The sequence below is a fragment of the Colias eurytheme genome, chromosome 15 (assembly GCF_061535395.1).
Source record: "Colias eurytheme isolate Ceu_HAF_F1 chromosome 15, ilColEury1 Martin Lab GWU primary, whole genome shotgun sequence".
Taxonomy (NCBI): domain Eukaryota; kingdom Metazoa; phylum Arthropoda; class Insecta; order Lepidoptera; family Pieridae; genus Colias; species Colias eurytheme.
The window spans coordinates 6,681,698-6,825,876 of record NC_142994.1 but is presented as its reverse complement, the minus strand read 5'-3'; the positions used below and the strand labels follow the sequence as shown (position 1 = coordinate 6,825,876).

General features: G+C 32.2%; 9 protein-coding genes, 8 long non-coding RNA genes and 1 pseudogene across 24 annotated transcripts; 11 read left to right on the top strand and 7 right to left on the bottom strand.

Moving 5' to 3' along the window:
• Window positions 1–27,172: 27,172 nt before the first annotated feature.
• Window positions 27,173–30,574, top strand: LOC149902379 (uncharacterized). Of its 3 annotated transcripts, none has more exons than XM_090109857.1 (5): window positions 27,173–27,342; window positions 27,672–27,776; window positions 28,316–28,382; window positions 29,146–29,194; window positions 29,666–30,572. In XM_090109857.1, the coding sequence occupies exons 1-5, from the start codon at window positions 27,273–27,275 to the stop codon at window positions 30,068–30,070; spliced, it is 696 nt and encodes a 231-aa protein (XP_089965983.1). In that variant the 5' UTR covers window positions 27,173–27,272; the 3' UTR covers window positions 30,071–30,572. The 3 variants fall into 3 exon arrangements, with proteins under 3 accessions (XP_089965983.1, XP_089965984.1, XP_089965985.1); XM_090109858.1 differs by having other exon boundaries at window positions 27,174–27,342; window positions 27,672–27,707; XM_090109859.1 differs by lacking the exons at window positions 27,173–27,342; window positions 27,672–27,776; window positions 28,316–28,382 and adding an exon at window positions 28,605–28,739 and having other exon boundaries at window positions 29,666–30,574.
• A 3,360-nt stretch (window positions 30,575–33,934) lies between these two features.
• On the bottom strand, window positions 33,935–34,618 carry LOC149902378 (growth-blocking peptide, long form-like). Its single transcript, XM_090109860.1, has one exon. It carries the CDS (start codon window positions 34,427–34,429, stop codon window positions 33,995–33,997), a length of 435 nt encoding a protein of 144 aa, XP_089965986.1. The 5' UTR covers window positions 34,430–34,618; the 3' UTR covers window positions 33,935–33,994.
• A 6,572-nt stretch (window positions 34,619–41,190) lies between these two features.
• LOC149902377 (uncharacterized) lies at window positions 41,191–45,415 on the bottom strand. 3 transcript variants are annotated; one of them, XM_090110061.1, is made up of 5 exons: window positions 45,324–45,415; window positions 43,166–43,193; window positions 42,868–42,978; window positions 41,908–42,000; window positions 41,191–41,366 (listed from the first exon to the last, which is right to left on the bottom strand). In XM_090110061.1, coding segments are annotated over exons 1-5 (273 nt in total). In that variant the 5' UTR covers window positions 45,326–45,415; the 3' UTR covers window positions 41,191–41,327. The 3 variants fall into 3 exon arrangements, with proteins under 3 accessions (XP_089966187.1, XP_089966185.1, XP_089966186.1); XM_090110059.1 differs by lacking the exon at window positions 45,324–45,415 and adding an exon at window positions 43,410–43,652 and having other exon boundaries at window positions 43,166–43,196; XM_090110060.1 differs by lacking the exon at window positions 45,324–45,415 and adding an exon at window positions 43,410–43,652.
• A 7,023-nt stretch (window positions 45,416–52,438) lies between these two features.
• LOC149902376 (uncharacterized) lies at window positions 52,439–53,476 on the top strand. The gene is made up of 4 exons (XM_090109874.1): window positions 52,439–52,569; window positions 52,674–52,719; window positions 52,796–52,858; window positions 53,270–53,476. Exons 1-4 carry the CDS (start codon window positions 52,484–52,486, stop codon window positions 53,381–53,383), a joined length of 309 nt encoding a protein of 102 aa, XP_089966000.1. The 5' UTR covers window positions 52,439–52,483; the 3' UTR covers window positions 53,384–53,476.
• A 4,661-nt stretch (window positions 53,477–58,137) lies between these two features.
• Window positions 58,138–59,244, top strand: LOC149902375 (uncharacterized). The gene is made up of 3 exons (XR_016457568.1): window positions 58,138–58,342; window positions 58,603–58,627; window positions 58,956–59,244. It is a non-coding gene; the product is annotated as an uncharacterized LOC149902375 (long non-coding RNA).
• A 3,487-nt stretch (window positions 59,245–62,731) lies between these two features.
• On the top strand, window positions 62,732–65,537 carry LOC149902374 (uncharacterized). The gene is made up of 3 exons (XR_016457512.1): window positions 62,732–62,857; window positions 63,479–63,506; window positions 65,384–65,537. It is a non-coding gene; the product is annotated as an uncharacterized LOC149902374 (long non-coding RNA).
• Window positions 65,538–70,049: 4,512 nt separating this feature from the next.
• On the top strand, window positions 70,050–72,005 carry LOC149902373 (uncharacterized). Of its 2 annotated transcripts, none has more exons than XR_016457556.1 (3): window positions 70,050–70,175; window positions 71,464–71,488; window positions 71,817–72,005. It is a non-coding gene; the product is annotated as an uncharacterized LOC149902373 (long non-coding RNA). The 2 variants fall into 2 exon arrangements; XR_016457557.1 differs by lacking the exon at window positions 70,050–70,175 and adding an exon at window positions 71,170–71,205.
• A 6,744-nt stretch (window positions 72,006–78,749) lies between these two features.
• LOC149902372 (uncharacterized) lies at window positions 78,750–80,914 on the top strand. The gene is made up of 3 exons (XR_016457519.1): window positions 78,750–78,876; window positions 80,005–80,032; window positions 80,757–80,914. It is a non-coding gene; the product is annotated as an uncharacterized LOC149902372 (long non-coding RNA).
• A 4,133-nt stretch (window positions 80,915–85,047) lies between these two features.
• On the top strand, window positions 85,048–86,609 carry LOC149902371 (uncharacterized; annotated as a pseudogene).
• An 853-nt stretch (window positions 86,610–87,462) lies between these two features.
• LOC149902370 (uncharacterized) lies at window positions 87,463–88,478 on the top strand. The gene is made up of 3 exons (XR_016457513.1): window positions 87,463–87,617; window positions 87,978–88,005; window positions 88,304–88,478. It is a non-coding gene; the product is annotated as an uncharacterized LOC149902370 (long non-coding RNA).
• Window positions 88,479–95,647: 7,169 nt separating this feature from the next.
• Window positions 95,648–98,090, top strand: LOC149902369 (uncharacterized). Its single transcript, XM_090110550.1, has 4 exons — window positions 95,648–95,790; window positions 95,902–95,959; window positions 97,265–97,324; window positions 97,670–98,090. The coding sequence occupies exons 1-4, from the start codon at window positions 95,717–95,719 to the stop codon at window positions 97,781–97,783; spliced, it is 306 nt and encodes a 101-aa protein (XP_089966676.1). The 5' UTR covers window positions 95,648–95,716; the 3' UTR covers window positions 97,784–98,090.
• Window positions 98,091–99,106: 1,016 nt separating this feature from the next.
• On the top strand, window positions 99,107–101,925 carry LOC149902368 (uncharacterized). The gene is made up of 4 exons (XR_016457570.1): window positions 99,107–99,283; window positions 99,373–99,409; window positions 100,343–100,402; window positions 101,600–101,925. It is a non-coding gene; the product is annotated as an uncharacterized LOC149902368 (long non-coding RNA).
• Window positions 101,926–104,150: 2,225 nt separating this feature from the next.
• On the bottom strand, window positions 104,151–105,657 carry LOC149902367 (uncharacterized). Its single transcript, XR_016457509.1, has 3 exons — window positions 105,428–105,657; window positions 104,809–104,842; window positions 104,151–104,347 (listed from the first exon to the last, which is right to left on the bottom strand). It is a non-coding gene; the product is annotated as an uncharacterized LOC149902367 (long non-coding RNA).
• A 7,656-nt stretch (window positions 105,658–113,313) lies between these two features.
• On the bottom strand, window positions 113,314–114,267 carry LOC149902366 (uncharacterized). The gene is made up of 2 exons (XR_016457539.1): window positions 113,937–114,267; window positions 113,314–113,504 (listed from the first exon to the last, which is right to left on the bottom strand). It is a non-coding gene; the product is annotated as an uncharacterized LOC149902366 (long non-coding RNA).
• A 108-nt stretch (window positions 114,268–114,375) lies between these two features.
• Window positions 114,376–115,513, top strand: Rpi (Ribose-5-phosphate isomerase). Its single transcript, XM_090110147.1, has one exon. The coding sequence runs from the start codon at window positions 114,648–114,650 to the stop codon at window positions 115,440–115,442; it is 795 nt and encodes a 264-aa protein (XP_089966273.1). The 5' UTR covers window positions 114,376–114,647; the 3' UTR covers window positions 115,443–115,513.
• Window positions 115,514–115,709: 196 nt separating this feature from the next.
• LOC149902364 (uncharacterized) lies at window positions 115,710–117,272 on the bottom strand. Its single transcript, XM_090110149.1, has 3 exons — window positions 117,082–117,272; window positions 116,625–116,991; window positions 115,710–116,228 (listed from the first exon to the last, which is right to left on the bottom strand). Exons 1-3 carry the CDS (start codon window positions 117,082–117,084, stop codon window positions 116,065–116,067), a joined length of 534 nt encoding a protein of 177 aa, XP_089966275.1. The 5' UTR covers window positions 117,085–117,272; the 3' UTR covers window positions 115,710–116,064.
• Window positions 117,273–119,637: 2,365 nt separating this feature from the next.
• On the bottom strand, window positions 119,638–132,360 carry SREBP (Sterol regulatory element binding protein). 2 transcript variants are annotated; one of them, XM_090110006.1, is made up of 16 exons: window positions 132,173–132,360; window positions 131,456–132,085; window positions 131,022–131,284; window positions 130,499–130,729; window positions 130,002–130,194; window positions 129,609–129,796; window positions 129,216–129,403; window positions 128,775–129,011; window positions 127,897–128,071; window positions 126,652–126,787; window positions 125,500–125,677; window positions 124,505–124,604; window positions 123,924–124,001; window positions 121,832–121,978; window positions 120,841–120,976; window positions 119,638–119,927 (listed from the first exon to the last, which is right to left on the bottom strand). In XM_090110006.1, exons 1-16 carry the CDS (start codon window positions 132,237–132,239, stop codon window positions 119,710–119,712), a joined length of 3,165 nt encoding a protein of 1,054 aa, XP_089966132.1. In that variant the 5' UTR covers window positions 132,240–132,360; the 3' UTR covers window positions 119,638–119,709. The 2 variants fall into 2 exon arrangements, with proteins under 2 accessions (XP_089966132.1, XP_089966133.1); XM_090110007.1 differs by having other exon boundaries at window positions 125,500–125,650.
• A 1,372-nt stretch (window positions 132,361–133,732) lies between these two features.
• Window positions 133,733–138,269, bottom strand: rib (BTB/POZ domain-containing protein ribbon). Of its 2 annotated transcripts, none has more exons than XM_090110175.1 (2): window positions 138,080–138,269; window positions 133,733–137,017 (listed from the first exon to the last, which is right to left on the bottom strand). In XM_090110175.1, exon 2 carries the CDS (start codon window positions 136,998–137,000, stop codon window positions 135,513–135,515), a length of 1,488 nt encoding a protein of 495 aa, XP_089966301.1. In that variant the 5' UTR covers window positions 137,001–137,017; window positions 138,080–138,269; the 3' UTR covers window positions 133,733–135,512. The 2 variants fall into 2 exon arrangements, with proteins under 2 accessions (XP_089966301.1, XP_089966300.1); XM_090110174.1 differs by lacking the exon at window positions 138,080–138,269 and adding an exon at window positions 137,532–137,664.
• Window positions 138,270–144,179: the final 5,910 nt, after the last annotated feature.

Genomic DNA, 144,179 nt, shown 5'->3' with positions numbered 1-144,179 from the left:
TTCATAAAGCCGTCTGTTTCGCTTTCATAATTACGTAAAGGTACTTCTCGATAAAATATTTTATTTAAATGTATTTCCTTTTGACACCTTAAAATGAAGCACTATAGTAGAGATTAAAATAAAGCCTTTTCACGCGCTGCGGTTTGCTAAGCTCAGCTTGAAATAATAAACGAATTATCCAAAACTATCGTCAATTTGAACTCAATAACCGAGCATTATAACAATGTTGTTATTAGTGTTGGAAATTGGTTTTTGGCTCGATATCGTGCGCGACCGCACGCCGTTTCGCGGTCATTAGCAATTTTGGCAAAGCTACATCAACCGGCTTCTAACTTATGACTTTATGAGATTCCCACACGGATAAATAACTTTTCGTGTGTGTAAAAAATATTAAAATAACTGTAATAGTTTTAAAACACCACAGATATTAATATACAGTACGGCTCTTGTAATAAGGTATGGCAATAGGAACATCAAGAGTTTTTAAGTTTTTAGAAGATTAGCAAACAATCTCAATTTGAAATGTCTTTTAATACCTATGTCGCAGCGATACATACGACGAAACATGCAAGTAAGGTAGGTACGCATATACGGTAGGTACGTGCAAGTAAGCAAAGAGCTTGTATATTATTTAGGTGAAAAGAAAAATCTTTTCACCTAAATAATATATCAACACATTTTCACTTTCGTTTCCATGCCAGCGTTGCTAAAAGACCTAACTAACATTTAACTCATAACAAAATACAGAGTTTAAAAGCAAATGAAAACAATAACGTTAATGAAGTATCGTCGTCACTCGGAAGCTGTGGTTTTCATGTAAATATTACCTGCTAGTATTTTTAATTACATATTAGTATTCTAGTCCTGTACACCTCGCTCTCATTAGTACACCTTTGTCTTTACAGTTTATTAACACGAGGGGACGTTGGTTTCTGTACAGCTTAATCATAATTATGTAGGAATTCAGCTTGTTTTCCACAAAGCGTTTTCATGAGAACTAAAAATGTGGGTTGTGATTTTTAATCACACTGACGCTTATTGCCCTCTTTTACTAGATTGTTTTAATGTTTAGTCTTATAATTAATATTGAAATACATTTTTCGAAACACCATAATCTCTGAATATTATCCTAAAATATTGTGAGACAGAGACAGATAGCAATCGAATCAAATCATATTGTTATTTATAAAAATCGTTAAATTAAAAATCGGTTTGCAAACAAGAAGATCAAAATGGATAAGACCATACAAAAATTCTAAGATAATACATACATACATTACAAAGAATATTATTAAAGTGAATTTTATAGGAAAATATTCGAGGCGTTTTTATTCAAAAGTTAAATATCACAGCTAAATATTTTTTTTTAATATATGAGCTCTTTAGATAATTAATTGTAACTTCACATTTCGTAGGAGTGGGCAGGATTTAGAGCAGAAATATTATAAATTTGGAATTAAAGGGCCCTTAGTCAAATTAGAGGGTGCACTTGAGAATATTACGGAAAGGTGGTCTTAAGCACTTCACCGTCCCATTCAAAGATTTGATTTGAAATTATCTGTATGGGCATACAAATATATGAAGATATATGTACCTTATAATATGTACCTAGTAGTTTTGAATATTTTGCAATTAGTAATTTTGTAAGTATTCCAATTAATTATTATTTTACATTCTATGTATTTTATGACAATTCATAGAATATCTAATGAATGGATATTTTAGAAGCAATGAACAATTGATTCGAATGCAACATAATATGATGACAATAAATGAATTTAATAACATCGTTAATTAAACACGAATCAAACGAGCCCAAACTCGATAAAGTTGAGTCAATTAATAAACAAAATATACAAAATTTCAGCTCAATCGGTAACCTGGAAGTGAAGCAAAGTTACTGAGTAAACTATTGGGCCTACCCGAACAAAATTTTTGTGGGACCAATTCGAAATTATTCCGCATCATCCAAAGAAAGAATCATGTAAATCGGTTCAGAAAACTCGGCGTAATCGGTGTACATACATTAAAAAAATATACTGGCCGAATTGATAACCTCCTCCTTTTTTGAAGACGGTTAAAAAATCTTACATCTTACGTCACATATCGTTATTTAAAAAGAATTTCCTTGCGTAGCATGCACTTATATTTATAATTTTATCCATGGTGTATGGTTCATTATTTATATTAATAATAAAATATATGTTTTATAATCTTTTAAGATTTTAAATGAAAATTTTCTTTGTTAATATCTTTTCAGTATTTAATATTACCTACTAGACTCATCATCGTCATCTTCTCAGGCTCTACAACCACAAATGTCCAGGACTTTCTTCCAGCTTTCTAGATTCTATACTCTTTCTCCTTTGCCTGGGTTCCCATTATTTTTACACCTTTATATTTAAACTGAAATATTACGAGATTACCTATGTAAATTGGACCAGGTTATTTATATTATGTAAGTATAAATACTATACCTACGAATTATTATATTACTTGAACAGTAGCTACAATTAAAATGTCCCAAATAAATTACTCTTATAATTTGATATTTTTATTCACTGCCCGTAATAAAACTTAATTTCGCGTAATTTAATTCTTATCTACTGCGGCAAAGCATATCTAAGAATAAATTTCGTAAATTATTCATGAAGAAAGTTTTAACGGCGACATGATTTTAAAACCGACATTTGTAAGCCTTGGTACGCAGATTTTTCAACTTCAATATACCTAGTTTTTATTATGTAGAATGTAGATCAATAAAAATTAACAAAAGAAGAAGTAGGGTACCTAGTTAATTAAAAACAGTTGGCGCCATGATAGGAGATTCTGGATTTTATACCCACGTGAGAGTATCTTGGGGCTTAGTTATAATTCTTACACTCGTATTTTTATTTATTTATTAATGAACCTGAACAGATAGAGATAGCTAAAAAAGACAGTGAAGCTAATCCACAATTTTAGGTATTTAGTTAGTGAAAGTAATTATCTTTAAAATTATGAAAAAGAAACACATTCACATACACAGTTCAATAAGAATAATGATAGGATACCTGTAATACAAAAATCGGTATCACACACGTCTTTTCATAATATGTAAATACAGTAACAGTTGTTCGTTATTCATTTAATTCTGAATCTCAGCTTTAATTTACGCTATAGGATCGGTTGTTTCAACTTCAATAACAAAGTGAAATAAGAAACCAAACAGTGGAGTCGGAATCATCGTTTACGTTAGAAGTACATTTTGCTATAAACAGCTTCAAACATGCTTACAGCCTGAACAAACTCCCAGTTAGTTTTGCCTTTAACTAACAGAACATTAAACTAAATGAATGTACAAGAGCATTACCGCAACGTTGCTTGTTTTACTTTTGGTGTTTTTACTTTTTCCGTTTTATTTGTGTTCCACAATTGGAAGTTGTGTAAAACATGTTGATTAAGGATTAAAATACACATAATTGTTGCGTAAAGTAGTTATATGCTAGAACATTTAGTTAACATTTTTGTAAATATATTTTATTATACCAAATGCATGCAATATCAGTGAAGGGCAAGATTCAGCCTATATCAGCATTACAAGTGATTGAAATATTGGGCCTACCTTATAGTAAGCAAAATTTAATGCCGTGTACTCACTTGCATATAAAGAAATCTATACTAATGTTATAAAGAGGAAAAGTTTGTAATTATGTATGTATGTATGTATTGTTTTCACGCATAAACCTCTTAACCGATTTTGATGAAATTTGGCACAGACAATCTTTAGACCCTGAGAAAGAACATAGGCTACCTTTTATTGCGAAATATGTACCACTTCATATAATATAGAGAAAGGCAAAATCCTTCCTAAATCATACTCATTACTTTAAACGGTGCGCTTTTCTTCACCAGAAAATTAACCATAGGTACACTAAATTGTAGTTATTACATCGCAGTAAATCATTACATTTTATCGTGTTTTACATAACATTAAGAGGGGTTAAGAGAATTATTAGCCCTTGTAAAAATAAACAAACATAAAAACCATCACAGGACATCACTTTTCTTCACCAGTCGTGATGAAAATGATTCACTAAACATCAGATAGTGCGCAGTAAATGATTAATTGTTTCGAGCGTGATTTACAGGAAGCCTATTGTGATTTAAATGCAAATCCGCTTATGTGACAAGCGTGGCTATTGGCGTGGCTACCGGCCTCAATAGGAGTCTAATTTGTGCAAAGCAATCAAATTTCTATTAATTACCACGTCCTAATTATCTGTATCAGTTTATGAATTATAGAGCAGTAAGCCAAATGTGAAATGACGTGATAAAAATTGATTACAAACTGCATTTACAATATCAATCTATGTCTTTTTTAATATTTTAAATGTATACTAATTTCAAGCTATAAGTTTCAAATCGTAATGTAACATACAATATAGTATATAATAATATTACCTTTAATTTAAATTGAAAATAATAATTCCTGTAAGAACGATGTGGAGAACAGCATACATATTACGCTAAAATCGAGAAATCTAATTAAGTTTTCATAAAATTTTGATTATACATAATATTAATTTAACAACCATTTCCCTTACCGTCACATTATTACGTAAGCTTATTAATGCTTATATATGACTGAGGATAGCCTGAATATCAGGAATAACGATGACGCTCGGAACGCGTCTGAAGATTCATTGTGGTTAACCGCAACACGCTGCTACATGCCAGCGACACTGTCTCTATTACTCGTGTACCGAAATATGTACCACGCAATCTACGTACATCCAATAAGAGGAATACCTGATGCATTGAGAGAAACGGCACGGCTGTTAAAACCTCCAGTCTCTCGATCTAATCGTACCTATTATGTGTTAATTTGTTTTAAATAGACCCTATCTACCTATCTAGCAACTTTAGTAAAAATCAGTATCTAATAGTACATAGATATTATACTCTCTATATCTTGTTATCATTAAAAATTACATATCATAATATTATGATAGAGATTTATAAGATGCTTCTAATGTCTACGTTTCACTCAGTGGATTAAGAAATAAAATATATCATTCACTAATTTCATAATAGATAAATAATAATATTAATAACCACCATATTATCAAAAATCTGTATAATATTTCTATTTTATACTTATACATTAGTGATTAGAGACTAACGTAATTTATCAGTTATATTATCCGTATTAAAAATTTATTTTCTTCAGAAGTCTTTTTTCTTTTAAGTACCTACCTTTTTTTCTCGGTAGAGACTAGAGGCTGGAAAATTAGAATAATCGTAATTTCAAATAACCGGTTTATTTCTAATTAAAGCTATATCCATAACAGAAAATATTACTTAAATCTACTTTTATTATATTTATCAACGATCAATCCGATAAGACATAATATTTGTAAATATCGCCCAAATATTGACCTTTTGATTGGCGAACGTGAAAATAGTGAGTGAGCAGCTAGAAAAGCTGTATAGGAAACAGGCGATTGAATTTGAAACAAAGCTAACGAACCGTTGAATCATGTAAACAGGGGCAAGACGACCGTCTTGTTTACCTAAAGAGCCTTTGCTTCATTAGGATCCAATTTACTGACAACAAATTAATCCCCTTTCGCTTGTATTGTACTTATCCGTGGCGGAGTGATTCGGCGATCAGATCGTTTGCTGCAACCCGATACTTTTAAACACTATTAATGATATCCGCTTTATTGATGGTGCTTCATAATAATTATTGTTACTATGCTACTTGATGTGTTTATAATAGACTATCTTTGCCACTTTGCAAATTAGACTAGAGTAAATAATTTTTGAAACAAAAAAAAATCGCAGTCGGATGAAACCCATTAGAAAAGGAGGGGAATATGATAAAAATTTAAGGAAAAATAAATTACGGTCAATCCGAGTTCGGGAAGCGGGAGGGGGGAGCTTTTAAGAGAAAAAAATGGTTTCTCTCGATTTCCGACTAAACTACAAGTCCTATAGAAAAAAGTTCAATGGCAAAGTTGTAGGTAATTAAAAGTTCTACAACTTTTGTATTCACAATTTTTTCACATAACCTAAAAATTTAGGTGAAAAATTCAAAAAACCAAGTTTTTGGTCTTTTATTTCTATCTACTTCAAAATTTATTTTTTTTCTACGAAATTTGGTGGAAACTTACTTTATTATGTCCCAAATACACTGTAATTTATTTGATTGAAAATATTTATTTTTTCGACTTATTTTGAATTAATACCAATAAAACAACCTGATTTTCAATCGAAAATTCACCCGTCAAAATATCAGCTTTTTTCAAAAACTTGGGGTGCCTTTTATTCATTGAAATCTCTACTTTCATATGGTGTAAAAAAAATAAACACCACCATAGTAAATGTTCTCAGGAAATGCATACAGGTACACTTTTCTTCGTACGACTTTCTTCATAAAAAAATCCAAATATGACATCAGTCCACCAACCATAACATGCAATAAACAACAAAAAAATATTTATTGTAAAATAACTTAGTTGTTGCAACGTTCATTTCATATCATAATATCCCGACGACAAATAAGAGGCATTTATTATTATAAGTACTACAGTCAGGAATAGTATTACTAACTTAATACCGGAGTCCAACCATTGCAATAATACATTTACATATTTTATCACAGTTAGCCGAACTAATACCTATCTCATTCTACTGAGATATATCTACCTAGTTTTAGTTATAAATCCTGAAGTAGACATCTAACATACCAGACAATAAAATATATCAAAGGTGTTACAAATAACATTAATAAATAGGTACTATAATATAGTTTAACAAGTGATATTTAATTAACTTTTGACATTTCAGATAACAATAGTTGAATTTCTGAATTAATAACCCAATACAAATTAATTTATAATTCACGACTAACCTTGCCGCGTATTCAATACGAAGCTAATAAAGGAATCATTGAATAAGCTCCAAAAGCAAAGAGCTAAGGAGACAACAATACCTTAAGAAGGAAAACTTTCTATTATGTAGATTAAATTATACGGCACTAAATAAGCAATGTAATGCAGAGGAATTCATTATGTTTATCAAGATTCTATCGCTATTAAAAATAAAGAAATGTTAGTCAGCTCTAGAACTAACAATAGACCGAATGATACAATAGATGTAACGTTATGCAATTGAATAATGCAATGTCAAAAATCTAGCTCTCCAAATTCGCAGAACAAAATCTAATTGCGAAATTTGCAAATTAATTTAAAATACGTGAGCGTCGAGTGAAACAGTCTTGTTTGTAGTACCTGCAATAAATTGCAATTAGGAAAGCTGCTGTTGTGTCTTGTTATCGAGTTAGCAGCCTTCAAGCCCCTTCCGTAAAGCACTTCGATATAACTGATCTACAATGAATACATAAACTTTTGTTTTGTTACCAGTATTCTGTCACGTACTTGTACTAATCGTTGTTGATAGAGGTTTATTTTTTTATTTAATATAAAAAAAATAAACATAAGTAGTCTGTTAGAGTAGGTCGGTGCCTAATATGTATTATAAAAAAGGTAATAAAAGCAGACAAGAAACAGTTGTAATCGATTCAATAAAAATATGCAGATTTTTATTCCAACCCCAAAAACAAAAGGAAAAAATGAATATGAAATTATTTTTCGAGATCTTGTTTCATTGCTTAGATCCAAAAAGAAACATTTACAGTTAAAATAAACGCCGAATATTTCGTCGTAAATCTGTCAGCAAAACAATTCGTACCCTTTCACGAGCAATAAAATGCTACCAAGAACAGGCTACGAAAAAAGTATCATAAATATAAGATTCATTTATATTCTTTCAGTCACGACCCTTTACAACTAAACCACTGGAAGGGCGAAAATTTAATACGAAACTCTTTAACGGTGAAGAATTCGCAACACATTTACAATAAATTAATTTTTAACATTCGTTTGGGATTTCAAAAGACCTAACTTTAAATTAAAATTCATTGAGACCGTAACAAGTTTTGCATTCAGTCATCGAATGTTTCCGGCTCTTTACGCTATTGATTTTCGAGTTCTTTGATCTATTCTAATTTCAAAAGCTCTCCGTTGGTTCTCCGTAGTACGTACCTACTGAGCCAATAGGAATAAAGGGAAGGAGAGGAGTATTTCGATTAATATCGTATTCCAACTCGTCGACTGATATTATTTGCAAGCTTTTCGTAATCGACTATCCGTTTAGTTTAAGCTCTATTACCTATCTATTTTTATTTTATCGCGTAGAGACTTATGTATGTACGAAAGTACTTACCCTTCACGATTCATAATATCATTCCCTAATTTTATAAGGAAAAAATTCAACAATTTCATAAATATCACACATTATTTATTAACACATCAAAGACAATCCAATTCCAATTGACTTCATTACTAAATTCAACTCACTACATATCGAGAATAAACATCCATACCTGCACACATTACGCTAATTACCAAATTAATAAGAGACCATATGACAGTAGTGTTGTGCTCTAGTTGATTGTGTGCGCTTTACAAAGAGAATCCGCATGTCACGGCTGTCAGGTGCGACGGGCACCCAACAGATTCATACGATAGCCTCTGCTCATTGTATGCCATGTAAGTGCATAATTGACAGAGGCTTAAGCCAACCGCAAACTCTAGAGATTCCATCTACTTCATTATTAGATAACACGCGTCGCATGCTTCTGTATCGTGGAATAATTTAACAATTCATAGAAATTTTCATATAAAATTCATGTAAGTAATCATATTTTTAAGAAGGAAAAATATATCTATTTATTATGTTAAATAGTCTTCACATAAAAATCAACAACAAGCTAGTCTGTTAAGCCAATAAAATATTTGTAATGCTTCCTTAATATTGTCTGCCATTAGAATGAAGCAATCGTGATCAAATAAATCAAGATAAGGAAACTTAAACACAGTTATAAAAGGCGCTAGCGTCGGCAGAAATAAGACATTACCATAAGGGTTCCCGAGAGCCATTGAAAATATTATGATGATCTTGACCTAAGCTGACTTATGGTTCCCTGCCGATTTAACATTACACACTGGCAATTTATTAAATGTTATCGAAAGATCCAAAGGAAATAGAAGCTTTCTAACATTAGATTATTGCTTCATATAGTCAACGTATTATATTATAGCACTTAATTCATTCTTTGATGAGATCCAAAAGCGATCTACAAGAACTCAATATAAAATACATAAAATAATAATATAACATACGATATCACATAAGTTCAAGTCAGCCTAGTTTTCCAGCGTACAACAAGAACACCTTTAATGTTTTAATGAAAATATAAACTAAAAGGATGCACTTTGCAACAAGGTGTTAGGAGCTGTTTTAAACTTACAGCCCTAAAGCGCATCTTTGAGTTGAAGCAAAAAGGCGACGGAGTTTAAAAACAGGAAGCCAACAGTTCAGAGAAGTTAAGTGGAAAGTTAGCGGTCTCAGTTTTATTTTTATTTATGAACAGTTTGGCCGAGCACTGATGTAAGTAATGCTCTCTTTAGCACTTAAACTTTGCATACGCCAGAACTTCGTACAATTTATTACCACCGAAATCAATCGCGACAATGAATGCAAATTGAAAATAAACGAACATTTTATGGTATCTTTAAAGTTTCAATGGCTGTTAAAAGTATGGCGAACACGTTTTATCGGAAAGCGCGAAAAGGACGATAATGGCGGTTCATAAAGAAACTGAACGGGCGCCGATAGATTCCGCAAGTTACCAACTTTTCGGCGGACGTACCGTCATTACTCGGGATCGGACTGGGGTTTGCTGTCCACTGCCCTTAATGTTACTCTCTATACTGCTATCGGATTCCATTTTAAAAACGCTAGTCATTAGAATTTGTTTTATTATAACTGCTGAAGGAAAATAGAGTATCCTGATGTGGAATTACACAAATTTATTTATTTATTTACCATTTATTTATAAACCAGGAAAATAACTGTGTTTTAATTTTACGTGTTACAATATAATGATGAAATTTTAAATTCGATATTTTAATAAAACAGTATATAAATATATCTTTGATATTTAAAATGTAAATCTAATGTAATCTATTACCACATTTTTGTAATAGATTTCGTACCGTTACACCTCAATAAATGTATTAGGTACAACCTCGGTATTCATAATATAATACGACACTGGTAAATTTTATTACTTTCCTTGGATGTTGTTTTTACAATGCAAACAGCCATACCCATAGGTCCGCTTTGATTCTCTGAACGTATTAGCATTGGATTTGAATAGAACAAACAAAGGGATTGCTCAAGACAGTATGCTTTCGTAGGCAATTGTAAATTCAGCGTATCGTAAAAATCCGAGCTCTAGAATACTATCAAAGTATTATCTTTTCGGATTTGTTTCAGACTAAGCGTATGGAGCTCAACATAAATGTTTATAAAGTAACCTGATTTATATACGACAATAATGTTGTATAGTGCCGGTGTGGAACTACGGTCTTATTCTATAATTTTAGCAAAACTGAAAAGTGATTGAGAATAAAATAAAAATGCCGTTTGATAATTTTATAAGTCATACAACTTTTACATTATAGTTTATGGGTTCGTTTTTTGGAACTCTACCACTCCTTTTAGTTAATATAAAAGTACTTTAAAACAAATTAATATTACATCAATATAAAATCGAAAATGTCTAAACTCTTCAGAAATACAAATTTTATACCTACATCTACATAATATTATTTAGGTGAAAAATATTTTTTTTTATTGAATGTTCTACTTATTTCAGTTGCAAGCTATAAATATAACAGCATTTATTTCCATCAGTTTACCGAGTTTAGAAAGCAGAATAATGTACGCCTTTGAACAAAAACTAAATAAAAAGCAAAACCTCTGACAAATCCCACAGAGGACGACAAATATAGTAGGCAAAACCGAAGTCAAGCTTCTACGTGTATTGATAAATCCTACAATCGTTTTGGCTTTGCAAAATACGCTCTGCCGATGCAACTTGCTCCTTGTATTACATTCCCTTTTAAGAGATTACTGTTTTGTTATCATTCATATTGTGAAAGGAGATACACGTATTTCATTTGATCCTTTATACAAAAACATAAATTTAAAAAAATTCTAATAAAATAATTGAACAATTAAATTCTAAAAATAATTAGTTAAAACTTAATTACGCCAACTATTTTTCCAGGAATGTAATTACTTTTGCAATAAAGTTCGTAATTGAGAGATCGAAGTCACGTTCTCTATTCGGCGAAGGCATAAAGCTTCCTAATGTCGAGTGAACTGTCCAACTCCGACCATTTGCCGCGCAAACTTCTCTGGTACACCTACAATTTATAAAATAGCGCTGAGAATTAACCCGTTATCGCGTAAAAATAGAGAATACTGACTTTTATGTGTTGGTTGCGCTTTGGTGGTGCGTGAGCTGAATCCATACTTGTTAGGGACCTGGATGCTTAAACATTGGGTTTAAAATTTATCTTCCTATTAAGTATAACGCGAATCATGTAAAAAGAACGCTGGATGAAAGTGATTAGGTGTGTTTTGGCATGTATCGAGTTTAGCACGAAAGTTATTTGCTGCTTATTTTATTTTTGAAGTAGGCTCTCGAGTCGTGGCTTCGCAACTACATAGTTATTATTCTTATACCACCTCATAACACCAAATAGACCAATAAATCGCCAATGCGCAGCTTAACCGTCAGCGTTCTTTTTACATGACGCGACCTATAGGTAGGTAGATCTTTAACCCTTCTTCAAATTATTTAAGCAGCAAAAACTGTGTAGTTAACTACTAACTTATTTCGACATTTTTCAGAGTAAAAAAAAAGAAAAACTCATGGATTTAATTTATAATACCTATTATGATACATTTTTATATGATCTTAATACTTACTATTATAGAATATAGAGGCGATAGTTTGTAAGTATGGATGTATGGATGTTTGTTACTCTTTCACGTAAAAACTACTGAACCGATTACAATGAAATTTAGCACACATATAGAGGGTAACTTGGATTAACACATAGGGTTTATCCCGGAAATCCCACGGGAACGGGAACTATGCGGGTTTTCCTTTGAAAACGCGGGCGAAGCCGCGGGCGGAAATCTAGTAGAAAATAAAGCATTTGTATTCTATAAAACTAAAAATTTAATAAACTTTTACCATTATATTACATCTTAATTACTTGCTAAAATAAATGTTTTTTACCACCGAAATCAACAAACAAATTATTGCCACAATGCCACAAAGTTATGTTACAGATTTACGGTGTTGTCGAGATTGTTCGCGGCTGGATTCAGATCACGTTTCATCACTTCAGGTATCAAATTTACATTGAACGCATATTTGTGGCAAGCGAAGGTAAGCCCATTTGGCATTTGTAATGCAAGACATTTCAAGACGCAACGAGGCTTGTTTTTCACCAAAAATATAAAATAGTCAAGAAACTTTACTGAGGGCTCGCTTCGGTAAGCTGATTGCTAAATTGGAGAAGCTACCTTCAGTTTAACTTCTTCTCATAACCTTTCACATTAAAGTTTTGCACAATTGCAAATTGTATAATATTTAAATTCAAATTTATAATCTCTGTGTTACAAATTGTCTCAATTAGAAAAAAAAAACAAGCTTTGCTTAGGTAATTAATCAGATCGGTAAAGTTTTTCAAATTTGATAGATGCTTTTTAAATTGTGGAATTTTACTTATTAAAGAATGAAACTAAACTTGGCTGTATTGTAAAATTTTATAAAATGAATAAATAAAGCAGACAGTAGTTAAAATAAAGCATTAAAACATAATGTATTCATAATTATTATAACCGATATTTCGAACGCAATAAAGGCTGCACTAACAGTTTAATTAATATGTCCGTAACCCTGCTAATTCTATAGAAAAGCATTCCGACCGGCGGTTTTAATAATAATGAATAAATAGCAATATAAATCCATTGAAGTCAAAGCATAATACTTAACATGAAATTGAAGATTATATGCGTACTAATAGCATGATTATGCTGTTTTTTATATTCAATAATTTGTATTGTTTGATGGTGCTATTTGCTACCTGAAAATAATGTCATTATCATTTAACGAACACAAGCCAAACATTGTAACTTTTTAAACGCCCAAAATGACAGAATTCCCAGTGGTCCCTACATCACGTTAATTGATACCGTGCATATTACATTTTAATATCTGTACTATTAGATATTTATACAACAAACACGTGCCTGTCGCTGTGAAGGCAGTGTTAATGGAGTTAGTAATTTGCATAAACACATTTGCTCAGATTTTGACACCCTCACTATGCTTGACATCTCAAATCACTGACAGCGCTGTAGCTTGGAAATTCTTCCTTTGTTCAAACTTGATGTACTAATTACTAACTATAATTTCATTCCTATCCTCCTATTTTTAAATAATGTGTACCTAGCACTCTTCAGATCCTTATTCAAACTTTTGAAGCTTCTTTAGAAGATACTAAACCAATTAAATTATATTACTCGTAGTCTTTGATTTGACATAAACAAAATAAACAAATTAAAAGTACTTCATAGTTATTCCACAGAGGGACTTCATTAGAAAAGTTTGTTACTCTCAAAGCCTAAGCCGTCGCCGGTATTAATAAAGTTTTGTTACGGAGCCGGTGGAAAAGAAACGTGTTAATTATCTTAGTTGAACAAGCCTTCCTCATCTGTCACGAACTAGTGAAAGGCAAAACCAATCATATGCATTAAAAGTTACGAAATTTTTATGGTATTTTTCAGTATCAAAAGAAGCTTTAACAGTTGTTTCACTTTAGTTAGTTAATAATAAATATTTAATAATTATTTTGGTTTTTAAATAATAGGAGAATAGATACTAATTTATCACATAATTATCAGCCATTTTGTGAAAGGAAGCATCTGAAAAACACCAAAATTCCAATACAAGTTACAATATTACACTGTAAAATAACCTGAACATTTGACATGATTTGTACCCAAGCAAAGTCCTCGAACAGGGATAAAGTGATAAAAGCGAGTATACAAAAGGCCTATACAGTATACACAGGTGATAAATTTTAAACTTAATGCGTTCGCGCTAAAAATGAAGTAATTTGTTACGTCGACAAGAGGAGATGAAAAGCATTATTTTACTAGACGTGTTTATTAAGTTACGTATTTATCAAACAACCTGGTGAAAATTGAACGCGTAGTCCAAGTAAATATACAGAATTTTAAATTCTTGTTCGTAATTTATAATAATAAGCAGTCTTTGGATTTGAATATAAAGCAGGGCGAAATGTAATCTATTGTTGAGATTTTGGGAAATTTGTCTTTATAATCGTAAATATACCTACCATAATATCTGCGTGTCAAAATGATGTTGCCTATGTTTGATAAATGGCAAAAATTCTATATATTTTATTTTTATTTGTGGTTTGTGGGGAACACCCCACGAATTTAAATATGACAAACTAATGCTTACATAAAAAATGGAACATATGCAAGAATTATTCGTTTCTTGCTTTACAAACTGTTAGAATAAAGTCTGAACTGGCTCGTGTCTAAAAATTAAAAGAAGCATCTAAGAATATGGTGAGATTATGAAATAAATAAAATGATTAACAGATTTATTTACAGTAAACGCCTAGAAAAAGCTTACGCTTTTGCATCTTTTGGAACCCTCTCCGTGATGAAAATCAATTCCCAGCACATGTTGATACAACGCGGCGCCGGCGACCTTACAGCTTACAATTAAGTTTATCGCTATTTTTATTGAAGGAAAGGAAACGATCTAATTTAGTTATAACGTCGCGTCGAGTCACCTGAGCCGAGACGCTGTTCCAAGCACCCGGTGCACTGATGACTGTAATCAAAGAAAACACGCTAATTAACTTCGTGCCCCGGGCCCGAAATATTTCTTGCGCCGACTCACATATTTTATGGCATTTTACTTTAACGACGTTGACATTTAAAATTAAAATCTTAAACGCTTATGTGAGGCAGATGTTAGGGGTTTATTTTGCTATATTTTTAGTATATTATCTTTAAGATATTTAAGTTTCCTATTTGAGTTCCTTTTGCTGCTTTTGCATTTTAAACATAACATATAAATTAAACAAATTAACTAAGAATGTTAAAATCCCTATTTAATTTCAATAACAAACGGAAACAAATTCTAAAACTACTTCTTTCTTTTATTTAAAGGTTATTATAAAATATTATACTTTAGCTAGGAATTGCTGATTCAGTCTCCGACAAGTGTTTGCTCTCAAATCAGTCGTTTAAATAAAACTGTTTCGTTTTTTTCGTCGGAAAACTCAATTCTCGTTGCTTCCTGAAATACGTTTAGTGATGTTTATCTTTCTTACTCAACCTGCCGGTCTTTAGTGATGCTTGCCATTCTAGAACAAATAATTTTACTATGTACATACATAAATTCTTACTTAATTAATAAACAATATTTTTTATGAAGGTAGGTATAGCAATATCATCTCATAAACTCAATCTATACAAATAAATGTCTTTTGTCAATGTTTTACACTCCCATTACTATTTATAAAGCTAGGTATGCTAGCATACTTAAAGACCGTAAAAATTTAATTTCGGAACAAAAAAGCAAATTATATTGGTCCTTAGTCTATCGAACATAATATAAAAAATATATATATCCATAATAACACGTTATTCAGTGCGTACAAAAAAAGTTTCAACCTACATAAGTACGCAAATAGAGTGATTGATAGCTTCACGAACTCAACTAGCCGCAAGCTTATTAGCTCCAGGCAATCATAGACTCGACCAAAGGATCTCTTTGGAGAAACTGTCGTATTTCCTCATAAGGGAGCAGAAAATGCCGTCATAACTTACGGTTACTCCACTCCCTGGTGAGCAGTAAAGATGCCCTTAACACTAGTCTTCATTTTCCAGAGACTACACTGTGATGAAGCTGCGATTTTTCGCTCGCACAATAAAACATTGTAATTTTTAGAGAATTTACTCTGGATAACTGTATGCTGAACATATATTCCGCACATGTTAGCTGAGGGTTTTTTGTTGGAAATGAATGAATGTAGCTCACGGTGCGTACTCAATTGATTTATATGAATGTGGCGGAAACTGCAGGAGCCGCATTATGCTCTATAAAACGACAATAAAAAGCTTAAAAGCAGCCGATGGTTTATATTTTTAATTTATGTTTTTTTTTTATTATAAATCTATCTTTCTCTTTTAATTCTTAACCTTTTTATAGACTAGCTGATTAGCACACGAGATTAGGGCCCCGTTAAATGGGATTTTAATTAGGCAACTAAGACTACAAGTTTCCAACAAGAAACTTACCAATTGCCAAAACATATGACTATTAACTACTAAACCAACTAACCCTAATAATTTTCTTTTAGATATAAAACAATTCAAATACTTTCAACTGATACATCATAATGTTATATTATTATTTATTATACCTACTACTACACCGGATTTAATTGAATAATAATAGCTTATTTGTACGTCAAAAAGTGTCAATCACGTATAGCAATTTATCGAAGTCCTCAAACAGCCATTCGGCTCAATGATGTGGGTACCTAATATCTCCTTTCTCTATTTCCTACTTAACAGGTGCTGTGTTTCCCACGTCCACCCACTAAAGGTTATTGGGCCTGCTTTCACGCTTTTTATTGCCTAAACGTAGTTTGAACTCAATTATTTTTATGGTCTAGCAAATTGCTATTTTGTTGCTTTATCATGATTATTAAGAAAATAATGTTCCGCCAGTAAATAGTTAAGGTTATATGTATGTGCTGTTTCAATGAATTGTTTGTGTATCAGTGGAAATAGTTTTACCATATCCATCATTTGTCATTGGAATTTGAGTTGAATATCAAATTATTTTCTAAGGGCCGATTTTTCAATGCTTGTATAAAAGAAAATTGAAAAAAAAAAAATTCCTTTGAAAGAGCTTTAAAACTGTCAAATACGGGCAATTAGAATACGTTTTTAAAATGGTAGTTTTATACATTATTCATTATTTATAATAAGTTTTATCCAAGCATTGAAAAATCGACCCTTAATCAACGTACCCAATGGCCAATTCAGTGTTATGTTTGCGTAGATACTAAAATTAAATAGGGAGTCTTTGTGGTAATTTTTTTTTCGATTAAATCCTCAAAATTGTGTGATATTGGTCCAGATATTATTAGAACATTAAATAAAACATTTATTAGAATCAATTCCACTTAATGTTACGTAAAGTTTGTTGTCTAAGAATTAAATTCGTTTTTTTTTGTAGCATAATTATTATAAGTAATTCGCTGAATTGATCATCTTGTTTTTTATCAGGAATTACTATAGATATTTTACTTTGCTTGTTAAAGGTGAACAAAGGAAAAAGAACGTGATCAAAAATAACATCTAGTGTAAAGTTTCGTTTACATAAAAGGAAAGGTTATTTCAGACGTTTTATAAAATCTCTTATATAAGATCTCCATTTTTGTACTGAAAGTACGTAATGCTTAATTTATTTTTATGTATTTCACTTTTGTTTCAAATTCATATAAGTACCACTAACATACTCCAAAGGAAATTAGAAACATTAATGAGCTTTTACTGTTTTATATCGCATATATAACGAAGGTACACACGTTCTTTTTATTCGCATTTTAAGTAATCATATTTTTAGTTTCAAACCTCTAGCAGACACAAAGGAGTCAAAGGTAGGCTTTTAAAATGTTTTTGCGTCACTCTTTGAAATCCACCTCTTTTCGTGTCACAACAATCATGTGCACGCTCCAGAAACGCTTTGGTCATGTTAATTTTTGTAACCACACTCTCGACAGGCCATTTTTAATCAGAGCACAAAACAATGTTTTCCTATTAACTTTGTACTTTGCGAATCATGTGCTCTGGATGAGTGTCAGCTACATATTAAAAAGCTCTAGCAATTTTAGTTATCCCAATATAAGTTTAATGGGACAATATATTTTGATTTGATGTGTGTAATTTTAATTTATAATGTAATCTTTCTAAGAGGGTTAGCAGGACACAGAATCATTCCATTGTGCATCAATAAATAGCAACAAAATAGTTATACTTATAAGTGTGGGACTTAAAGTTGATTTCACTAGAGAATCTGCTTGACTTTATTTCTGAAACTTACATTTTTTCCTATAAATGCTATCTATACATGGATCTATATTGCTTTTTTTGAGTTTGTCTAAAATGATAATTTTTTGAAAACACATCAAAGTACATTACGAGAAAAACTCACAGTAGAAGCACATACCTAATCAGCATTATCTTAGTCTGCCATTTGATACGTTCACAAGCACCTAGTTCTCAGTTCGATAGCGACGAAAAGGTTTAATGCACCCTGAGTAGGAACAAATCACAGTGACCAGATCGGCACGTACGAGATACGGGCTCCTACATTTCCCGTTGATATATTTCGACGTTTCTAATGCTTTTACATTATAAAATGAAATGGCTTGTTTCACGCTGCTCTTTTTTTGTAAAACGATCTTAATCTAATCAGCATCCAGACAAAATTTAGTATAGTCCGCTCCGATCACGGATTAAGTAAACCTTTATGCACACAAGATAGGTAAGCTAAAGTTAATTGATCCTACAAATCGATTTGTCAACGTTAGTTTGTAGGAGAGTGTTGTATTTGATGATCTCAATGAATGTGAAAAGATCATAGGTACCTATAAATACCGTTCATCTATAACGGAATTTGCAACACATTTATACACTTATGGGTAAAACTTTTCGCATAAACAAAAAATTAGGAATCATTAAAAATCTTTTAATAACAGGTAAAATAACGCGTAATAACACAATGGTTTATGATTTAGTTACATATTTATGTATTAAAATTAATAAATCCATCTCGTATTATACGTAGGTACTTTCCGTAACACCCTACTTCCTCTTATACGTTAACAGACCATTTAAATAATACATAGTTCGATCATATTTAACGAAGCGCTTGTCAATTCAGAGGATCACACTCGTCCATCGCATTATGCCGTCGAACAAAGCAATTACGGAGAGCGCATTGGCTCCAATACAGAGGCTGGTGTAAGCTGGCCCACGATCTAATATTCATCATCGGTAGACGTGCCCGTCTACATGGCAAAGCATAATGCGTAATTAGATACGGCAAATGTTCCCTAGCCTAGGCTCATGCTTGCCGACCGCATGCATTATGCACGAATCTAAATTGAATGTGCTGTTAGCTGCGTGGATGAATCTACTATGTATATATATTTTAAATTAGGAATTTACCGCAAATCTTCCACAGTTTTATGGTGAATGATTTAATACTCAATGTACAACGATTAATTATTAAAAAATAAAAATTATACTAACAAATAGAAGTGATAGTTTTATAAGCAACAGTAAAGCAAATTTGGTTTTGACCGTGCAATCCCTTAGTTTGTTGACTGTATTTTTACATAGAAACTAAGGCATAAAGGCAAAAGGCAAAGAAATGTTTCCCATATCGGGATCAAGTTAATGGAGGTCTAAAAATTCAATAACATGTAAATGCCCTTACACTGCCTAAGAGCAAACTTTAAAAGGAACTTCTTGACGGAGCAAATTGACTGAAGAGCTTTGACAACGTTGTAAGCTTTTAGAATTTTCCTATATCAGTTTCGCCATCCTGTACATCAAGTATTTAAATTATTTCCAATAAAGCTTTATCCTTTCACATTTTAGTTCGGTGCATATTGAAGTATTTTTCATTACCTGAAAATGTGAATAGAATAAATATAGAATTTCTTTTAATTGAATAGGGGTCGGTATTGGACGAATTTTGTTTCATTTATTTCATATTGAACTAGTGGATATTTTTATTTTATAACATTAATTGATAGCTTTATTTGAAATATTATACGACTAAACTCTAAACCATATGTGGCTGGAAATGTAAGAAAGTTGCCCGAATACAGGCGGTCTCTTGTCATTTTTCTCCAAGGAATGAGAATTGAGAATAATGGTATAAAAGTAACAGGCTTAACTGATAGAATGGACGGCTGGGATTATTGCACATCCACGCTCGAGATTACACCTCGGGCTATATTTAAGTGTGAGTTATGATCGCCTTACTCCTGTTCAATCTCGTTGGCGTCTATGAGAAAATAGTATTGCTGCGACGCTGCTGGACTACTAACGTTGTGTTAAGCGGGAATCAGAAATGAAAGTTGTAAATGTTACTCAACAGTCGCTGTTCGTTCCATTCTTCTCAAGAGTTATTGTTACTTTAACACTGCATATAACGTTTAATGTTCTTCAGTACGGTTCAAATACGTATGGTATTTATTAAAGCGCTATTGCTATTGTACATAAGTTATCCTCCTTATTTAATTCCTTAAACACAATGGTGTACAATCAAGTATATTTCATTTAATTTCTTTTTGATTTCTATTGTTTAAAATTTAAGGTACTTGCCGGTGAAAAAAGATCGTCACGATAGTGGTGTTACAATTTTTAAATCAAAATAAAAAGTATATTTGACCGAAATTCGTGATCTCTATCTGCTCTACAACGAAGCTGTCATATCATAAAAACAACATAGACAGAATAAATTCTCTCCACGCTGATACAAACTAAGCAAAGAAAGCAGGCAAACAATTTTGAAGGTACATGTTAGAAAAATATGCGGATGCCATTTCATTTCGCCTGCACCTCGTTAATGCAATAATGCGCCGCCTGTAGCGATGCTCTTTTATTATGCTAACAGGCGTTGTAATATTTTGAGAGCGTCACCGCCGGTGACACGTTGCATATTTAAACAAAGGCATCACGTCGGGACAACGCTATATTGTTTTACCATTAAGCGGTTCTTTTAATACCTGCTTGGATCTAATAGCCATTTCGTTATATTGGATCAATCTATGCGAGCATTCAATGGGGTTCATGTCGAAATTAAATGTCCTGCTAAAAATTGTATTTGATGCGCTATCCTTGCTGTGAAATTTATTCTACTGGAATAAATTGTTATAAATACATATAGATTTTTTGTAATATGGATTTAAAATTTAAAGTACAACGCAAATAACAAATTAAATAGAATTATGTATGTAGTAATAATAACCTTTATCAGAATTACGCAATTTTCAAACCGCAATTACGCAAAATGTTTAAACAATATTATAGTAATATTTAAAATAACACAATTAAATATTTGTTTTTAACCGTTAACATAAAAGTTTTCCTGCAGTTATTAAATACTGATGAAGAATAAATATGTGTATGTAATGACATTGTTATGGTTTAAACGACAGTGTAATTTTTAACTCAGTTTTCATTTTGATCACTGAATTTATAATTAAATTAAGTGAATTTGTATTTGAAAGTACCTAGTTACCTACAGTTTCTAATTAAATTCTATAAAAAAAATTATTGAATACCTACTAATTAAATTTCTATGATTATTTCATTTTTATTTAAATAACGTAATTCCTTATACCATTAAATAATTCATGTTGAAGAAATAATTCGTTTGATTTGATGAAACGACATCATTGAGAAAAAATCGTTCCAAGATCTCTCGGAGAGCGGTTGTTTTTGACAGTCGGGACACATCGCGACCTGAACGATTTACATATTACGTGACACTTTTCCAAAGCCCGTCATTGACTCCTGGGCGATAGACTGAGACATTGAAGAAGATATTGTTTCTCAAATGTTGCATCGGAAAACCCTTCGCGTGAATTGTTTTTTCCATCAACCCTACTGAAAATTCTATCAACGCTCGTGAATTCCAACGACATTTACCCGTATATAAACTCTATTTTATTATCTTGACATAAACAAATCAGACGTTTCATAATAATGGCATTCGCTGTGCAAATTTAATTACGACATATTCGAGCACAAGCATATTGATTAATATTATGAGACATACACTAAATGCCTGTTGTATTAAATTATTTAACACAAAACAAGGCGAATACTTTGATATTACGAAATTTACATCTAAGAAGTTACATGTATACCGTGTCTCGAGGAATGATAAACATCGCTGTAAGATATCACTTGCTTTGATGATTTAATTATAAGCAACATTCTGAGCTCAATTTTAAGCTATTCGTATATGATATGTATTTCAATTATCGACTATCCTTTCTCTATACGGATTAGTACATTTGTGGGTTAAAAAAAAGCGCGATATGCAAATAGGAACATTAAAAGAAACATGAAAAATTATAATTGAAGACTTTAATTTTGAGAAAGAGCTTTTTCTTTTCGTCTGGAGATATTTATACATAAGTGATACAAAAAGATAATCTACAATTATAAAACGGAGGCACTGTATTTTATATAAGTTAAATTTTGTAAGTTTCTTAAAGTACATACATATTTATTTATTTATTTCTTTACATAATATTCTAATACACTTAGCTAATACATAATTGTTTTTAATTTTTAATTTCAAGCGCAATATAAAACTTTGATCTTACTTATTATACACTTCATATAATTACGTAAGTGCTTTAATAATCTAAACTAGAAAGAGACCAGGAAAATCCTCATTAGAGCTTTTAGTTTGTATCAACAAGTTCTCGTTATTCCTAGAGTAACTTCAAACAAATTTATAACTCATCGTTCCCTAGCAACGCCAATGGGTTTCCTAGCAACACGAAAACACTAGAAACAGTTTTGAGGAGCGACTCTCTTTTCTCTTTTATTTATTAATTTGTAATTCTGTATTTGTAGCACATATGGTATTTATTTCAAAAGCTCTCATTCTAAATATGAAATTTATAAATGCACGTTGCTCGCTAAGGCTTACTCCGGATTTAATCATTTTGGATAATCTATACTAATATTATAAATGCGAAAGTAACTCTGTCTGTCTGTCTGTTACTCAATCACGCCTTAACTACTGAACCAATTTGCATGAAATTTGGTATAGAGATATTTTGATACCTGAGAAAGGACATAGGATAGGTTTTATCCCGGAAATCCTACGGGAACGGGTTTTTCTTTGAAAACGCGGGCGAAGCCGCGGGCGGTAACCTAGTATCTTAATATATATAAATCTCGTGTCACAATGTTTGTCCTCAATGGACTCCTAAACCACTAAACCGATTATAATAAAATTCGCACACCATGTGCAGTTCGATCCAACTTGAGAGATGGGATAGTTTAAACATGGAGGTACCACGGGCGAAGCCGGGGCGGACCACTAGTCCACTAGTATATAAATATATTACTCTGTTATTCTGCGACACATTTTTAGATATTCATTATTCACCCCATTATACATCCTTTTATTTTCAACGTGTGAGTATAAAATAAAAATATTAAACTTCCTATGTGATATTGTAAAAGACGTATCTTCTTTAACTCGGTAGCGACTTTAATTAAATCCAATTCAAAACGGAACCCGATTCAAATTGGTTAAGAAAAACCTACCAAAGCTAAAGCGAGTGTATTACGAAACTCTCGAATGCATTTCAACTGCATTTGCTTAAAAGTTGTAAATATTAAGGGAAAACTCTAGCCAATTAAGCAAGCGGCCGTATTGCTTCGAAGTTTCGAGAGTCTTGCTTGTGCTGTTTGTTCCCTGAATAGAATAGAGCGTATTGCCTTTTGATTTAAATGAGCAAACCTCTTTTGGAATACTCTAAAACTGAAAGGAAGGTACTAAACCTTTAGTCAACGTTGAAATAATAAATCATTTTTATACTACTGTTTATTTATTTATTTCATTGTTAAAAATAACCCAAGTCAACAAACGCACTTCTTAATCTTAAACATTTTAAATTGACTGAAGTATTGTAAGACTATATGTTTTATATATAACTAGATTTCCGCCCGCGGCTTCGCCCGCGTTTTCAAAGGAAAACCCGCATAGTTCCCGTTCCCGTGGGATTTTCGGGATAAAACCTATCCTATGTGTTAATCCAAGTTACCCTCTATATGTGTGCTAAATTTCATTGTAATCGGTTCAGTAGTTTTTACGTGAAAGAGTAACAAACATCCATACATCCATACATCCATACATCCATACATCCATACATCCTTACAAACTTTCGCCTTTATAATAGTATTAAGAAAGATTAAGATATTAAGATAAGATAAATGGAATCAATGAACCTCCTACTCTATTCATTACATCTTATAAGCGTATACAATGTTGAAAATGTAGGCTTAAAAACAAAGCGCGAGCGTCGAGTTTTAACGCGACACAGTACCTGCCCGTGAACAGATGACTACACCATTTGTTGTCGGAGGGATGTTCTGGGCATAACAGCCCTGTTTAATTGAGCTATTTGTGTTAGTCCGCCGTGACACAGCCGCAACCTAACTTTATATCCTGCTATTGTTTACGCCCGTGTTTATCTAACTTATCGATGATTTTATCCCAACTAGTTGTGGAAATACAGTGAAAAACATTTTCACTTTTGCCAAAATATTTTGTTGGTATATTTATCTGTAGGTACGGCTCTATTCTTTATTTTCTAAAACTATGGATGGGTATTTAGAAAATAAAGAACTAATAATTTTTATTCTTATATTTGGGTTTAATACACACAGTACATTATTAAATTGTAAATGAAAACCATTTTTCTTGGAACAAGGATTTTAGAAATAATGTATATTTAGTAATCATTATTACATAACATAAACACATTACTTACTTGACGCAAAAAATTAAAACCATAATTAAAATTTGCATCGAAAATCTAGACAGCAATTTATTAAGGAAGACTATAATTTACCCGGATTACCCAGGCAGGCAGATAGAAAGTAAATTTCTGAGCGAAAAAGTAAAATTTGTTTTGTGTTGTTCCCGAGAGCTCCCTCGGGCGCCACATAATTCGAGAGCTTAACAAACGACCGGGATCTCGCATGGGTTTCCGAGGAAATCATCACGTTTCCATATTAATGTGACCTAACCTACACACTTTTCATGATATCCCATTATTTTTTGACACCTTAAAATTGTTTGAGAAAAACACCTACTGTACCGAATTATCGCCAAATTTTGCTTTACAAGCTTTCCGCTCTGCTTTTTTTCAAAGACAAAACTTGCATAGTTTCTGTCCCCGTGGGATTTCCGCGATAAAACCTATGTGTAACACCAAGTTACTCACTTTATGTGGGCTAAATTTCATTGTAATCGGTTCAGTAGTATTTTCGTGAAAGAGTAACAAACATACGTACATATACATCCATCCTCACAAACTTTCAAATTTTTAATACACATAGTAGGTACATAATTACAGTAGGATAGCTGTAGGATTAATAGGATGGGATTATAGTCATTTAAATTTGAGGAATAATAAGTTTCTACAAGTACATTATAATCAAAGACATCAAAACAATAGATAGACCATACTGGACTTTATAAAAATATTTACAAGGATCCGTTAACCCATCCAGGGAATAAATAATAAAGGTTGATTTCATACTGATTTAAAATAATAATTAATCACTGTATATTATATTAAGTACAATATCTCTCTAAGAGATGGCGTTAGTAGTAAGGGACTAGTTTAGGCATTGCATTGTAATCTAGTACATATTATACTCCTTATTGTTGTTAAAAGGTTCCATAGATGGCGTGAGTTGTACAGTAACTTGCAATAATATTGTCATTAATAATTATTACTTTCTGAATTTGAATTTGTTCATTAACTTTCGTTTTAGCTATCTACTGTTTCAAGTTCAAGTTTCAGTTACTGATGATAAAATATGATGATCATATTATTAATATATCTAATATCATGATCATGTTCATAGTTATTACGAATTATAACAATACATATTTTAATTGATTTGTATTTAGGAACAACAATGTTACAGCGTACCTATTTAAAAGCATAAGAAGGTTTATTACACTCCAAGAACTTTAATCATTTGAAAATATTAACTTGGGATCCTTCGAGGCCATACGAAGACGTCTTTGGACCGATGCTGCAATATACTGTCAGAAAGTTCTCCTTCATTTAGTCCGAACTTAGTAAGATAGTTTTCCGCCTGATTTCGGATTGTTGCAAATTTAACGCAGTCAAAGCGAGCTGCTCCGATCGCAAAGGCACTAAATTAGATACCAGTTTAGAAACTCTTCGCTGACTTAGAATTATTTACCAATAAAAATATCTTTCAGGGTTTAATAGTACCTACGTGTAAATAAATTTAGAGTAACGTCTGCATGTTTTAATTTTATCTTCCCAATATTATGGCAACTCGAACTTTATTATGAGTATGATCTCCTACTACGCATTCGGAATATCGAAATTATTAAATTAACTGTCTTAACCAAAACTACGATTTTAAATTAAGTCAATACCTACATAAAATGGTAAATGGGATTTTTGTTATTGGTACAGTTAAATCAAAGCAAACGAACAGAAATCAAATACATTACTTAGTATAGGTACATTGAGTTAAGTAAAATACAAATTAAAGTCATTGGACTAAAATTTTCAACTGAGAACTATTGCCGCCATATCGAATATATTACCTACAATTAAAGCACAAAGATCGCCGGGTCTATTTAGGACAGGTGTCTCTACGTCAAGCGGAATAAATAGCTGCGGTGCGGTGTCTGCCGGAAGATGTTATCAATTTGTCGCACTGAATGAGATTGTCGCCGCTTTCTGTATTGTGTACTTAGCTTTTATAGTCCATTTTACAAGGAACATCTTCGGTTCAATCATACACGCTCTATCTTACTATGTACATGTATTAACAGAGGCTCTTCGGCGAAGGACATCTGGCTTTCATAAGAGTATGGACTCTTTTGTATGTTATCTAATTCCTTCATCCTTGTGACAAATTCAATTAAAAAAAAATACTTATTCTACTAGACATATTTTATTATTTTTCGCTATAGAAACATCTTTTGGTCTTTAGGAAGATCTGATTTAAATTCACCTACTAGATACTAAAAGTAGTTTTAACTTTAGTCCGAATTTTCTCTTGTCAGAGTTATGAGTTAAAAAAAATATTTATTATTTATAATACACATATGAAAAAAATATAATTATTATTATGCAAACAAAAAAAAATAACCTATTCCAGTTACTATTCCACTGTTATTTTCAACTATGACAAAATACTATTGACTGAAGAGGATAACGGATGCACAATACCGCCTAAATTCAGGGAATGTATTATTTGCTGGCAACACCACGGTTATTTAAAAGCATCGTCTTTATAAACAAACCGGTTTCATACATAGTACTTCAACAAGGAAATTTTTATTGTGCGGTATACCGCCACTATATAAACTTGTCTTATTCTGAAGCTCTAAAGTAATATTTAAAATGATTTTCAAGAGTAGTATTGTATTATTTTGTGTATTATTCGCCGTTGGCGTTCTTGGAGGAAAGAAAGGTATATTTATTATTAAACAGAAATACATTTTAGTCGTTAACTTTACAAACATTTATATTGTTGAGTTAAAATTTATTCAAATAATATCAAAAGCTGTCCTTAATGAAATTGATACAATAAGTTTACAATGTGATTAATAATATAGGATACAACATAGTAGCGTATCACGAAATTAAAAAAATAAGCATTGAGTAAAATAAATTTAAAGTTTAAAATATTTGAAAATCAAAATTGTTACAGCTCTACATTAAATAGGTTACAGTTACAGTAAATTAAAATTAAATATTGAACTAATATCTAACTCTAACTCTATTTCGTACTTTTGCTAGCATCTTCAACAAAGGAAGCCCAGGGAAATGACCAAGGTAATTACGGTGAATTAAAGAATTATGAAGGATCTAGTCGTAAAGTCAGACAATATCCTTACTATTACGGCAAGTATTAAACTTTACCAATACAATCATCATCACGGGATGGCTACTAAAACGGTGGTATAATTGGAACAAACACACATTTTTCCTAACAAATTCTTTGTATTTACATGTATTTAATCTGTTACATTGTGTCTTTGCTTTGTTTTCGTGCGCAGGGTTCAATGATATTCTTATGAAACTTCTTATAAACTACATTTTTATTTACATTGGAGAAAGGCCATCTTTCACGTTATCATAGAAAATCATTGGGCAAAAGCAGTAATCATTTCACCGTCATTTCGATTTCCTGTTCTTCCCCTTAAAAATTTCAATATATACTTATCCAGTAATATAATTTAATTTTGAAAATAATATTGTATTATATATAATAATATTGTATCAATATTGTATAATAAATATTGTATTAATATTGTATGTTTTTAAGATGAATTTTCATTTTTTAAATTATGTCATTTCTTAGATCTTCCCTAAGTTATTTAGAACTATAAAAATGTAATCACTGAATATAAGTTTCTTAAAATCATTTCATTTACTTACAGATGAATATGCAAGTCAAAACAGTTACGATCAGACACAGCAAATCTATAACAATCAACCACAAAACATGTAAGTAAAATTATAAATACCTATATTAAAGATTAAAATTATTGTGTTCCCTAAATTATACTACCTAAATAACTTTTATACAAAAATTTTACAAAGTGTTCTTCAATACTCTATGATTTATACTCTATACCTAATTTATATCTAGGTGTATACAATGAACTATATGAACTATGTATATAGTAAAATATTTTATATGTAAATACTTGATTTCATTGCGATTTAAATTGAGTCGCTCTTTACTAATCTTTGATTACAAACGTTCCATAAGATGTGCAATATTTTCTTTTTCTTTTGTGGAGGCCTTGCCTTGTCTATTAATGTTGTTCATGGCAAATGGGGTATATATACAAATAGCAGGTATGATTTATTCACAAACTTTAGAAAATGCCATCAATTTAACAAAAGAATGTGGAGATCCTATAGCTTCCTGGTTCAAAATTCGTAGTTTGTAAATTTCAAAATATTAATGATTTATTTATTGATTTCATTTAAAAATAGTAAAAAAATAATGTATTTAAAATTTAAATTGCAATAAGTACAATATTTTCGTCGCCAGACATAAAACGAGCAGTTGCGCATGAGGATAACTTGGCTATTTACTTCTCTAAAAAGTGACGTCAATATGAATACATCCTCAATATGTTATATTTGTAAACTGGTTTATGCATGGTTTAAATTTCTTCATACGTTTTTATTTTAAGTTGGTTTATCGAAAATGAATAAATGTATTTTTTAAGTTAATATTTACCATATTTATTTTCAGAAATGATTACGGTCAGTCCGGACAGAATGATTACTATGGCCAGAACACAGTAAGTCCTTGACTTTTATATTTTGGAAAGACATACCTAATACATACGTGAGCAAAATAATTACATCTGTTTGATAACAATATCATATGGTTAACAAGTATTATGGGCCATGTTGATAATACATTTTTAAATAACGAAATTATTGTTAGTATACAACTATAAAGTAAAATTTCTGAATTGGACTCGTCTAACTTTATTGTCAGAGCTTTTTAATTTATCGTATACCGCCCCGCCCTACCGGTCCGCCCCGGCTTCGCCCGTGGTACATATTTCGCAATAAAGCCTATGTCCTTTCTCGGGTATCAAAATATCTCCATACCAAATTTCATGCAAATTGGTTCAGTAGTTTAGGCGTGATTGAGTAACAGACAGACAGACAGAGTTACTTTCGCATTTATAATATTAGTATGGATGAATGAGTATGTTGACGTGAAATGAACCTAAGTAATATATTTGTTCTGTCACTTTTAGCACAGATTACCAGGAAATAAACCTGCGATAACTCTTGGAAATGGACGAAAAAACACAAACGTTGTCGCTATATCAGAAAGCGATCCTTCATACATAGTGGGATATACTAGTGAAGGTGAAGATTACGATCTCTATAATGATAAACGAGGACAACATTACCCAGGCTCAAAAGGTAACAGTTTTATTGCGGTAAACCAAAGACCTGGTAAGCCAGAAACTGTTATACTGTCGTCTAAATCAAAAAACGGACATCAAAGTACTATAATTGTCAATCAAGAAGGAGCCGATCAAAATCCAGGTCCGTACAACAACTTACCAAATAATAACAAACACTATAATGGCCAACAAAACTACAATCAAAATGCATATAATACTCGTCAAAGCCAAGGATTTAGAGGTTTTTGATAATATTTATTTAAGTATTAGGTTCATTAGGGAATTAAACCCCTAAAATATGTCAATGATTACTTTTGAATTGTCAAGTACTAAAACTGAGGTACACAATACTATACTTTTAATTAAGACAAATTATAATTTGGAAAACTCCCTGAAAGTTTTCGTATTCATGTGTAGAAAACTGTAGTGTCATATAGTATTTTTAGGTATTTAGAAACGTTTTTATATCACTAAGTGTTTGTTATATAGGTTTCCTATATTTATTAGGTACATTCAAAACAACCTAGATAGAAAATAGAAAATATTTGCATTTATAAATCTTTCTAACAGGATATAATATATTACATACCTGCTATAATAATTTTCAAGTTACTTTTATAATCGATCTTTTCCAATAAAATTTCTTCACTTACTTTTGTAAAACACACATAGCAGTACAAAGATCAGTTAAATTATGCATGAGTGCATCATGAAAATAACTATGTATATATTTAAATTTATACATTAAATAATTAAAAAAAAATATTTCTTTTTATTGATTTTTTCTCATGAAGCTGTTGTCAACAGTACACCCCGAGACTTGAAGCTATAATAAGTTACCACTTATCGTATAGGTAAATATTTATCCACTCTGTGCTTATATACCAAATTGATAATTTAGATTTTTTCAACCTCAATAGGTATATCAATAGCTAACCTGAAGGTAAATATAGGTAGAGATAAACTACGATAACATGGCGCATATTTTTTTTCTAAATAGGTATATCAATAGCTAACACTACAGTTTGATTTGACTAGTTACATTTTAATTCGAGTCAAAATCAAATGAGAGATTGTTTCCCTTTTTTTCTGTCAATTAAGGCTGCAGTCTAGCAAAATTGCGTTTTCAACAAGTTATTTGACAATTTTTTCCCGGCTAATGAAATGATAAACTGAATTTTTTTTTCTTGTTTATCAATTAGTGTTATATACGCAATGCGCGTGAATTTTTTCACATTTATAAAGTTACTTTATGTTACCTTAATCAGGCCTTCAAGATAAGTCTCTTTCCCCCAAAATCATTTCGAGCTAAGTTTGTGCACTCACTACGTTGCAACCGATTACAATTTACACAATCTGATCAGCGCATTATTATCCTTATATAGTCGTTATTAAAAACTGCTGAATACAATTGCCGAAAAACTTATGATTTTCTTAATTAGAGCGTTATAAATTCATTAAATTTCCCATTTTTTGCCTTACAAAATCGATTGATAAATACTGCTAAAAGTTATTTTTTCCATTAATTTATTCGAGTTGGTTGAAGACCAATGACTATTAATCCTTTAAAAATATTTTTTTTTGAATTTTGATAATTCTTTAAATATTAAAAAAATATTTAAAATAATAAGGAAAAATCCTAGCGAATTTCTTTAGTCGCGCTCCTTGGGCCGGAGCGTTCTGACGTGTGCTCTACGCTCGATTTTCCTTCATACCGAAGTGAAAGTTGCTCTACTTCATTAAATTTAATATTTTTGTTAATTGATTATTTTTATCTTAGTTTTGTGCAAATATTCGTATTTTTAAACATTTGATTTCGATATGGAAAATAAACGAAAAAAATACGTGTGTAACTACTAGAAAAAAAATTATCTTCGAACATAAAGTTAATGAAACCAAATAGATTGCAAAGGTGATTGGCAACAATTTCTTTATTTTACGGGGTGTCAGTAAAGGGATGTATATTTCTTTAAAACTAAAGTAAGCTCATAAATTTTCTTATAATATAATTTTTTTGAAGTTCCAAAAATGTTTATTTTTCGTTTGAGAAATACGAAATATAATATAAACTTGTATTGAGAACTTGAACTTCCCAAGTTCATCCGGGGAAATCCCCATACGGGGAAAATGATTTGTTTACTCCAAAATTGATCCGAGGTGTTTTAATTTTTTCTTCTAGTCATTTTCAACGTAGCGGCATGTTGTTTGATTATTAATTTTGTAACTTAAATACAGGATGTTGGTTTTATATTCCGATCTTACAGACGCGCTGACAAATTTAGTCAACCATTTCTAGTTTAGTCTACCAACTCTAAGTACCAATATTAAAACGAATGGATTATCATCACATCATCAAAATTCAGTGGGGTTGAGAACTAAACAAACAGAAGTAACAGAGACGCGAAGAATAAAAAAAGAGGACGAAAACGATAATTCGTTGATGCTTTCCCTTTTCGACGTATTGTTAGGGTACATCACCAATCTGCAAAAAACAAAACTGATGATTCCCAATTGCTGATTAAAAATGAAAAACAAATAATCGACAACAGTGGTGAAAATTTGCTGATCACAATGAAACATCCTTCAGTGGTAGCAGATTTACTCATTTAAAATGTATCGGTGAACAGCGTAAAGGAGAGGAGGACAGGAAAACATTATGAATGTGGATGGTGGATTGTATACAGGGTGTAATCGATAAGTATGTGCAGGCGATTATGACGTTATTATTGCAGGTATCAAAAAACTTAAAACTGATATCGAAATTACTTTACCTAATGAGCAAAATGACAATAATAACTTTTTAAAAGTATAACGAGAAATATCTAAAAAATTTACTTTATGCACTCCCATATCAAAAAGGGAAAATGGGACTAGTAGAAGTTAATTTTTAGAAGTTGACTAGTAGAAGTTTCTAATTCCGGCAAAAGACATGAATGCGGAAGATGCGGTTAAAAAAAATTTAATATTTGAAGTACAATGCAAAAAATAACACTTTTGTCATAGATAAGAATCATTACTATTTTTTCCAAATTCAGGGACAACTAAACGTTGCAGAAGCAGAAGTCTGCTTATTTGCTGTTTGGACTGGAGTGAATCATTCGTTAAAAATAGAATATATAAAATAGAATATATAAAAAAGTATGTAACGTTTAGGCAAAATAAAATGATGGACCATTATTGGATTTTACATAAATTGCCTACTGTCAGAATTGATTGATTCGAGACTTCAGCATTCGATGCCCATCAAGGACCCATCCTATATCATTCAAGCGATTGAAAAAAAAGAGATAAATCCAGTGCAACCGATAAAGCATCAGAATGCTAGCAAAAGATTTATTAGGTTTATCAATATAAATCTATATATTATACATAATATAATAAATCTGTAGAAGACGCGAAGACTGACATCCGCGCGGACGGAGTCGCGGGCGGAAACTAGTCAGAAATAAATATCTTTTGTTTTCATTTGCGTATTTTTCTATTTTATAATTTTTTAACACAAACATTACATTTTTTTTATTAAATACAAAATTTGTTTATCCGTTTTATTAGTTAAACTGAACAACTTTCACTAAGAAACTTAGGTCGAAAAAAATGTATAGAGTTATGCATTTTGTATGGAAAGCTTATTCTTTTTATATTTCGTCCAAATTTCTTTGTAAAAGTTGATCAGTTATATAAACATGAAGTTGAAGATATCAATAGAAAGTATTCGCAAATTTTGTGTACTGATAAAAAAAAATCACCCGGTGTAATTTTCACGAAAATTGTTTCAAATTGCCATTTTTGGTACTTATTACGAATATTAAATTATACGAATGATTTAATTTTTAAAAATTAAGTGGAGCAACTTTCCCTTAGTACATTTGTATTATTTACATATAGGATGACAGGATGCATTTGTTTGCACTACTAGACCAAGCCCTTAATTATTTTTTATAATCAGATCACTGTACCTTTTTATAAAATTAGTGTAGATTTAGAGACTTAGTTATGTTCCAAAAACTAGAATGCGATATAACTAGTAGAATGAAAGAAAGGTAACAAAACAAAATTCTACGTTTGAACATTTTAAGAATGGTAAAATATAGGTAGATATTGAAATACACATCATATTAATATCTTACAGTTTATTATTAATGAGACATCAGTTTGTTTAACATTAACAAGTTATTAAAAAGTCGATAGGCATCTTCCATCAGCAGTTCTTTTGAAACCAGTGGAACACCCGCCTCCAAAGTTTTCACGACCGTCTTTTTTTTCTGTTGTGCTAGCAGATGCAACAGTTGAAGAAGGTTCCATAACATCTGATTTCACAGTACTGGGTTTTGTTTCTTCTGTATCTGTACTGGGAAAAACAATTGCCGTTTCACTCGTATCCACTTTTTCAATTGTATTCTCCTTTTTTTGTGGTGTGGCTAATGTTGTGCTGGTAGTTATTTCATTGCGTGGGCTCGCATTGGTTGGATGTATTACTCTCCTTATGTCATCTCCTATTTTGTGCGATGTTTCATGTAATGATTCTGCAAAATCTCTCAAGAGCCCCGCATTCGCTAATGCACAACATAGAATAAGACAGAGTCCAAATAATAAATTGAATCTCTTCATTTTAAGCACAAATATTCCACGCAAATAACTCAGCCGTATTACTGGCAACTGTGATCAATTTACTCAACTAAATAAAGATATGTATGTGACCTTTTGGCCTCGGACCAACGAAAGCGATAATATGGCGTTTCCAAGAACAATTTGATGTGGTAGGTAATTGAACCTAACTTACTCAAATTTTTATTGGATCTGAAATCAATATATTATACATATGAATTAAAATTGTTAAAAAATAAAATTTATTGAAATAATCTAAAAACCAACCTTCATAACTTTTGTCTACAGTTTCTATAACGATCACGTCTGTAGCCATCAGGACAATCTAAGTCCGGCACTCTTATGATTTGGCTTGCATCCACGCTTTCCGTCGTTGTTGAAGTAGCCATTCGTATTTTATCATGAAAATTAAATACAATTCCCGATTCTACTGATGTCACAACGCCCAACAATAAAACTGCTAATACTATTGCAAATTTTACGTCCATTTTAATGAATCGTAGATAGCAAACTGCGTCATACAAACAATGGGAAATGGGCAATCCGCTCACTATCAAAAAGGACTTCTACATACGCCGTGTCTGTCTTTCACCTTTCCAGCTTCACATGAAACAATGTTTGGAGGCACATCAATCATACTTGTATCAGATTTATCATCTGTGCCACTATTTCTTTTATTTTTCTCAATAACACTTTGTGCGTTTGGTTTCAAATGTGAAGACAGTCCAAGAATGTCTTTGAGAGGATTAGCGAAAATACTAATAAAATCTTGGGAGGAAAATGGTAACGAATTCACACCTAACAAAAATTGAACAATAATACTGAACACTACTATATGCAAGAACGATCGCGTCATATTATATGAATAGACTCAGAGAACACAATTCGCTTATCAGTCACAACTTCCAACCGGTCAACAAGAATCGTTATCTATTCATATGATTAATATTTAACCTCGTTATATATTCTAGCACGTATCATTCTTAGAAATGATTAAAATGTTGTATTCAAAAAGTTTTATATTACGCTGATTGTGTTTTGTAATCTCATACACCTTTTTAACCACATTATCACTCATAATATTAAATAGAAACACAACATGTTAACATCTATCTACCAACCTTATCTATTCTCCTAAATAAGGAAATAAACACATTTGCGTACGTATTTATTAACCATTACATTGTGTTTCATGGCTATTCGAATATTCTTTATTCATCATTGTAATATCTCATCAGAAAAGCTCGCAATACAAGCTCACCTCAGTGATTCCAACCGCTGAGGGAAAAAGATTAGAGATTTACGGCTAGGTAAGTTTTAAATAATTATTAAGGTTTTTGTTGTTTCTATATTCAAATATTTGTTATAAAATACAGAGTCGCACAACTTATTAATTCATTGATTCGCGTGATATTTTATTGTTTATCCATTCTGATAATAGTAAAATCCCAAGCATCCTTTGATAATAATATTGCCGCTTAATGAAATATGTCGGAAACGCAGTGTGAGCATCAAAGGAATTTCATAATTAAAACGTCTACCCTTTTGGATCATAATATCAGAAGCCGAATTTCTATTACAGATACTTTTTAACGTGCATTGAAATAAGATATGCATAATGTTATGACAGATATTATGTACAATCATCTCATAGTTCAGATTTCATAGTTACATGACGTCGTTTAAGGCTTTCTAATTCTTATCTATCGAATGATATAACGCTTGGGATTGCACAAATCTCACGTTTTTGCCAATGCGATAAAATAAATGTATTGTTTCACTTTAGTTTCGTGAAGTAGATTTGTGTATCCAATATTTTTCCATGTGAATATTTGCGTACAATTCAAATTCAACGCACATTCGGACGCAGAACGTTTCACCTGCCATAGTTTATTACCTATTCAACGGACTCGTACAAATAAAATTGTATAATGCATAAGCAAATGGCGAATGGAGAGTTTGATTTACGAGGGAGCGGGTGGCCGCCCGAGTTACGTGTTGAATAACTAACATCAAGCCATTGGCCATTGGAACGCTCTATCATATCTTATAGGGGATGGGACCCTACTGCAGCCTAGGCCAACTAGCTCAGTTACCTTTGTATTCAAATTAAATAAAAACACATAATTAGGTATAACAGATTACAACAGTTCCAAAATTTGTGAAAGAAAGGTGAAAATTTGATTAACAGCTCACAAGAAAGGTGAAAATTTGATTAACTTGCACACTGAATATCATGTTATATATATGATATTCTGTGTGCAATTTATATATCTTTTATCTAGGAATGGAAAACATGCATAAGTGCACATAAGTGCACATAAGTGCTATGCATGCTTTCCATTCCTTTTAATATTATGTATTTTAATTTGTAATGGTACATTAAATTGTTAAATAAAAAATGTTGTGTGGTTTTATGAAACCACGGTAAAAGTGAAACTTAGGCACAAAATTATCGTATTTGTACGATAATTATCGTACGGTTCGACCGTCACGCGACATGCGCTACACAGACCAAAAAGTTTGAGACGATGTAATAAAAGTTTCACTTTAATAAATAATAAAATAAATTCGAGAGAAAAGCAGCTATGATACTATAGAGTTTTAGACAAATTAATGCGTTACAACAAAGTGGGGTGTTCAATTTTAGCATCAGTAATTAATAACCGATGAACTACTAGCAGATAGTAGATAATATTCTTCTATTCTTACCAATTATTACAATCCTCTACCAATATAACATCCAAATTCAATTATTTCTCGTTTCACCTTTTCATTTGAACGTCCATCAAATGACCTTCACTATACTGCACACTAAACCAGTTTCATTATTATTGATACTGTCTACAAGCCTTGGGAGTATCCTGCCTCCACATACTCGAATAATTATTAATAATTATTATAAAAATTTTAACAATTTTTATTCCAATATATTTAATATTATATATAAAAAATCACTGTTTCTTTCTAGGATCAAGACTTTATTCGAACACAGGAACCATAAACAACATTTTCTTCTATCCTACAGTGGTGCTTGGATTCATTATTTTATTGGCATAAAAACATTGTGTACATTTAATAAACATATAAATGCATAGTAACATTATTTGTTTAATACCTATTACATTTATACAGCAAAATACATCCTTGTTTGGTATTTTACAAATTCTTTTTTTTATGCATAATGATTACATTTACTTATGATATTATAAATAATAATAATATTTAGTCAATGATTTTTGCCTATAGTTATTATAAATAAAATCAGATTAACTATTTATTGCAACACTAAATATTACTACTATTTTCATATTTTAAGAATTATCGATTAAAATAGAGCTGAAAACAAGTAACAAGTACAGTCAACCAAAAGGTTCAATATTTTATTTTTATTTGTGTCAATCAAATACAAAGAATATATAATTGATAATCTTGTAAATTAAACACACTAAAATGGTAATGTAATGCATAACAAAATAAAATACCCATTTTATAATTATTTATTAACAAACTGGCTTATAGTGCTACACAGAAGACGATGCAATAAATAATAATTAAGAAAATACAGCAATAAAAGTTCAAATATACTAAGTGAAATCGTTCTTTCATTAATGATTTCTCTTTTTTTAAATACTTAATATCTGAAAATATATATTTCGATGAATCATCAGGAAACTATGATTTTTGCATCATTAGAAGTAGTAAATAAAAGACGAGCAATTTAATTCATAATTAAATTAATTCTGATAATAATCATTAGATAAGATTATTGAATAGATTAAGTTCAACCAAATGATATATGTATGATAACATCTTATCAAATGTTATGTTTGATCCCTTCAGCAAGAACTACTGATACGTCTTGGAAAGTATAGATATTTAATCAATTCTAATTCAAATTACGTGGAAAATTCAAATCAATATAAGCCTAAGGTTATCTTGAATGGAATTGTTTCGAGGTATTATAAAATACTTATAGTTTTAGATATTTTAACATCCCCAAAAGTTCCTATCATGCTATAAACATAAGAAAGTCAATCTTCTCAAATACTGACTTACATAATAATGTGCTTACTAAGGTGATTACTCTTTCTAACGGTAATCATAAAGATGATGAGGAAGAATCTTCTATAATATGAATATTTCTGGCTATTATAAAAAATTACCAGTTACATGTCAATAATTTTTTATGCTGCAATTATGAAAACTTGGGTTCAAGTAGTCTTTTTGTTCTAATTCACACAAAAATTTCCATGATCCAGTAAAGTTCATGTTTTTATGTTTACGCAATCTTAATATGAATGATGTGGTATGAAAAGAATATAATGAAAACTGAAATTGTTTTGTTGTTGCATCGTTGTATTTCTCTGAAGCTGAACGTGCATATGAAGACTACGAAGAATCTTGACTATACTTGTAAGATTGCGGTACCGTCGAAGTGTGATACTAAGGAAAGATGGAATTTATTAAAAAGTCATTAGTTCATTGTTTATAGTGTTTCTATGCTCGATTACCCAACCTATACCTGTTCGCAATACGCTCGACTGAGGTGCAAGTGGTAAATTATGAACTCTTAAGTATAATTCAAAGTTTCTTAAGGAATAAATATAAAGCCCTGTTTCATTTGTGAAAATTTATTTCTATGAAACCTTCATCTTTGAAACCGCCAATACAGTTGTATTTATCAACAATAACAGAATCTTTAAATAATAAAATATAACATAATATCTTATGTTGGATTTACCTTGGAAATAAATATATTTTAAAAACACGCTTTAATGATGTTTAGCGATTTTCATCAGGATAGATAAACTCATGAAATGAATATGCAACTACACAGATTTTAAATTGCTATTTTCTTATCAATATCATCATTATTTTCATACTCTTGTAAATAAATAGGAAATTAGCTGGGCCCACACAGAACGAGCAGCCTTTCTAGGCAATTGCTGCGTGAAGTATCTCGTTTAGTGTAGACGTAGCTCAGCCGATCATTTTCCTGTGCAACACACGCGTTTTCCTCTATGTAGGTCCGCCTTATTAATTATATTGTATTATTTAAACAGTACCAGTCAATTTCCTCTTCAATTTTAATTATATGTACAATTTGCCCATGTCCCAGTTACTATAATGGTTTTCAGACAAACATTGCTTCGATAGTACCTAAATTATTATCCCCAAAGGAACCTTAACACTATCACTTCTTTGATAATTTTTGAATTTAATTTTATTCAGTCAATGTCAGCAATAATTGCACTTTTATTTACGAAAAACTATATCGCCTTTTATGATCACTGCATAGTATAGTTCACTCTCTATGTGTCTATGTGCCCTAATGAATGCTTAGATCTTTAAGTGTGCAACGGAATTTGTTATTATTCGATATATAGAGATTAAAGAGGAAAGTTTATACATATTACTAGCTGTGCTCCGCGGTTTTACCCGCAGTGCTCCGCTCCATTAGTAAGACGACCAGATGAATTAACCTTTTACCAACCAACTCTAGATTATGTTATCGCTTATGTACCTATATTATTTAGTTTTCACCTTGACATGTTTATCAAGATTTATATTGTTTATATATGCTCATATTATCATAACTAATTTATTTGTTAATGATAATATATTCTACAATTTACTTATTTATGATATTCGTACAATCCATTTACTATCTTCATATTTTAAAAACTATAAACTTCGTAAGGAGTTCAATTCTGAGGAGTTCTATAGGCACTTATTCCGATGTATTTAGAAAACGGCGCTTTTAGAGCAATTTTACGTCACTATCACAATGCACTTTCGCATGAATTTTCGTCTCTTTTGTATCGATAGAAAAACACTCATTTTCAGCAACCAACGATCAGCAAACGTTGACCAGATTCAGAAATATAAGCCCAAAAAACAGGCATGAACGATTGGCATTATCTTATATCAATATTTTTTTTTTACTATCTAATAGATACAATCATGCTTACCTGTAAAAAGTATTACTGAAGTGAAAAAAGAGTATGCATTAAATGCTTTTTTTTATTTCAAGCAAGTTAGCAAAAAACAAGCGTCTTAAATACGAATAGAAGGGATTTTAATATCCTTAAGTAGTGATGATACTGGTTTTCTCTCTTATAAAAGACTTGCAAAGTAATCCCAAGAAGGCGTATAGATATCTTGCAAATCTGCTTGAGTCATCGCATCCTTTACAAATAAATAGGGTCCAAGAAATGTTTCAAAAGCGGTTTCCATCTCAAAAAAGGGATTTTAACCTAAATTTACAAACAAACATCGATTGTAATTACATTACACGTAGGATATACTTCCCAAACATTTACTTTCTGTTAGACATGATTCATATTTTTTATAAATTAAATAAACAGAAATTAATAATAAAAATTGCCAATTTATAAAAATCAATAAATTACAATTATATTAGGATAGCTGGAAAACTAAACATTATCCTCATTGTGAATTTGCATAAAATATATCCTGCTTGCATAAAATATAAGGTTTGAAATGGAAATTCTCATTTCCAAATAAAATTAATTAATGCGGTTAAAATTCATCGATACTCCATGGTAAGGAAAATGTTTTGTGTGATATGCTTTTTCTTTTCAATATTTAAATTAATTATTATATTATCATTATATTGTTAACTATGTGACCGGTCAAAATACCAATATGTTTTGTCACTAATGAATACCAATTTATGTTATCAGACCTGCATAATTTACCTTATTGTAATGAGAAAAGAATTAAAACACTCATTTCAACAATTCACATTTATTCATATTAACAAACTGACTAATTGTGTGACTATCAATGATAGTAAAAGACGGAATATAGTAAAGCATTATTATTACAACAATATTTAAAATATACAAATAATATTATTTAAACTTAATTCTCCTTAATCCCGCCTTCCCTTGATGTGTTTAAACTTCTTATGCTGAAAATAGAGATTGTGGCAAGAGTAATTTTAATTAGTGAGTGATATCAAATTTAATTATACTAATGAAATAATTATTTCGGCTTATAAATAAATAAAACGAATAGGTAAATTTTGACCAAATGATAACATCTTATCAAATGTTACGTTTGATCCCCTTATTTCTTATTAAAGACTAGCTGCTCCGCGCGGTTTCACCCACGTGGCTCCACTCCTGTTGCCCGTAGCGTGATGAAATATAGCCTATAACCTTCCTCGATAAATGGGCTATCTAATACCGAAAGAATTTTTCAAATCGGACCAGTAGTTCCCGAGATTAGTGCGTTCAAACAAACAAACAAACTCATCAGCTTTATAATATTAGTATAGATATATTTTAAGACAGTCCATTTGAGTTCTAAACTTAATTACCAGGATATTTATAAAGAAATGTAACTGTTAGAAGCTATTAATATAATGGGTACCTAAATACATTGTTATAGAAATCTGAATATCTTTGCAAGAACTGATTTTTAATCATAACAAATACAGATCTACTTACTTGAAATCCAGAATGTTTATTCGACTCATTGCTGTAGTCACTTTCCTCGGAAGAGGAAGATGATGATGAAGAATCATCATTTTTATCTCGGCCCTGCAGTAGACATGATTTTAAAAATACAAGATAATTCTTGTGGAGAAAACCTGGATTGATGTTACTTATCACCAAATAACTATAATTTATATTACCTACATAAAAGGAATCTAGAGATTTTTAGCCCCGGTTCAACGCTGACTTCATTGATGTTTGAAGCTTTATTGAGTAAATCAAATTAAAACTAAGCTCAACCAGACCTTAAAATTTTAAATCTTGTATAATTACTGCATACAACATATTTGGGAAATGAAAAACCTTGTAATAAATTAACACAATAAGTATCTACCCAGCATACTGAAAACAATAACTCCAGAGTATGATAAAAAATATAAAACATGCTTCGCTAAACCATGGACTCAACAACGTTTCTCAATCCGCACCAAACTTAAAATAAAAATGTTGAAGTAGAAGTTGGGCAGGCATTCGTCATTATTGCTCATTAGAGCCGCAATCCAGCCTCGCTTGAAGAAACTTGGCGTAATGCGAGCGTTCTCTAAACAAATTGGAGTGTTTCCTATGTACTAACTACTTCACTAAAATACCAATGATCCTACAAAGTATCCAGTTTTGTACTGGATGACTATGATGTTATTTTATTAGCACTATCACACATTATAGATTAAAATAATCAAGTTAATTTGTTGTAAAATCAGAATATACCATCATCAGGTATAATCCAATTTTGATATTCTCATTTAGTTGTTTATTAGAAATGTGGTCTCATGGTCCTATTTCAATTATTGGTCCAGATCTAAAAAAAATTCAATTTCCTTTATTCACATGCATCCGCTTCTTGAAGTTGTTTTCTTTTTTTGATAAAAAATATTTAGATACTATTTGCTGTTTATTTAAAAAAAGTCATACCTTATTGCAATCATTGTCTTCCTCTGAAGATGAAGATGAAGATGATGATGACGAAGATGATGAATCATCTTCTTGACACTTTAGCTTACGATTATTTCTTATTATTATTATCTGAAATGCAGAAATAATTAAAGCAAAAAAGTTATTTGTTCGAAATAATATTCAGTTTGCTAGTTGCCATCTCTAAAACCATCTAACAAATGTTAATATATCGACCAATCACCATCCACATCAGATATTTCATTTTATACAATAATATTACAGAAATCGGATGAAATATTCATTTTATAGTCATTACCTCGTCACTGTCGTCATGATGCGAGTGCCTTCTGAAAAAAGATTATCTTTTAGTGCATCATAACAATTTTAATTGTGTATTCAAAGCATAATTTTGTTGAATAGGGGAGTAAGTTTTGCATCTGGGCATTTATTTTATGAGAAAAATAAACAATAATATTAGATTTTTTTTAATACAAGAACGATATTCGATTTTTAACGTATTTATCTGTCAATGTATAAATTTTTACACAATTGATACGTACCGTGATGGAATACATTCAACAACAACTAAGAGAACAAGAGTGAAAGTAACAAAAATTAAAGTTTTCATTTTTTAATATAAATTCTAAATATGCGCAAAATCTTGTCTACTTCGAAATCACTCCTAACACCGACTAAAATAGACTTGATAAAGTGGACTTTTGAATAAGGTCGTATTGATAAATATTAATTTTGCAATTAACCCTTTTAGAGATTTAAGTCACTGACACAAATATTATTGCACACATTATAGACCGGGAGATACTGACACAAAATTTCGAGTCATTTGTAACAGGATGGCGGTTCTACAGGGGTCTTAGTACGCAATGATAAAAAGAAAAATGATGGTGTGATCGCTGGTATCGGTGGTTTAGTCGCGTGGGCGTTAGCCGAACTCGTCGGAAAAATAGCGAAAGTCAAACGATTTGTAACACAAAAATTTTAGTATTTACCGATAGCCCATAAAAAAGAAGTAGGCGGTAGTGTCATGCCATACTTTTCCGGTGTGACTTACAGCCCGCCATACCGACGCGAATATGTTGATTTAAATAAAACAATTATTCAACCATTTGTACCAGGCTAACTTTTGCACAGGTAACCATCGTCGTGCAGCCATTTACGAAAATCGCCATGCCATACTTTTCGGACGATTCTAAATGGTCGCCATACCGCCGAAAATCTGCAAAAAAAATTTATTTCGCCAAACTTTTTGTACCAGTATTGCATTTGGATTTTTGGAGATTATTTGATAAAATGTGACCATTATTATATTTGCCATACTTCTAGTAGGGGGAAAAAGTGCTGTCATACTTGAAAAATTAATTTAGTATGAATTTATATAAGTGAAGATTTCCAACACCTAGATCTTTGAAATTTTGTATTTATATTCTTTGATCCTCAAACTTCCAGGAAAAATAAGTGCCATACTGTTACAAATCGTTTGACTTTCGCTATTTTCCGACGAGTTCGACTAACGCCCACGCGACTAAGCCGCCGGTACCAGCGTTCACACCATCATTTTTCTTTTTGTCATTGCGTACTAAGAACCCTGTAGAACCGCCATCCTGTTACAAATGACTCGAAATTTTGTGTCAGTATCTCCCGGTCTATTATCTCAATTTGTATTCTAAATTAGATCAATGTAAGTAAATAGCATTGACATTTCTATTTTAGTATGTAGGTATTATATACTCACTAATATCATCAATATGTGTTTTGTAAACATGTCACATAATTTGTACCAACATAATATTATGGGCTTTGAAGTAGCACTTAGAAGAAAAATATAACCTACTAGCGGTCCGCCCCGGCTTCGCCCGTGGTACATATTTCGCAATAAAAGGTAGCCTATGTTCTTTCTCAGGGTCTAAAGATTATCTGTGCCAAATTTCATCAAAATCGGTCCAGTAGTTTATGCGTGAAAATCATACATACATACATACATACAAACCTTTCCTCTTTATAATATTAGTATAGATAGAATACGATTTTTAATTTAATTTTATAATTAAAAGTAAATAAATGTCATAATTATAGGTTTTCTTATATCTGCAAAAACCTACTTTAAACGATAAAATAAATGTTACAAAATAAATATATACCTACACAAAAATTATGCAATATATTCAGCACTAACAAATGTTAGCTACATAATGTGTATTATTAATTACCATTTCTTTCTACTTAGTTGAAAAAAATCAAATCATTAACCAAAATGTTTAAAATACATACCTACCTAGCAATACATATTGGTTGGGAATGTGTCCCAATAACCACTTATTTAATCATTTTAACCGACAAAAAAAGGAGGTTCTCAATTTTAACGCATTTTTTTTTCGAAGATAATCATTTTCTTTTCTGTAAAGCTTGTTATACTATTTTAGCTTATCGTGTAAAGGTTTATCAAATTATAATACATATACTAAAAAAGTCATCAGCTATTTTAGTCTTTAGTGTTGCTTTCCTTCCCTTTATTATTTATACTTCAAAAAAGATACCGTTCAAAGCATAGATCACGTAGTTTTAACAAATACAAATTTAATAAATATTACTTTTGTTTTCTTTGTGTATGGTTAACTACATATTTTCCTTATGGTAAATTTGAGGATAAATATTTTCAACAAAGGCTTTAATTTTTAAAGCAAATATAATGAGCTTAAATTATTCATCGGTGTGTCATATTAAGGATAAAGTGTTATGCAAACTGTACCATAAGCCCAAACAACATCGCGGTTTCCTTATAGATTTGCGTAATAACTCGATTAATTTGAGGAAAATCTAATAGAATGCAATACATGTAAATTAATATTGTGCATCATCATCTTTATTATCGTAATCATTTGAATTAAATATTAATAGTAATTAATTTAATTGTTTAATTAATTTATGTCCACTTGTGGGGTATAGGACAGATGCTGCATCTGTTACACTATGCGGTGTTCTTTATGGACAAGAAATGGATCACCCTTCTGTGCTCTGCCAGACTGAGACATTTTTTGTACTAGCCCTCACTAGAAATCTAACCCAGGATCTCTTGGTTCACGCTCAAGCGTCAACAACTGCACCACAAACTGCACACACACAAACCCAAGTGGCCATATCCTCTTTAAAGTAATTGAAATTATTTTCATTAAAATTTCACGAAAAATAGCAAAAAGATTAATTGCTACGATTAAAATACGATATACTATCCTATTCTTGAATGGAAAATTAAATGGGATACCTATATAATAACATATTTGACGTTTTATGTATGTGAATTCCACTTGGAAAACCAAGACAAGTTATGTTATATTTTTTAAAACAAATTATTTCCTCGTATATCGTAATGTAATTGTTTTGAAAAAACTCACTCATAGCACATAATACAGGGTGGAAATTTTCGATAGGCCCTAAAGGGAAAGTACTTGAAATACTGGAGATAGCAAATTTTGATAAAAGGAAACATTCCTTTATTTTTTAAAAATAAAAATAGCTGCATTCAAAGATTTTCGAAAATTCACTTGCTTCGACTGGGAATCGAACTAACTTAAAATTTATTATTTGATTCTTCAAATCGACCTAGTCCTAGTTTATAAGTCCTTCCTTACCTCCTAAAGGACCGCACCGCTTGTAGCGCCTAGTCCGGAGGTTTAAATTTAGATACGTAGAGATATATTACACCTAAACTTCTGTAATCTTACTTTTTCTTATTTATTATTAAATATTATTATTAAATATTATACAATGTAAGTACATTTAAATGTTTGTAGGAATGATTTCTTCAAAAGGTGAAAATATTTAATTTAATAATAATAAATAACTTTATTGACATTAAAAAATAGGTACAGCTTATATTATATGAATCCATAGGCTCCTGAATTAGTTAAATACTGTGTCTCAGGAGCCACAGTATATAGTTATATATAATTAGTAAGAAATAATGAATATCACAGTATATTCTGTTACGTACTTTATAAACATTTGCACAACAGCATCGTCATCTATACTTATAATAAATCTGTAGAGAGGCCAATTCTGTACATGAAATATATTTAAAAAAAAACTATGAAGGGGTGATAAGGGATCGCTACTGATGCCAAAAATGCAATCAGTAAAATTTTTGTCTGTCTGTCTGTCTGTCTGTCTGTCTGTCTGTCTGTATATTCGTTATAGAAACAAAAACTACACGACGGATTTTAACGAAATTTGGCACAATTATTCTTCATACTCCTGGGCAGGTTATAGTAAAAGAATCATGTAAATCGGTGTAGAAACACCAAAGTTATACATGAAATACGCTATAAGTCATCGCGCGTGAATTACATGCCATAAGGATTATTTTTGTGTATCAGTTGCCGCGTTCGACGCGCTTCGCGGCGGGAGCTATAAAATGGCGGCGGGTCCGCACCCGTTTCGCGTTGTCACGGCATCACGTGTGAACGGCTGAACCGATTTCGATAATTCTTTTCTATTATATTCCTTGAAGTACGAGGATGGTTCTTATGTAGAGAAAACGTAAATATGTACCACGGGCGAAGCCGGGGCGGACCGCTAGTAATAACTATAATTCAAACCAGTTTTTAATGACTTAAAAAGCGTCTCGTGGTGATCAAACGGACGATCGGTATTTTTGTTTCGTAAACGACAACGTAAATAAGGAAAATATTCCGATTATTATTTAAAAAAACTAAAAAAAATTGCTAATACATTAAATATTTCGAAATCAAGGCTGATTATTATAATCTTATGCTAAAAACGCGTTTCAATGGCGCAAGAGGTTATGTAATTTAAAAATAGGACTCCTCAAAAATGCAGTATGTAGGTAGGTATTCAAGTATATGAATATACCTAAACAAAACATTGTTGATGATTATTTTGAGATATATAATTTTCATGACTTCCCCCTTTCTCTCACTATACCTACATGTTAAAAGTTAAATAAAACTAGTAAACTTACTTATAAGTTCACTTTATTTCCAATAGTTACTTTACCTGTTTTTCATACTGATATAAATCTTTGACAATTTTGAATTTTTATTGAATAAAGGGAAGTTTGAAATGGCATTATAAATTCAACAGTGTGCAATCAAAGCGCCACTGGCCGAAGAAAAAAACCTTAGCGGAAAACTCGTTCTAACTTTTCCTATTTTTCTGCGTTAATTTCACCTGAACCCATTACACTTTACAACAATTCTTAGTGCGAACGATTCTATTAGGATGTTTAAATTGTAATTTTAAATGACTTTCTGAACTTTCAGCGACAAAGAAATAGTAAGAGATCATTTAAAGGAACAAAGGGGACAGGATTTATTACTGACGGATAGATTTTTATGGGGCATTGTAATGATACTGAAAATTTTTGAATATATAGAATATGTATAAATATGATCAACAGATTATAAATTTATATGATAAACAGAATCGATTCTAAATTACAATCTAGTTAAATATAATACCAAAAAAAAATTATGAGATACCTTTACGTTGCTGTTTCAAAAAGAAAAATATAAAATCGATCAGCTTCAATAGCCAAAAAGATTGAATGAAGGAACCGATATGAAATTGGTACTAAAGTTGAGCAATGAAATGTTAAGGGTGAATAAGTTAATTGGTCCCCCGAGCGTATCGGCGAGTCTCTTGTGGTACAGAGGAATGCATTTAAATTGGATTTTAAGAGTAGAAATCGCCAGCGCTCCACCTCTCCGAGCCTTGTTAGAGTCAATCTCAAAGTTTACGTAAACGAATAAAGCTTCGCTGTGAAACTGAATTTATTGGTATCAATTGATGATGTAGGTATACGCGGTAGGTACGCCTGATTTACGTAAACTCACGGTATAGGTCTACATTTTTAACATACATACTGTTTTAACATTCGGTTTTTGACTATCAAATAACAATATTTTTATTTTAGCTCTTATTTATTCACAGATTACAATCGGACTATCATAATACCTTAATAAATACCCACGTTATCTGTGCGTAGTCTGAGAAGGGAAGCTGTTTTCTTTACGAGCTATTTCGCTTAGCCAATATTTCTCTGCGACAGTACGCGCTATCATAAAATAAAACGAAAAATTCCTGTTCACTTCCTTGAGCCACGGTCGTCATGAAAATCATAAGAGGCGAGATTTTATGACCGCCGCGGACAATACGTATGGTTAATAATAAATACAATAAACATTTATATTGCATATGCAGTAAATATGTTATATCCATAGACCATATTGCTTATGAAATATATTTTGACTTAATGTTACGAGGTGAATAACAACATAATATAATTTTAAAATAATCTTTTAATTTCTATCTGAGTTGAAAATAATTTGACTAGTGAAGTTTTCTCTTAACTGCTGATTGATATTTTCTTCCATCCAGTAGATTTTCACCGAAAATAATGCTTTGGAGCGCGAATTTCTTATTACCTAAATATGTGATAAAAAACTCACGCTCTTATAGCACATATTTAATGAAGTATATTATCTATCGATTTGGTAGGTAACTAAAAGTAGGTGCAGATAATTTGTGTACTAGCACGAGTCTGGTACGACAAACGGTATATACTCCGCCGATTGTGTCGCAGCACCGCCCTCAATTGTTCTACATGAAAAATTGCCTATTCGAATTGTTCGCGAACAAATGCGTACCGTGCGGGTCATTACGCTTTGTTTTAAGAGTAAGTACGACAAAAAATTGCCGTAGTAAAAAGCTAAAATTTTTCGCTTCCGCTCTCTTTAAATGAGGGTACTAGAACGCTGTATAAACTCCGGCTAATTGTTCCTGAGCCTGAATCTTTTTTAATCTTTTAATTTTCGTAAGAAAAATTCCCTTTATGTGAGGGCTTATTTGTTTGACAAGACCATTGTGAGCAACGTCGCTGCCCCTACAACCGCACTACTCAATGAGATTGGCTATAGGTATAATTTTACTCCAATAAGTAGAAAATAAGTATGTATGTATCAGTTCTATAATTTGACTCTAAAGTACAGAAATTAAATTAAATTCTACAATTTTACCTAATACTCTTCAGTTTATCTACACATTTCTAAAACAATACTTATTTTATTGAACACTAGCGGTGTGCCCCGGCTTCGCCCGTGGTACATATTTTGCAATAAAAGGTAGCCTATGTTCTTTCTCAGGGTCTAAAGATTATCTGTGCCAAATTTAATCAAAATCGGACCAGTAGATTATGCGTGAAAACCATACATACATACATACATACACATATACATACAAACATACAAACCTTTCCTCTTTATAATATTAGAATAGATAGAATAGATAGAAATTTTAGATACTAGGTGATACTAGGTACTAATAGAATTAAATAAGTGTGTCGTTTCTCTGACATTTTATTTTCTCACTTCTTCACAATACATAACAAATAATAATCTTATTAAAATATAAGCGTCAGTATGTAATCAATGCATGTTTAAAACTCTACGTATAGAGTAGCTGAGGGAGATGAATGGCCATTAATTAATTAAGCCTGGCCCTTGGTGATTACACCCTTAGGATCCATTACTTAATTAACATTACTCATGTGTTGATTTCGAACCAAGTTTTCAATGGAACATTATCGATTAAATTGTCTAATATTAGGTATGTAATAAATACAATACTTTTATCGCCTTTTTCCGATGCTATTACTCAGGCATTTTACTGCGATTTCGCGATAATATCAAGATAATAATGTTATATTTGCTTTTCTAATTAATTCTGTTAACACCGAGGATGTATTATCTTTATTGGTGTAATATTTGATAGAAACATTCTTTAAATTCTAAATAATTTGATTATCAGTAAATGACTAAGACAGGCTTGAGTCAGTAATATATTTTAATCATAATATATTTCATTTTTCACGACTTTTACCAATTTCAACCATTGATTCAAAAAGCACTAGGTATCCATAAGCATAATAAGTAGGTAAAACATATCTTTATAATATTACTTTTATTTTATAAATCATTGATTTATTCAATATTCATATGCTGCTTTAATATTTATAGTTATAGTTGCAAAGTTAACTTTTCTTTATTCTTCTTTATTTTATATATACAAATAAAGTGTAAACGAAAATGCCGGTTAAATCATCCAATAAGAATTTCCCTAAATAATTCAAGTCAACCTAATTGGTTGTTATATTTTTTAGTCTGGCAAGAAAGCCGTTCAGTAATCTCAGTATTAAGAATTATGCGTGACGAGGGATTTGTAACGTGTTTTTCGCGTATTTTTAGCCCGCGCGTCGCGTTCTAGCACCTTCTGGGATTCCATTCCGAAAAACCTCCATAAATATTTCTTAAAGTATTTGTATCTTCCTTGGGGTATCGTTAACACAATGCTTTCGTTTTTCGAATGTATTTTTCCGCTCTCGCTGTACAAGAGTTGCCACTAAAATTCAAAAAGTTATATTATTAGGTAATAAATATATGTTTTGTTTTTTTTATTATAATATCTAGATGCATTAGGTACCTGTACATGCATTAGGTTGCTATCAGAAAGTTTTAAGTTAAAAGAACCTATTTTATTTATTTATTTATTTATTTATATAAGGCACAGTTACAGGATATAATCTTAAATATAAAATTTTGGCAAACATGTAGACGGACCCGCACGTCATAGACTGCGTAGTTTCAGCTTTCTAGAACCATACATGTTATTCAACATTCTATTCGAAAAACTTAATTAAAAAAATTATCTGTTCTAATGTTAAGTTTACTATATATACCTGTGTAATATTATGTAAATTGGAAAAATTAATTGTAAAGCCCATACAGTATCTATGTTTCTATTTATTAAATATATAGTATTGTTTTTAATAAAATGCTTATTATTTATGCATAAATAACAGATTAATTTATGCCTGGTATCAAAGATAAGAAAAATATATAATATAGAGTTCAATTGTCATATATATTTATCACCGCATTCAACACTCAAAATAAATCGCTGCTATCAAAATGCGATTATACTAACTGTTTACAATCTCATAAAATAGCAGACGTCGCCAAATCTAATTTCAGAGGATAATAAACACAAACAGCGACATTTTACAACCTACGCCATTATGTGAACAATTATTACCGTTATAAGTAGATCTGTATCTGATCTGATTTCATTACTTTCTTTATAATTAATCATTCCCAAAATCATTCAAAATCATCAATCTTGCATCTTTTGCCATATCATAATGACATTTATATGAAAAAGAATTTACATAAAATAATTTTGAGATCATCATTATGAATTCACTTCTTGTTTAACACTCTACAAATCAATAATTCACTATAATGAATTATAACACCTATCAAAGGGAACCAGTAATAAAATGTTATGAAGAGAATTTGTGATAAGTATTCTTTTTATGTTCATAAATAATGTATTGATTGAAATAGATAATTTATTTTAAAACATTATATAAGGAAAATGTTAATAATTAGTATCTTTATGATAATGCTTGAGGAAACAATAACCAGTAGGTATCTATTAACTACAAGTAACGCAAAATGATATAAACTGACGTTATTAATAAGGAAGACGATTCATATGCCTACAAGTCAGTCTTCAAGTGTTGACAAAGCAAGAGCACATTATGATTAATAATATTAAAATGAATCACATAATTGTTATGTGTGGTTGTCTACTTTTTGCTACATGTGTCAATTCCAGATCAATTGAGTAAGAACTACATTATAGAGTACTAAAAACCACCTTTCTATAATTTTTAAAATATTGTTTCAAACGTTCAATTTTTTTTATTTGTATAATTTTTCAATTTTCAGAAAAAGCAACAATATCAACATTCATCCCGTAGAAAAGTTTCTTGGGGTACATTCAAATATAAACTGTATGATGATTTTAATAAGTTTTAAAACACAAAATTTAATTTTTCGTGTGATTTTAGGTAAAAAACAGATACAAAAGGGACTTTTCATATGAAGAAATATTAAACAGACTTCAATTTCCTGTACGTAGATTTTTTACGTTATAACCATAAGTATAGTTTAATATTTTTGAAAGATATAGGTATATAAAGTTACAGATTGTATGATCAGATTCATATTATTTTAATTAACCAATGCTAACTAGCAATGAAAAAGCTTTTTAAATGCAAATCGTAAAAAATGTATCCACGATTCCGATCAAATTTGAGACAAACTTAACTTTCTCATTAGAAAACTATGATTGAACTTAATTTGCAACAATATACCTATTTTTTAATTATTAATTGCAATTTTGAATAGGGTAAAAGATTTGGAATTTTTCCATCACTTTGCTTTAAAAGAATGATTCCTCTTGAGTCTAGAATGTTGATCCCTTGCTAATGTCAACAAATGTTGTCATTGCGATTTTTTGATTATTTGTTTGATTTTTTCAGGATGTGACATCTACTAGTTATGTAAAAAAAATTATCGGTACTGGACCATTAGCCAACAACATTGTTATGGTCGGCTTCGGTAAGGATAATAACAATTATATTTCTTTCCGATAAGAAAAGATTAATTGTATGTTGTTTAAAATACTTGTGAGTAATGTGAATATTGGAATTAAATTTAATAATTATAATAAACGTTTTGTGTAACTTATTTCATTTTCCTTGTTTTTCCTCGAATATGGTACCTAGAGAATATACAGTTCACTTTGTTTTTGTTAAATAATTCAATATACTTTTTTATAAAAGATATTGATTATGTAATGAAAAAAGTAGATATTTAATGTCAAATTTAAAAATTACCAAAATATGAAAAAATTTAAGGTGTTGGAAAGATACGTACCTATTACTATATATATAAGCTACTATATAAGTTTCAAAGGAAAGGAACTAAACATCGAAAATAGGCTTTCGTCGATTGTGCAGATGCGAATTTTGAAGTACTTTGGCCACATCACCAGAAATATTCCTTGGAGAGACTTGTGGTGCAGGGACAAATTGAGGGCAAAAGATCACGGGGCCGCTCACCTACACGTTGGACCGACCTTATCGGTAAAACGACCCAATCCAGCAATGCTACCGATCGTGAGAAATCGTATTGTTGGACAGGGAGCGAACAAAGAAGTGACCACATCTAACAAGAATAGAGCACCATCACCATAACCACGACCACTCTGTCAAGAGTGTACGACTAAGAAGAAGGAGATATTATAGTATTGTACTATTCTAATCTTAAAGGCCACAATTCGCTCTGACTTGTTTTATATTGACTCTGTTACAAGATGATAAGAAAGAGTTATATTGTATGATTATAAAGTAATATACAAATCAAATTGAAGTCGGTGGCCAAAAAAACCAAAACATTATTATGAGGCACTACTAACTTTGTTTTTTCCTTTTTCAAGGCAGTGTAAGTTTTTGTTAAAATTTGTTTATTTTTTTTTCTATTCAAGGTTCAATTTTATGTAAGTTATACGGTTTAAATGTAGACCATTAAACGCCAGTCCTAAGTTCCTTTCAATTTCTCGGGGTTGTCAATGTCAAATTCTGGTCCTGTTTCGAACCACGTTGAATATGCGCTACCTAAGCGTTCTATCAGATGATCGGCAAGTTGTGAACGGCAGAGGCTACTTCAGCCGTCGCCACCTGTCGACGGCTGCTGTCGACAGGATTCAGGTCAATTTTAAAAGATAGACATATATACATATATGTCTATCTTTTAAAAGGAATCTTTTGTCTAGGAATTTATTTTGATATAATATTAATAATTTAAGAACATTAATTGTGTCGTACATGATTTCTATGTAGCTTTAACCATTAAGGCTGCACACGCGACGGAAGCTTAAAAAATGGAGTAACTTCTCCCGTTTTCCCAATATTTCCCTTCACTGCTCTGCTCATATTGATCGTAGCGTAATAAAAAGTATATTATAACCTGCCTAGGAGTATGAAAAATAATTGTGCCAAATTTCGTTAAAATCCGTCGTGTAGTTTTTGTTTCTATAACGAATATACAGACAGACAGACAGACAGACAAAAATTTTACTGATTACATTTTTGGCATCAGTAGCGATCCCTTATCACCCCTTCATAGTTTTTTTTTTAATATATTTCATGTACAGAATTGGCCTCTCTACAGATTTATTATAAGTATACTTAGATTAAAAATATTTCATGTACAAAATTGGCCTCTACAGATTTATTATAAGTATAGATTAATATAATTTCATTTACTTTTAGGCTGAACGAAAACTACTACTTAGAAAGTTCGGTAAGTGTCGACTTTCAATATTCGCTTAGTAGGTACTTCTTATCTAAAGATAATAATACATATGTATATATATCTTTAGAAATTGAATGTTATACATGGATATGGATATATATATATATATATATATATCCATGTATAACATTCAATTTCAATTGTTTATTTTATTTGCGTTTGCCTCGGTTCCACCAGGGACTTGGTTTTATTTAGATTTCACATTTTTTAACAGTTAAGTATTATGTTGTATCCAAGCGATGATAAATTCAATAAAGCAAATTTCAGTAAAATCCGTTCAGCCGTTCTTGAGTATAAGTGATGTAAGTGACTAACGACTTTGTTTAATATAAGTACATATATTTTATATCTAACAGGTATATCTATAAAAAAATAATCGGGATATAATAAATAATATTTCATCTCATTATATCTTGTTTATTTAAAACTACGATATGAACCATAAAATATGATTTACAAAATTAATTCCAAGCTATGATTAAGATTATTTTAATAAAGTTTTTTATTCATTGCAGGTTCCAGGTCAATGTCATAACTGTAATTATGTAGGAAATGGATCCAATAATACCAATACTGTTTATATAAAAAGTGATTCTCCTAATCCTTAAGATTAAATGATTGTATCTAAAATGTACCCTAAATATAAGAAAATAATAATATAACCACCATAACTATAAAATTTAGCCAAAAATAAAAAGACATCAGATTTTAAAACTACTTTTACTTCGTTCATTTTGTGTAAACACAACTTAATCAATTTTGAACTATGCATAAAAAATGAACACATTAAAAAAGTGTAGTTAATTATTAATATTAAGTTGTGTCATATTGCTCCTGAATAAAGTAACAAACCATTGAAAAATGATACTTGTGGCTGTTATTATATTTTGTATGTTCTTGGATAAAAAAAATGTGATAAATTATTTTTTTACAAAAAAAAAATGATTTAATTTCACTCTATTACATTAATGATTCCAAATAAGAAATCACAGAAACTATTGTTTACTTTGTATTCTTGCTCTAATTTCTAATTTTTACCTTTGAGCTTTGCGCAAATACTGCGTTCTGATGCATTTTAATCGCGATGTAAGAGATTTTTGTTAATACATATGTATAAAAATTCAGAAAGGTATTGTGTTTAATTTTATAATAAAATCTTGCTCTCTTATCTATTTTCCTATCCCATATGATATTCCTCAATTCCCGGAAGAGACTGCACCCAGATTACCTATGGGGTTTGGAGACCTGGCGAGCGTGCAGGACGTATTATAAATTGATTTTTCAATATATCTACGCATATTGTGATGTTAATCACCACTGCTCGAACGGTGAAGAAAAACATCGTTATATCATCTTCACTATACTAATAAAATATTGTGTCTTTATTAATTTCTAACGAATTTACTACTATAGTAATGTCATACCTGTCAAGTCAATATTAAAATAGAGTTCGAGTTTGAACGCCTCTTTTGTAAATTGTAGTGCTGGTTAACGCATGTAAACACACACACAATCTATACATATAATAAAATCGTAAGAAAGTCAAAACTGTAGTGTTTTTTGAAGTGAAACTTCTTTATCGGGGTTGAAAAAAATTTAATGTAACATTTTTTCGTTACGCGTGACATTTTTCCGTTACGCGCCATCTTTTTCTTATCCCTACCACGCGTGATTCGACGTATTTTTGTAAAGTTGCATATAGTAAATTATTTTTTGAAAAATAAGGTCATAAAGAAGTTTAACTTCTTACGTGTGTACACTAGTACACGCACACATTTTTTTTTAAGAATACTTGAAATTGATATCGAAGCCAAAAATATAGTTTTTAAAATTTTTGCCTGTTTGTCCATAAATAAAATCGAATAGAAATACAGAGGTGGCACTATCCTTTTCTTATATGGTTATGAAATTGGTATCAGGATATTAATGTTTTCTTTAAATTGTGTGATAAATAAAGACAGCTTAAAAGTTCTCCAAGTAAAAAATATTTCACGATTTGTTTAAACTGTTTTGTGTTTATTCACCAAATCGATCCAAATAAAATTTAGGTAGTATGGAAATCTTTCAAATTTCTGGATCTGGAATGAAATGAAATAAAATATAATAGTTTTATCTTGAAAAAATCGCATGCAATTGCCGTGAAGAATACAAACAAAGTAAAGTCTAATCTCTAAAAATATATTTATTTACGTAACGACCCAGATAGAGCCAGGCCAAGCATACCTATAGTTATGTTATCTGTATATAAAAAAAAACTAAAAACATGTTCTGCAAGTAATAGAAATAAAGTAATAAGATTAGGGTTAACGCAACAATCACATACATACATAATATTACATATACTTAAAATTAAAGTAGAACCAAATTTAGAATCAAGCTATAAGTGAAAGTTTCTTACAAGCTCAAAATAAATTATTGTTTTCAATTGAAAACGGTTATGATGTAACGGTGAAAACTTGTTTGCGATATAACGGTTTTAACACGTTATGTCCCTGGATTCGCCCGTGTGCTCATAGAATTTTAATTATCAAATACACATTATATCCGATGTTTCCTTTTCGACGAAACAAAGATTTTTAATAATTTTTTTTATCATATAATTATCACGTATATCGATTAAAATAAAAAAATATGCCGCATGTACAAAGAGCGGGAAGCAATATCTTCAAAGTAACCTAAAAAGTACAATTAACTTATCACAACAACTTTGACCCTTGTGGTGTTGCAATAAATAATATTTAAATACAAAGAGCACTATTACAGACTAGCAAAGTTATGACAAGCACTGGCAGATCTACAACATAGGTATAATAGAATCCCAAATTAAATAATCTTAGTATATTATTATTTATTATCAATCGTCCACACTCTACTTCTACTGCCTAACCTAACACGACAATATTATTCTCATCTCATAATTATTGTTTACTAATAGTTTCCAATAAATACATTTTCTTTCATTAAATTGTCGTGTTGCAAAATAGCAAATGTGATGGTAGCAACACTGTGTAAAGTTGCAAACCAGTTCTTACTAAAATCAGTTTGAAGTTCCCACTGACGTCCAAGACGAGGATAAACATCGTACATGCCGTAAAGTCATCAAGTTACATCAATACAGTGAAATAACCTTCGAATACAAAATAAATTTTAATAAATAATAAAATGAAGAAGCTACTGATAGTCGTGATATCTTTGTTATTATTAGTAAACATTTGCTATACGAGACCTATGCCGGGGTGAGTTTGACTTTTATAATAACCGTAATTATATCAGATTTCTTATTAACTCGAAATCGTCATTTTATACGTGTAAAAAATACCAGTATTTACTATGCAGTTTAATCAAAGTAACAGATGAATAATACAGATAATAAATATTATACGATTGATGTTAATGGCAAGCAATTTATATTTAAAAATATATTTTATTTGGATGTTACAGCACATTTATTTTATAAATTATATAAAAAAAATAATTGATAATTTTTGTTTTCTAGGCCCGATGACTGGGAGGAGTTTGAAGTAAGTATTTTACTATTAAATAGGAGTTAAGTATAACAAATAGAACAATAAATAGCAGTTTAAGAATGATCAGTCCCTCGTAATATAATTTACTAATTCGATGAAAGTGAGGCTGAAATCGACGTTATACTTATGTGCCTTATAATATACGCCAATTCTTCGTCATCATCGGGAATCGAACACAGAACCCCACGGTTCTAAGCTCACGCGTCACCAACAGAGTGCCAAGGATGTGGTCGTATTAAAAAAATATATTTATTGTTTCACTTCAAACATGAGATTATGACCTCGTTTCAACGTTTAAAAACTTATTAAAAACTTATTTCAGGTCGACAAAGATGGTTTTCCAAAAGGCTGGTTTTTCGGCAAGTGCGATGGCTGCAGAGTGACAAACATAGGAAATGGACGAGAAAACACTAACACGGTGTATATTAAAACATAACAAATAATATTTAAGTAAAATCTTTTAAGTATTAATATTTATTTTTTTAAATATTCATTAAATACATACTAAATATTTCAATGTTTCATTTGTAAAAAACCTTAATGTTAGTAGATAATTGTTAAATTAATGTTATGTAAAGCTCTACGTCATATAAAATAAAATTTTACAGTTCCACTTTCTTTTATTGTATCCTCGCTATCTATAGCTTTGTTTTCAATATATTTTATAAAATGTGTTCAATAATAATTATATTGATTTGCCCTGTCTTGAAATTGGAATGATGAAAACTTATCGTTTTATACTTTTATAACAATAGTCTAGTAATAGCAAGTAATATATAGTAATTTAGATGTAAGCTGCCTATTACTTAAGAAATTAATTAAATTTTAACGTATTACCAATATTAAAAACGGGGAATAACAAAATTAAAAACTGAACTAGATGCATCCTTTATTCGAGAGTATAAATTATTTTAGTTAAATACGCAGAGTACATGTAGGTACCTAGGAATTTATGAGATACTAAATGTAACAAGTAGAATAATATTGTATGTTATAAAAAATGTAACATTTTAACATAAACTAAAACGTATATACGGTGTTTATGAAAACGGATATATACAGAATATTTTTATACTACTACCTACCCCTATGGCGCTGAAACCCCGAAGTGGGTCTTGGCCTCTGAGACGTGAATCTCCATCTTTCCCGGTCCTGAGCGGTCTCCTCGATCTGTGTGGACTCGCCTATGATCTTCGCAATTACTTTTCGATGCTGCTCACTCTGTTGAAACCACCTATTGAATTATCATAATTACATACCACATATCCAAGACGTATACAAAACGCAAGAGCTGCTATTCTTTATATTATAAGTATTTATAAGTATGTACTTCTTAAGAATATGTGACCAAGAAAAATGAGAAAAGGGTTCAAGGATACTTAAAATATAGTTTTTTTGAAATTAAAGACTGGACAGATTTGTTAGAAATTTTTAAAATGAATGAAATGGAATCATCACTACTGGACATTTTTACATTTTATAAGTATAATTTTTCACATCTGTGAATAACCAACGAACAACCAAACAACATCGAATTAATTCGATATACAATAATACAGTCGTAAGGTAAAAGCACCTAATACGGAGGTATTTCACAATATTTGAAAGTAAGTAACAAAAATAAGCATTTGCAAGTCTTTCTGAAGGTGCCAAACCACTTGATCGTTAAAAGTGGAACTTAAATTTTGTATTTCTATTGAGTCTATGTTTATTTTCATGATATTTCTTATTTTAAAAAGATATTTAAATAGTCAGGTCGATTTTCCCTAATACGGAGGTATGATCTTGGTCAGAGCCTATTACTGCGGTAGACGGCTCCTAAGTCCTAATACGGAGGGTCAGAAATTGTATTAATTGAAGTTCCGTACAAATAATATAAATGTGTTAGTAAAGTAAATTGTAAGTTTTTCTTTGGTTGACCATTGGTTTGATTACTTTGATTCACTTTTATTGTGTTTCAGTTATGCTTTTGGTTTTATCAAAAAAAAAAATCACGCATATCAAATAAGAATCTACAAAAAAAAGACACAAAACTTCTTATTTATTTACGCAACCCTAAATCTGGTAATTTTATGTTCTATGAATAGGGCCGTAATAGGAGATCATATAACCTAATACAGAGTTACCTGGAAATAACTACCACCGTAATAGGAAAACTACTCGTGTTTTTAATAATCCTAATTCTGACCAATCAAAAATTCAATAAACAAGAGAATGTAAATGCTTAATCAAACGATAACAGTTTTTTGGCTCAGATGTGTAAAACTTAAATCAACAGTTATACAAAATAAATGATTTGTGATAAATTAAAATACACCTTCCTATTTTTACCCCTTCTAAGAAACAAACATTTTGTACTCAACCATTTTCATATTTAACTGGATTTCTAATTTAATAACACATACCGCAGAATATGGTTTCTAATTTATCAGATTAATAATTATTTCAACTAATCTTGGAACTAATTCAATAAGTAAATAAATTGAAAGTTATAACTTATAACCGTCGAGCCGCTTTAATGATGGGGCCGCGGGTACTTGTTAGAATTCTTCCGCGACCCCCTCGGCGGCAGCCCATCTTCAGGCCAGGCGCAAGCCAAGAACAGGAAAGGTGGTTTGCCTGCTCTTCCCTCCCGTTGGCGGCATGAGCGGAACACGTCTCAAGTCGCCTCACCGCACCGGACGATGGATTACATTCCCCGTTCCACCGCCCGGCGCCCTTCGTCAAGGAGGCACGTTGCGACCGTGTAAAGCGGCCGCAACACGGCGACGACGCCCAATAAGACGTCTGCGCCGGATCGGGTCCGCGAGGATCCCTCTCGCGCACCCGCTCTGCCTCCTCTTTCTGCCCTGTATTTTTCCTATTTCGGAGTTATACAACCGTATTAGGATTAATCTATTAAATTCGTATCGTATTACGGCGGTATTTTATTTCTTATTTTTTGGGTTAAAAATGACTTACAAATATGAAACAAGGTATTTAAATAGTGAGTGTAATAGTAGGAAAATGCTATAAACAATACATATACAAACCTGAACGGCTTATTAATACGAAAAACTTAGTTTATAAATACATATTAGTGTACTTACTTTTGTTGTTCCGCGCTTGTATGGAAACACCTCTCACGTCGATGCCGTTACATAGCTTGATTGATATTGTTGTGTTGTCTATGTGCTATACTTGCAAACGTTTTTTTAAGTCATGAAGTAATAAATTTGGAATAAATAGTTTACGTTTTGGTGTACTTAGAATTAATAAAACAGGAATAAAACTCGAAAATAGAAATACCACCGTAATAGGAAGCGATTTGGACTAACGCCGTATTAGGAGCTTTCACCTTAGTCGTAATAGTTGAAATTATTATTTTAGACGAGTAAGCTACCATAATTAACATCTATGAAAAACGCGAAAATGATACCAATGCACCCAACTTTTATATCCGTCGTTAGGTGGGATTCTCAAAAACTGAACGTGAACTCCAAACTGTAAATTTCATTTAAACCCCTTCATTAACGTCGCTTTCGGTGTTATCTTCTGGCATGTTTCTGAGATACAGTTAGAAAGACATACAGTAAATGTGGGCCCTTTTCAATTATTTTCTGGTATGCTAGAGGAGGCAACAGAGCAGACGTCTCACCCACAGTGCCAGAGACAGTATGTTGCCGGCCTTTCAAGTAGGATTATACTCTCTTCTTGAAGGTCCCCAGTTCATAGTCGTTTGGAAATGAGAAAGTTTGTTCCAGATATCTGTTGTACGCGGGAAGAAACATCTTTTAAAGATCGCAGTTGTAGATCGCCAACAGTCAAGGTGAGGGTGGTATTGACTATTGTTGTCGATGTCGTGCTGTCTGATGGTGGAATTTTCTGCTACTTGAGAACTCTCAATAGTTCTCTTAGAACGCAGACTTATGATGTAAAAAATGGGTTTACCCTGTGTGGTTAAAAATATCTCCAAACATATTTAAACGCGAACATTATTAAATTATATTTACGTAATAACAACCAAATATCTAATTGTATTCGGCTATCACAGGAAGAAATTAGTTTTCCTGTAGTGTATATAATAAACTGTACGGGAATTGGTCCTTCATTATGTGCGGCAGACTCGCCTAATTAACCATTAAATTAAAATTATTTTATAAACAAAATCATGAAAATACTTCATATATTAGTGATAACGCTTCTTTTCTGTGTAAGTTTATTTGAAGCAAATCCTATACCAAAGTAAGTAAAAAACTGAGACGGGGAATTCCATAACAATTTTTTATGTTTATTTATTTTATTTTAAACTAGCGACCCGCCCCGGCTTCGCACGAGTGCAATGCTGATACTAAATAGTAAATACTGTATAGCGGCGGCCGGCCGGTACCGCCGCAAACGCTACGCCCCGAGATTTTTAAATCTGTAATATCTTCGAAAATATTCACTTAAATCATACGGTGTAAAGGGCCATATAGATCTATATTAAATGAACAATTTATTCAAGGTATTTAATTGGTTAAGGATTAATGCTGTATTAGTTAAAATAGCTTCGAAAATTAGCCATTATTTGTCGTAAAAAGTAAATGACAAAAAAACAAAAAAAGTAAATGACGTAAAAAGTAAACGAAACGTTGTATTTAGTATCAGCATTGCACCCGTGCGAAGCCGGGGTGGGTCGCTAGTTTCGCAATAAAAAGTAGCCTATGTCCTTTCTCGGGTATCAAAATATCTCCATAACAAATTTCATGCAAATTGGTTCAGTAGTTTAGGCGTGATTGAGTAACAGACAGACAGACATTGTTACTCTCGCATTTATAATATTAGTATGGATATGAAAAATTATTGATAATTTTTGTTTTCTAGGCCCGATGACTCGGAGGCGTTTGAAGTAGTAAGTATTTTTTTTACGAAATAGCAGTTAATTATAACAAAGAGAACAATTGTATAAATAGCAGTTTGAGAATGATCAGTCCCTCATGATATAATTTACTAATTCAATGAAATTGATATTATACTTATGTACCTTATAACAAACGCCATAAAATTATGCATGTATGGTATAAAAACAGACTTACTTACTCACGCAACTTTCTCTGCTTTCGAGCGGAAAGGAGACTATTTTTTGTGGGCCCACCAAGACTCGGTAACGTATAGTAATAAAAAAAAACGTGTAATAATATAAAATTATATTATGAATTTTGAAGCTTCGTTGTTTTACAAACGAAACCGGAATCATGAAATCGAATTAAAAAGCCTTATTTTGATATCATCCCTGCTGTAGTGCTGTCAACAAACCAAGAACAATGGCCAACATAAAAAAAACTGGAACGAAACGTTTTTATCGATAGAATGAAAATAAAACAAAAAAGCGAAAAAAATTGCCTTCAATAAACCACTTTAGAAACTGTTTTTATTCTTATTTATATGGAAGAATATGATTGATAGCGATTTTAAATCCTGTCATTTATCAAATAAAACAATTTTTTTCTACTCAGCTAAAAAAATCCGTGTAACGAAACGTTATATCTATTGGCTGCTTTGATGGAATATGTCAGATTCGGGATTCCTCCTGTCGTAGCCCCCTGCGTCAATTTGCAATGAATGTAAACAATGTTTTTTTTACCTATTTTAAAATGAAATTGCTACAACTTAAGAGCGTTTAATATTACAATTGAACATGAATAATAGAATAGCTGTGCAAATGGATACCTATCCTAATATTATGTACCTACTCCTAGTCATAAAATATCACGTACCTAAATACCTACCTAAATCTAAGCCTACCTACTTAACTAATAATTTCTTATTGAATCAGTTTTCCCAATCGCTAAAATCGCATCAAGGTCCAGTAATATGAGGTACACCCTGTGGGTACACCCACTTATATCTATTTTCTATAAGTACCTTCGTTGTGTCCGATTTCCGAGCTTGGAATCGTGACAATGTAGGTATATGAAATTTTCTAATATTATTAATTTAATTTAATATAATATTAAGTATATTTATTTATTCATTTATTTAAATATATTGTACCCAATGATTCGGATGGGTCACACAAGACAAATCGCTCATTATCAGTTAGTTTTTATGTAGTAATGAGGTGAATGTTTGCACACGTATTTCCAAAGATTCCGGTTAAATCATGTAAAAGTAATGTCACCACTTTAATCTGGGGACTTCAAGGAACAAATTAACACACATTTCATTAATATACGCTAAGAAATTGAGGTGGGCCTATTCTCCAAACAAAAAAAATTGTCTCCTTTATATCCCCATTTTAGAAACATATATATATATATCATTGATGCACCTCTGCTATATTGACGGAGCTGAATTAAAAATATGGTATAAACTCTAGTCTGTCTCTATATACCTATGTGAAGTCCCATGTACTAGAAGTATTACCTATGCATAGTGCATACCAATAGTTTATTAATCAATTTTCTTCAGAGACAAGTAGGTAATTAGCCTTCAGTGCCTGCACATTTTTTTTCGTCATCATCGGGAATCAAACAAAGAACTCCACGGTTCTGAGCTCACGCGCCACCCACTGTGCCAAAGAGGCGGTCTTATTAAAAAAATATTAAAATATAATGAAAAATTAAATGACATTAGTGTACAAATGTTACTATTAAATTAAATATTCCCCATTGTTTAGTACTTATCTTTAATATAAAAATGAATCGAAATTTTTTATCTTAAAAATGAACCATAAAAAGCATTTAACTGATTATTTAAAAATAATAAATGTATACAATCTTATTTCAGCATGACAAAGATGGTCCTCGTGGCTGGGATGGCTGGATCGACACATGCGATAACTGTTCTGTGACAAACGTAGGAAATGGACAATATAACACTAACACGATCTTTATGAAAATTAAAAAATAATATAATAGTTAAATACATTACATACTAAATATTTTAATGTTTCATTTAAATAATAAACCTTAATGTTAGTAGATATAAATGTTAAATTAAATCTACTCATACGCTGTCGCGCGAGATAATAGGTACGTAGTTAATATGCTCGTGTTTAATTCTTATCTCGTGATAAAAATAACATTTAAACATGGAACAGTGTGAATGTGGTGAATATCAGTATCAGTGCAAAAATATACTTACTTTAGTTATATAAAACATCCTCATTGACTACATTTATCTTTGGTTTTTCTTGTAATGCTGTTGTACAGTGTACATCTATAATAGGGTCAAGCATTAGAATATTCTTACTTTGTATTTATTTTTAAGGAATGATGCTCGATCTGTCGATGTACCCCAATAAATAAATAAATGTTATTAATGTATAGCACTACGTCATCTATACATATAATAAATCTGTAGAAGGGTCAATTCTGTACATTGAAAATATTGAAAAAATAAATAGCAGGGGGTGTTACTGGATCGATACAAAACCCAAATATGTGATTAAAAAATTTTTTGTCTGTCTGTCTGTCTGTCTGTATGTGAAGACATCACGTGAAAACTAACGGTTCGATTTCGATGAAACTTGGTATAATTATACATTATTATCCTGTGCGTAAAATAGGATACTTTTTATTCTGGAAAAATACGTAGCAAAAAAATAATCTTAATTTTTCAGTTTTATCCATAGACGTTGTTCTGTAGAACCGCGAACACACGTTGGGTATTATTATAGGCCTAGCCGTATTTGGGTCCAATAGATATTTATAAGATGTTATTGTCAGAGTTACTCAAAATGGAGAAATAAACCATCCACGCGAAGACCCACATCCGCGCGGACGGAGTCGCGGGCGGAAGCTAGTATAATATAAAAATTTTCAGTTCCACTTTCTTTTATTAAATTTCATCGCTATCTATAGCTTTGTTTTCAATATATTGTATAAAATGTGTTCACTAATATTTATAGTGATTTGATATTTATCTTGAAAAAGGCCATAAATTAAAAGATTGAAGGAAATTTATCGTTTTATATTTTAATAACATAGTCAGTTATGTTAACTGCCTATTACTTAAGAAGTTTATAAAATTTTAAAGTATTATCAATATTAAAAACTGAACAACATGCTTTATTCGAGAGTATAAATTATTTTAGTACCTAAAATACGCAGAGTACCTACAAGTACCTAGGAGTTTATTATATTATACTAAATGTAACAAGTAGAATAATATTGTATGTTATAAAAAATGTAACATTTTAACATTAACTAAAACGTAGGTAAGTATATAAGGCGTTTATGATACCTATTTCTACCGGGTACACTTTGGTGAGTGCGCTGCGGAATTGCACGACCTAAATAATATATTTTATAATTCCGCCATCCCCGTTTTTCCATCGTTCGTCGAGGCGCACAGATTATAGGCATCGCCACATGGTTGACGTTCCATGTACCCGGACAAAGCGGTTCGGATCGTCATTCTTTATTCGAACCGCTAGGGACTGGAACATGCTTCCTGAATCTGTGTTCCCCGATGAGTACAATATGGAGGTCTTCAAGAGGAGAGTGAACAGGTACATTCTAGGGCAGCGCGCTCCATCTTAGGCCACATCTCAGCTTACCATCAGGCGAGGTCGTGGCCAAGCGCTCCCCTATTCTACTGTAAAAAAAAACCTATAAATACAGAATATTTTTATAGTTATTGTTAAAGTCTAGCCTGGTTTATACAAACGATTACAATATTTAAACTTTTCTGATTCTAATCTAAATCAAGCATATTACTATTATAATACATAATATATTTATTGTATTATAAATGCAAAAGTTTGTGAGGATGTGTGTGTGTGTGTGTTTGTTACTCTTTCACGCAAATACTACTGAACCGATTATGTACAATGAAATTTAGCACACATATAGAGGGTAACTTGGATTAACACATAGGATATGTTTTATCCCGGAAATCCCACGGGAACGGGAACTATGCGGGTTCTTCTTTGAAAACACGGGCGAAGCCGCGGGCCGAAAGCTCATAAATATCGAAGGATTGGAGAGCTACATAAATATTATATCCTATGCATATCAATATGTGTAGTGCCCAGCTTAGCTAATACGTATACCTTCGAACACAAAATGTAGCCGGAACCACAACCACAAAAAGCACATCATCATCGGTCAGTGTGAACGTACCGTCAAATGTGGCTACTTGATCTTTACTTGGCAACTTGACCACACCTTCCGTTTAACAACAAAATATCAAATTTTGTAGAATTGAAAGCAAATTGACCTAACGTATCGATGTTGGTAGGTTTTTAAAATATTAATCGGCAACATATTTTAATTTTAAAGCGGTAACGCTGTTGGTTCTCGCAATATAACGTATCGAAGTGTGACTGTGACTAAGGATCTTTTTCCGGTGTCAGTATTATTATGTTTGTAGAGCTTAAACTGCACATCTCAGGTGAGTACAGTTTTGATATGTTGTGTAATAAACCCTAGAGATTGATTTTACAGTGAGAACTATCCAATTTTAGGCTCATCTGTCGAAATATTTGCTTGGGCATTGATGCCTCAGGTTAGGTCAAGTTGCCATTTACCGCTGCGTGGCAACTTGACCGACGCCTAGGGTTGACACAAAAAATAACGTGACTGCATTTTTTCCTTTTTTTATCTGTTTCGAGTTTTGCATAGTAAAATCAATAAATTTGCTGCAAATTTCGGACAATCAAGATACTTATACTCTCTTTGATGACAACGATTTAGCATATTTCTAATGAAAAATAAATGTTTCCTTACCTATTAATAAATACCTATAAGTATTAAGTAATATACATATACATATGTATTAAATTTAGTTTAATAAATAAATAGTTCATTAAAATTTGTGTCTTATTTGTGACAACCCTATCCGACATGTAATGCTTTGTATGAAATCATTACAAATCCTGTGGCAACTTGACCAGGTAGCCAGAGCTTAACAGTTTATTGTAACTTAGCCTAAAACAAGAATGTTAAGCATCTACCTATGAAAACTGATGTGCAAGGTCAAGATACCACATCAGTGCCAACTTGACCTGTATTACGTTTATTTGTAAATAATGTCAGATTCAATATATTTTAAAGAAATACCTAGTAAAAGTGAATGATGAAATCATTCATGACATGAACAAATCATAAAATGTTAATAAAAGTTTAACATAAATAAGTTAGCTAAGAAAAAGTAAAAAAATGTGGTCAAGTAGCCACATTTGACCGGTATTTTCCTTGCCGACGACGACGAGCCGCTATTTGATCAAGCCACGTTCACACTGACCGAGCTGCTACGCGCGGAAAATGATTCACGAGACTACTCGATCTGTGTGGACTCGCCTACGATCTTCGCAATTACTTTCCGATGCTGCTCACTCTGTATGAAACCATCTATTGAATAATCATAAGTACTATGATATCCAAGACGTATACAAAACGCAAGAGCTGCTATTCTTTATATTAAAAGTATTTATAAGTATCTACTTCTTAAGAATATGTGACCAAGAAAAATGAGAAAAGGGTTCAAGGGTACTTAAAATAAAGTTTTTTTGAAATTAAAGACTGGACATATTTGTTAGAAATGTTTAAAATGAAGGAAATGGAATCATCATCACAACTGGAAATTTTTACATTTTATAAGTAGGTATATTTTTTCACATCTGTGAATAACAAACGAGCAAACAACATCGAATTAATTCGATATACAGTCGTAGTCGTAATAGTTGAAATTATTATTTTAGACGAGGAAGCTGTCATAATTAACATCTACTAAAAACGCGAAAATGATACCATTGCATCCAACCTTTATACCCGTCGTTACTCGTTAGCTGGGATTCTCAAAAACTGAACGTGAACTCGAAACTGTCAATTTCATTTAAACCGCTTCATTAACGTCGCTTTCGGTGTGATCTTCTATCATGTTTCAGAGATACGGATAAGAAGACATACAGCAAATGGACTCGCCTTTTCAATTATTTTCTGGTATGCTAGAGGAGGCAACAGAGCAGACGCTTCCCCCACAGTGCCAGAGACAGTATGTTGCCGGCCTTTCAAGTAGGATTATACTCTTCTTCTTGAAGGTCCCCAGTTCATAGTCGTTTGGAAATGAGGAAGTTTGTTCCAGATATCTGTTGTGCGCGGGAAGAAACATCTTTTAAAGGTCGCAGTTGTAGATCGCCAATAGTCAAGGGGAGGGTGGTATTGACTATTGTTGTCGATGTCGTGCTGTCTGGTGGTGGAATTTTCTGTTACTTGAGAACCCTCAATCGTTCTCTCAGAACGCAGACTCATGATGTAAAAAATGGGTTTACCATGTGTTGTTAAAAATATCTACTTAGTACTTACATATTTAAACGCGAACATGATAAAATTATATTTACGTAATAACAACCAAATATCTAATTGTATTTGGCTATCACGGGAAGAAGTACTTTTTCCTGTTGTAGGTATATAATAAACTGTACGGGAATTGGTCCTTCATTATGCGCGGCAGACTCGCCTAATTGAGCATTGAATTAAAATTATTTTATAAACAAAACCATGAAAATACTTCATATATTAGTGATTACGCTTTTTTTCTGTGTAAGTTTATTTGAAGCAAATCCTAAACCAAAGTAAGTAAAAAACCGAGACGGTGAACTCCATAACAATTTTCAGTTTATTTATTTTATCTATACTAATATTATAAAGAGGAAAAGTTTGTAAGTATGTATGTATGTATGTATGTATGTATGTATGGTTTTCACGCAAAAACTACTGGACCGATTTCAAAAATTCTTTCACCATTAGAAAGCTGCATCTTTACTGAGCAACATAGGCTATATTGCATTTTCAAAAAAATTTGAGATCCTTACCAAAAATGCAATAATGTAACCTAAGGTGTAAAAAAATCCTCAATAAAAATTCTGTCATCGCGTGCGCTGCGGAATCTATTGAAGATAGAACAAAAAAATGTTCTACGGTATTATAGAATGGATCAATATCTACAAGAAAGTCCGCGATACCATATGTCCATCTTCAGTAGTTATGTTACTACAACAACTTTTTTACGTTTTCAAAGTAAATAGAAGTGCCGACAGTAATCAAACCATGTTATCCATACACATATATTAATCCTTATCCCATTAAATGATGTTTTATTATAGACTGTTTCAATACCAGCAAAATACTTTTTAAATGAAAAGAATTGGATATTCCATTCAAAAGATATAACGAATTTTTAAGTGTCAATCTACAGAAAATAGTAGGTATACTGTTCGAGCAGGCCATAGTGCGGGGGTCACGGAGGAATTCTACCAATATGCGTCTTGACGGAACACAGTGGGGTTTTGGTCGGTAGGAATCCGACATAACCCATGGCCCCTCCCCCGGAGGCCGTGGGTATCTATGAAAGATTTCCCCACTAAAACAAAAAAAAAGGCCGTAGTGCGGGACGGGGTAAAGGTGATTTTCATGTGATTAAAAATTAAACCTATAGTCCGACCTATAGTAGACTTTTCACTGTAACGATATCGCTATCTATGCGGGTGAAACCGCAGGGCATTGCTAGTTTTAAATATTTCACTTACACTTTTATTGTTGCTAATTATTTTAATTTTTGTTGTTAACATTTGTAAACATTTGCTAAACGAGACCTATGCCGGGGTGAGTTTGACTTTTACAATAACCGTATTTATTTCAGATTTCTTATTAACTCGAAATCGTCATTTTATACGTGTAAAAAATACCAGTATTTACTATGCAGTTTAATCAAAGTAACAGATGAATAATACAGATAATAAATATTATACGATTGATGTTAATGGCAAGCAATTTATATTTAAAAATATATTTTATTTGGATGTTACAGCACATTTATTTTATAAATTATATAAAAAATAATTGATAATTTTTGTTTTCTAGGCCCGATGACTGGGAGGAGTTTGAAGTAAGTATTTTACTATTAAATAGGAGTTAAGTATAACAAATAGAACAATAAATAGCAGTTTAAGAATGATCAGTCCCTCGTAATATAATTTACTAATTCGATGAAAGTGAGGCTGAAATCGACGTTATACTTATGTGCCTTATAATATACGCCAATTCTTCGTCATCATCGGGAATCGAACACAGAACCCCACGGTTCTAAGCTCACGCGTCACCAACAGAGTGCCAAGGATGTGGTCGTATTAAAAAAATATATTTATTTTTTCACTTCAAACATGAGATTATGACCTCGTTTCAACGTTTAAAAACTTATTAAAAACTGATTTCAGGTCGACAAAGATGGTTTTCCAAAAGGCTGGTTTTTCGGCAAGTGCGATGGCTGCAGAGTGACAAACATAGGAAATGGACGAGAAAACACTAACACGGTGTATATTAAAACATAACAAATAATATTTAAGTAAAATCTTTTAAGTATTAACATTTATTTTTTTAAATATTCATTAAATACATACTAAATATTTCAATGTTTCATTTGTAAAAAACCTTAATGTTAGTAGATAATTGTTAAATTAATGTTATGTAAAGCTCTACGTCATATAAAATAAAATTTTACAGTTCCACTTTCTTTTATTGTATCATCGCTATCTATAGCTTTGTTTTCAATATATTTTATAAAATGTGTTCAATAATAATTATATTGATTTGCCCTGTCTTGAAATTGGAATGATGAAAACTTATCGTTTTATACTTTAATAACAATAGTCTAGTAATAGCAAGTAATATATAGTAATTTAGATGTAAGCTGCCTATTACTTAAGAAATTAATTAAATTTTAACGTATTACCAATATTAAAAACGGGGAATAATAAAATTAAATAGTTTGGAAAATCCAAAAGTGCACGCCTCATAATTTTTTTTTAATAATTATTTATTAATTATTATTTTTGTTTATTTAATAACAATTAAACCACATCGAATCAGACCCTGAAAAATGAAAGGGTTCTATTCCTGAGCATACTCAAGCGTAAGAGAAAAAAAAAGACTCGATTAGTAAAGTATTTCGGTCGCTATCGTGTTAACAAGAAAAAGGATCCGCACATACAGACACACGGACGTCCAAGACAGAACTTTTTTAAACTGTTTTTTAACTAGTTTAAATAACAAAAATGACATCAAAAATATCATGAATGTTAAAAATAGTGTTTTTTCTTAATATGTGTGTGTATGTATTATCTTACAAGTGCAATGTATGATACATAAAGACATTTTAAGTTTGAAAAATCAGATGTTTTGCGCGAAGCGACAGTAGTACCCACCTCAACGCTTCGCTTATGAGGCGTGCAAAACTGAACTAGGTGCATGCTTTATTCGAGAGTATAAATTATTTTAGTTAAATACGCAGAGTACATGTAGGTACCTAGGAATTTATGAGATACTAAATGTAACAAGTAGAATAATAATGTATGTTATAAAAAATGTAACATTTTAACATAAACTAAAACGTATATACGGTGTTTATGAAAACGGATAAATACAGAATATTTTTATACTACTACCTACCCCTATGGCGCTGAAACCCCGAAGTGGGTCTTGGCCTCTGAGACGTGAATCTCCATCTTCCCCGGTCCTGAGCGGTCTCTTGCTAATTATTATTTGCTCGTAGCACGGGCAGGCGCAGAATATCTTTATAATTATTGTTAAAGCCTAGCCTTTGTTTATACAAATGATTATAACATTTAATCTTTTCTGATTCTAATATAAATCAAGCATGAAGATACATTGCTCATAAATATCGACGGATTGGAAAGCTACATAAATATAATATCCTTTGCATATCAATATATTGTGTAGTGCCCAGATTAGCTAATACGATTCGAACACAAAATGTAGCCGTGTAGTTCAATGTGAATTTAGTTTCCTTGCCGACGACGACGAGCCGCTATTTGATCAAGCCACGTTCACACTGACCGAGCTGCTACGCGCGGAAAATGATTCACGAGACTACTCGATCTGTGTGGACTCGCCTATGATCTTCGCAATTACTTTTCGATGCGGCTCACTCTGTATGAAACCACCTATTGAATTATCATAATTACATACTATGATATCCAAGACGTATACAAAACGCAAGAGCTGCTATTCTTTATATTATAAGTATTTATAAGTATGTACTTCTTAAGAATATGTGACCAAGAAAAATGAGAAAAGGGTTCAAGGATACTTAAAATATAGTTTTTTTGAAATTAAAGACTGGACAGATTTGTTAGAAATTTTTAAAATGAATGAAATGGAATCATCACTACGGGACATTTTTACATTTTATAAGTATGTATGTATAATTCTTCACATCTGTGAATAACCAACGAACAACCAAACAACATCGAATTAATTCGATATACAATAATACAGTCGTAAGGTAAAACGACCTAATACGGAGGTATTTCACAATATTTGAAAGTAAGTAACAAAAATAAGCATTTGCAAGTCTTTCTGAAGGTGCCAAACCACTTGATCGTTAAAAGTGGAACTTAAATTTTGTATTTCTGTTGAGTCTATGTTTATTTTCATGATATTTCTTATTTTAAAAAAATATTTAAATAGTCAGGTCGATTTTCCCTAATACGGAGGTATGATCTTGGTCAGAGCCTATTACTGCGGTAGACGGCTCCTAAGTCCTAATACGGAGGGTCAGAAATTGTATTAATTGAAGTTCCGTACAAATAATATAAATGTGTTAGTAAAGTAAATTGTAAGTTTTTCTTTGGTTGACCATTGGTTTGATTACTTTGATTCACTTTTATTGTGTTTCAGTTATGCTTTTGGTTTTATCAAAAAAAAAATCACGCATATCAAATAAGAATCTACAAAAAAAAGACACAAAACTTCTTATTTATTTACGCAACCCTAAATCTGGTAATTTTATGTTCTATGAATAGGGCCGTAATAGGAGATCATTTAACCTAATACAGAGTTACCTGGAAATAACTACCACCGTAATAGGAAAACTACTCGTGTTTTTAATAATCCTAATTCTGACCAATCAAAAATTCAATAAACAAGAGAATGTAAATGCTTAATCAAACGATAACAGTTTTTTGGCTCAGATGTGTAAAACTTAAATCAACAGTTATACAAAATAAATGATTTGTGATAAATTAAAATACACCTTCCTATTTTTACCCCTTCTAAGAAACAAACATTTTGTACTCAACCATTTTCATATTTAACTGGATTTCTAATTAATAACACATACCGCAGAATATGGTTTCTAATTTATCAGATTAATAATTATTTCAACTAATCTTGGAACTAATTCAATAAGTAAATAAATTGAAAGTTATAACCGTCGAGCCGCTTTAATGATGGGGCCGCGGGTATTTGTTAGAATTCTTCCGCGACCCCCTCGGCGGCAGCCCATCTTCAGGCCAGGCGCAAGCCAAGAACAGGAAAGGTGGTTTGCCTGCTCTTCCCTCCCGTTGGCGGCATGAGCGGAACACGTCTCAAGTCGCCTCACCGCACCGGACGATGGATTACATTCCCCGTTCCACCGCCCGGCGCCCTTCGTCAAGGAGGCACGTTGCGACCGTGTAAAGCGGCCGCAACACGGCGACGACGCCCAATAAGACGTCTGCGCCGGGTCCGCGTGAGGATCCCTCTCGCGCACCCGCTCTGCCTCCTCTTTCTGCCCTGTATTTTTCCTATTTCGGAGTTATACAACCGTATTAGGATTAATCTATTAAATTCGTATCGTATTACGGCGGTATTTTATTTCTTATTTTTTGGGTTAAAAATGACTTACAAATATGAAACAAGGTATTTAAATAGTGAGTGTAATAGTAGGAAAATGCTATAAACAATACATATACAAACCTGAACGGCTTATTAATACGAAAAACTTAGTTTATAAATACATATTAGTGTACTTACTTTTGTTGTTCCGCGCTTGTATGGAAACACCTCTCACGTCGATGCCGTTACATAGCTTGATTGATATTGTTGTCTATGTGCTATACTTGCAAACGTTTTTTCTTAAGTCATGAAGTAATAAATTTGGAATAAATAGTTTACGTTTTGGTGTACTTAGAATTAATAAAACAGGAATAAAACTCGAAAATAGAAATACCACCGTAATAGGAAGCGATTTGGACTAACGCCGTATTAGGAGCTTTTACCTTAGTCGTAATAGTTGAAATTATTATTTTACCCGTCGTTATGGTACGGGAGCTATTAACGTTAAAAAAAAAGTCATTTTAGTATAGTTGGTTTTTTGATATACTGTTCCTCTTGCTATTTCGGTTAGAGTCCGGGCTGTCTGGCTGGTCGCAGTGGTTGCGTTTTTTAGTGCGCATCTTATCTGCACAGGATAATTTCCTTAATTTTAAGTTATTTTTTAACGCGTAATGTTTAATATTTTGCCTTTAGATAAATCCATCAGACATAATTTTTTTATTGCAAGACGTTTTTTTCGTTGTTAAATAGACGCCAGACGCAATGTTTTATTTCGTTTTTATAAAAAATTCAAATTATTTTAGAATGTCTGTAAATTTCATATTATGTTCTTCAAACATAATATAATCTAAAATTAATTAGCCAGACGCTAATTCAATTGTTAAGTATTAAATATGTACAAATAAAAACGTAGTGAAAGTAGGTAAGTATAACAATTTGATGATTGTGTATATGGAGAGATAGTTTAAAGTGCAAGAGAGATAGAAAGGGTCGGCCGCGAAAATTAAATAACAATAAAAAATAACTTTTTTTTTTCGAAAATATACGATGCATAGAAATTGAATTGTTCCTACTCTAGGATTCCCTGTGTTGTGGGAACAAGTACCTTCCATTGGTACATTTTATTCCTTAGGCTAAAAAATAAACTATTAGGGTACATCAACAATCTTCTATACAAAACAATTTTTTTTATAACTAACTAGCGCCCCGCCTGGCCCTGGCTTCGCACGGGTGCAATGCTGATACTAAATACACTACAGAAAAACTGTGAACGTTGAATATAAATATTAAATACATAGCGAAAAAATATATAGCCGGGCGGCCGGCCGGTACCGCCGCAAACGCTACGTCCCGCAATTTTTAAATCTGTAATATCTTCGAAAATATTCACTTAAATCATACGGTGTAAAGGGCCATATAGATCTATATTAAATGAACAATGTATTCAAGGTCTTTAATTGGTTAAGGATTAATGCTGTACCTATTGGTTAAAATCGCTTCGAAAATTAGCCATTATTATTTGTCGTAAAAAGTAAATGACAAAAAAAAGTTATTGCGGGTTATCCATAAGAGATAGGCATATACTATCACGGACTTTTCTGTAGACCTTTTCAATGTGTACTATTATAGTTAGTACATTATTTTGATAAAACTCGTAGGGTTCAGCCTGCGTTTGCACTGTATGTGGAAAAAATGTAATTATTTACGACATCACATTAGAAACCTCAAAAATAACAGTACTTTTCCACTATTTAATGGGTGTTATTATACATATAAACCTTCCTCTTGAATCACTCTATCTATTAAAAAAACCGCATCAAAATCCGTTGCATAGTTTCAAAGATTTAAAGGGACATAGGGACAGAGAAAGCGACTTTGTTTTATACCATGTAGTGATGATGATAACAATATTAATTCATTAATCTTAATATATATACATAAATCTCGTGTCATAATGTTTGTCCTCAATGGACTCCTAAACCACTTAACCGATTATAATAAGATTCGCACACCATGTGCAGTTCGATCCAACTTGAGAGATAGGATAGTTTAAACATGTAGGTACCACGGGCGAAGCCTGGGCGGACCGCTAGTATACTAGCCAAATAAATTCATGCTAACTACTTTAGTTAAATTCAATACAAACTTAAACATGCGAGTGTATGTGTGTTCACGTGTGTGTGTCGTGTGTGGTGTGGTGTGTGATGATGATGATGATTATGAAGATGGCTTTTTAAGTTTAACAATGTAATTGTTTAACCTTCATTGATATAGATTTTATTCTATTTTCAATGTATGGTAACTTTAATATTTTATTTTTCACTTTTATGGTTTTTTTTTTCATTTTAGCTTTTATTTATAAGAACAAGTGTAAATAATATTGTATTCTTGCAATTATTTCCTGTCGCATAATTAAAATACACTAGCTGATGAACTGCATGCTTCATTACTTTTTTTTATTTATACACATTATTTAATACTTAACAATCGAATTAGCGTCTGGCTAATTAATTTTAGATTATATTATGTTTGAAGAACATAATATGAAATTTACAGACATTCTAAAATAATTTGAATTTTTTATAAAAACGAAATAAAAAATTGCGTCTGGCACCTATTTAACAACGAAAAAAACGTCTTGCAATAAAAAAACTATGTCTGATGGATCTATCTAAAGGCAAAATATTAAAAATTACGCGTTAAAAAATGACTTTAAGTCATTTTTTAACGCGTAATTAAGGAAGGAAATTATCCTGTACAGATAAGATGCGCACTACTAAACGCAACCACTGCGACCAGCCAGACAGCCCGGACTCTAACCGAAATAGCAAGAGGAACAGCATATCAAAGAACCAACTATACTAAAATTCTCACTTGTCAACGTCGGTAGCTCCTATACGATTAGGTGGGATTCTCAAAAACTGAACGTGAACTCCAAACTGTAAATTTCATTTAAACCCCTTCATTAACGTCGCTTTCAGTGTTATCTTCTGTCATGTTTCAGAGATACAGTTAGAAAGACATACAGTAAATGTGGGCCCTTTTCAATTATTTTCTGGTATGCTAGAGGAGGCAACAGAGCAGTCTCACCCACAGTGCCAGAGACAGTATGTTGCCGGCCTTTCAAGTAGGATTATACTCTCTTCTTGAAGGTCCCCAGTTCATAGTCGTTTGGAAATGAGAAAGTTTGTTCCAGATATCTGTTGTACGCGGGAAGAAACATCTTTTAAAAATCGCAGTTGTAGATCGCCAACAGTCAAGGTGAGGGTGGTATTGACTATTGTTGTCGATGTCGTGCTGTCGGATGGTGGAATTTCTGTTACTTGAGAACTCTCAATAGTTCTCTAAGAATGCAGACTTATGATGTAAAAAATGGGTTTACCCTGTGTGGTTAAAAATATCTCCAAACATATTTAAACGCGAACATTATTAAAGTATATTAAATTATAATTGTATTCGGCTATCACAGGAAGAAATTAGTTTTCCTGTAGTGTATATAATAAACTGTACGGGAATTGGTCCTTCATTATGTGCGGCAGACTCGCCTAATTAACCATTAAATTAAAATTATTTTATAAACAAAATCATGAAAATACTTCATATATTAGTGATAACGCTTCTTTTCTGTGTAAGTTTATTTGAAGCAAATCCTAAACCGAAGTAAGTAAAAAACCGAGACGGTGAATTCCATAACAATTTTTTATGTTTATTTATTTTATTTTAAATTAGCGACCCGCCCCGGCTTCGCACGAGTGCAATGCTGATACTATAGTAGAGCCATTTTAATAGGCAACATTTGACAGTTCAACAAAATTCAACAACGTAACCTAGTAACGACGACATAGAATAACATGATATTTCGTTTTGTTAGAACTGCACATTTGCTTAACTTTTTTTCAATTACGATTACATATTTATAATAATAATGACCGATACAAGTAATTTTAAGATTTGATTTTACTGATAAACCATTCTAAACATAATAAACAATTTCTGATTTAAAGAACTGACGTCGCTACAATTTTGTGTCAATAAACCTTTTTTCTTTTTAAATACCAGAGACGTTACTCTAAAAATCGAAATCTGACATCTAGAATCGAATGCATTGATTACTTGGGAATAATTTAAAATTGACATACGTTTCAAGTTCGATTGACAAATGTTTCCAGTCCGTATCGATTAATTCACTTTAATCGATAATTTTAAGCAGGTTACCACCCTACGAAGATAAAATTGATAGACGTCAAATGTTGCCTATTAAATTGGCTCGACTATAAATAGTAAATACTGTATAGCGGCGGCCGGCCGGTACCGCCGCAAACGCTACGCCCCGAGATTTTTAAATCTGTAATATCTTCGAAAATATTCACTTAAATCATACGGTGTAAAGGGCCATATAGATCTATATTAAATGAACAATTTATTCAAGGTATTTAATTGGTTAAGGATTAATGCTGTATTAGTTAAAATAGCTTCGAAAATTAGCCATTATTTGTCGTAAAAAGTAAATGACAAAAAAACAAAAAAAGTAAATGACGTAAAAAGTAAACGAAACGTTGTATTTAGTATCAGCATTGCACCCGTGCGAAGCCGGGGTGGGTCGCTAGTTTCGCAATAAAAAGTAGCCTATGTCCTTTCTCGGGTATCAAAATATCTCCATAACAAATTTCATGCAAATTGGTTCAGTAGTTTAGGCGTGATTGAGTAACAGACAGACAGACATTGTTACTCTCGCATTTATAATATTAGTATGGATATGAAAAATTATTGATAATTTTTGTTTTCTAGGCCCGATGACTCGGAGGCGTTTGAAGTAGTAAGTATTTTTTTTACGAAATAGCAGTTAATTATAACAAAGAGAACAATTGTATAAATAGCAGTTTGAGAATGATCAGTCCCTCATGATATAATTTACTAATTCAATGAAATTGATATTATACTTATGTACCTTATAACAAACGCCATAAAATTATGCATGTATGGTATAAAAACAGACTTACTTACTCACGCAACTTTCTCTGCTTTCGAGCGGAAATTTATATCCCCATTTTAGAAACATATATATATATATCATTGATGCACCTCTGCTATATTGACGGAGCTGAATTAAAAATATGGTATAAACTCTAGTCTGTCTCTATATACCTATGTGAAGTCCCATGTACTAGAAGTATTACCTATGCATAGTGCATACCAATAGTTTATTAATCAATTTTCTTCAGAGACAAGTAGGTAATTAGCCTTCAGTGCCTGCACATTTTTTTTCGTCATCATCGGGAATCAAACAAAGAACTCCACGGTTCTGAGCTCACGCGCCACCCACTGTGCCAAAGAGGCGGTCTTATTAAAAAAATATTAAAATATAATGAAAAATTAAATGACATTAGTGTACAAATGTTACTATTAAATTAAATATTCCCCATTGTTTAGTACTTATCTTTAATATAAAAATGAATCGAAATTTTTTATCTTAAAAATGAACCATAAAAAGCATTTAACTGATTATTTAAAAATAATAAATGTATACAATCTTATTTCAGCATGACAAAGATGGTCCTCGTGGCTGGGATGGCTGGATCGACACATGCGATAACTGTTCTGTGACAAACGTAGGAAATGGACAAGATAACACTAACATCGTGTTTATGGAAATTAAAAAATAGTTAAATACATTACATACTAAATATTTTAATGTTTCATTTAAGTAATAAACCTTAATGTTAGTAGATATAAATGTTAAATTAAATCTACTCATACGCTGTCGCGCGAGATAATAGGTACGTAGTTAATATGCTCGTGTTTAATTCTTATCTCGTGATAAAAATAACATTTAAACATGGAACAGTGTGAATGTGGTGAATATCAGTATCAGTGCAAAAATATACTTACTTTAGTTTTATAAAACATCCTCATTGACTACATTTATCTTTGGTTTTTCTTGTAATGCTGTTGTACAGTGTACATCTATAATAGGGTCAAGCATTAGAATATTCTTACTTTATATTTATTTTTAAGGAATGATGCTCGATCTGTCGATGTACCCAAATAAATAAATAAATAAATGTTATTAATGTATAGCACTACGTCATATAAAATAAAAATTTTCAGTTCCACTTTCTTTTATTAAATTTCATCGCTATCTATAGCTTTGTTTTCAATCTTCTTATATATAAAAATGAATCGCAAAATGTGTTGGTAAGCGCATAACTCGAGAACGGCTGAACCGATTTCGATAATTCTTTTTTTATTATATTCCTTGAAGTAAGAGGATGGTTCTTATGTAGAGAAAACGTAAATATTATGTACCACGGGCGAAGCCGGGGCGGACCGCTAGTATATTGTATAAAATGTGTTCACTAATATTTATAGTGATTTGATATTTATCTTGAAAAAGGCCATAAATTAAAAGATTGATGGAAATTTATCGTTTTATATTTTAATAACATAGTCAATTATGTTAGCTGCCTATTACTTAAGAAGTTTATAAAATTTTAAAGTATTATCAATATTAAAAACTGAACAACATGCTTTATTCGAGAGTATAAATTATTTTAGTACCTAAAATACGCAGAGTACCTACAAGTACCTAGGAGTTTATTATATTATACTAAATGTAACAAGTAGAATAATATTGTATGTTATAAAAAATGTAACATTTTAACATTAACCAAAACGTATATAAGGCGTATAAGAAACCTATAAATACAGAATATTTTTATAGTTATTGTTTTTAGTTTTATAGTGAAGTCTAGCCTAGTTCATACAAAGCGTATTCCTATCTTAAAGGCCGGCAACACACTCACAATGTCACCGGCGCAGCTTATGGGCGACGCTGACCGCTTACCATCAGGCGTATTTAAACTTTTCTGATTCTAATCTAAATCGAGCATGAAGATACATTGCTCATAAATATCGACGGATTGGAAAGCTACATAAATATACCCTATGCAATATGCATATCAATATGTATGGTGCCCAGATTCTAATACCTACGTATGCCTTCGAACATAAAATGTAACTGGGTTCACAAAGAGCACATCTCGGTCAGTGTGAACTTATTTTCCTTGCCGACGACGAGCCGCTATTTTCCTTGATCGAGCCACGTTCACACTGACCGAGCTGCTACGCGCGGAAAATGCTTCACGAGACTACTCGATCTGTGTGGACGCGCCTATGATCTTCGCAATTATTTTCCGAGGCTGCTCACTCTGTATGATACCACCTATGTATTGAATTATCATATACTTTGATATCCAAGACGTATGCAAAACGCAAGAGCTGCTATTCTTCATATTATAAGTATTTACTTCCAAAGAACATGTGACCAAGAAAAATGAGGGAAAGGTTCAAGGATACTTAAAATAAGCTTAAAATATACATAGTTGAAATTAAGGACGGGAAAGATTTGTTGTTTATTTATTTATTTTATTTATTATTAATTCGTAATACAGTCGTAGACGTAATAGTTGAAATTATTATTTTAAACGAGTAAGCTGTCATAATTAACATCTATGAAAAACGCGAAAATGATACCATTGCATCCAACCTTTATACCCGTCGTTAGGTGGGATTCTTGAAAAACTGAACGTGAACTGTAAATTTCATTTAAACCCCTTCATTAACGTCGCTTTCGGTGTGATCTTCTGTCATGTTTCAGAGATACAGATAGATAGACATACCTATACCTATAGACCGCAAATGCGGGTCCTTTTCAATTATTTCCTGGTAAGCTAGAGGAGGCAACAGAGCAGACGCTTCACCCACAGACCACAGTGGCACTGTGGGTGAAGACATAATGATATATAGCCTATAGTCTTCCTCGATAAATGTATCGATTCGATATATCGATATACCTATATCGATATCGATATAGGCTATATATCATCATTCATCACGCTATGACCAACAGGAGTGGAGCCACAGGGGTGAAACCGCGCGGAGCAGCTAGTATTATAACAACATTTGTTTATTTAACAGACCCAGAGAAGGGAATATAGGCGTTTTATTATAGGAAATGGTTCTCGCAATAAACACAATGTATATATTTTAAGCAGAAGACATTAATAGTCGAAATAAAGAATGAAAAACGGCGACGAATCTAAATTATAGTTTGTCTCTATATAGATATATGTTAAGTCCCATGTACCCTAGTCGGGTGCCAGAAGTATTATGCACTCATCCTAAGGACTCATCTGTTTCATTAATCAATTTTCTTCAGGGACAAGTAGGTGATTAGCCTTCTGTGACCTGCACTTTTTTTTCGTCATCGTCGGGAATCGAACCCCACGGGAACCCCACGGTTCTAAGTTCACGCGTCAACCAATGTCCCAAGGAGGCGGTCTTATTAAATAATATTTTTTAACTTCAAATATGAGATAATAACCTCGTTTCAACGTTTAAAAATTTATTTGCATCGTGCTATAATGAAAAATTAATTGACAATATTATTGTATTCATGTTACTATTAAATTAAATATTCCCCATTATTTTAGTACTTATCTTTAATATAAAAACGAATCGAATTTTTATCTTAAAAATGAACCATAATAGGCGTTTAAATGTTTATTTAAAAATAAATGTGTTTAAACTTATTTCAGGATGTTTTTCTAAAGATGGTTTTCCAAAAGATTTTCGGAAAGTTCAATGGCTATAATATGAACATAGGAAATGGACGAGAAAACACTAACACGATATTTGTTAAAACATAACAAATAATATTTAAGTAAAATTTTAAGTATTAGTTTTTATGATATTAAATATTAATTAAATACATTACATACTAAATATTTGAATGTTTTATTTAAGTAGGTAATAAACCTTAATGTTAGTAGATAAATGTTAAATTAATGTTATTATGTAAAGCACTACGTCATATAAAATAAAATTTTACAGTTGCACTTCCTTTTATTAAATTTCATCGCTATCTATAGCTTTGTTTTCAATATATTGTATAAAATGTGTTTCAATAATAATATATTGATTTGATATTTGAATTTATTATAAAAAGGCCATAAATTAAAAGATTGATGGAAACTTATCGTTATATATTTTAATAACATAATCAATTATGTTAGCTGCCTAACTTAAGAAGTTAATTACTCTTATTTTTGTAAAATACGCAGATTACATACCTACCTAGGAGTACAACAAGTGTAACGTAGTGTAGTGTAACAAGTTGAATAATAATATTGTATGTTATAAAAAAAATAACATTTTAACATTAAACAAAACGTATATAAGGCGTTTATGAAACCTATAAATACAGAATATTTTTATAGTTATTGTTAAAGTCAAGCCTAGTTCATACAAAGCGTATTCCTATCTTAAAGGCCGGCAACACACTCACAATGTCCCCGCCCGGCCGCGGCGCGGCGTTGTGGCTTATGGGCGACGCTGACCCCTTACCATCAGGCGTCGCGTCTGCTCTTTTGCCTCCTCTCTCATAAAAAAAAATATACAAACGATAATAATCGGACACTTACTGATCGGCTGGATTCACTAGCTTTACGACGAGACGTCGCATCTTTATGCGTATTCTATCGTCTGTACAATGAAGATTGTTCTGACGAGTTGTTTGAACTGATACCTGCCGCAGAATTCCACCATCGTTCTGCCCGACACAAGGCGAAGTTTCATGCTCACCACTTAGATCTTTGGCGTACGAGTACAGTGCGTTTTTTTCGTAACTTTTTACCACGCACTACCAAATTATGGAATAGCCTCCCGGCAGCGACATTTCCTAATGTCTACAATTTGAGTGTCTTCAAGAAGAGAGTGTACCTCCATCTCAAAAAGTCGGCAACGCACCTGCAGAATCCCCTGTAGATGAATATGGGCGGTGGACTCGCTTACGATCAGGCGCTCCACAAGCCCGTTTGCCCACTCTAATATAAAAAAAAAGACGGGTTGCACTCCGGGAGTACCGGCAGAAGTGAAAACTTGATTATTAACGTTCAGCATGTTTGATATTTTGGAATGGTATCCGTCTTACGCATGGAATATAAGGGCTAAAAAAAATCATCCGTCTTACGCTTTTTCGATCAGGCCACGTGTCCTGACGCGAGTTTAAGATTTTATACCCAACGCCGCTAAAGAAGTTTTCACTTCAAAAATAATAATAATCATATTTAAACTTTTCTGATTCTAATCTAAATCAAGCATGAAGATACATTGTTCATAAATATCGACGGATTGGAAAGCTACATAATTAATATACCCTATGCAATATGCATATGCGTTGACTTCGAAAAAGCTTTCGACACAGTAAAATGGTTCAGCATCTGGTGCCGACTCACCGAGATAGGCGTCCCAGATAAAATAATAAACTGTGGTACTAGATGGCATAATGCATAAAGTCAACGAAGGTAAGCGACGCGGTATAGAGTGGGGGTTGACCGACCAATTGGACGACCTAGACTACGCTGATGACCTGTGTCTGCTCAGTCACAAACACGTTGACATGCAGTCCAAGCTTGATGACCTTCAACGTGAAGCTGCCGTCTGTGGACTAAAAATTAACTCCCTAAAGACCCAGAAAATGCGCACAGAGGGGAGAAATTCTCAACCACTGACTTTAGGCCCACAACAAATAAAGCGTGTCCAGCAATTATAGCGTTTATTGATACGAACAGTTATAGATGTAATTTTATTTTATTATTAGTATTTATATAAATGTAGGACCTCGGAAATACGCGGGCAGACTGAAAATCAGCGCTGTTCGGGTGTTAGCCCACAGCATGGCTGAGTCTGTTCCGATTGCCTAATACGTGTTTACTTTTAAGTTAAGTTAGTCTAAGTTTTTGTTGGCAATAAAGCTTTTTTTCTTTCTTTCTTTCTTTCAATTTACATACCTCGCTAGTATTGTGTCTAATTCCGGTGGAACCGAAGAGGACATCACTTCTAGAATCGCCAAAGCTAGGGCAACCTTCGCGCAGCTGCGACCCATATGGAAATCGGAGAAACTAACTCGTGGAGTGAAATTTAGAATATTTCGCTCCAACGTAAAGAGTGTCCTTTTATATGGGAGTGAAACGTGGAGGGTGACCAAAGATATCACGTATAGAATCCAGGTCTTCGTCAACAGATGCCTCCGCCAAATACTGCGAATCCACTGGCCAGATAAGATATCCAACGACAATCTGTTGGAACGCTGCCATGAAACTCCTATATCCCGTCAAATCTTACGTCGAAAATGGACTTGGATCGGCCACACAAGGCAAGTCCTGGAATGGACTCCGCAAGGGAAAAAGAAGCGTGGCCGTCCAAGACAATCCTGGCGACGCTCGGTGGCGGCGGAAGCTAGGGCGATCGGGTTGACTTGGCAGGAGGTGAAGAGCGTAGCCCAAGACAGAACGCGATGGCGGCGCACTGTAGACGCCCTCTGCCCCACATAGGGGCCACAGGACATTAATGTATGTAATGTATGCAATATGCATATCAATATGCCAGATTAGCTAATACGTATGCCTTCGAACACAAAATGTAACCGGGTCCACAAAGAGCACATCTCGGTCAGTGTGAACTTATTTTCCTTGCCGACGACTAGGAGCCGCTATTTTCCTTGATCGAGCCACGTTCACACTGACCGAGCTGCTACGCGCGGAAAATGATTCACGAGACTACTCGATCTGTGTGGACGCGCCTATGATCTTCGCAATTATTTTCCGAGGCTGCTCACTCAGTATGAAACCACCTATTGAATTATCATATATTATGTACTATGATATCCACGCGACGCCTGATGGTAAGCGTCGCCCATAAGCCACAACGCCGTGCCGCGGCCGGGGACATTGTGAGTGTGTTGCCGGCCTTTAAGATAGGCTTGACTTTAACAATAACTATAAAAATATTCTGTATTTATAGGTTTCATAAACGCCTTATATAGCCATCGCCGTCTCCAGACGGCGAGCGCCGCGACGAGCCGCGAGCCGCGCACACCGATACATACATACGCAGATTTGTCGGCGGACATGTCGCCAGCTACAAATCCAGCGGATGGGCGCGCTTGTGAATGGTGGCCATAAGAATGCAGACTCGTGATGTAAAAAATGGGTTTACCACATTGAGTTACTAATTACTATGTAGTACATACCTCAATGGTTTACCAAGTGTTGTTAAAAATATTATCTACTTACATATTTAAACGCGAACATGATAAAATTATATTTACGTAATAACAACAAAATATATAATTGTATTTGGCTATCACAGGAAGAAATTAGTTTTCCTGTAGTGTATATAATAAACTGTACGGGTATTGGTCCTTCATTATGTGCGGCAGACTCGCCTAATTAAGCATTAAATTAAAATTATTTTATAAACAAAATCATGAAAATACTTCATATATTAGTGATAACGCTTCTTTTCTGTGTAAGTTTATATGAAGCAAATCCCAAACCAAAGTAAGTAAAAAACCGAGACGGTGAACTCTATAACAGTTTTAAGTTTATTTATTTTATATTTAATATTTTGTTACCCTGATATTACACTTCCCACTTGTATTGTTGCTAATTATTTTAATTTTTGTTATTGAATTTTTTTTTCTTAAGTTTTAACAGTTGAGACTAGAATTTAAGATTGTCTATTGTGTTCATCTCCCAAAAAAATTCAGCCTACAAAAACTAGATCACATTTTTTTTAATGCACTTTACTTCATATACCTATCGGACTAATAAGTGATAAATAGGAAAGAATAAATATTATACACACAAAAGTTCTTGCTACAATTTATTCATTAATGTTATTGTTTAATTTATTTACAGACCGTGCAGCTTGTGGCCGCAGAGATGCGTAAGTTTTATTTATTTTTAATCTTCATCTTTATAATATTACTAGCTTTCCACCCGCGGCTTCGCCCGCTTTGACTAAAACATAATAAATTATATACTAAAACCTTCCTCTTGAATCACTCTATCTATTTAAAAAAACCGCATCAAAATCCGTTGAGTAGTTTTAAAGATTTAAACATACAAATGGACATAGGGACAGAGAAAGCGACTTTGTTTTATACTTTAGTGATGTCCATCTTCGCTGAGCTTTGTTTCAATAATTCATTAAATATTATAATAACACTTAGTTTATTTTTCAGACTGAGAGAAGAGTATGTAGGCGTATAGTTATAGGAAATGGTTCACGCAATAAAAACGATGTAATTATCAAAAGAAATCATTCTAGTGGATAAAAAAGTGACGAAATGTGAACTTGAATATTTAGATTGCAGTAGAAGTGCTGGTATCTAGAGAATATTAAAAGTAATATACTAACCGTGTTTTTTTCTTAATAACCTACTATTACTAATAAGTACCTACAGCTCCTGGGGAACCACAGTGAAGAACGCTCTTATATTTTCCTAGATTTGAGGTTTTTTTTTTTTTTGCATGTAAATTCCTAAGTATATGCTTAGTAAATAAGTAATTTACTTAATCACTTAATGTTGTAATTTAGCTTGTACAATGTAAACATATGACAAAACTTTAACAATAGAAGCCAAAGCGAATCCATTTGAAAATTATAAGAAATAATGAAATATTTCTAAAATAAAGATTCTATCAAAAAAACCTCACTAACTATATCTAGGTAATTACACTTTCCAACATGATTCACCTACTCGAAGAAACCTAAATCATCGCTGAACAAGTAAACGGGTAATACAGAACAAATCGAATGTTAAACTAATTACTTATATTTAAAACAATTGGTTAAATTAAATAGCATGTACCTATCCTATATATCCAAAATCACTTCATTTTATTTAAAATGCCTACGAAATGATGATAATTACTTTAAATGTTTTTACTGTATTGTTGGCAGACCTCGTCTGCGAAATCACCTGACATTAACATTGCGAAAATATTTTCAACAAATGAGGCCATTTGCTCGAGAGTCAAATGTAACAACTTTTGTAATTACGATAACCATTTAAATAACCATTACCAATAATTACAGTTCGATTATAGCGTTTATGTCTTATTAATTTGTTGTGTTTTTTGATGATCTATCTTTTCAAATGCAATGCAAATAAAGTTTTGTAAAAATAAATACTTATTGTGTAGTCTGAAGACTGATATAACTTTGAAAATAATTTGTTGTTTGAACTCAGTGGTAAATGGTAAAGCTATGGTATAACGATTCAAATTAGAAGAAGACTAATTGAATAAGTACACGTTTGAGTTTGAGTTTGAGTTTGAAAAACTTTAAAGAATATTTAATAATTTTAACTGACTGGCTTAGTTGTTAGCGACCCTACCTTCGCCAGAGCTCGTGGGTTCAATTCCCATGGCAGATATTATTATGTGATAAACATCGATGTTTGCTCTGTGTATGGGTGATAATTATCTATAGTCTATACAAATATATATTTAAAATTATATATGTATTTTGATCAACCATTTTATTTGCATAACACAATAGAAAATCTTAGTATGGGATCAGATCGTGCCGTGTGTGAAAAGTGTCCTGAAATATATTTATTACTAGGGTCCGCCCCGGCTTCAACCGTGGTACATGTTAATTTTTATTTTCATAAGAACCATCCTCGTACTTCAAGTAATATTATAAAAAAAGAATTATCGAAATCGATCAAGCTGTTCACGCGTGATGCCGTGACCAAGGGTAATAAGGATTCATTTTTATACATAGAGATTATTAGAACAAAACCGATCATGAGGCGGGATTTGATCTTGCGTCCTTCGCTGTTCTGTAGCGATGCCTGACAACGAGTCCAACATCTCACCTCAGCAATAGAATTTCTTCTACTCTAAGAGTAAAAGTACAAATTATGTTTAAATATTACTACACTCTTTAAATTTTATATGCCTAAAGGACACCCTTGAGAAAAGTGAAGGAGGTGTGATCGATTCCGCCTCTTGATAGTTTATCTGTACTTTGAGGATTTTTAAATATTTATTTTATAAGGATTTAAAATTTAAACATTAACTATAATAAATTGTTTCTCTCCTTAAATCAATAAAAATGATGGCCTTTTAAATCAATAAAAATGATGGCCTATCTTTTTATTACGTTCATACAGATTGTTGATCAAATAAATACTAAACTAGAGTCAACTTTTAAAAGCGAAGGTATTTTAAAAAAGCCTCCCGTGTAATGGAAATCGTGCCTACGGCCCCTGGGGCGTCGCAGATTCTCTTCACAAAAGACGGAACAAAAAGGTTTCACCGTCACATGAACATTGTAATGCTCGCCCTCACATTTAAGTTCTCTCTCTATACAAATGTAAACTCTACTCTCTCAAGTTTAGTTCTGTTTTTGATTTAGAATCATATGAAATTTTATTTTTCGATCCGATAATGAGAGCTTTGCTACGGAGTTTGGATTACTATAAATTTATAGTTACATGATACTTCATGTACTTACTTGTGTTACTACACAAGTAAGTACTAATATACAGACAGATAAAACTAATAGACAGACAGAAATTTTTTCTACTATAAAATAATATTTATCGTAGCTTACTTCTAGGTATGATATTTGACTAGAATTCACTATAGACTTCACTATATGGGAGCCGTGTGAAAAGAAGCCCATGTATCAATCTGTGTACAAAATTTCATACAGACCTGAACAAATTTTGTGTGAAACAGCAACTTTAGCTTTAGCTTTTATTATAACTAACTTTAGCTTTTATTATATTGGTTAGTTTATCCATACATAATTTACTTCGTTTATAAATATAATCGAGGATTTAGTGACCTAGGAGGTCGATTTTGATAACAGATAGTATTTACGAAATCTAGTAAGAGGTAGTCATGCAAGTAATGCATTACACAATACACAGGCTATCTAACGGCAATAGGGATCTTATTCCATAGACTTGTTTTACAATTACACAGTTAATCTATACTAATATCCGTAGTATATTATTATTAAAGCTTAAGAGTTTGTTTGTGTGAACGCGCTAATCAGGAACTACTGGTCCGATTTGAAAAATTATTTCGGTGTTAGATAGCCCATTTATCGAGGAAGGCAAGAAGACATAAGACCAACAGGAGTGCAGCTAGTTAAATATAAGAGTAAGCTCAAGAGTTGAAAAGTGCGTTGAGTAATACAAAGTTTCAAATAAAATATTTAATATGAACCTATATGTATGTAAGTATCGTACCTCTATAATAGAATTGGATAATTATCAATCAATAATGTACTGTAGCTATATTAATGTGATATTTATCTGTACTATGATTAATTAGATTCAACTTATTTTATGACATTGTATTTTAGGAAATTATTTTACTTGATCTATGAATTGTGCTAAATAATGTAATTTTTAATAATTTTTTTCCCTCAACTATGCTGTGTGCATATAATTAATTGGTTGGCATTTCACCGCAACATATAATTAAATTAAATTTGTGTATAATGAGGCAAAATTGTCAGCTGTCGTGTGCACCTTATTAAATAAATAAATAAATAATCATCAGACATTATAATAAGAAACTTTGAATGGTATATTTTTATTTACATTTAACTATAATCAACAATTAATTGAAATAATAATATGGATTTTATAACAACTATTACCTACCTGCAAATCATGGCATATGAAAATCAGTGATGATAAATTATGTGAACATGATTTTTTATGAATCTTCTATTCAACTGGGAGATTTTTATACTTACTTCTTAAATTTTCCATATTAAAAATGACCATTTGTTCAGGGATAACATAATATTATCTCTTGAATCGCGTGTTAGAGCATGGAGCAGTTCATTACGCTTCGTTTAGTTTCAAATAGATGATCGTTTACGGGTGTAGCAAGAAAACGCTCAACGGAAAACAAATAATATCTACTTAGAATAAGTGAATTAAATATTAAAATTTCAATAAAATACAATATTATCTTACAAGGATCCCTGTATCAAATCTCGAAATCACTTCTTATTGTTGTCTTTTGTGTTCGGGCTCGCATTCGTTTTCCATCGCACACCATTATTCACATTAAGTGGACAGATCTCGGGTCAGATCCAGGCACAAGAAAAGCACAAAAAGTGCCCGCTTTATCCGAGCATGATAAATCTACTTCAAATCCGAGAATAGCGTCTTTTATGAAGGAAATTGAAATAAACCGACCGTACGGATAACGGCTAAGTAAGAAGATCGGATCCTTTATTCATATAGGTAAGTCGCTTTGATTCATTAAAATTATAGGTTTCAACATACCTACCTATGTTTAATGCTGCGCCGACTTAATCGTTATGTCGTAACAATATTTATATAATACATTAATAAACATCATACCAATATTTACCAAGAAGAAAAGAATAGATTTTAGAAAATATAACTATGTATTTTCTCTATGTGTGAACATGAAACCGACCTTAAATGGTTATTTACCTTTGAAAGTGAGCGTGTCTTGTGAGCAAATAAAATAACAAATCGGTATTGGACAGGAGAGTAGCGTACATAATCGTATAGAGATTTCCTTGACACATACATTGAGTACAACCATGTACAACTCAATAATATGAGGAAAAGTTTAAAAATACGATTTATTTATTTTTATTATAATATATAACGCAGCTTACGATGTTTCAGATTATTTTCTAATGTTATGTTTCGATGTCGAATTGGAAAGCTAATAAAACTAAATTATACTATTATAAAAGAACTTTCTTAGCCACATTAAACTCCTATTATATATTACTAGCTTTCCGCCCGCGGCTTCGCCCGCGCAGTCAAAGAAAAACCCGCATAGTTCCGGTCCCGTGGGATTTCCGGGATTGCGTCAATTTCCCGGGATAAAAAGTAGCCTATGTCCTTTCTCGGGTATAAAAATATCTCTATACCAAATTTCATGAAAATTGGTTCAGTAGTTTATGCGTGATTGAGTAACAGACAGACAGACAGACAGAGTTACTTTCGCATTTATAATATTAGTATGGATAGATGATGGATAGTATGGAATAGTATGGATTATGTGCAGATTGCCATCTCGCGAGTATTTCAATAAACTACGGCTACGAAGAAGCGCCCTCTACGCTTGCACAAGTCGTAGTAGTCGACCTAAATACACTTTTAACTTTTGTAACGTTGTTACATCAAACATTCAATAGATAGCGTATTTAAAAAATGTGTATTTATTTCCCTTTTAACTGATAAATTATACAAAAAGATAAAATATTTCGTCCTTATTTTTTAATTGAAAATAAAAGTAAGTTTTGAAAATTACCTATGTATACCGTATAGGTTATTATTGCCACGAATCCTGCACTGCAACTGTCATGATGTGCTTATACGTGTCACGTATGGCCTATTTTAGCGAATAATTTGTGGTCATATTTTAATAAGTTTGGTTTTCCTTAAAAAAACGCTTTCATAAAATATAATATCGAATATTGCAACACCGTGACACACAAAGAGAAGTAGTTTAGTACGGAGAGAAATAAGAGAGATATAAGATATGTTAACGAATTTGAAATTAATGTACATTTTCAGGCTTTAGGTCTTAATAGGTACGACGATTATTTAATTACAACACGCCAAGATAACAACATATGTAATATGTAATAGACAGGTGTCTAATCTGTCCCTCACAGAAAATCATCCTAATAACAGAAGCGAAAGCAAAGCGAAAAAAAGCGAATTCATAACCTTGAATTAAAGTTGTAGTACTATAATAGTAAAGTATTATAATACCTATCTGTGGCTGTAGACAAGGAAATACAAGAATGATTTCCGGATCTGTTGATTATTGTCATCTCATCACAGGCGACAGAACTACGAAAATAATAGATACTAGGTACTTCTGGTACGTAAAGTAAAGTAACTATCTTTAAAAAACCGTAGTTTAACCAACAAGCCACCTAAAGAGTAAATATAAAAGAAGACATAAATTTAAAGATAAAAAGAAATCCCCCGGATAAAAGCTCTGAATATTATAGTATGAATCTAAAATTAAAATTCAAAATAAACAAAACTGTATGCATGCCAACGTGAATAACCTTTATGACTCAGGCTGTAACTGTTACCTAATGTAACGTAGTAAATAAGTATGTTTACATTTGTAAAAATATATCACATTGATTATTAAATTGTCAATAGCTCCACGGGGAAGTACATAATATTGTTTAAAATAGTATGTCATAATATTTCGACCGGTCAATTAATATTAATTTAATATAATTATTTTTCGTACATCAACATTATTATCATTCATATCCTACATAGGAAGTACATAGGTAGATAGAAACCAACAGCTGAGACCATAACAATAATGTACGAAATACAGCTGTATTATTTATTGAAGTTCAAAAGTTCCAAAAGAATCGCGTCCCATACACCATCAATTCATAATTATCGTCGTAGCTTATATACCTTTTGCTTAATATCAATTGTTGGATATGTAATAAATGTTTTTTGTTCATATGAGATAAGCTTTATTTTACCTTTTAGTGTAATGTTAATGTACAAAATGAAGTTTAAAAACATAACAAACACTTTTGTGAAACCACAACATCTAGGACAAACAACAAGTCGATTTTTGCTAAATCATAAACGTATTTGAATGGTAATAAAGGCAAATTTAAATATTTTTGACTATCAAAATCATAAATAATCGGTCTATGCGCCATCGTATTGCGATATTGTAATTATATAAACATTGATGACGTCTGACGTGATGTCTGATGACGACACCAGCCATTTATGAAGAGACTAGTTGTTTGCCCCTTTTTTTTTTTTTTTTTTTTTTATAGTGGGGAAATCTTCCAAAGATACCCACGGCCCCCGGGGAAGGAGCCGTGGGTTATGTCGGATTCTTACCGACTAAAACCCCACTGTGTTCCGTCGAGCCGCTTTAATGATGGGGCCGCGGGTATTTGTTGGAATTCTTCCGCGACTAGTTGTTTGCCCCTACTGTTGCCCGTTTTTTTTACGTATAGTTTCTGAAACTACGAGATCACCAGCAGAAAGCTTCGTTATTCTTGATCCCGGATAAAGACGGGTAAAGCCGGGAAAAGCAGTGTAATTTTAATATTTTATTATAGAGTATATCTATCTATGCAAATTATTGCTACACAGCTAATTCTTTTTAAGAAAATTCCCTATGTAAAAAGATAAGAATTAAGAACCATAAATTTTTTTAAAAATAAGTATTAAAAAAAATTATAAATTATTATTACTTTAAGACATATACCTATGCACACTACCTACATATTTTTAAAATGCATTAAATTGATGAAGAATAACGAATTCAAAAATCCCACTGCGACATACGGGTATATTATATTATTAGATTAGACTAGTTCGGTATACTTATAAGGTTACATATATTTCATAAACCAATAAAAACCCAATACGTAAGCAAAATTGTATGTCATAAAAATACGTATGCATCATACATATATTATAAATCTTAAGACAGTTATATATTATGTTTACGTATATGTTCAGTGTAATATGAATATAAAAATCAGTTTATCCTCGTCGCTCTACCTGTGAAGGCGAGACAAAGCTTTTACATTGAAAATAATAAGAATTATAAAAATCATGAATACAAAAATTGCTATTGTTTGTGCGTTTATCGTAATAGCATCAGTCGTAGAATCCAGACCATCCCTTGAGTAAGTTATTATAGAAGTAAATTAACTGTGAAGTCACAATTCAAATATAAAAAAAACATTTCGTTCAACTCTATACTCGTTGCATTTAATAACGTTTTGTGTAATTTTTAGAACAAGTCAACAATCTCACCACAATCCGGACCAAAATGACCAAGTACAAAATCAACAGGTACGTTTCTTAAATAATCAATTTTAGAATAAGAATGCTCGCTTGTATGCGTTTAAATAAAACGGCTCAAAAGCTTTCACATTTTTCCTTGCTTAATATAATTTCCATACGAATGTCTGTAGGACTTGGAGCATTAAACCAGTAGGATAACAGATTTGTAGGTTACTAGGTATTCACATTAGCTTGTTCTAAAAATACTAATATGCATAGTTCATATCATGTAAAAAACAACGAACCAAAAACAAATTATCACTTTAAATATTTAAGCGGGAAGAAACCGACAGACAGGTCAGATATAAAACAATATTAATTAATAAATAAATTGTAGAGACGCTATTGTGATTTTAAAAATAGACTATTTATTAGATACACTATATTTAAGTAGCTATATACATGTATGTCAGATGTTTTGAGTATTTTTGTTTCATATTTTCCTCTAACCTTTACGTTTAAAATAGTAATAAATTATTGAATTTTATAGAACTCGTTTACAAAGCATAATAATATATTGAAATGATAAAGCTAAAAAGCTTTGCGATGTCTGAGCGGGGGGCTACCAAAACATGTCATTCAATAATGATTTACTGACGATAAAAACTGGAAACCTCGTATTCTGAGTCAAAAAAATCGCTCCGTTACGAGCAAGCTTACCTCTATTTGAGAATAAATAGCATTTTATATAGTCAACCTATGTAGGATATAATATTATGTACTTCTACAGCACGTTCTAGGATTAAGTTAAAACTGACGGGTAAAAGGACGTAGTTCACGATCTTTTATAAAAAATAATATGCGCACATATATATCGAAAATATAACGGCTATAGCGTATTATAAAATATACATACGTGCCAAAACCTATAGGTAAACATATAAATGTATTTTCCTGTTCAAAAGAAATCGAAAAGTGGATTAACGAGATACTCTGGGGTTACTCAGGTGCAGGTAATGTTCGCTCCAACATTTGGAATTCCAAGTCGCATCTTTGTCCGTTTACATATTTCCCTGTTCAACCTTCAAACCGGTTGTTGTCATTTAGCCAATCATGTTATTTTTGCAACAATAACAGCCAAATGGTTTATTTTATATCATTTTTCTTTATCCAATACCTTGTTTATAATAAACATGCGTTCAAAATTTCAAATTCTGAAATTTGACTTGGATAAATGATTGAGTTTAAAAAAATTAAATTTGCATTTGCTTGTTGTAAAAATAGTAACATAGAGCTGCACATTATCAATAATGGAAATTATTTAATAATTAATTTCTTTCATATTTTTAATCAGAAAAATTTATTCCATTTCAGCTTCCTAGAATAAAGCGAGGCTCCTACTTTACTTTTGAAGAATCCAGTAGCAGTCATCAAGTAAGTTCATTTTACTAGCAAATATCTTAATCATATTTTGTTATATTTTCGACACTATACACTAAAATTTAAATATGTAATACTTGAACGAATGATATTAATATTATATTATTATTTATTATTGTCACTGCGTCTATCGGACTATTACCTACTCACATATTTTTAATTTTTTCCATTTCAATCTTTTAGAAGGGCTTTCAAAACGCGCTCTAAGAACTCTACAGTTATTTGAATCATATAAAATTAATACTTTCATATTTAAACATATTAATGATATCAAAAAAATACTTATTTTACTATACATATTTTATTAATTTATTGATGTATTTCTCTCTCTATTTTCAGTCGTCTTCATCGAGTTACTACAGGAAAATATCAAGTTCAGGACCAATAGCAAAAACTTTCGTGTTGGCTGGAAATGGACGATTAAATTCAAACAACTTCCACTTCAAGAAATAAAATAATTTATTTTAATTTGAATGAGGTCGAAAGCTTTGAAAACTGTCGTCGGAATTGAGTCAAAACTATAGATAAGTACCTATACCACGCACTCTCCATCATGATCTAGAGCGTTTAACAAGAGTTTTTTAGTTTTTAGTTTAGCGCTAGTTGTGCTATTTGTATTTAATACAAATTAAGTACGTTTTTTTTTAGTTTTAAGAAAGAAATCTTAGTCAAAATTTCTACTCTTGAAGTGTTATATCTTTAATGTACTGATAATCTCTAAAAACGCATTTTGTTATTATAAATAAATTATTTTATAAGAGCCTGCTATATTGATTTAAATAAAAATAAAAAATAAGATTTAAATATAAATATCTGAATATTTTATTTTCTTCCTGTACTTCTAGTAATGAATCAAAATATTGGCGTTTCAATGACTAAAATTAATTTGTATGTAGGGCACATAGATACACACACGAGTTCAAAGGAAAAATTAAATTGCCACTTTTTTAGATAATAATCAAAATAAGTTATTGCAAAGCAACGCTCAATTAGTAGGTAATTGTGGAAACAACTGCAACATGCTAACTTTTCATAAAAATAACAAAAAAATCAAGAATCCTTCATCTGCTCTTTTATAGGGTACCTTACTGAAAACTACAGTTCGACGGAAAAACAAAGCCGAAACATAAAGTCATTTTTTTCTTATTGCTTTATTCATATTATATTGAAAATTGAAAAATTTCCTATAAAAATTGTAAATTTAAATTTTAGAGAACTGTTATTTTAAATCATTGTAATATAATCTAGTTATACTAATATAATAAAGCTGAAGAGTTTGTTTGTTTGTTTGTTTGAACGCGCTTATCTCAGAAACTACTTGTCCGATTTGAAAAATTCTTATATCATCACGTTAGGACCAACAAGAGCGGAGCAATGCGGGTGAAACCGCGTCGCACAGGCAGTTTAATAGAAACATCACATCCTTCATGTTAAAATAACCATTAGTTAAAAAAACGTGGAAGGTCAAAAACGCATGTAGAATGTCGTAGTAAAAAGTAAGAGGCGAACAAAAGATACCTTCTTAAAACTTTAAGTAAGTATACAAATTTCAAGTTTGTTTATATTTTTTTTGAAGAAATGGTATTTAGTATTTACTCATATTTAATGATGGATAATCTAATTTTAGTTACCTACCTATATCTACTCTAAGAGAATGATTAATAGTTTTCAACAAAAATAGCTACACTAACGTGAGAAACAAGTTTGTAAGCTTTGTATGATTATATTATCTTTTTAAGACAATTAACTCAACCTACGTATTTGTTTACTATGTGTGTGTTCATACGTTTTATTAAGTAGAATCAGTTTGTCCTCAACGCTTCATTTGTGAAGACGAGAAAATTTTTGCAGTTATAATAATATAAGAAGTATAAAAATCATGAATACAACAATGATGATAGTTTATCTGTGTGTCCTAATAGCGTCTCTGGCAGAGGCCAGACCTTCCCCTGAGTAAGTTTTACTTACTTTTATAGTTTATTTTTATAAATATTTTGCATAAACATTTAAAACTTTAAAGTGTTGTTTGTTTTTTGTCAAAGGAAAATTGAACACAACAGCGGAATACAAAATTCAGAGGTAAGTTGTTTTGACCAAACATTTTTTTTTACTTATAGGTACCTATTATTATGTTCTACTACGTTGTACGTTACCCATTTTACCCACTTATACTTTTTAAACATAGTTACTAACATAACATAAGCTACTCTTTGGTGAAAGTATTGTTAATCCATTTTATACAATATTACCTAAGTCATTTAAATCGCTCTATCGCATAATTTAATAATTTGTAATCGTTTGAGTTCGTTGTATCGAAAACGTCATTAATTAGCAAACTATTTTCCTTATAACGGGTATATACCCATAATCACTATAAGTAACATATTTTCCTGTATCCTTAACTTTTGAATTGTGGGTAATTAAGCATGTTATTTTTAGCATTTAATGTTGATAAAGTAATGGAATACTCTAAAATCGTCGAATAATTTTTGTCTCCGATTTAACCTTAAGAAGTATTACTGCAGTATTACCAATGATATTTTTCTATAATGTATATCTATATATATCTATATATATAATATCATTGAGTATTACCTGTTGATACCGCGAAAGCTTCCGCACCACTGCAAAAGAATTTCCTATCAAAGTCAAAAATAATTACTGATAGCCCTTAAAAAAGAACAATTAAATAATATAAATAGAATCATAGGTAGGTACGCTAAGAATTGAGATAGCGTATAGTTAGTTTGTGAACGATTTTGTGAATGGCATTTGCCCCCATAAAATATAAACCTTTATGAAAGCAATAGAATCAAAGACCTATACAATATAAGTACCTACATATTTAAACGTGAGAGACATAAAAAAGGGATGCTTTAACGCCCATCTTTTATCTATCTAGGTGAGCCATCTCATTTGCTTCAGCCACACACACACACATTGGCTTCAGTTTAACTTTAACTTCACAAATAGAACATTTTAAAATATCTTATTTTTATTTTTCAATTTCAGATTCCAAGAGAAAAACGCAATACATATTTTACATATGAAGAATCCAGTAGCAGTCAACAAGTAAGAATTACAAAATTATACAAGTATTATTTAAATTATTAAATATTATCGAATATTTAATTAATCTTACTAGGTTTTTAGTAAATGAGTGGGAACGATAGGTAGGCAGTATATTTACAAAAGAGACACTATGCGGACAGAAAAGGAAACTTATCAGACTCGTTCGTACTATGAAATACTAGATTTCCGCCCGCGGCTTCGCCCGCGTTTGCAAAGGAAAACCCGCATAGTTCCCGTTCCCGTGGGATTTCCGGGATAAAAACTATCCTATGTGTTAATCCAAGTTACCCTCTATATGTGTGCTAAATTTCATTGTAATCGGTTCAGTAGTTTTTACGTGAAAGAGTAACAAACATCCATACATCCATACATCCTTTCAAACTTTCGCCTTTATAATATACCTACATATATTAGAAATATTAGAAATTAGATAGATATTAGATTTAAACAAACAGGCTTAACATGATAAAAGTTATAAATTATGGGTTTTGGTCCATCAATATTGATTGTTAGCGTGACCAAAATATTATGTTAAAAAGTTAAAAGCGCTTCGAGGCATTGCATTGGAGGAGGAATGCACCGGGCATTGCATTGGAGGTTGAAGAGTCTCTACTGGGTTTATCCACTTTTTGTGTTTTTCTCGAAACCATGGCGTGGCAGTATTTTTATGCTATCTACTTCTATCTATTTGAAATTTTTTGGAAGCAGGTAACTATTGTTAAATCGAAAAAACGCATAATGATTAGCGCAACGACGTGGATGGATTAGCTCTTTAGTACCTAATTTTGAATTAATAAAATTAATATTGATCACTTTTAACAGTTATAATAATGTAAATTAAAAAAAAATATATAAAATGTCAACTTCACGTAATACAGACTCGTTCTGAAGAGTTTGTGTGTTTGCATGAACGCGCTAATCTCAGGAACCACGGGTGCGGTTTGAAAAATTATTTCACTGTTGTCCAATTATCGAGAAAGGCTATATATCAATAAGACTAATAGGATCGTAGAAACCACGGGGCCAGTATACATAATACTTACTTAAGAAGATACGGATGAGCGGCAGCGGCAGCACCGGCGTTATACTCTTTCCCTATAATAATATACATACATATTATCTCTTACACTATTTCCCTACTCTTAATTCTTATTGCAATTTTAGCTTTATTTACTCAATGAAATTTTAATTTTCCAGTCATCTTCATCAAGTTACTACAGGAAAATAACAAGTTCAGGACCAATAGCCAAAACTTTTGTGTTCGCTGGAAATGGAGAAGGCAATACAAACAATTTTCACTTCATAAAATAAGTTTTTAATGACATAGACAATTTTAAGCCATAAATACCTACACTAAATTATAATTAACTACACATAATATGGAAAATAATTTCGTTTAGTTTTGAATACATTTAATGTTAGCATAAGATACCCTACTGCCTAAAATTATTTTTTATTTCAATTTTCTAAGTACCTATGATAAAAAAATGTATGTGTTTTTATGAAATAAATGTTTTTCATACATATTATATGTTTTTATTATAATATTATGTAGAATCTAAATTATCTGTCATTCCTTACGGTTGGTTGGTTATAAAGGATACAGAAAATATTTTTATTTCACATACCTATGCTTTTATTTTTATGGTTACCTACATACTTAGATGTTACATATAAAATAGTTTTAAAAATAGGACATTAAATTTTTATTTGCTTTCTATTTTGTACTGAAACTTAATTTATTTCCTGAAAACGGTTATCCTGTTATTATTATCAATTCCAATTAAATAAATTCAACTTCACATTGAAAAAGAGAAGCCTCTACATATTATTATAATGCTTATCTCTCAATTGTTGTGGTTTTCAGATAGATAATATTTATGGTAAATAACTATATTTAGGGGCATCGAATTGACCGTCATTTTATCCTGTTTCAGATAATAGGGAATTAATTAGAACTTTACTTTGAATATATCCAAACATGGATATATTACCGAGCTCAACAAAAAAACATTTTTTTTTTTTGGTTGCCCTGGTATTTCTACAGATTTATATATTTTAAGTACCCAGTTTGCGAATGTAATCATTAAAATTATTTAATTGGCTCAAATATTTTTTTTATTTGGATTTTCATATATATTTAATTTTCTTACGGCTCTTCAGAATATGGGTTACTAACAAGTGTTTATTTTTTTGGTGAATTACGTTTTCTGCACATTTCTTCGCTCAGACATAACCCTTTTCTATAAAACTAAATGTAGAATATCAGAATAATAAATGGTTTCTGTAAAAAAATATTTTTATGAACAACAATGTTCGGTTTGTACCTATTGAGTTGAAGAAACCGAGTAGTACTTGGTCAGCAAAGTGGCCAAAAAAAACACCAAATTCCCTTGATGTTTTTATTAATGGGATAAGACAAAGCAAATTCATTGGGAAAAATTAATAAATATGAGAATTTAGGCCTTTGAATAGATTGAATAGAATAAGAAGAATATACAACCGCCCTATAAGACGGACGAGTCGAAAATTGATAAATGATGAAAATTTAACAAAATTAATAACTGATGCTGAATACAAACTATGGAAAGGTATAGTATTGGTAAATATAAAGCACCAAATTATAAAGAAATTGTGCAAAAGTTGTTAAAAAACTTCAATACTCTGTGAGCAAATACGAGCATAAAGCTACACTTTCCCCGCAGTCTACTGGATAGATTTCCAGTTAAGGCTTTTACATGCGCTAATAACCTTGAGGATACTTGACGGATCTCAAACCTCTCCCGCTGCACCTTCTTTTTTCCTCACATTTTGTATTTAAAAAGATACTAATCAGTGAAACAAAAAATCCTCGTCAGGGACTGTTGTGTAACTGATAATTTATTAAACATAAAATTTTCAGAGCTCTAAGTCAGCAGGTTACGCAGTTTATAGAGTATTTGCGGAAAAATCGATGACCACGGCACATTTTTTTTTCTAGAAATCTATTAACTTTGGAAAAAAGTCCTCGCGAGCAATTAAAGATCAAAGACCATCCTATTTTATATATTTTTTTCGGTATTGTGCTTTATGTTGTACCAGACTTTATAGAGGTTGAACATAGTCGAAATTGCCGGGTAACGCCTTAATCTGGGAAATTTCTATGAGAAACAGGAAGAACGCATCGTAAAAGAACTAACAATTATGGAATAAAGGTATCAGGGTATATGGGATCGTCACATGATGGCAGGTTACTGATGGTCCTTAAGAAACGATTGTCCCCAAATTAACTATAGAAGAGAAGCTTATAAAATATATATCCTTGTACTATTTTATAAGTTTTAAGGCTTTTTCTATTTTTATAACCATTTAGTTAAATTAATAAAAAAACTAAAACAAAACAATTAGTGAAACTTTGTGATAAATAAATGATATTAAACAAATATCCCTTCTATTGCATGGTGCGTTTTATGGTCTAATAAGAAAATTAGGATTAAAAAAAAACTAGAGCCAATCTACCAAAACCATTAATAGATTTATATTTTATATGCATTAAATTATTCGAAACCACTTTCACATCCAGGGCAACAAAATCATTGTTGACCAGTGAATTATCTAACCACGGCGGAACAAGGAAACTCAGAATTGATCTAAGCAGAATATTAAAAAGGCATAAATCCATTAAAATAATTTTATTTCAACATTTCAGTTAAGTACATTTATAGATTTTATTATACAAAGCTGGAAATCTAGAAATAGAAAGAAAATATCAATTTAAATAAAACTGTTTGTACATTTCTTAGGGCAAAATTACATTGATTTGTCGTAATCTAAATTAAAATTTTCACTTTAATAATCATAAATAAGTACTATTTTCTATTTATTGGAGACCAATATATTGTTTTCATTGTCATATCCATTTCCAATAATATATTCATCACAGTCGCTATAATCTATTAGCTGTTCCTGAAATATTAAAAAAGTATTAATAATGTAATAGACAAAAGATTTTGTGAAAAAAAAACATTCGCTAAAATAACTTTCTTTACTTATTACATTTTATAATATCATCAATTGTTTCTCAGCGCGTACTTAATTTCTCATTTGAATAAAATGCACCTTCGCTCGCGGGGTCAAAATATAAATGGTAAAAACTCCCCCCCCCCCCCTATGCTATCTCCTTGGGGGTAGAATTTATCAAAATCTTTAAAAGATGCCTAAATCATTGTTGCAATCAGCTCGATCGGTCCAGTAGTTTGAGCTACGTTCATAGATAAGCTTTGCGTGTCATATATTATGTTAATCACAATGTAAATACTTATTACGAAGATACACGATTCAACCTTTCTCTGGCAAACTCATTTAACAATTTAAATATTTATTAAAAAAAATATGCGACGTGAGCAGAGGTATGTATATTGACTTACATAACAGCCGAAAAGCCAATAGCAGCATGTTCCACTGAAAAACAATTGGGAAAGCGTGTGAGTAATGACAAAAAGGACTCCTAAGGGCTGATTTTTCAATCCTTGGTTAAAACTTATTCATCGAATAACGTATTAAACTACCATTTCAAAAATGTATTCTAATTGTCCGTATATGTATGACAGTTTACAGGTGACATTTTAAAATGTTCGTGTAATACTTTATTGGACGGATAAATTTTAACCAAAGATTGAAAAATCGGCCCTTAGTAAAATAAGCAAAACTGATATACCTATTAGATATTTAGATATATTATATAAAAGTAATTAGTTACATAACTAATATATATGTATTATAAATTCGATATTAACTCTGTCTGCTGTGAATAAGATACAGACTGTCTGTGTCTGTCTGTATCTTATTCACTCCTCAACCACTTTGTATGAAATTTGGTACAAAAATAGTTAGATAACTGAAAAAATAAGTTTTATCCCGGAAAACCGGCGGGAACGGGAACTAACTACATATAAATTTCTAACGTATCGGTACACTGTTAAAATAAATATTTAAAAACAAGTTAGCCTTAACAATTAGTTTAATGCTATAAAAAAGATAACTTACTATACTTTCGGATCTGCAATACATATATTTACGAGGAGCAATAATACGACGAACGATAATAAAAAATGTTTCATTTTAGAATAAACAATTTTTCAATCAATAGTGGGAACAACTGAAGCGTTTTGCGTAAGTGCACTTAATAGTATGAATTTCCAACATAAAATGTTCGCTATTTATTATAATTAGACGAAATAATGTGCTAAATGTATAAATAATTTATCCTTATGTAAATTAATCTGGATGACGCGGACGCTGCCGTGGTTGAACTTATGTGTCTCGAATCTCGATCAAAAATATTTCAGTCAATAGTTGGAACCATTGAAGCGTGTTGCGTACGCTTAATGTTATCTGACCGGTTGGCTTGGTTGGCAGTGGCCCTGCCTTCCAAGCCAGAGGTCGTGGGTTCGATTCCCACCCGGGGCAAATATTTGTGTGATGAATATAGATGTTTACTCTGTGTCTGGGTGTTATTTATCTATATCAGTATTTATTTAAAATTATATAATATGTATGTTTATCAGCCATCTGGTTTCCATAGCACAAGCGAAAGCTTAGTATGGGATCAGATCGTGCCGTGTGTGAAAATTGTCCTGAAATATTTATTTATTATTTTATCTATGAATTTCCAATATAAATTGTTCCCTATTTATAAGAATCAAACGAAATTATGTGTTAAAACTTAAATGTATAAATTTATCCTTATGTGAATTAATGTGGACTTGTCTCGATCCAAAATATTTCAGTCAATAGGTATTAGGAACTACAGAAGCGTGTTGTTATCTAAGAATCTGACGAAATACCTAATTTGTCAAATGTATAAATTTATCTTCATGTGAATTAATCTGGCCCACGGTCGCGGTTGAACTTGTATCTCGACCAAGGTCTCGACCAAATATTTAGCAAGTGTTGTCAAAGCGAATTAAATACTTCGGTATAATATAATTATTAGGCGTCCAATATATAACGCATAAAGCGCGTCACACACGGTGAAGATACTATAATATTTTATCTTAAGATACCTACTGTAATATTTTATATTACAGTATCTTAAGGTATCCGGTATCAGCGTTCTGACCATCATTTTTCTTTTTATCATTGCGTACTAAGACCCCTGTAGAACCGCCATCCTGTTACAAATGACCCGAAATTTTGTGGGTAAATTCTTTCATAAAACATATAATATGTAAAAATACCTACATATTATATGTTTTATGAAAGAAATGGAATAATTTAAAGTTCTCTAGAATTTTCGATTATATACGGGAGCGCAAACGTTGTTACGGCAGATCTATATAATCGAATATTCTAGAGAATTTTAAATTATACCATTACCTTCATATAACATAGTAGCACAGTTGACAGATATATACTACGTACATACAGTTAGGAAACTAAGCCCCTGCGATGAAATTATGACATAAGCACTATTATAGGCTATAGGGCTGTTACCTTTTTGATATTTAACCGACTTCAAAAATAAAGGAGGAGATTATCAATTCGGCCTGTATATTTCTGTTTGCTTTTTTTTCACAGTTGATTTAGTGGTAATTTTGTGATAAAAACCCGTTAAAATAAAAAAATGGTGTAGCCTAAATATGAATTTACAAGAAGAAACAATCCGAATTATTACACCTTGGTAAATACGTTTTTATCAGTGCTATATTTCGAAAGTTTGTTTTGTTATGGACGCCAAAGGCTTTTTATTTTTAATGTACAAATTATTTTAACTAGCTTTCCACCCGCAGCTTCGCCCGCGCAGTCAAAGAAAAACCCGCATAGTTCCCGTTCCCGTGGGATTTCCGGGATAAAACCTATCCTATTTCCCGGGGTAAAAAGTCGCCTATGTCCTTTCTCGGGTATCAAAATATCTATATACCAAAGGAGAATGGGCATTTTACTATGGAAGTTGGGCCTGAACCCTTGAGTTGGACCAATACACATGAGATATTGTTTTTATAATAGATCATAACACATACATAACGGGAAAAATATATATAAAAAAATAATCAACCGGGTTTTTGTACAGTCACATCAAGTTTTATTTCTTTGTGTATAATATTTTTTGCAATAAATAACTGTTATAAGACAATGACAATATCTTTATGTTACTCCAATTCACTTTCACTTACAAATACGTACTAATCTTAAGCCTTCTATTATGCGAAATACACTAATATTATGTTTTGTAACAGGTACCTATACCGTGTTTATAATAATTTAACGTAGTTAGACGTTTTTTGTGGTTAAACTCAGTCACTCCAGTGGCATTTAGATTTATACATACTTACTTCACTCGAATTAAAAACACCGTTATTGTGCGCAAAATAATAGCCAAATGAATAAAACTTTTTGCCTTAACTGTACAAGAACCCGGTTGATTTATTTTTTTATTTTATTTTTTTCGTAAGGTATGTGTAATGATCTATCACAAAAACAATATTTCGTGTGTATTGGTCTTAGCCCAAGTTTCAGGCACAGAATACATAATAGTAGCTAAACGCTACAGAACGGACACTCTCCGCCTCCCGCCAAAATTAAACTTACCTCACCCCGCGCGATCGTGATTAAAATGGGCCACATTTTTCTGCAAGGACGATACGCAACGAAGATTGACAACATTAATCAAATTGACTTAAAGTAATTTTATTATTTTGGATTTGTGATTATTATCGTTTTTCGTAGATTAAATGGTTAGATATTGTGCTGTTTACGGATGTATTTCATCAGAAAAACGTGAATTTTTTTTTTACTCTAGTCACAAATGTGCCAACGATAAAGCGTTAACACACACATTTGCAGTCTCTACAGTGTGACTGTCAAAACGATAATTTTGTATGGAGTGTCCGGGGTGTGTTTCAGGCCCAATTTGCCCATTCTCCTTTCATGCAAATTGGTTCAGTAGTTAAGGCGTGATTGAGTAACAGACAGACAGACAGAGTTACTTTCGCATAATATTAGTATGGATGCTTGATATTTGTATTATACATATATTCAATAATTCTTTTAAACCAGAATTTACAATACTTGTATGTAGGTATACCTACTAAATTATTTTTAAAACGATAAATTAAATTAAATTAAAAAACACAAAATATGCAAAAATAAATTAAAATTATTATTATACGAGCATAGAACCTTTTTGTTTTAGGCTGGCGCTACACATTGGCTTCAAAGTTTGAGCAAACATTTGACCAACCTTTGAAGTGAAAACTTTGACACAAACACGATTACAAATATGCCTGCTAGACTTGTTTTCAAATGTTTTACGGCACAGTTATTGCAAAGATGGCTGATAGATCGGAAGACGATTTTTGTTGTCTCTTTAATTTTTTTTAAATTATCCCTATACTGGGTTAGAAGGCTATTTCTCTTTCTTTTTAGTTCATCTACCGTAAACGGTAGTGATAAATTATTTTTTATTCGGACCCATGCGTCGTTTACAACGTTACGGTTTTTGTGGTCTTTGTTTTTTGGATCCCATATGGAGGGTTCCGCTTCAAGTAGCTGAAGAAATTCGATAACTACATCATTACTCCACTCCATTATGACACTCAAAATATACACACACAAATGCTCCGGTCAGCGGCGCGCGCGTTACTAAGCATTGCAACAAGTGTGGCAGGGCGCACAAACTTTGAAGCAACTTTGAAGTTTGATTACTTTGATGTTCGCAGAAAAACCGACTCGACTCGGCAAACTTCAAATATGTGTTCAAACTTTGAACAAATAGGCAAATGTCAGTGCCACACTTCGCGACTTTGTAGGTATTTGCGTATTTGATCACATGTCTAGCGCCTGCATTAGGATGAAAAAGAAAATAGTTTGACAGGCTTAGTGCTTGACAAAGTGGTAAAGTCACGTATCGATAAAAATACAATAATTATAATATCTATCTTTTTCTTCCCTAATATTTACGTAATTATGCACATAAATTTAAACAAGATTTTTTTAAGGTTTCCATTTTTTTAGATTTTTGTGCTCTTCTAGATTGCGTAAAAAATAGATGCGATCTTTAAACAGACTAGACTCCTAATAGTGACTATTTGTAGCTATCATTTTGGTGGAAATATGTCAACATAATTTAGACAGTGCGTGCACGAGCAACTTTGTCTCCGCAACTTTTTTGTCTCCGCAACTATTTTGTCTCTCCCACCCATGGGCTAGTATGAAAGTGCGCGCACGTAGCGACGCAACTCCCCATACAAATTGATGGGAGAGACAAAATAGTTGCGGAGACAAAGTTGCTCGTGCGCGCTGGCTCTTAAAACTCATGCTGCCATATCTATAGAAATTAAAAAATAGTCTCTTTTTAACTTGTAGTCAGATACGGTATTTACAAATATATTTATTGAAAGGGCTACAAACTGAAACAATCGATATTTATTTAATGTGAATTGACATCACTTTAAACTTTTTTTATACTATGTATCTTTGTCATTCAAAATCTGTGGATGTGTCACCCGCTACTATCGATCCCCCTCAATACCCTCGTAATCACGCTTGATGGGGGGGGGAGCCATTTCGAACATTTTGTATGAAGTTTCCTTACTGTATGTATCTGTATATTGTGATAGTAGTTAGTTTTTTAAACGAGCTCCTAAAGAATTAAAGAAACAAGTCAAAATCACTCTTAAAATCGATACGGCCCCTTAAGAAGGGTTAGGCGGTCAGCGAAAATTCAGCTATTCGCGCCTTAGGCAAGGGATGAGGGGGTCCGCGTTTAGTATGGAATCAACGTGCTCGAAACTAAAAATCGTAAGCGCCATTCACATTTTTATCAAAAAGTGAATGAAAATATTTAGTATTTTCTAAATCTAATGCTGGCCATACACCATACTTTCTATCGTCCAATCGGCATGACGCTGCAGCTTGATCCAATCTGCAGTTTGTCCATAGAGACCAGACACACAACGTTTGAATTGTCCAATCGGCAGCAACGTTCAGTTGAAGCCATGGCATCACCGGTGACAGACGACGATGTTTTAGCCGTTTTGGGCGTTTTATTCGTAAAAATGAAACAAAAAAAGGATTATATGCCGGGAAGATTGTTGTTATATATAATATGTATCTACCTATTTAATGAGAAGTAGCCAATGTGTTAAGTAATCTGGTACTTCATCTATCTCCCAAACAAATCTTATTCAAATCCGTAACCGTTGACATCTAAACATCCATATACTTTCATATTTATCGACCAAGCGAGCGAAGCGCCTATGCTTCAGCTTGGACGAAAAATGACCAGAAAATTGACCAGACTGAAGTGACGATCGCATACCGCCATACACGGTCCAATCAACATGATCCAATCGCCATGATCAAGCCAAAAGAATCGAAATTCGATTGTTCCGTCAAGTATAACTATCATGCCAAATAATGCCAATCCACTCCCACACATGGTCAGTTCTAACTGATCCAATCGGTAGTGTCATGCCGAATGGACGATAGGAAGTATGGTGTATGGCCAGCATAAAACAGTCACGAAATCGAGAAGGTAATATTTGTGATTTTATACGAATTATTATCGTAAAATATGGTTGTAATCACAGACTAGTAATATGTAATATACTACGTATACAAGTTGTAATGAGCATTTATTTTAGAGGTAACTTCAGGATTTTTTTTTATCAAGCAAAATTTTTCCAATCGTGTTTTGGAAACAGTCATCCCATCACACATACGTTCTGTAATACGTATATTAGAAATTTCAGTGCGATAAAACTTCAATATTTTCAATTATAGCTCATAATAACAGTCCATTTTGCCGTTTTCACCTACTAAGGGCCCTTAATTATACCTACTCTTATTACCATCATTCATAATAATTATTTCAAAACATTTGGGCTTTGGCACAAAATTCATGGTTTATTGCTTAAAAAAATCGAAATTTGCAATTAATTTTGATGTTTTGTTAATTTTGATTTTTGGTGGCTCCCAAGATAACTTTAGAAATACATAATAATACGTACGTATAAAAAAAGACGGACGCCGTATTACGAACAAACAACGTGAAGCCACCATAGTAAGCTAGCGATCGTGTAAAGACAATAAACACGCACACACTCTCACCATAGTAAGCTAGTCGGCCGCCATTACGTCGTGAACTACCGACTGATTAACTGCGTCACTGTTTCACAAAAAATATTTAAAATGCCGTCTTGCGTGGTTAAATGGTGTCGCAACAGTACAATTTTAAATAACAAAACACAAGGGATTACATTCCACAGGGAAGCAAGTTATTTCTTTTATGTTTTAATGACAAAATTATTACGGCAAAATTTATAGAAAAAAATACAGCCGCCATTGTCATCAACACAGCTGTTGCCATGGCAACATGGCACACACACGTGGATGTTTCGCCGCCATTACTAGGCTTCACTCAATGTTTAGGCGATATACCGTCCGTCTTTTTTTATACGTCCATGATAATACTCATTTTTACAAAATTTAACATATACCTAATGCCAAAACGTCGAGGACTAGTTTTTTTCATTGTGAAGATTTTTGACCAAGGAATGCATAATTTTCTTCAAGTTTAATAATAGGGTAATACATGACATTTCCAAAAATTCCTAAGTATTTTCCCAACTTAATTTAACTTTTTGAAGTGAAACTTCGCGTTCAGAGTAAAATTTTAGATCGCGTCACATCATGGAGTAAGGCGAAGATTTTGGTACCTATCTTGCCAAAGAAGTTTCACTTCTGACACGTGTGTTCGGATCGTTGTGCCATATTATTACCAGCTATAAGTTGGTCTTCTCAATAATAAAGTTACTCAAATACTAATGCTTAATATTGAAATATATTTTTCTTAACAACAATTTTCATGTAAAGACTTCGTAATGCCCGATAAACAATTCATTATAAATTAGTTAAAAGTTCAAAATCCCCAAAACAGGCTTCGGGGAAACAAAATTACACAGGTTGGTATCACTACGGTAGGTTTATTCCTCTGAGACGGTATCACTCTCAGAGGAATAAACCTATAGAGTACTTGTATCGAGCGTATACAATTTACATATATTTGTTTCTTTCTATCTAAAGAAAACGTCGTAAGAAAGAATGAGATAGCTATAGACTACAAGCTACGTTTCAACATAGTCATGGCACCATTTTTACTATAGGTACGTATTTAGATAGATAGAAGGTGATAGTGATGGGATGTGCTTCAATCGATAAAATCGTGAATGCATTTTGCATTTACGGTTTCGTGAAATAATAAATAATAAAAAAAACAAAATTAATCATAAATTTCAGTTGAATACATTATTTGTTTAATCCTACGAATATAATAAATGCGAAATTATGCGAGAATGGATAACTTTCTCTTTCACTGCTGAACCGATTACAATGAAATTTTGTACATACACACATAGGATAGGTTTTATACCGGAAATCCCACGTGAACGGGAACTGTGCGGGATTTTCTTTAAAAACGCGGGCGGAAAGCTAGTATATTTTAAAATAAATTTTTAAACTTGAAATATAACTACATAATTTAAAATAAAGATCAATAAAGTTAAAGGAGTGAGGAGAAAGGCACAGTCAGCATGAATTTTAACAAGTTCATAAAAGGACAGTTTTAAAGAAAACATTTTCCTTACATCCTACTAATAAAGCGAAAGTTTGTGAGGGTGGATGTTTGTTACTCTTTCACGCGAATACTACTAAACCGATTACAATGAAATTTGGAAAAATTACTTTTGATCCCGTAAATCCCACAGGAATGGGAACAATGCGGGTTTTTCTTTGAAAACGCATGTATATTAAGTATGTATTTCAATAGTAGTTTCTCATCTATGAGAACTGTCATTTAATTAACCGTTTAATTTTCCCGTAGTTACACATTTATAGTAAATGTGTAAAAAAATTTCCAAATAAAAATTCACTCACACACAAATGTATTTATTATCTAAAGGAACAAAAAAAAACGTAAGCGTAAGATTGCACAATTCTTCTAGAGTATCCATCTTGATAACACGCAGGCTCGAAATGCAGTGAACACAATCTAGCAAATTTCGACGGCGTCCAATCTACACGTCTCATGTTTTATACCCATTTCTTATTTAGCTCTGGAAATCTAAAACAAAATGAATTTATTAATAATCTAAAAGAGAAACAACAAACTAAACAGATAAGTAAAATAAAACAACCACGTGGTATTTTTTATTTTCCTGCTGTAGAAAATATACATCAATTATTTGCTACAACAACTACATATAAATCTGATATAAGAAACAAAATAAATAAATCAACGTTAATATGAAATAGATTTTTTGTCATAAATCGATAATATACGCTAGATGTGTTACAACACTACGGTGGTAAACAAAATGCCAAACTTGATAATATTGTGACATTTTTTAAAAATTATTTAATTCTTTTGTATTCCACAACCCCATAAAGTGGGTAAATGTTACAGTTACAACATAAACTTATAAAAAAGCGCTTGATATAACCTTCAAATAGGGTTAGAACATAAATATTTATCAATTTGCTGAAAATCACTTACCGATGGAAAGATATTTTTTCATTGTTTTCATCCAAAACTCCCATTCGACTAGTAATAGCCGGTAGCTAAACATACAATAGTCATTTTAGCACACTGACAAATAAAAAGAAACACTATACACTTTATATTTTCTAAATATTTCGTTAAAAACACTTGACGCACTGAGCCCACCAGCTGGTTGGAAAACAAACTGACTGCCGGCGCGCTACGTTTGAAGACAGTGCAGATACTCTATCGCTATCTCAATCTGACTTATGCTGTTATTGACTAAGAGTAAGTAGATTAGAAAATATGTATTTTGTTCTGTCTCAATATAAGAACTCTATAGGTTTATTCCTCTGAGGTATCACTGGACACTGGCAAGTGTCATTTGTCATGGATGATGTTTTTAATTTGGACAAATGACAATCGTTATTCGTTATCCAAAGTCCAATTGTAAACACCGTAGTGAAGAGAAGAACGTATGAATGAAATAAAATAAGAGCTAACATCATAAAAACTAATTATTATGACTCTATATACTATAAATTGCGATTGTTTAGCTTTATCAACTTAATGTTTAAGTATAGTCTATACTCCATAAATAATAGAGTGTTAACTTCGGTACCTACTTCATCTGTACCTACTGGTTATGTACTTGATAAAACAAGTAGGTACTTATATATATTTTTGTAGGGCTAAAATTATCATTAACTAATAATAGATGTACGAATGTTATCAAGTCTTTTGCTAAGAGAATTACGCCATTACTTTGGTAAAAGAGGATACGTAACGATAAATCATAGCAATAAAACTGGGAAAATGTCGCTCGAACAAGCTAAACAGGTGGCGGCTTATCGTGCTGTTGATGAATTCGTAAACAAAGACTGTATTTTTGGCGTGGGAAGTGGTTCCACTGTAGTTTATGCAGTACAGCGTCTTGCAGAAAGAGTCGAAACAGAAAATTTAAAGGTAGTTTGCATTCCAACCTCATTTCAAGCGAAACAATTAATCATAAAACATAACCTCACCCTAGGAGAACTTGAAACTAATCCTGTTATTGATGTTACAATTGATGGAGCTGACGAAGTTGATGCTAATATGACACTGATAAAAGGAGGAGGGGGCTGTTTACTACAGGAGAAAATTGTTGCCTCATGTTCTAAGAAACTTATTGTTATAGCAGATTATACTAAAGATTCTCAGAAATTAGGAGACAGATATAAAAAAGGAATACCAATTGAAGTTATTCCTATGGCATATGTGCCAATAAAAAATAAAATCATTGGAATGTTTGGCGGTGAAATTAAATTACGTAGTGCAATAGCGAAAGCAGGGCCGGTAGTTACAGATAATGGAAACTTTTTATTGGACTGGATGTTTACAAACCAAGATATGGACTGGGAGAAAGTTAGCACTCAAATTAAAATGATTCCTGGTGTGGTTGAAATTGGACTGTTTGTTAAAATGTGTCAAAAAGCATATTTTGGACAACCAGAAGGCACAGTTGTTGAACGAACTGTTTAATGTTCCTATGTAGAAATATATATTATCTAAATGAATCTCTTTTTTACAATATAATTTTTGTACTTTAAAAATTTTATTTATTAAATTTCCCATTTAAAGATTTAAGATATAATAATCAAGACTACCACAACTTAATGATTATGAATGTATGGAAAATATGCAATATGTGTAGTAACTTTTACGCCCATGTTGCAATAAGAATTTAAAAAGAATTAAAGATTCTTCATTTTAATTTATTTTGGAATAAGATAAAACAAAAGTCATTGACTATCTTACAGATTTCAAAATATTTATTTTCTTATGTACTTCTCATTAAATTTTGCATAAAAATAACTTATCATAAAATCCTTCAGAAAATTATTTTATAAAAAAAAGTAGAATGTATGTATAATGCAAAACTAATGATTATAATATGTACATTTTTAAAACAAATGCTGACATTAAAATTACTCAAGTAAATGAATAAGAACAGTCTTTCATAAAGCCAAGAATTATCAATAAATTAATAATATTTGTCTGCAAAACAGATTTCTGATAATCTTTTTAACACTGGACTCATTATCAATGTTTATAATGTGTGCTTTATATTCCTTTGTGTGCTTCAATTATAATATAAGCTTGTCTAATAGAGACTTGTTTTCTTCATAATACGTAAGAATTCTTCTTGATTAATTTCCCCGTCACCATCTCTATCCGCTTCATCTATCATTTCATGTAATTCCTCATCTGTTAAGTTTTCACCCAATTCTTTTGCAACTCGTTTAAGATTTTTAAATGAAATTTTTCCTGTGGACAGATTATTGATTCAAAATCAAAAATTCAAATTAAAAATTATTTTGCTTAGGGGTTTAAAAATGATTAACCATTTCTTAAATCTATATAAAATTTACATAAAATAAAAATTGATGAACCTGTTTCCTAGAAGTTCTACATGTACATTGTACAAAAATTTATTTAAAAAGATTGCATGATTTGAACCGACATTCTACTTGGCCAAAATATGAATAACCAATATTTTTGATTGATAAAAATACTGAATAGTCAGAGTGAAAGCCTAGTTATTGGAAAGTTTGGTATTCAAAACTTAGCTTTATTTACATCAACAAAATGATATTAAATCACGAGTAAAATTTGTCTCTTCTACTTTTATAATTTACTCAAAAACTTTTTTTTTCACTTTACCTGTTTCATCATCATCAAATAGTTTAAATGCTTTCATTATTTCTTCTTTAGTATCCTTTTCAGCCATTTTTACAGTCATTAATTCAAGGAAATCTTCAAATGACACCTTTCCATCACCCTTGTCGATTTCAGCTATCATTTTTTTTATTTCCTCCTTTTTTGGTTCAAAACCTAATGCCCTAATAGCCACTTTTAATTCCTTAGTGTCAATTTTTCCAGTGTTTTCGGTATCAAATAAATCAAAAGCTTCCTTGATATCTCTGTTTTGCTCTTCTGATAATTCAAATCTAGGACCAGATTTTTTTCGAACAGCAGGTGGATTATTAGCATTAATTGGCTTTTTTGTCCCATTATTTACTACCGTCGCCTGAAGATAATTAAAAAACGAATGAATTCCCATAACAAAATATCACTAGCTTTAGAATAACAAGGTATTTTAATATAATAAAGTACCTACCATTTTCTGTGTATTCTAAGTTCAATAATATTATATTATTATTGTAGAAAGTTCTTTATCAATTTTATACACCGCTTCTAGATATTTTTAGATTTACCAAAGTTTATGAATATTTTTAAATTCAAACACAAAATCAAAACAAATACCTTCAAAAGTTTCTATAGATTAAAAAATCAATATTCCGTAGACTTCAAAATTAGTGAACATTGACATTGACATAAAGTAAGTCTACACAGAGCAACATCAAGAATGAGTGTTTAGCCCCAGTGTTGCCAACTCAGTGGAATTTCCACTACATCTGGTGGTTTAGCTCCCCCATTTAGCAGACAAATATTGGTTTTAGTGGCTGGTGGATTTTCCTAGTGGTTTAGATGAGTTCAATTAGTGGTAAGGTACGACTTTCAACCACTAGAAAGATTTACATAAATACTCAAAAAGAACGACTTGAACTATGAAACAAGGGTATGATTTTGTGTCATGTTCTTAGATCATTAAGTAATGGATGGAGTACGCTAGCAAATGTTCTAACTAAACTTTCTGCTGATTTTGGTGCGGGGAGGGTAACTCACACTGATGAAACACAATGAAACATAATCACACATTCACAAAAATAATTTGTGTCAACGAAAGTCGTAAAAATTTACGACCTTTTAAGCGACGAGTTTTTAAATTCAATTCTATCACTAAGATAATAAATATTAAATTTGTATTTCATTCCAAGATAGTCATGTGGAGTGAGGTTCAATATCGCGTTCTAAATTCAACTTTATCACTTAGGTCATAAAGATTAAATTTGTATTTCTTTACAAGATAGTCTCGTAAGGAATGCGGTTCATTAAGGCGTTCTAAATTCAACTTTATCTCCTAGTTCATAAAGATTAAATTTGTATATTTTCTTTCCATGATAGTCTCGTGGGGCCGCATCAATGATCGAGTAAACATGACTCGATTATTTTTCTTGATCATATCGCTAAACGATACATCGACGATTATTAGAAATTGCATTTTATTAGAAATGTACGTTAAAAAAATAAAAAAATATACACAAATAAAAGGTTATTCCATCTTTTTTAATATTCGACATGTTTGAATTGCTTCTGCAAGACTTGACAGTACAAAACGGCATTTTTAGCGGAGCACTCGCAGACGTCCGTTCGACGTTTTACGAATACGCAGAGTGCTTGTAATCGATTACGCAAGTAGTTTTTATGAAAGGATAAGATTTTTCGATGAAAATAATCTTATACCTCGGCAAAAGGGGAAACGCCTGCGAGTGTTATCCATTACTTAATGATCTAAGGTCATGTTGGTAACAGAACGAACATTCGGGAATTCCCCGAAAGTTGTTTGTCTATTGCTTGAATATTTTTGATTTTAGTCTTTATTACTATTGATCTAAAGTATGATTTGATTCAAAAGGTTATATGTTTATTCTGTATTTGTGTACAAAAACAATTATAATTGTCAGTCGGTATTGGTAACGCCGCGGCCGGTAGCTTCTAGCTTGTCGTATTTTAATTAATTTTGTGAAGTAATATGGTTTTACATTAAATATGCCGAAGCCCGAAACCACACAAAAATTTCTTTTACAGAAATTTATTCTTCACATACTGAAACTCTAGAAGAAGCAGATTCTTCTGAAGATGATCTTTAAATACATATATTGTAACAAAAATAAAAATTACTTACTTAGTTCAAAATAGATGTTATTTACAAATAACTCGCAAAAAATTCGCCAACGGGCATTCAATATTTACATGTCTCTAGATATTTTTAGTGTTTTTTCTAGTGATTTTAAAGACCGATTACTTTAGTGGATTTCTGGTGGGCCACGAGGCTCCAATATGTGGGTTCGAAAAAAAAAAGTTGGCAACACTGTTTAGCCCGGGTCACTCACTTGTGTGCACCTTGTATGATAGCAAATTCTGGACATTTTAAATTCTAGTCGGTACACTAAACTACTTATTTGATTTTGAATATTATTTTAAATTAGACAATGTCGATAACACAGAGCAAGTAAGTAATATAGTAGATAATAGTTTGATAATGAAAAATGCGCCTCGTTATAACTGCGCCGGCCCTAAAGGGCACTGAGCATGTGGATTCGTGTATTCGTGCGTACGTGAGTGGCTATCATTAGGAAGTATATACTCGATTGTATATACCTAATTTTTTGTAATGATAAATAGTTAAATTTTAACCCATGACCAGTATTTAGATTAATCGAGAATATTACAGGTACATTATCCTCATAACAGACCCTTTAGATCGATACAATAAAACTTCGTGTTATTTTAACGATCCCCGGGCGAGGCAAGCGAATTTTCGGAAATCTTTGATGCAGTTTATATATTCTTTTCAAAATGAATGGAACGTTTTCTTTGAGGAAAATTGTCTATATTGAGATATTCAGTGTTAAGCGTACTTTCCCTCAAGGTGGCATTACATAATTCACTCTGTATATATAGATTAGTAGTTGCTTAATCCTTTATATATTAGTGAAAATTATAATAATATGGCGTGGGTTTTGGAAATTGTCACGTAAAACAATACTCATTATTTATTTAAATTATTGATTCTTTATTATATTAAACTCCTAGTACAAAATATATTTAAAAAAGGCGTCAATCATGGCGCGGCAGGAAGCGTTCCAACGGATTTCATGAGATGGTAACAATGTGGTAGGCGGCTTCTGTGCCCAATTTTCTGTAAGGTGGCAGCTGCTTGCGCCAACATTCCCGCGCGTTCTCCCGGCGCTGCCAACACCGCTGGCGGCAAATGTTTACAGGCCATGTATAAAGCCACCGCCCTTTCACCCTCGCCACCTCCACTTTCGAGTGCACGCTCTAAAAACACAGAATAAAATGTGTGCGTGTACTTGTGTACACACGTAAGAAGTGAAACTTCTTTAAGACCTTATTTTTCAAAAAATAATTTACTATATGCAACTTTACAGAAATACGTCAATCACGCGTGTTAGGGATAAAAACAAGATGGCGCGTAACGAAAAAATGTTACAATTTTTTTTCAAACCCCGATAAAGAAGTTTCACTTCAATAATAATATTATGTACTTTAAATATACATATTTATCTTAGAGGTGATTTTTAAATCCTTGGTTCGAACTTATGTGTCCAATAAAGGATTACATATTATAATAGTGAATCCTACTAATATTATAAATGCGAAAGTTTGTGAGTATGTGTGTTTGTTACTCTTTCACGCAAATACTACTGAACCGATTACAATGAAATTTAGCACACATATAGAATGAATGAATGAATGAACACTTTATTTGCACCAGTAACAAAATAATAACAAAAAACACAAACAATAGAAAAAACGTACAAAAAGGCGGCCTTATCGCTAATACAGCGATCTCTTCCAGGCAACCTTAGGTCAAGGATCATGAGAATTACGTAATATATTGAGGTCGATGGTGCACAACACTATTTATAATAAAATTACTTAGATTTAATAAGAAATAGATTTAATAATAAGAAATTAATTAAGAAGATACTATACGTAGTTAGAGACGTATAGAGGGTAACTTGGATTAACAAATAGAATAGATTTCATCCCGGAAATCCCACGGGAACGGGAACTATGCGGGTTTTTCTTTCAAAACGCGGGCGAAGCCGCGGGCAGAAAGCTACTATGAATATAAAAATGTCACTTGTATGTTGGGAAAACAGTGGGCAATTGGAACATACTTTTTAATTTAATTTAGATAACAAAGGTGATTTTTTAGCTTTATTACCTTTTCCACATATAATTGAAGATCTGTTCATCCTCGGTCTAAGACTTCCGTCGAGGAGTTGTTGCGTGCGTTTCGGTGCGGCGCCCGCCATCATGCGACATACCGCCGATTGTAGAAACACGCGTGATGTCACCCACTTCAACAAAAAAATTTGAACAATATAATACTTTTACGCTTCAATATACCTTTGTAGTCTGTAGAAGTCGACTTTCCATTAGTCGATGGTAAAGAAAAGTATAAATTATAGTTTTTGTGCGAGCAAAAACCTTTCCATGCTTCGGGTTAGCTTATTTTGTAATTTAACATTTAAATAAGTAGTAAATGTAAGGAACATAAAAACTTTTTTGTTTACTTTATAATTCAAAGTAGCTTTAATTTAAAAATGAAAATAAGACAGCCAGACAGACTCTTTATGCTATGATCAAATATGTAGAACGAAGAAAAAGTAGATACATTTAATGCACAAACCAGACTACACACACGTATACGTACACTTGCACACATACCCACACCTCTCATACACAGACACATCTACCTCTCCACACATAGAGATCATTTCATTAAAGAAACGAATCTTAAATGGCGGCGCTTATCATTCCCTCTCGCTTACACACGGCCGTACGGCATGCAAAAAAAATAGGGAAAAGTAAAATCCCTAAAATGTATTTGATTTCCCCTATAATAGTTTTTATCATACATTTACAACGACAATTATGTATTTGCGATAGTAAAAATAATGTTTTATTCGAATTTGACAAAAAATGTTCTTTGGGAAAAGTTGTTCAGTTTTATGGGCTCATTACAAGTATTATGGGGATTTTGTTGCATTCTGTATACGTAAATATGTATGATAATTCATATAAATACACAACTACCATAACAAAAAAGTTTACTACCATATGTCAGTGTCAGCTTTGGCCGCCATTGAAGATTCGTTTCTTTAATGAAACGCGTTATACACACACACACACACACACACACACACAATTACCGGCAACGTTTGCGACAGCCGCCGCAGCGAGTGCAGATCCCGCTGGAAAGCCTTGAGCTGAGCCGGCGCAGCGGGCCCGCCGCCGCCCGCCTCCCACACGCCCGCGCGCACCTCCAGCACCCAGTCGCAGCATAGCACTTGCATCAGCTAGATACGTGTTTAATATTATATGAGCATTGAGATATACATATGGAGACGACACCGCCTGCATCACTTATGTTCCGCTCAACATACGCCATATGGCGTAATTGCACGCTCATTTTTTATTTGTTTTAAAGTGAAACGCATCAAATATGCCTTCGTGTGTGTTACGATATTGCACAAATAATACGGAAAAATTCAAAGGAATAACTTTCATCGGTAAGTACTAAGTACCTAACTAGATAATATTTTTTAAAACTTAGAGCAAAAAAATGGCGCTTATATATACAAGATATCTAGATATAGATTACGCTACCAAACATATAAAATCCAAAATAAACTATCGGTTTACCATCCAATATAACATACAAAGTATGAGTATACATAAAACAATGTGTATTTGAAAAATAAATTCAATGTTCAAACACTAAGGAATAAAATTAGGAAAAAAAAAATCATAACTAACTGAAATATAAAATTTGGAAATATTATTTTACATATAACGTTAAATTGGTATTAAAGTCGTAACTACTTATAAAAATATATTTCAATAATACCAAAACTACAACAAACAAATATGGCTAATTGTAAATTACCGAAGACATCATTTTCTTTTAAATAAAATAAAAAAATACAATACATGCTGATTTCTTTCTACTATGAAATGAACATTTATTTAATTAAAAATATTACCTTTATCTAATAATTAACTAAGATTTTTAACGCAAATATCGCTCACATAAAAGTGTCTGACTTCTAACACTACCACAAACTCTTTCAAAAGGTTCATCAAAACGTTAATTTTCACCATGACATTTAGTTTCATTAAATTTTAACCAAAGAAATATCCGTATCATAGCAATTAGCAATACTGCTTATTATGAATTCAAATATACAAATTACGAACAAAAATCCCTTTTTGTTTTCAATTTGCGTTAAAAATCATTTGTTACACATATTATACAATATACATACTCTCATAATGACATTAATAATAACACTACAAAGCGCAAAATAATAAAATCAGCAAAAAAATAAGCTTCATCCATGCGACGAATTCAACTGCCGCGAGATTTGCTTTGTAGTAATATTGCACAAAATGAAACAAGTGCAATGCAACTACAATGCACTCCCGAGACAGTAATCCTGCTCGTATCCAAAGGCATTGTGATAAAAACCGTGCTAAAGTGTTACTAAAATAAAAATAAATTAAAATAAACAGGTAAAATAAATCAAAAAAAAAAAACAAAAGAGAATACCAATAGATAGACCTACATCTATACATATAATAAATCTGTAGAAGGGTCAATTCTGTACATTGAAAATATTGAAAAAATAAATAGCAGGGGGTGTTACTGGATCGATACCAAACCCAAATATGTGATTAAAAAAATTTTTGTCTGTCTGTCTGTCTGTCTGTCTGTCTGTCTGTATGTTCAGGCATCACGTAAAAACTAACGGTTCGATTTCGATGAAACTTGGTATAATTATACCTTATTATCCTGGGCGTAAAATAGGATACTTTTTATCCTGGAAAAATACGTAAAAAAAAAATAATCTTAATTTTTCAGTTTTATCCATAGACGTTGTTCTGTAGAACCGCGAACACACGTTGCGTATTATTATAGGCCTAGCCGTATTTGGGTCCAATAGATATTTATAAGATGTCATTGTCAGAGTTACTCAAAATGGAGAAATAAACCATCCACGCGAAGACCGACATCCGCGCGGACGGAGTCGCGGGCGGAAGCTAGTATCTACTAAAGTTCAGGATATTATGATATAATAGATCTCAATAAAAGGAAACCCTTCAGGAATCAAATCAATTTGAATAAGACAAATACAAGCAAAGGTTCTGGCTGATAATAATTAATAATAAATAATAAAAAAATGCTTATGGTAGAATGGTTTATTGTGTGCAAGTAATGCTTTTAAAATAGGTACCACTTACCAGCATAAGTTGTGTGGGTTTCTTGCAGCAGTAATATGCCAACGAATCAGCTAACCTGGCTCCCGCGATGTCGCATACCTGAAAATATAAACCATATTTATTTAATAAATTCGAATTATTCTGCCTGCCTTCACGCCTGCATGCTTTACGCCTTCATCCTAGCATTTTTTTTATTAAAGATAGCCAGGCATTTGACTGCATCCTACCTGATGGTAAGTAGTGATGCAGTCTATGAATAGGCATGCCTGCCTAGAAACAGCCTATTCACTTTTACCCTGAACAGATCCGGATTATAGGTTTCTGGAAAGACAGACGCGGGCAAGGCGTTACAGTCCCTCGCAGTTCGGTTTATAAAAGCTTAGTATAAAACCAAGTTGCTGTAACTGTCTGTCTGTCCCTATGTACTCTTAAATTTTTAATAAAACTACGCAACGGATTTTCTGTGTGTTTTATAGAGATAATGTTTTAGAATTTAGACAAAGCGGGCGAAGCCGCGGGCGGAATGATAGTTAAATATAATATAATGAGTAAGTCTTAAGATGTAAATATAGGCTTTGAATTTTAGCACCAAATTAATTTACCTTAAGTATCGTTTCCGAGGTCTTCTTGATGGAACGTTCATCTCGACACTGCGCCAAGCTCAAGAGACCGCGCCGACTTTTGTACGCCATTTGGAGCGCTCTATAAATCGATAGCACAATAGATATATTTTATGTTTATACAACGAAAGACAATAGTTATTAATACGATAAGTATAAACATTACAGCCGTGTTTAATAAACATAAAACCATTTAGAATTTCTAACTCATCAGCGAGGTGAGGATTGTCTCAGTTGTTATTTTAATGTTGTCCGATACTGCATGGTAAGTTTTAGTGCTACTTTCTGATACTGCTCTTAAGAGTTTAAGTAAAGATAGAATATAAGCTTGTTATGAATATAAAAGCTAAGTCAGGTAAGCATGTAATATACATTTACATTGTCCATTTTTGGTGTCTATGGTGTTCAGTTATTTGGTATAATTTGTTTAGATCTGTAAGCTATCTATCGATTAATGAAAAGCAGTAACAATTCTATAACTTCAATTTACTTTACTAATGTTCCGAATAATAGGATCTCTATCTTAAAAATAGAACTCTATAGTAGCTTGTAAGTTTTCTATGTTATTTATTATTTGTATAGGTATGTAGGAGGAATATAATAGTTCATCTCTTTTCTCACTCAAAATGCTCATATGTATATTGTAAATTAATAATTAGGTAATAATTAACAACTGTATGTTACAAATCTGATTTTGTACTTCGAGAAATATTTTTTAATATTTTCAAAACTTAGCTGATATAATATTATGTTCTTATTTTATTTTCTGTATAATATTCGGCTTAGCTGAGTCGAAAGTAACGACAACTTATTGTAAAATTGTTAGTGAAAACTGTACAATTTGTATAAATAACTTCTGAAAATGCTGATTTTAATAAAATTGTATGTTACATTAGTATTATTGTTTTAATACGTCGTTTCCTAAATAAATAAATAAAAGTTTTATAGGGGTTTTCAAGAATTTACACTACACTTACCCAGGTAGTGGATCTTCGCAATTAGCCAAGGGTTCGGGCAACATGTTCAGTCTGTCGCCGATATCTGCTGCTTTGCTGACGTCAGCGAGCAGCCACGTGGCCGCCACGCCCACTATATTCGCCCACCATTCCATCACTGGGTCCCAACAACCTAGTTTTAAAGTTGTGGGTAATATCACTGTTTAAACATTTATCTTATTACACTGTTATTCAGTAAGAATACTAATCTATATAGTTGTTCGCCCACCATTCCATCACTGGGTCCCAACAACCTAGTTTTAAAGTTGTGGGTAATAATCAAAACATTTATCTTATTACACTGTTATTCAGTAAGAATACTAATCTATATAGTACTAGGTTTCCGCCCGCGGCTTCGCCCGCGCAGTCAAAGAAAAACCCGCATAGTTCCCGTTCCCGTGGGATTTCCGGGATTGCGTCATTTTCCCGGGATAAAAAGTAGCCTATGTCCTTTCTCGGGTATCAAAATATCTCCATACCAAATTTCATGAAAATTTAATTATGCTTAATCTTTCTCTTAATACAGATAAAAAAATTCCAAATTTTCTAGCATTAACGCAACTTCACGAACCACGCACCAACATCCCTTTTAATTACGTATTTAGTTCATCTTTCTATCATTATAATTTGATCTTTAATTTCAGGATCACTGATATAATTTTACATTATTGACATGTAAAGGATAACTTATTAGAATATCCAACACTTTTAAACACATTTAAAAGCTGGCCAAAAAATTTTAATAACTGTCCTAAGGTTCCTAAATCCCAACCCCAGGTCTATTCTCTACTAAAGTGTAAAACGTACAAACATAAACACTTACCATTGAGATATACATATGGAGACGACACCACCTACATCACTTATGTTCCGCTCAACATACGCCATATGGCGTAACTGCACGCTCATTTTTTATTTGTTTTAAAGTGAAACGCATCAAATATGCCTTCGTGTGTGTTACGATATTGCACAAATAATACAAATAATACGGAAAAGTGCAAAGGAATAACTTTCATCGATAAGTACCTAACTAGATGATAATTTTTAAAACTTAGTTAGAGCAAAAAAATGGCGCACAGATTTTGTTCGTGGTGTCTCCTCCATACATAGTAATATTATCTCAATGACACTTACCAGTGTGTTGTGGTGAATCAGCGGACACGTCTTCAGTGATCAACTTGACGGTATCGAGCACGTCTCGAGTGTTGCTGCGTTCGTCCGCACATAGCAACATGTGCAGACTCTTCTGTAAGAGCTCCAGGTGATATGCCTGAAAATATAATAAATTACTAGATTTCCGCCCGCGGCTTCTCCCGCATAGTTCCCGTTCCCGTGGGATTTCCGGGATAAAACCTATCCTATGTGTTAATCCAAGTTACACTCTATATGTGTGCAAAATTTCATTGTAATCAGTTCAGTAGAATTTGCGTGAAAGAGTAACAAACATCCATACATCCATAATTAGAAACTTTCGCCTTTATAATAGAAGTAGGATTATTACTATTGCCATTGATTGATTCAAGACATGTTTATTAAATGTGATGTTATGTCCTGAATTACGTACTTAAATACTTATTCTGATTCGTATGTAATATACATGAACTTGTTATTCCGTCCCGTTTGTTAAACCTTACAGGAAAGGACCCCAACAGGACATGTAACTATCATTCATACTAAAAAAATATATTGTCAATATTCCAACTTTCTTTTTTTTAACAATTTGAAACTTTTTTACGCGCGTTGAGAGTAAACTTTAAAGGTCACGTGATGGAGTAAGGCGACGATTTTGGTATCTTTGAATCTTGGATTTGATATTTTTGGTTTTACGGCATTCAAATGCTTTATAAATATAAATTTATAAAGAATAGAAAAAAATTGATCACGAGGCGGGACTCGAACCCGCATCCTTTCGCGCCATTCCGGGGCGGATGCCTGACCAACTGGGCCACTCGTGACCCGCCAGAGCGATCGAATTTATTCTATTCTTTCAGTTTTATGTGTTTAAGGGACACACCGCGCGCCATCTATTGAGATGATTAACAACCATTTCAACCATCATGAAACATTTTTCAATGAATACAATAATGTAACGATGGAACACGACCTTTTTGTTGAATATGATATTTTTGGGTTTACGGCATTCAAATGTCGTTCTACACTTTTATTTAGTAGTAGCACAGAATATATTATAATAGTACTATGTACAGAAGGTTCACTCCCTAACAATAGTTCAGGGTTGGTACTCGCCGCCGATTTATCGCCGGGCGGCGAGTGACAGGCAACCCGCGCTCGACTGCCAACTCAGTCAGCAACGGCGCGAAATCTACCTAAACTTCGGAGTGAAACCCCCTTGGTATTTATTAGTTATCCAGCACTGACCCGCATGGCGTACGCGAGCGGGTCGGCGGGGCAGGGGATGCGCGAGAAGAGCGCGGGGTCGGGGCCGTACGCCCAGCGGCGCGTGCGCAGGAAGCGCTGCCCGCGCGCGCTCGCCGCCCAGCGCACGCGCACGCCCCACTCGCCGCGCCACGTGCTGCACGCGCCCAGGTAGTAGCTGCAATGATAGATAAATAGATAATTCTTTATTGCACACACACAAGATTTACAATAAACACAGAAAAAGACAAATAGATGCAAGTTACATACTTGCGGTAAATGGCGGCCTTATCGCTAGGCAGCGATCTCTTCCAGAATACCGTTAATATTAACAGGGAAACACATTTAAAGGAGGTGGGTGAGCATAATTATTGCGTTGGGAAAAATAAATTTTATCACGTATAACTACATAAAGCATGCATAATATAAAATAAGAATATAAAAAATCAGATAATACATATTATATACCTAAAATAAATAATAATGAATAACTTAATACAGCATAAGAGGAGAAAAGAAAGAAAAGGACAACAGCAATGAAATGGAGGAAGGATCAAGAGAGTAATAGATAGTGTGCCTTGAGGAGATTTTTGAAACTGCCCAAAGTTTGAGCTTGTCGAACTACTAGAGGGAGTTCATTCCATGGGAGTTCATTCATTGCAATGTGCAATATGGGTACAAAATGTTAAAAAATAATAATAATTACTTGAAAAAAATATTTAATAATTGCGATTGCTTAAATGCTGTCTTTAAATTATACATTTTGTAAGTGATAAATGTTGGTGAAACTGTTTGTGGTAATAGACGATAGTAACGGAATTGATATACCATAAATAAATAATTACAGATATTTTCTTTTTCAATTCCATTAAGTCACTTACCCACATAACCAATTTCCGATCTTCGGCATATAATCCTTGAAAACCAATGCAGCAGTTATATAAGTATCGGCTAGAAGATGTTTGTCACCCGTAACTTCAGCTAGATTCACAGCTTGTAACGCCAATAATACACGTTCGCTGCGACCGCTGTGGTTTGACAATAGTTCCAACTGGGCGAGTCGATGGGAAACACTTGAGACCTCCGCTGCCCAGTGCTTGGTCGCTCTTCGAGCTGGGCTGTTGCGAAAAATTATTACTATTATTATTACTAAGCACTAAAATTTCCGGAAAATGTGTAGCAAATGTAAAAAAATCATGAAAAAAATTTAAATTTAAAAGTGATCAGATATAAATTATTGTAATGGTGCTGATTAGAAAACGGGATATTACAAAGTGCAAGATTAGTTTTGTACAGAAAAAATATGTTAACCACAGTCAAACCTGTCACTAAATAAATCGCCAGCGCGTCGTGCCAAAAAGCCGCCAAGGGGAAGTCTTTGTAGAATTTGTCTCAAAATCGCCGCAGCTAAGGCAGAAAATTTGGCCCTTCCCTGTTCTCCTGATTGCACAATTTTACCACAAGCCGCTAGCGATTGGTGAAGTTCTAATCGAGCATTTGTTAGGTCACCCTGAAAATATATCTCAATTACATTTTTGTACAAAAATACATCAGAATATCAATATACATAAAAAAAAAACACTACGAAAATATACACACATGCATCACACTATTACTTTTTGATATTTTAAGCACGCAAGGCTAATGTCGCCTTATAAAATGGTAAGACAGCACAATAAAAAGCAATTAGAAAATATTATGTAAAGCAAAAGTACCTTTTTCAGATGATTATCCGCTAGGCGCTTGTGTTTGTAAAATAGTCCAGCCTCTTTTGACTGTGATTTAGGTACAGAGTCACCATATACTAAGAGCTTTATAAGACAGCCGCTGAGAAGTATGAAATTCACAAGATATATTAAAAATATATTAAATAACCACATTCCCCAACCAGATCCACTTGAATCTGAAAATTAACAAAAATAACATAAACTATTGCTTATCATCCGTGTCCATTTTAATTAAAGACATACATAATTATATTCACACAATACTGATGAATACTTATTACTCCTTGCAGAATAAATAGCCAATATTTTTTTTATAAGTGTTAATTAATGTTAATTACAATAAGTCAGCTACATATAAAAAAATGTAATATCAATACTCACTCAAGTTATCATCAGACAGTATTCTTCTTTGATCAAATCTTGAACTATAATCCGTTTGTTGTGAGTCTAACATGAAGCTTCCAAAGAAGGCACTAAATGGATTGAAAGCTATCAATCCAACCATGAAAGCACACAGAGCCAAGCGAGAATGATCACCCATTCCCATCACTATTTTTGAGTATTTTTCGTCGGCCTAAAAATACATACAAAAATATTGGTTAAAAGAAATGAACAACAAATTCATTGCTTTGTAAAAGATATTAAAAATCACCTCAACCATTTTTTTTTTCTGATTTTTTATTTACACATGAGAATTGGAATCTACTATCTAGTATGAAATCAATATACAAAATGTATTTGCTTAATTTAATGAAGTTGTCAAAAAGGGAATTTTTTTACAAAAATTACAATTTTTTTACAAAAATTACAATTTTTTTACAAAAATTACAATTTTTTTACAAAAATTACAATTTTTTAAATAAAAAATACAAAAATACCTTAAATTCTGGTGAAGATGGAGAATCACTATCAATACCATGAGGAGAGTGGTAAGGCGATGAAACGTCACTGTGTGGAGGAGTGTACGCTCCTTCAAATCCAACCTCTTTCACTCCAGATTTCTGGCACACCAATTTGAGAGCGACATTTTCCTGCTTCAATCTAGCATTCTGATTTTGTAAGTACTTTATGTACTCAATTGTTTTCCTTAATATAGCTGATTTATTTAACTGCAATTATAAAATACAATATTTATAACTTATGTTGAGAAATTTTTAAGAATAGAAAAAGAAGTACCACATAAGACACGGATTTGAATTGCGCCTCACCAAATGTATTTAATCAAGTTATCTTATCTAAAAAGTCAGAACTACTCTTCTACAGGTCAATAACATGATGTGTTGAAAAACAGCAATTATATTTTAACTTCAAACATCAAAGCAAAAAGCAAAAAGCTCATACAATGGTATCAAAAATAGCATGTGGATTTTAATTATTAAAACTTAAAAAAAATTCACATACCTTTGCCTCTTCACCAACTAACATATTCTTAAGTTCTACTATTCTGTCATTGATACTAGTTCTATAGCGTCTCTCTATGGCATTATGGGCACTCCTTTTCACCTCCTTTACTTTGGGCGGAGCTGAGTTTGACTGATTAAAGGATATTTTATCACCATCCAATACAACTGGAATGCCTGTTGTTAATAAAGTTGGCCCATTATTACTTGTGAAAAATGTATGTATTGGTCTGTTTTCATTGCTGGCTTTCGTTCCTTGAGTTCCTGAAACTCATAAAAAAACACAGTTATGAATAGTTATTTTATAAAAAAGCTGTTTCAGAGGAGATAAAAATCCCTATATAAACACAAGAATTTTGTGTATTACAACTTGTATATTTGTTTATTATAACTAACAAAAGATCTGCGATTCAGGTTCACCTTGCAATTTCTTACCTTGTATTGGGGCACTTGTATACATAAGCGTCTGAGTTTCTGGGCTAATTATATTTGATTGCAATAACACAGGTGAAAAATTTGCATCACTACTTTTTATTATTACTGGTGTAACTCCTTTTGCATTATTTGCTAGTAACAAGGGTTGAGTGGTTTGAGGTTTATGTGTGTCATTTATCTGTTGAACTCCATCTATCTGCACCAGCGAAGTTCTTCCATCAGGCAGCTGTTGTAAACTTCCATGAGTTAGGTTAACGTAAAGTGGATGCTGTACCACTTGTTGTACAATCATTGGTGTTTGAGCCGGCGCCTGTGTTGTTACACATGTTGTCTTATCGGGGATGGGAGTGCTTTCTTTCGTAAGCGGCAAATTATACGATTCTTCTCTTCCATAAACTCCCAATACAGGACTTCTTTTAGGTTGTGGTGTCTGTACTGAAGATTTACTAGTGCTCTGCGAATACTGCGACACGAGAGGATTTCCTGTTCTGTTTGGATATGGGGAAACTTTAGGTGAAGCATTGGCAGTAAATTTCGTATCAACATCGATTAAATCAATGTCGTTATCAATCAATGCAAGCTCTTCTTCAAGCTTGACCATAAAATCTCCATCACAGCCGCTGAGAAAGTCTGAAATTATAACAAATTAAAAAGGCATTTATGAGTTTCAATATATGAAAAATTTATAAAAAATTACTAAGCCAATATATTACTCACCCTCAATCTCTGCGATATCATTAACATTAAATACGTCAGTATTCATTAAAGGCTCATCAGAATCCATTTTTAGTCTTACTTTACTTTAGATTCATTTGAAAACTGAGTAATTATTTAGTAAATCATTCAAAATTACACATAAATTAAAACAATTCCATTATAATGTTTACTTGCGCTCGCTATTTTCATTATTTTGACAATCTATTTTACAGCCAATCAGAAGGCCTTTCCTCGGTGGTGCGATATTACGTCATCCGAGTAAGATTCGTTTTGAAATATTGTTAGTAAGACGTACATATATCATGACATAATATTGCATCATTCATATATTTATTTTCTTTTATATTTAAAATATTGATTAACATATGTGCAAAATTATTAACCTAATTAAAACTGTCTTATGTTTATGAATAAATCACTTTGGAATTTATACTAGTGACATCTAGCAATGTTTTGTTGTAACATTGTTTCATAATTGCCCCGATAGATGGCTTCCGTCGAACATAGAATGTGGAAATAAAAATTAAAATTTCGCCGTTGAGTTTTTTTAGATAAAAATTAAGTTTAATCTCTGTGCTAATGTAAAATGAGCTTTTGTTGAAATTTTGTTCAATCTATGAAATAATATTTATCATTCGGAAAACCAAGCTAGTAGGTACGTATTTTAAATTTAAATAATAGGTACTAGCCGCTTGGCCCGCCTCCGCTCTGGATCACCCATGGAAAAGTCGGATGCTCCTGAACAGTGTAGCTTTCTATTAGTGAGAAAATTTTCATGATTGGATCAGAAATTCTGAAGATTCCTTCTAGCCACATACATACAAAAGATTATAAACTAGCTGTTCCGGGCGGTTTCACCCACGGGCAAAAGCTGGTATTTCTATACCTTGTGTTATTCTGACATTTATGTAAGCTATACCTACATAGGTAAATCACTTTTTCTTCGTCTTTTGTTTCATCAAATTCCGGTCAGTAGTTTTCCCGTGAAAAAGTAACAAATATTACATATTATAATAGTTACAAATATTAGATAAATTCTTATAAACTTTCGCCTTTATAATATTACTAGGACAACAGATTACGTATAACTACGTAGGTACTAAATTTTTACTATGGTAGGACTACATTCTTCAATTTAAATTTTAATCATCAATGTTTCTGTAAATAATTGTTTTACCAATTATCAATAACTGGCTAGGCACAAAATGATTAACTACCTACCTACCTAGTTTCTTAGTTATAAATCTAAAAAGAATAGAAAAAATTCGATCACGAGGCGGGATTCGATCCCGCATCCCGTCACGCCAAGTTAGTTTCTTAGTGTTCATTTTTTTTTTATTCTTTAGTCATGTTTTATCTTATTTTATTATAAAAGTCTAACTACATTCTTTACTTGAAGTATATTACCTATACCTATAGTACCTATCTAGGTAGGTAGTAGGGCTACATAAGTAGGTAGTTAGGTAATAAATCATCTGACTTCTCACTTCAAAAAAAGTTTCTTTGAGTAGCATTTGTATGTAATATAAATTCAGGTTATTTATAATAAAAAAAGCTATCTTCAATTAAAAGTTTATTTTGTATTTATATATAACATTATATTATTTGTAAATATAGATAGAGTTCTTATTAATCTTATTATGTAGTTACAACGTAAACAAACTCCATTTGATTTAAACTACACTCAGTAATTGAATTTATACTATACATAACCAACTATAAAAGTACTTAAGACTTGAGTTTAACTAAAGATGTTGCTTACTACACCAGCTTAATTAATATTCATAGGCACAAAAGTATTATTTTACAATCACATTATATCCAATAAAAGCTAAAATGAGGTATAATGATTAGGAATTCGACAAGAGAAACTATTATTTAAAATAATTTCTAGGTATATTTAAATCTGTTAATTTAATTTAAAATCTACAAATTCACAAAATAAGTGCCTTAATCGTGTTTTAATAAAAAAACAGCACAAAGTGAATCTACTGGAATGTCCACAAAACATCTCGATATCAACAAACAAGGCACAAAATCGTGATATTTTAGTGTCTACACACTCAAAACGTGATCACCCTAATTTAAACAATATGCAAACATTTATAAAACGTATCTATGGCATTGTCAAACTAGACTAAAGTAACAAATCAGTCTTCCAAAAAATATAAAATAATAAGTAATTAGGTATACTTAGTTGGTACATAATATATTTAACTTAAATAATAGTGACAGAATTAACATAAAATATTTTACTTGAACACAATGTTTGACGTACAACAGATTTAATAAATAAATATTTTAATGATAAGTATCTTCCAAAAATGTATTGAGGAAGATTTGTTAAAGTACAGTGTTTATAAGATACAACTATTCACAAGGTACGCCGAACCATCTAATAACTACCTACAATGTAACAAATCTGCAACCACAGTAACACCTACGAATAATAATTATTATTAGGTATATAATTACGTATTCAACGGTATTGCAAACAATTGTTTCATATAAATACATAGTACATTGAGCATTCTGAGCTAATATGAAACTCCTAATACTATAATAAGAACGACCGTGCTTGTGCAAATCAATTACCTACTTTCAAAGATGAACTTCTAACAATAAACAGATATGGCAAAATGCAAACAATTGTTATATTTATCTAAACTTTAACTTAGGGAATATTTACTATTAAATGTAAAACATCGCTACTCAATGTATCTATAATGAGCGTCACAGTCGCACGGTTCAAACTATAATTGCATATTAGTTTATTAAACCAAGTTTGTAACGTGCGGTGCCGTGGACTAGAGTCAAAACTATAGCGAGCGTGAGGTAATGGCGGCGTTTCAGTCTATAAACATCACAGTCGCGGACAACAAATTGCACAATAACTCGTCTAGGCGGACCTACCAGAGGTGCACGGCCAGGCCGGCGCTGCCTTCCTAGCCCTAACGGTTACCGCTCCAACTGACATAACCTTACAAACTAGTTATTCCTAACTTATAGACTATTCTATTAACAGAGACGTAAATGTTATAAAACATAAAAAAAAAACTACTGAAGAAAAAAACAAACATAAAATCACAAGACACCGCCATACCGCCTAACGGAAATTTGATTTCGTTGTTCGGTTAAATGGCGTTAGAAAATAAATAGAATAGAAAAGAGGTAGAAGATAAGTGGCTACAGGGCCCATTGCAATTGCCCGGCCGGAGCGCCCGGTCGATGTATTATTCGCGCGCGACGCATCCTACCAGTTTAGTCTACAAATAAGTGTCTTAACTAACTTTGTACGCCTATATCAGTCTTGTCAGTATTATACAATGCCTTTAACTTTTCAATCTCTTTCACTGCTACAATCGAGAGCAAAGTTACGAGGTTGAACGATCACTCCAGATGGTGGCTCGGGATCGCGACGTCTTGCCAGTGAAAGATCTTCAACGTGGTCGTCATCGTGTTGTGGGGAACGGGGAGACTGCGGTGCTGATCTTGGGGGAGTTCGTGGCGTTAAAGCTGCATGAGCAGCTGCCGCGAGAGCCATAGCGTGAAGAGCTTCCCGGCCTCCATCTCTTGTTGCTCCTTCTAAAGCTTGTTGGAGAAATGATGGATCAATGAGTGGCGTTGTAGGTGGGTGATCGTCATTACCTCCCGTACCACTTAAGCCATAAGGAAATGCAGCTCCATTAGATTCTCTCTTTACTCCACGACTCATTGGTCGACTTGTTGTAATGCCAAGCTTCTTTACTTTATCATACAATGTACGTGATGGTACTCCGTACTTACGAGAAGCTTGCAATGCGCTCATTCCGTTTCGTACGCACTCAATTGCTGACATTATATCTGATCGTGTGTATTGCTTGTATCGCTTCCATTCTGGCTTTTGTTGAGGTGGCACGTATGGAGCTAAGCCGGCTCTTACGTCTTGTTGAAAGTTAGTAGGTGGTGATGATGGATGGAAAGTGCGTTGATTTTCTTCTTCAAATGAACGTTCTGTGTAGGGTGAGTGAGCATCTTCAGACCGGTCTGAACGATTATAATGAGGCGACGATGCTCTTGATGACAATCTTCGAGGACGATAATCAAATGGACGCTGAGGACTCACAGGTCGTTCAGATTCATGTGCCGAGCCATTGGAATGTAAGCGGGTTGGTTCATGCTGACTCACGGGATGGCATACAAGGGAAATAGGTTGAGATGAATCCACTGAGGTGTTTTGGGCTAAAACATTTCTTAAAATTGGAGTATCACGAGTGGCTAGCATGCTTGAAAGTTTTTTACGTTTTAAAGGGTTCATATCCGCTGAATCGTATGCTGCGGAGAGAAGAGGTGCCGTGGGCGGAGGCGGCCAGCGATTGATCTGTACCGGAGGTGAAATGCTAGATGGCGCAGCGGGCACGACTCTGGGAGGCGAGGCAGCAGGAGTTCGCTCACTACTACCCGGGCGGCGCCGCAGCTCCGTCATATCGAACAAACCTTTAACTTCCAGCTGCTCGGCTACTTTCATTATTCTCGGAATATGCGCTTGGGTTACATTTACTTCACCCGTATACATGTATTCAAGCAGTGCACGCATTTCAAAATCTTTAACACCTGGGAATAGTATACTGCAGTGATCCATTGGCACGTCTGCCAGGATCGACTGGAAATATGGAGAGTTTGCAGCCAGCACAACTCTGTGAGCTTTAAAAGTGACTTGATCGTCAACTACAAGCGTGCAGTCGACGTACGTCTCTACCTTTATTAACGCCTCTAGGATCTCTACTAAATTTGTCTTGTGGTGGTTCCATTTTAAGCAAAACGTCTGTTGACCTTCGCTGCTACCCATTTTTCTGAATTGAGCTTCTGTGAACAAAAGAAAATATGTTAATGAAACATTGAAGAGATGCATTCATTAATAGGAAACACGCATCAAAATAAATTCTTATTAGACAAAAACAACAAAGATGTAGATTAAAAATAAATAATTAAAATATATAAGAATTAAGTTTATACTAAATTATATTTATTTTTTATGTAACACCACTACTACCTACTTACTTATACTATATACCGAAATTTTTAAATGAATATTTATTTTGAAAAACTAAACAAAAACAGTGCAAAATTCTTGTGAATTGAATATTAAAATTATGTTTAGTTTTAATACATAAAAGGCATAACTCTAGGTTAAAAAATCTAATCAAATATCGAGAGGATTTCAAAATAAAATTACCTATCGCATATTTCAAATAAATTTCGGTTATGGTTTTTTATGCAAAAACATTAAAACCTATAAAATAATAGCATAACAACATTAAAACAAACCGCAATATAGAGTTAACAAACTACGCTATAAACTGGCTGCTACAAAACAAACCTGGCAAAACGCCGTCACACGAAGAAGCCGGATACATAGCAAAGTCCAGTGAGTGAATACAACCAAACAAACTCGCGCCTCGCAGTGCACATACGCACTCAGAGCTCACGCACCGCTAACGATCGCCAAGTGCGAAGTGCGAACCGACAGTGTGCTCGCCGCTCAGCGCTGCTCGAACACTCAACCACTGCCCGCCCTACCCCATTTACATATATCGCTATAGCCCTTCCTTACCAAATTGACTTTTACCTTTTATTCAGCAGGTACATCGAATTTAGGGAACCGATGAAAGACTACGCGATCCCTCCTAACATGTTATACCGCATACAATTGTTATTGCACTTTTAACTTTATATTCCATCGCCTTAGAGTTTTAAATAAAATAAAAAAATAATAATTTTGAAATATATATAAATCTCGCTAGTATAACAATTATACTTAAAAAAACTCAGTACCTTTGGTGTGCACAAAACAGCGAATATTTATGAATATTTTTTTAATAAAAAACTCCTATTAAAAAAAGAAAAACTAAATATTAAGAAACTTACCCTTTAATTGTTTTGAAAGATCCAATTTCAGTTTCTGCGAGAACTCATGCGTTGTAAAACTTCATGTGAAAAATTCGTATTAGCACTGAACAAAGTTCGTAGCACAAGGGGTTGTATCGCGATAAGCTAGTGGTCGTTCGCCCTGTGGGGGCGGTGTGCTCTTCCGAGCGTCTAGCGATGACTGTTGGTTGCAAGCGGGCGCTCGCAGTCCTCCGCCGCCGTGCCCCGCACCTCCGTGCGCTTTTTTACGCACACATCGCGTCGGAGTGCAGTGCAATTGCGTGCGGGCGAGAGTGCGGGGCGCGGCACGTTCGAATTGCACCCGCAGAGGAGGGCAGCCGCGCGTGTGTGCGTGAGTGCGCGCGCGCATACCACGCACCGTGCCCTTGTGTGCCTCCTCTATAGATTAAAGCCGAATTCGGCTCATAAAAAGCTGAGCCTCACCCAGGCTCTTTGTATGCTAACGTTGAACTTCGCGTCGTGCTATCGAAATAAAATATTCTGTTAGTTCGTTAATTATCATAAAACTCGAATTAATATGCTTTCTATCATTAACTTAACATAGTAGATATATTAACTTTCGAATAATTTTTAAAAGCCATTGTATCGGCCGAAATGTTGACTTAAAAGTAAAAATTATATGTTTCTAACAATTTTTTACATTTTAATAACGAGGGACTCTACACTGCAATATCCATGATGCACACATAATTGCATGCAACTGTAGCAAATTGATACTATCAATACTACAATCAGTAACTTTTTAGATTAGTCATATATGTAATTCAAAGCTAAAAGTACCTATCTATGATTGCCGTTTGTCTGTTTTTTTTTTATTTCAACAAACATGAAAATAATTTAAAGGCACTATACTATACTATACTATACACACAATTATTACAAAACCTAAAAATTATCAGGTATAAATCGTAAAATACATCCAAATAACCCTAGAATGATTAGCACTATGAAAATATTTGACTACATCGTTACCATAGAGCGCTCCAAAACTTACCAAATTTACGTGAACAAATGCCGCGAAACAGGGTCATTGACATATTGCCTGTGTGGGGAACGCCAAAATAGCGCAAAATGCACTCAAAAATAGACCAAGCTGTGTGCAATATTTTTTGTTTAACAGAATTTCACGTTTACGTCCGTAATACGATCCACACATTTACTCAAAGCAGATTTTTCTCTTAAATCTGTAAGCTAGAGAGTAGAGACACAGAAAATGAAGCAAATGATATAAAATACGTTTCTTAAGATATTAATTAATAATAAAATATAAAGTATGAAATACAACAAAATGTTACGGTAAAATCTTTAGTTTGAGTTCAACTAGGTATGTCTACTCTACATAATGTAGAGTCGACACATTAACACGATAAAGATATTACAAAAGGAGTAGGTATGAAGGTTTTACTTATAAAGTTCAAAAATTATATCAAATAAACTTAATTTCTCACGTTAAACGATTAATCTAAAACGTCAATCTTCATCTAATAATGATGGTATGACACACGCGGATCATTGTTAATATCGACGTATTAAGTAAAGGGGAAATGATCATTCACCACCAGGATATTTCAAATATAAATACCTATTATATGACACGCCATTTAATATCTAACATCTGTACTTTACCAAATTAGTAAAAAGTAAAAACTTGTGCGAGACAATCTTATATTTAAATAATAAAAAAATTATGCTCTACAATAGATACCTAGTACCTACTACTGTCTTGCGTTTGATTACACGCGAGTGTTATTTCGAAATGAATAAATCGCCTTTACAATCCGTTAAAAATTCTTTAATTTATAAATTTTCTCTACATTATTCAGTGACATGTATTTTTTAAACAAAGGCGGCGAAATGCCAACGTACCACGGCATCTCAATAGCCAATGTGGAGTGCACTTCACTAAATCATTTGCATATCGATGACTGATCATTCAATGATCCAAAGGGTACCTACTAAGTATGTGGGAACGATTTTACTTTTACCAGTTATTTTTATTGTTTTGCAGTTTTGCACGTTCAAATTCTTTAAATCAAGTTCAAAATCAAACCGTTGTATACTGAACATTTCAGCACAAACTTCATAAAAAATTGCCGAATGCCGAATGCCGTTATACAGCATATTACTTTTACAATAAACACAACGTTTGCATAATGTTATTAAAATGGGTGGGACAGACGGGCGTCTCGGTATCAGTGGTCGACCGCACAACCGTTACGATTCGATGATAATTTGGCTATTGCCCCGAAAACGTTAATGCAGAAATGCAAATGTGCTTTTGTCGATTCTAGCGGCGATGACCTTTAAACCAACTTTTAATTAACAAAATTCGCGGAAGTGATTGCTAAACATTTATAAAATCGAGAGCAATAAACTTTATTCAGGAAATGATTCGATTTGTAATTCACACGCTATAAATATCGGCGACAATTGCTAAACAAAGCGCTATATAAGCGTATTATGCTAATACCAGCATAAACAAGTGACGCTCCGCGACCTATCCCACGGCGACGCACGCGCAGCAAAAACACTGCAAAGCGGGGGTTATTGAAAAAACTAATAAAAAAGCAATAATGCGATCCCGCATGGTGGCTTGTTGAGTTACGAAATTGACGCGTCTGATGAACCATATGTAAGGGATCTAATATTTGATAATGCTACAATTGCTACATACTTAATAGAGATGGTCGGAGCTGATGAGAAACATCCATTGAAAGAATTGTCAATAAATAGGTTTGTTGTTAATGTAGTATGTTGACATTTGTATGATTATTTTTTATGTATAGATGGTCCTCTGTCACGCATAAGATTTGTTATATATATGTATGTATTTGTGTAATATAATCACGTAAAAAATAAGATGACTTTAAGTATTACACATCCTAAGATCCTAAAAAATCACTTCATAATTTAATATTATTAAAAATTGATATAGCCAAACTTAATTATACATCATTGAATACCGAGTGGAGTTCCGAAGATTTATCTCTTAATTCATTGTTAACAATTAAAACATTGACTTTGCATAATGAGTGAAGGGGTGGCCAGTATAAAGTATACAGAGATAATTGTAATTTCACGCGAAGCGACCGCCTCGTCATTTGTCGCCAGCATCCTGCCACGCGCCCTGTCTGAATTTATTATTTTATATTATCTGGGGTGCCCTTACCCTCTTATCTCGAATAAGCTACTATGAGACAATTAAATAATAGACTGATATCGAATGTTTATAAACTAAAGCTATGCTTTTGAATTTCAATGAGCAAGCTTGTTTAATTCAACCATCTGAATAGCTTAGTTAGACCAGCTGAATGTCTATTTTTGGTAATAATTCACGGTGGATGAACGTTGATAAGGAGGAGCTTTTTTATATGTATAATATAAAAATTGTTATTCAGTAAGTACTCACTAAAAATGTGAACTAAAATAGGTATTTATTTCAATCTACATAATGTCGATTTCGTTCGATATTTGCTTTGTGCAATGTGCACCATCGTTATAAATATGTTGTGAAAGGAAAAATAATCTACGAATAGAAGATAAGTTTGAAAAATGAAATTATAATATAATTAGAAATGTTAAGTTAAAAAAGTTAGCGTATTAGTAACAAAATCGTCGTTATGTGCAAGGCGGGCGAGTCCGGATGCTACTCATTGTAGCGAAACTCCCCGAGATCGAGGTGAAACCATGGTGAAACAATATACTCTTTCCTGTCATTGTTGAATTCTGTACATTTAGATATTTATTTTATATTAGATTTGTAAGCATTATACAAATAAAGGTCGTTAATTGGTATTTGTATTTATTCGATGTATACCTATTCTGAAAACTATAATATTTTAAATATGTTTTTATACTCTATGTAATGTAATTTAATGAATATAGTAGATTTGCATTGTATATTTTCATTATTTACCCATTCATTTGCCTAGTTCCCATTTTTTTTTCGGTTTATTGTACAAAGTAATATATATAAAGGCAATTTATACAAGTATGGTCAACGCGCTTATCTTATACTTATTTCTAGATGAATGCATGTTGCCTACTTCGTAATAGGTAAATTCGTAATAGGTTTGAAAATAAGTACTCTATTGTAAATAACAAAGTATCATAGAGTACTTATTTTCAAACTATGTATGTCAAATTTAATTAAATTATACATAGATGTAATATCACTAATTGTTCAGAAATGGGTCAAAACGTTAAAAAAATTAACTATTCAATTAAAAAGTGGATGTGTGTGCTAAGTGTTGTTGTCAAAATAAATGCACCTGCTTTGCAGACAGGTCGGCGCGTAACGAACTTTTTTTTGGTCTAAATTTAAACTGTTAGCCTTATTTTTTTAAGTAAATGCTGTTTATTCATAGTATGAATTCCTTAATCGTTGAACATTGTTTAGGTTCTTACCGATATTAAATGTATTTCACATAATTTAATAATAAGAGAAAGTGATTAGTTAAAGTGAATAGTGTTCACTGCACATAAATGTACCTAATATACTTACCTACCTAAATAATTCGCCGCCTGACTGGCCGCCATGATGGCTTCACCGAAGCTCTACAAAATAAAACAACCGCGGGCTCTTTACTTTTTTACGTTTTTTATACAGGATCATTTTTCTTTCTGGTTGAGCCAGCGGATTGTGTTATTGTTCAAAAATATATCATATCGCATTGAGTATAAGGTATGGTTTACATTAAACGGGGAACAAATAGTGGACGTCCTTGGACGGACTCGATCTGCTAGCCTAGAGATCGTCCCATCGCACGTTGGTCGTTGCACTGATACGATGCATTTAAAATGCATTGGAAAGTAGAAAATGTAACTTTACATTTTGGTGGCTTAGAGATCAAACACCTTCTGTAATTATATTAGGAATCATTTTATAGTTTCTATCATAATTTTATGCAAGTAGATACAATGCAATTTTCATAATCGAGAAGTCTATATACCTACTACCTAGTATCGTATTATATTTATTATATAAAAAATATATCACATTAATAAAATAATAAATAATCACTATCAAAATTGAGTGTTTTGTTTTATTTATGGGTTAAATTATTATGACAAGGAAAATGTAGTGGATTTTACGCAATTTGAAATAAGTTCCGACATTATTAAGTTTTGACCTTCTGCAAGTTAAACTGGGTAAAAAGCAGTTTACCCGCACCTAACGCTAATGAGACAGAATGTAAAACGACCCACTAATTTACGACTGTGTCGCTAAATGTAAGAAACCACTTCTTTCGTAATAACTGTTCGGTGAAAATTCCATACGTCTACCAATTTCGTAGTAAAAAAACCAAATGGAGTGATAAATTTAAGTTTCTCTGGCATTATCTTGATCGTATGTAACTTAGCTTTAACACAAGATTATTATAATATCATATTGTTAATTTTGAATGTGTGAATAGGAAATTAAAGACTCTTACATAAGCTGCTCTTAGTAACACAGAAAATTGACAAAGGAATTATCATCCATCGTATTTCACAATACATGCAAACATAATAATTGAAGGCCAGTGCGTTTTAACAACAAAATCAATAATATATCATGGTCGTACGTTATTTCCGTCGCCTGCATAACACGCTCGCACGGCTCGGTGCGAATAGATGACACCGCGATATGAACTAGCCGGCCATAATTACAGGTATCATTCGCAATAAAATTGTCAACGGCGATTGCTATTCCAGCTAGCAAATTAAAACCAGTATCTATAATAACGTAACCTTACACCCCGCAGTATGAATGATAAAACAAAATGCAATATGCATTATGTTTGATTTACTTTCTAATTTCAATACACAAAGTATGTAATCTGATCTGTCATCTGACCATTCAAATATTTGAAAAATGTTTGAGAATAACAATCATTTTTTGTAGCGTAACTTTAATATCAATCTTTTTTAAATACGAAAAGCTATGAAATTAATAATTCAAGAGCCGCTCGTTGCAGAATCCCTCTCATATTTTTTTTCACATTAACAAACTAAGAAAAATCAAATTGTCGATATTTATGTTTAACATATTGCGTTATCGGCTCGGACAATGATTATTACGAATTACACGATCGTT

Coding starts and splice junctions, on each gene's coding strand:
- SREBP (XM_090110006.1), bottom strand. CDS start 132,239: ATGGATTCTGATGAGCCTTTAATGAATACTGACGTATTTAATGTTAAT. Junction 129,797..130,001: donor ACTGTCTGATGATAACTTGA/GTGAGTATTGAT, acceptor GTTAATTTTCAG/ATTCAAGTGGATCTGGTTGG. Junction 124,605..125,499: donor TGCGAAGATCCACTACCTGG/GTAAGTGTAGTG, acceptor ATCGATTTATAG/AGCGCTCCAAATGGCGTACA.
- LOC149902376 (XM_090109874.1), top strand. CDS start 52,484: ATGATTAATAATATTAAAATGAATCACATAATTGTTATGTGTGGTTGT. Junction 52,570..52,673: donor GTCAATTCCAGATCAATTGA/GTAAGAACTACA, acceptor TTCAATTTTCAG/AAAAAGCAACAATATCAACA. Junction 52,720..52,795: donor CCGTAGAAAAGTTTCTTGGG/GTACATTCAAAT, acceptor GTGTGATTTTAG/GTAAAAAACAGATACAAAAG.
- LOC149902369 (XM_090110550.1), top strand. CDS start 95,717: ATGAATACAAAAATTGCTATTGTTTGTGCGTTTATCGTAATAGCATCA. Junction 95,791..95,901: donor GAATCCAGACCATCCCTTGA/GTAAGTTATTAT, acceptor TGTAATTTTTAG/AACAAGTCAACAATCTCACC. Junction 97,325..97,669: donor AATCCAGTAGCAGTCATCAA/GTAAGTTCATTT, acceptor CTCTATTTTCAG/TCGTCTTCATCGAGTTACTA.
- LOC149902379 (XM_090109857.1), top strand. CDS start 27,273: ATGATTTTCAAGAGTAGTATTGTATTATTTTGTGTATTATTCGCCGTT. Junction 27,343..27,671: donor CGTTCTTGGAGGAAAGAAAG/GTATATTTATTA, acceptor TACTTTTGCTAG/CATCTTCAACAAAGGAAGCC. Junction 29,195..29,665: donor ATTACTATGGCCAGAACACA/GTAAGTCCTTGA, acceptor TGTCACTTTTAG/CACAGATTACCAGGAAATAA.
- LOC149902378 (XM_090109860.1), bottom strand. CDS start 34,429: ATGAAGAGATTCAATTTATTATTTGGACTCTGTCTTATTCTATGTTGT.
- rib (XM_090110174.1), bottom strand. CDS start 137,568: ATGTATCCGGCTTCTTCGTGTGACGGCGTTTTGCCAG. Junction 137,018..137,531: donor GTGTGACGGCGTTTTGCCAG/GTTTGTTTTGTA, acceptor TTTTGTTCACAG/AAGCTCAATTCAGAAAAATG.
- Rpi (XM_090110147.1), top strand. CDS start 114,648: ATGTTATCAAGTCTTTTGCTAAGAGAATTACGCCATTACTTTGGTAAA.
- LOC149902364 (XM_090110149.1), bottom strand. Junction 116,229..116,624: donor ATTTGATGATGATGAAACAG/GTAAAGTGAAAA, acceptor ATCTGTCCACAG/GAAAAATTTCATTTAAAAAT.
- LOC149902377 (XM_090110059.1), bottom strand. CDS start 43,477: ATGAAAACTTTAATTTTTGTTACTTTCACTCTTGTTCTCTTAGTTGTT. Junction 43,197..43,409: donor GTTGAATGTATTCCATCACG/GTACGTATCAAT, acceptor ATCTTTTTTCAG/AAGGCACTCGCATCATGACG. Junction 41,367..41,907: donor ATAAACATTCTGGATTTCAA/GTAAGTAGATCT, acceptor CTCTATTTTCAG/CATAAGAAGTTTAAACACAT.